General features: G+C 42.2%; 3 protein-coding genes across 10 annotated transcripts in view; 1 reads left to right on the forward strand and 2 right to left on the reverse strand.

The window, feature by feature from the left end:
• Positions 1–11,021: 11,021 nt before the first annotated feature.
• Positions 11,022–16,466, reverse strand: LOC121919373 (calcitonin-like). The gene is made up of 4 exons (XM_042445921.1): positions 16,406–16,466; positions 13,993–14,088; positions 12,796–12,927; positions 11,022–11,277 (listed from the first exon to the last, which is right to left on the reverse strand). The coding sequence occupies exons 2-4, from the start codon at positions 14,076–14,078 to the stop codon at positions 11,079–11,081; spliced, it is 417 nt and encodes a 138-aa protein (XP_042301855.1). The 5' UTR covers positions 14,079–14,088; positions 16,406–16,466; the 3' UTR covers positions 11,022–11,078.
• A 24,995-nt stretch (positions 16,467–41,461) lies between these two features.
• LOC121918991 (vitamin D 25-hydroxylase) lies at positions 41,462–81,838 on the forward strand. 4 transcript variants are annotated; one of them, XM_042445134.1, is made up of 6 exons: positions 41,462–41,768; positions 49,475–49,616; positions 55,075–55,707; positions 59,307–59,636; positions 61,147–61,272; positions 81,539–81,838. In XM_042445134.1, exons 1-6 carry the CDS (start codon positions 41,538–41,540, stop codon positions 81,598–81,600), a joined length of 1,524 nt encoding a protein of 507 aa, XP_042301068.1. In that variant the 5' UTR covers positions 41,462–41,537; the 3' UTR covers positions 81,601–81,838. The 4 variants fall into 4 exon arrangements, with proteins under 4 accessions (XP_042301068.1, XP_042301067.1, XP_042301069.1 ...); XM_042445133.1 differs by lacking the exon at positions 81,539–81,838 and adding an exon at positions 61,940–65,295; XM_042445135.1 differs by lacking the exon at positions 81,539–81,838 and having other exon boundaries at positions 61,147–65,295.
• Positions 81,839–100,149: 18,311 nt separating this feature from the next.
• Positions 100,150–144,179, reverse strand: part of PDE3B (phosphodiesterase 3B) — a 93,726-nt gene continuing 49,696 nt past the window's right edge. For 2 of the 5 annotated variants that reach the window (XM_042439280.1, XM_042439289.1), the window contains 14 exons: positions 142,596–142,735; positions 131,303–131,409; positions 127,536–127,740; positions 126,231–126,307; positions 119,967–120,091; positions 118,125–118,262; positions 116,943–117,054; positions 113,878–113,991; positions 112,527–112,679; positions 111,908–112,107; positions 110,805–111,008; positions 106,381–106,542; positions 104,072–104,315; positions 100,150–101,527 (listed from right to left, as the gene is read on the reverse strand). In XM_042439280.1, coding sequence (XP_042295214.1) covers positions 101,304–101,527; positions 104,072–104,315; positions 106,381–106,542; positions 110,805–111,008; positions 111,908–112,107; positions 112,527–112,679; positions 113,878–113,991; positions 116,943–117,054; positions 118,125–118,262; positions 119,967–120,091; positions 126,231–126,307; positions 127,536–127,740; positions 131,303–131,409; positions 142,596–142,735 — 2,205 coding nt within the window. In that variant the 3' untranslated portion in view covers positions 100,150–101,303. The remainder of the gene's footprint in view (positions 101,528–104,071; positions 104,316–106,380; positions 106,543–110,804; positions 111,009–111,907; positions 112,108–112,526; positions 112,680–113,877; positions 113,992–116,942; positions 117,055–118,124; positions 118,263–119,966; positions 120,092–126,230; positions 126,308–127,535; positions 127,741–131,302; positions 131,410–142,595; positions 142,736–144,179) is intronic. The other 3 variants (XM_042439308.1, XM_042439299.1, XM_042439317.1) reach the window with 2 other exon arrangements.

Here is a 144,179-nt window from a genome sequence, read left to right on the forward strand (position 1 = left end):
AAAGTTTACGTACATACTCTTTTCAAGGCTGAACGCTCATCCTGAAATTCCTTCACTTCGCCTGATGACTGGAGAGAAGGCATCAGGTCCTAAGACCTCAGAATCCTATTCATTACCACATCTTGCTTTTAGGCTTCCCAGAGCTATCTGTAGGAATAAAATGCTGGACTGAATAGACCTTCAGTCTAAGCCCTCAGTGTTCTTTCCTAATTTATTATGAATTAAACCCATCATATCTCAGCAAGATTGCATGGCAACTTCTGCAGCATCCCAACCTGATTAGCAGAGCAATTGTACACATGTGCCTTCAGAAAGCTGCAGCTTAAGTAGGAGGGAGTTGTATCCACTGATTTAAAAAATATATATTTTCTTTTTTAAAAAATAATTTAAATTTCCAAGTTAATAGCTCTCCTGTATCCATAAAAGCTGACTGCAAGGATACTGCACAGTGGAATTATGTATACCTAGGGCAATTAAAACTGGTACCAGTAATTTGTTTTCAGCAGCCCAAGACCATATATTCAAGCCTGAGTGAATTGTGACTGAATACTGAGTAATCAAATCAAATTCTTATTTTAAATCCTATTTTCATTAAGGAACATGTTTACTATACAATGAGCAGCTAAGAGTTGATGAAGTTTATCTTAGCCATAGGTTGCATTTATTACAAATTACAGAACAAAACCAGGCATCAGTAGAATGGGCAGCATTTTAAAGATAGATGGTATTTATTCATATTATCTTCCCCACCCCCCTAAAAAGTATCATTTAAAAATATCTGACCTTTCCCAGCTATTATTTTCCTGTATCTCCAAATGAATTCCTGATCAATTTTATCTCAAAGGCAATATTCATTAGGATTTATGTCCTAACATTTGAATAGTTTACCTGCATTTCAGTTGCACAGTGTATCTTGATTCTATCAAACTAATGTATTTCCTGACACAGCCCTGTAGCATGTTTACTCCCAAATATGCATTGCTGAGTTGAGTCAAATCATCACCATTGTGTGCATGCTTAAGAATGGAACCTTACACTGCAATCCCAAACATGTTTGCTCAGAAATAAAGCCCACTGAATCCTGAGGGACTTATTACCATGTTACGTTTAAAAGGAATTTGTTACAGTTTCAATGCCTTGGTGGCACAGTGGTAATGCAGCCACTCACTCACAGGCTCAGGGCTGTCTCAGCCTGGCATCCTTCTGAGGTTGCTAAAATGAGTACCCAGCTTAGCTTACACTTTGTAAACCACTTAGGGAATGCTTAAGTGCACACTGATAAGCAGTATAGAAATGTACTTGCTATTGCAAAGTAGTTAGTTAACTTATTGTTGCTAGGGTGGTTTTTTTTTTTTTTTTTTAAGTAAACTGCTTACTCTCCTGTTTCTCAAAATTAACTAAATGGTTGCCTTTTAACTGAACAATCTAAATGCTGTAAGCTTTTGGACCCTGAAACCAAATACATTCTCCCATCACTCTCATGCTACAACAGAACACATGGTGTAGCATAAGTCAGCCCTTGAATCATGTGGCAGTCTTCCCCTACCATTTAATGAGACCACACCCCTTTAATCATAAAATTAATTATCCATCTAATTACATTGCAAAAGGGATGAAATTATAATTTGATAATTTGTATTTATAATATAATTTAACTATACCTTTACTATTGCAAATGCAATTAATAACAAGTAACCAATGAAGTAAGCAATCGATTCAAACAACAGGAAAAGAGATTCCACCTAAACATTAGGAAAACCTTCTTGATGGTAAGATGTTCAACAGTGGAGTCTCCTTCTTTGGGGGGTTTTAAACAGAGGCTGGAGGGCCATCTGTCTGAACTGTTTTGATGGAGTATTCCTGCATGGCAGGAGGTTCACCCTTGTGGTCTCTTCCACCTCTATGATTCTAAGTGGCTATTTGAAACATATTACTTCCAAGCTTTGGGTCAGTATAGGGTCATAGCCTAAAACTACTGAACAGCTCAAAGTGATTTTTTTTCCTCCTGCAATACTCAATCGGGTTGCATTTTTGCATCTATATCAAGTGTGAGCATCACACAGCCTTCTAAATATTGCTGCCCTGTATTGTTCCAGTATTCCTTAACATCAACTACTGGAACCTGCAATCCATCTACATCTGGATGGTCACATAATTCCCACTCCTGATGACCAGACAAGGCTCAAAGTGTTGATTATCACCTTTAAAGCTCTACATGACTAGTAATAATAATAATAATAATAATAATAATAATAATAATAACAACAACAACAACTTATTTATTTATAGCCCACCCACTCACGAGGAATCCGGACATGTTACAACAGTAAAAATATATGGAATACAATAAAATCCAAATTTAATCCCTTCCCAACCCCCCTCTCAATACTAAAATTACAATTAAACTATCACAATTTAAAAACAGTTAAATACAATAACTTAATAGGGGGAAATAATAGGTAGGCAGCCGACATAGATCATACTATGTGATGAAAGGAATTAAGTTGGGAAGGCCTGCCAGAAGAAATCCATCTTAAGAGCCTTCTTAAAGACTGCAAGATCTCCTCCAGCAGGTCATTCCATAGCTTTGGAGCAACAGTAGAGAAGGCCCTCTGAGTTACTGAAATCAGCCTAGATTTTTTTCGGCTGAAGTAGGTTCTTACCCAAGGACCTTAATGTGTGGGACGGACAGTATGGGAGAAGGTGATCCCTTAAATATTCTTGTCCCAAGCTATATAGGGATTTAAAGGTAATAACCAACACCTTGTACTTTGCCCAGAAACTAATTGGCAGCCAGTGAAGGGACTTCAAGGCTGGTGTTATATGGTCATTACGAGAAGTACCTGTAATCAATCTGGCTGCCACGTTTTGTACCAGCTGGAGTTTCCAAACTTGGCACGAGAGTAGCTGCAAGTAGAGTACATCACAGAAGTCCAATCGAGAGGTTACCAGTGCATGTACTACTGTCTCAAGTTCTCCCATTTCCAGGAAGGGGCGCAGCTGGCATGTCAGACAAAGCTGATAACAGGTGCTCCTGAATGTCACATCCACCTGAGCAGTCAAGTGAAGCAATGAGTCAAGGATCATCCCCAGACTATGGACAGAGTCCTTCAGGGGAAGTGTGACTCCATCCAGAACTGGTTGACATAACTCCATTCCTGGGTTCGGATTTCCTATAGCAAGTACCTCCGTCTTACCTGGATTCAGCTTGAGTCGGTTTTCCCTCATCCAGTCCATTACCACCTCAAGACAGGCATTCAGAGGGGAGATGCCATCCTTAGTCACTGCATGAGTCTGAGACATAGAGAAATATATTTGGGTGTCATCAGCGTACTGATGGCACCCTGCCCCATGTCTTTGGATGATCTCATCCAGCGGCTTCATGTAAATGTTAAATAGCACTGGGGACAGAATCACACCTTGAGGGACACCCAACTTCAGCTCCTTCTTGACTGAGTAACTGTCCCCAAGTGACACCATCTTGAATATAACCGAGAGGTAGCATCAGAACCAGGTTAGCTACTAGACTCTCTTCTACCATGTAATCTGCCACATACCCTCGTGCCCTCTGGAGACATTTACATCAGCCAACTAAAACTAGACTGAAAACTGTTACTCAGAAGACATTTTTTTCAGCTGAACCTAGATTGTGGACTAACCTTCCAGAAGAGATTTTTCACTGGATACACTCTCTCAAGTTTAAAGACCAGTCTCCTCCACCAGGCCTGTCCAGATGGTTTTTAAATTACAAATTTTAAAATATATGTGTATTGTTTTAATATGCATTGGCTTTACATGCTCTTTTTAATTGATGTGTATCTAGTTTGTTGTTGCACCCCACTTTGATCCATAGAGATGGTGGCTAAGAATAAAATGTTACATGCTATGCTGCTCTCAGTCCCATATTATCACAATGCAGTCATATTATCACAATGTCCACCTTGTCATGCTATAGCACAGAATGGCTGGGATCCTGTTGTTGACCTATGATAACAGTCTAAATCTAAATCCATGGGTATTCAAGTCCCATTAAATACAATGGCATAGTAAAATATTGTCCCTTATATAACTGCACAAATTACTACAAAAGAAATATTTGAGCCAGAATGGTAGGGTGGTTTCAATGTTGGACTAGGACTCTGGGAGGCCAGGGTTCAAATTGCTGCTCTGCTTGAAAGGAAGGCAATGACAAGCCTTTTCTGAATAAAATTTGCCATGAAAACTCTATGATAGGATTACTATAAATCAGAGTTGACTCAAAGGCACACAACAACATATACAGTATATGTATTGATCCCATACATTCAAACTGTAAATTGGTCTTCTATAGCACAGAACAGCAAAACCCAGGAACCTCTCAAAGCTCTTTCTAAACCTGATACCCAATGTGCCAACTGATGTTGATGATGTTATCGTTGTTATGGATGCATAACTGGTTTGTATTCAGTAAGACATGATAGTCTTATGTGGAACCTACATAAATGCCACCTCAGTCTACCTTAAGAACCAGCAGCTTGATCAGGCAAACGACAACTGGCAGTCAGGGTACAAGGCAGATGTCATTTCCGCACACACCCTCCCAACGGACAGTGACAAACAGTGACTGCTTCTGAGTGCCACAGGTTTCTTCTCTAGCAGGAGGGTGCTGAAAACATAACCCTCCTTGGGTCCCAGTTGGAAACTGAACAGAGCTCTTTCACCTGAACCAGTGGATTGCTCTTAAGAAGGACTGGGAAGAGTCAAGCCAGGAGACATTATGCAGTCATAACTAAGCAGTCAATCTAGGATTCCCGCAATCACCACCACCCCTTTTCATCAAAAACTGGGATCAGCTGTTTCAAAGAACTGCACAATAAATTCACAACAGGAAAACAAACATTTAAATGAAGGAGCAGTTTCTCAATCCATGTGTATCTAAAATACTTTTTTTAATCTTGCATAAATTCACAAATGATACAATATTGTAAGTATCTTTTAAACATACTGTACAATCATGTCAGTTAAATGTTTTACATCAAGGCACAGCACACCATATCTTACACATATACCTTGATAGGCAGCAATTGAGTGTAATCCCCGAGATTTGGCAGTATTGCCAAGATAAATAGCGTGGGTCATATTTCACAGATATGCTATAAGATAAATAAATAAATAAATAGATGCTGTCACATTTTATTTGAAATAGAACTGCATATAAAAAGAATATACAATAATTTAATTTGAATAATTATCTTGATATATATATATTATGTAACAGAAGTGCTTTAATTTAACTTTAAAACAAAACATTTCTTCAATAAGGATGCAAAAATGAGTTTTTTATTCGGCCATCTTGATTTATGGGAAAATGTTGCTTTCAAGAGAAATTAAAAGGCGTTCGCTGCTCATTTTCATGGCAATCTGAAAGATATCAAAGCAGAGTTTATAAATATATGTTAAATTAAGACTTTTTATATTCATAATTATCTAGTCACTAGATTGAAATACTGAAAGATAGTAATAGGAAAAACCTTGCTGTTAGGTAGACTGAAGTAACTATCTCAGGCAGCTAAAGCTAGGGGAGGTGCAGTGGCAGCCAGACAGATGTTATACCTCATAGGACCACTGAATTTTCCCTTCTTCCAGAGGACAGAGCTGAATGTGCCACATAGCTTAACCTGCACCCCCAAGCTACTCTATTGCCTACAGGGGGGAAAACCAGTGTTACCAGTACTGAAGAACAATTCAACTGACAATCCAGTTGATTCCTGTACATGAATCTGTACAGACAAGAATAAGAAGGTGCCATCTTATTCTTGTCTGAAACAGCAAAATGTCTGAAGTTGGCTGTGGAGACGTCAGGCTTGTTCAGTCGACCATATCTTACAGCAATGATTCAGTGGAAATCACAAAATTAAGTAACTGGGATTTAAATCACAGAAATAAGGCATCGGTTACGTATGTATGTATAGTAATGCAAATGTATCTCAAGAGTGGGCAAAGTACAGGCCAGCTCTGCCTAAGGCCTTGTCAAGGCCATTTTCGCATACTCCAGATGGTGCACTAAAAAGGAATTTGACCCCCCCAAAAAAAGAATTACTGCTCCTCTAATTCTCCAGAAGCTTCACTTCATTTTTCTAATAAGTCACAAGTACACCTTGCACTATTTAACACCAATTTTTCCCATTCTTCAGCACTGAAAATGGACTTCCAGCCACTGTTGCTTTCATTACTTTCAATTTTTTACATTTCTAGCCGTCTATGTGATCCCTAGGAAGTCATGGGGCTGAAAATTAACCTCCAGGCCCACCGAAGTTGCCCACCTCTGATGTATTTAGACTATGGTTTCCAAAAAGATTAAAACAAAACCAAGCATTAGATAATGGATATTTGATTTTATGCAACAGCAAAGATTCATGTTAAGAAGTCCTTTCTCAAACAGCATTAATATAATTGGGCAGTAATAACTAACATGGTTATATTTTTAGCAACATTTAATTGAGAAGAATTTTCTTGTGTACTATTTGAAAGTTCAGAGTGACAGAAAAATAGAACCTTAGACAACCAAGAGTTAGTTGTGAAAGCAAGACATCTTGCTTCCAGCCTGCCTATGATTCAGGCCCATTGGTGAAAATGAAGCAAATGGCTTCTTGTAAGGATGTGCAGAAAAATCCAGGTCCAAAACGCACTGCAAAAATAATCCAGTTTGATACCAGAAAGCTCTGGTGCCACAATAAAATATAATCCCCAGGATTCCCTAGCACTGAGCCAGGGCACTTAAAGCAGTCTCAAACTGGGTTATTTCTCAGTCACTCACATGTCCTTTTCTATCCAGGTGCCATCACATTTGGTGCCACCACTGCAGCCAACATCATCTATCCTGTCTCTTGACAACAAAAAATATTCAGGATGACACCAGCTGTTTATTGAGAGCCTCCTCATGGAGCATCTTCTCAAAAAAGATGGAAACATCTTTTAAAAAATCAAAGGCCTAAATCCAATTTTCTATACAGTAAACCAACCAACTTGACTTGCCAAGTTGCCACTGATTCAGTATGTTTAATTGGGCTTAAAGTCTAGATTTAAACTAATGCCTCCCTTTTATGCATTGGCATCATGTTCTGGACCCCCCCCCCCCCCCCCAGCATAACCCAGGCAGAAACAAAAACCTTTGTGGTGACATGACAAAAAGACAATGCAGGAATGTGGGGTACCTAGGAGTTAATTCTTGATACACCATACAGCAGGAAAAGAATGACTAAAGGAAAATGAAAAATGTACAGAGTGTTGAACAATAAAAGAGAAGAGGAGACCAGCTGGGTGTAGTGATGAGAGTCCTGGCCTGGGACTTATGAATCTAGGTTTTAATTCCCACTGAGCCACAAAACTCACTAGGCAATTTTGAACCAGTTGACTACTCTCACCCTGACCTACCTCATAGGGTTGTGATTGTGAAGAGGAGATGGGAAGAAAACCAATGCATGTTGCTTTGAGCACACCAAAAGAAAAGAAAGACAGAAATGTAACTAATAAATAAATTAAAACTGGACCTATGCGATTTCACAAGTTATTTGTGAAACAGGTATAGAGATCAAAATGTGATCAGCTTATACTCATTAAAAACTATCCATGGGTTATAAACAAAACCACAAACTGTTTACATTACTTGTAAAGATGTACAAATGATAAATCCGTAAACTGACTAGCTGTTCATTATGATATCTTTGGTATAGGATTAAAATATTTGGCCTCAAGACAGTATTCATTAATTTTCCAAGGAATTTTATTTCTTGTATACAGATGATTTTTGACACTCCTTAACTTCCTTAGAGAGTAACATCTAAAGTTTACTTCTGAATTATGATGTGTTAGAGTTGGAAACAATATTCAAAAAGTAGTTGAAATATTGAAAATATTGTCTGAAAATGTATTTATCAAGTGTTGGAAACTTTGTCAAGGAGAATCCTGGATTGATAAGAAACTTTGAATTAGAGTTGATTTTGCATAAAATTTGCACATTTCCCCAAAATTTTATTTTCTGTGCAGAAAATGTTGCTTGCAGTGCCAAAAAAACTGTTTTCTGTGCAGAAAAAACTGTTTTCTGAACAACAACAAAAACTATCGTATAAGTTTTGTACATGATAGGTTCTCAACTGCAAATAATCTTCAGAGACTTCAGAGTTTTCAAATACAGTACTTTCTGAGAGTGGGAAGAAAACAGCTACCATTACTTGTAGCTTCCTTCAAGAAAGAAATTAATGAAGAATTGCATCCCTGTGATGCATAGGATTGCACTCCAAGCTACATTTGCATTTCAAGTGCTACCATGCAAGAAAAATCTTGCTCTGCTGTGCTCCACACTAGCAAATACTAAGCTTTAAATGTAACCATCCTCCACTTGCAGTAATATCCACCCGAATTTGTAAAAGCTGCAATTGATTTATTGACAGGACAATGGCAGCTTTCAGAGAAAGGCAAGTACCAGGTTGACCAAACCCCAAAACTCGGGAGGGAAACCTGCCCCACCACTTTATTCCTGCTGCTACTAAAATCTGGCAGCCACCACCAAGGTTCCTATCACCACAGTTGCAGCAACTAGCTATGGTACATGCTAATGCCAGAGCACTCTCCTATACTGTTTGCATGGCAGAGTATCTCCTTCAGCCAGAAATACTGGGTTTTATTACCCCACACTGATTTTCAGCTGCAAGGTTCTGGTGGTGGCAGCAAAAAAGCAGTGCAAAAATAGCATAGAGGCCACATGGCATGTTAGCCATACATCTTTCAAAAGAGGGGTGAGCAAAGTGCTTGCTGCGGGCCACATGCACCCCCAAAGATTTGCCCCCCTAAGGTTCAAAAAACAATTTTTTGAAGTGACTCCCAGTCCACTTCCTGTTGTTTAAAAGGTCTCTCCTGGGTCTAAAATTGCCAAGAAGGGATCCAAAACATGGTGAAACTGCTCCCCACAAAGGCATTAGGCAGCAATAAAGGGGGTACAACAAGACTGACTGCAGCCCTTCAAAGTTTCCTGAGGGGTGCCCATCCATTTTAAAGGAACCAAGTGAAATCCTGATTCTCTCAGTTGACTAGACATTTTATTTTTCATTTACAATGAAAGTTCATTATTTATACATCATCATCCAATCAAGGGCTGGGATGTATATAAATGAATCACATTGCCAATTGCCAATGGAAGCCCATCATGCCCTTACCATATTCCAGGGGGTCATTCAGGAGATTACATCTGCACATTTCTTCTTCGCCTGCCAAAACCTTTTGAGCCAACGTTGGTAGGTACAAAGTTGTTCTTGCCCACTCCTCCTGACCGACTCAGGAAGTCCGCTAGACGATGGGTCACACAGGTAGCTGTATTACATCCTCTCTTCTGTGCATTTAGACTGCTTTTGCAAAGAAACAAACAACAGTTAGAGCCTGAATTCCTGATTTCAGTACTAGCTAACTTATAAAGAGAAAATAGCCCAGGGATAGTTCAAATAAACGGAGCAGCGTATCCTCAAGCTCCTTTCTCCAAAGTAACACTTTGGAATCCAGTAGTTCTGATCCAAAGTATGCTATTGAGAGGACCCAAGGGCAGACAAGTACATCTAAACAGCTGTGTGGCCTAATGACTCAAAAGTGAACCACATTATTTTAGTGGTAGATGACTGGGAAGCAAAGTAGGGTTTGGCCTGTAGCCCTGAAGTGCAAGCAAAAGGCTGATCGTTTGATATTACGCAGCATCATACATAACTTTTTATATTCAGTAGTCACCTTCCAGGGAGGACAAGAGTAGGAGAGGACTAGTATCTTTATAGCCTGCATGTGGGCTTCCCAGAACAACCCAGTTGGGCACCATTAGAAACCATGGGATGCTGGGTTAGATGGACCACTGGCCTCATTCTCACCCAGGAACACTTTCCTGGCATTCTTACCCAATAAAAACCAAGTACTGTGACCTCTCCTTAACTTCAATAGATGACTGAGAACACCCAAGCATTTATTTATTTATTTACTTATTGAATTTATATTCTCCCTTTCTCACAAAAAGGGATTCACGTTGTCTGGGTTAATCTGAGTGAGAAAATTATCCCAATGTGTTTTCATTTATAAAACAGATCTAACTTGGCAATCCAGCCCAGAGCTTAGAAAAGTTCCTTTTGTGGGCTGTGGCTCCCAGAGTTCCCCAACCATCACGGCCGAGGTTCTCCCCCAAAAGTAACTTTCCCAAGCTCTGATTGGGATGCCATAGAGGCTATTTAAGAAAATTATATCCCATACATTAATTCAACTAATATAAAATTACAGTACTCTTCTACTTAATATAGATTTATGCAAAGAGAAAAAGCAAATAGAAATGATATATTAAAATTCTTACCTGGACAAATTCAAACACAAATGTAACTTTTGTAACTGCTAACATTTCTAATATTTTCAGGCCTTCTACAGCATTTCTACAAAGATGGTACTGGGAGACTGGACACCAAACAGTCTATACTATTAAAGTCATTTTTTATTATTAATGTTGTGGGTTTTAAGTATATATATATATATATATAATTCTGCATCATTTCAACCGAGCTGCAATTCAAACAATTCAAACCATGCCTCGAAAATTCACATTAAAGCCACCAGATAATTAAGGGAAAAATAGACCTAATCCTTATAGAAAAATAGGTTTATTGAACAGTTGCACGGTCAAGGCATGAAAGAAACATTTATTTATTGACTTGTTACATTAAAAGGAGCCGGAAATCAAAGGGGGATGATGGGGGGGGGACATATAAGAAAACTGGCAGAAACTTCTTGTTTGAATCTGGCTGGTGTTTTTTCCCCTTCTACTAGCCTCAGCCCAGTGTATTCTTGAATCATGTACATATTAAGTCATGTACATAAGTTAAACTTGAAATTATTCCACTCCAGCATTCTCTTTTTTTAAAAAAAGATAAAATAAAAAAGGGTTCAAAAGAACATAGCAAAGGCAGCAATCGAGGTTAGATCCACATGCATCAAACGGTGGGGTGGGGTGAGGGGGGGGAGTTGTTGTTGTTGTTAAAAAGGGGGGTCGGGGGAAGGGAGGAGAGGGCCAGGGAGGAGGCGATCTAGTTGTCCCCGAGGGCTTCCTCGTAGTTTGCAAACCGCTCGCTCTCCAGCTCCGTCAAGACATTCCGCTTCTTGCCAGGCGTCCCAGCCCCGACGTCGGTGCGAGGGTAAGTGTGCAGTTTGTGGAGCTCTTGAGACAACTTGCCCAAGACACAAGTACTCAGGTTGGCACAGCGTTTGGCAAGAGGTCTATCCAAGCTGCAGGGGAGGGGAAAACATGCCCAACAAAGTAACAGGGAGGGGGGGAACACAAACAAACCAACAAACCATGCATGATAGAGTCATGCCTCATGTCCACCCCCACCCCACCCCCAAAAACCCTCCCCAGGAGGAACCAGGTCATACAGTCATAGCATCCTAGAGTTGGAAAAGACCCCCCCCCAGCCATCCAGTCCAACCCCATTCTGCCATGCAGGATTTCCCAGTCAAAGCATCCCCCGTGACAGCTGGTGTCCACTAGAGCAAACCCACCCATCCAAGGCAATCCAAAGAAAGAGAGCAAGAGCAAGAGCATCCCTGGGGGCCTCCATGCAAAAGGAGGGTGAGGGGTCAGGAATCAGACAAGGGGGAACTGGGGAGAGGAAAGGGATCGAGTGATGGTTCAAACAAAAGGGATCCAGGGGAGGAGGGAGGCAATGCAATCTCTTGGGGCATGCACCTCGTTCTGGGTCATGCTTTGCAAGTCCAGGGGACGGGGGGGGGGGGGCAATGGCAAGCCTAGGCCTGAGAAGGGGGCACTATGGGCATGGAAAGCCTCCTCTTCCTCCTGGCTTCCACTCAGGGATGCCAGTCCATGCCATGTCGCGCCGACAAGAGGAGGGGGGGAAGAACTGTGGCGGGAGGGGAGATCTCAGGGGAGGGAGGGAGGGTGGAATAAGATCAAGACCTACCTCTCGCTGGCCCACTTGCCTACAACCACCACCTCCACCTCCCCCTCTCTCTCTTGCCACTGCCACGCCTGGCTCGTCTCAGAGAAAAGAAGACAACACTCAGCAGTCAGTGCCAGCACCTCCAGACCCCCCCCCCTCCAGCCAACGCCCGGCCCTCCCCTCTGGCAAAGAGGCACAGCCGCCGAGGGAGGGGATCCTGGGAAAGGGACCCAAGGCCATGGGGGCAAAGGACCGGGGGGGGGCAGGCCCCGCAGAAGGGAGGACCTGAGCAAGTCAAAGGGGGAAACACTCCCGGGAATGGGAAGGCGGGCTTCGGAGTCCGGCTCGGAATGGAGGACTTTTTGGAAGTCGGCCTGGGTCGATGGTGAAAATGGAGGACGGGTCCTGGAAAGGGAGGAGGAGCTCTGGGTTGCATCCACACTGGAGAAATAGCCCGATTTGGTACCGCTTTAACTGTGTTGTCTGGCTCAAAGCTATGGAATTCTGGGAGTTGGAGTTTGTTGTGGACCCAGAGCAGAGCGGAGCCAGGGTAGTTAAAGCGGTGCCAAACCGGGTTATATCTCCAGTGTCGATGCAGCCCTGGTGTCTCTGAATGTGAGGCATTCAAGAAAGGTGGAGCACCTGACCAAATCCAAGCTGGAAACGCTTCATATCAATGGATGCTTCGTCCTGCTCCAAAGGGAGGGCCTTTGGGAATGCCTCCCGGACTGAAGGTGGCCATGAAGGGCAGCAGTGCTGGGCAAGGCCGGCCCTTGCGGAGGGGGAAGGGAGAGGGGCTCCCTTGGCCGGTCCCTCCCTGCCTCCCCGCCTCCCTAGCTGGGCCTACCTGTGCCCTTGGCTGGCCTCCTCCAGCTCCTCGGCCGTCATCTGGACGTACTCCTTCACCAGCGCGTTCAGGAGCCGACGGGCCTCGTAGTCGCCCAGCGCCCCTCGGTCCGTCACGGGCTCCAAGCCGGGCCTGGGAAGGAGGGAGGGTGGATTGGGGGAAGGAAGGAAGGAAGGAAGGAAGGAAGGAAGGAAGGAAGGAAGGATAGATGGATTGAAAGAAGTAGGGAAGAATGAAAGGAAGGAAGGAAAGAAGGATTGAAAGAAGTAGGGAAGGGAGGAAGGGGGGATGGATGGATGGACGGATGGAAGGATTGAAAGAAGTAGGGAAAGTAGGGAAGGAAGAATGGAAGGAAAGAAGAAGGAAAGGAAACGGGGAAGGAAAGAAGGCAGGGAGATGGAAGGGGGATGGGTTGAAAGAAGTAAGGAAGAATGGAGGGAAAGAAAAAAGGAAGGATTGAAAGAAGAAAGGGGGGATGGATGGATGGATGGATGGATTGAAAAAAGTAGGGAATTGGAAGGAAGGAAAGAAGGAGAGATGGATGGATGGATAGATTGAAAGAAGTAGGGAAGAATGGAAGGAAGGAGCGTCACGCTTTGGGCCTCTCCCGTCTGGGAAGGAAGGGCTGTTGGCAGCCAAGGAGGGAGACTTCCCAGCCCCGGTCTCTCTGCAGGGGAAGGTGGAGGTTGTCCTAGCCTACACGCGTATGACGTGTTCATACGAACTCATCTTTTTTCCCTCTCGCCTTTCCACCTTCCCTCCCTCCCTCCCTCCCTCCCTCCCATTAGACTCTGGTTAGGATCCTGTTTTCTCTGCCTCCCCTAAACCGGAGAAGACTCTGGACACAAGGTAAGCGGATGCCCATCTTATCATCATCATCATCAAACACCCTCCCTCCGATCTGTTTTTCAATCCTGCTTTTGTCGAAGTCAGAAAGCTTGTAGTCCCCCTCCCCTCCTGGCAAAGTTCCTCGCCGGAGCCCTGAAAGACAACGCTATTCATCACCTGCCGTGGGTTCCTGTGGGATCCTGGGATTGGCAGTATAGGGAGGAGCTCCGCCCTGGAGCCACAACAAACGAGCATTCCCAGAATGCCCTAGCATGGAGCCATGCCCACCCAAGCGTCGTCCAACCGTACTATTTCTCCCGTGTGCTGCATCCCCGTTGCCCCCACCTTCCTGTTGCAGCCTCCTCTTACCTGAGTGGGACTGCCTGGTAGCTCTCCATCTGGCACATCACCAAGGCATAGACAGCAAGGAAAGAGGAGATCTTCAGCATGGCCATGGTCTTCTCTCTGCAAGGCAGGCTCTGGTTAGCAGGCAGAGGGCCCATTGGCGAGATTTGTTCGGAGGAGGCTTGCCACTGCCATCCTCCGAGGCTGAGAGAGTGTGACTTCTTGCCCAAGGCCACCCAGTGGCTTTGCATGGCTACACATTACATGGCAATACGTCTTGCACGTCTGTCTACCTATGAATTAAGCTTAGGCTTGCGGCTCTTGGGTTAAGAAATATTTCGGGAAAAGTGTGCAGGTGTCCCAGTCGGAATCGGGTGATGATGGACGGATGTCTTCCGATCCAAAGAATCAACAGATGGAGAACAACTCGATCCAATTTCCCTCTGTGTCTGTCTATACTGGATATGTGTATATTGTGTGTGTGCGCGCGCACGTCCAGAATGAAATAGCTGAAAGAAAACGATTAAAAGAGGGCCAACTATGAATGCGCTTATTTATTTTGATTTTTTTAAAAGAGACCTCCTCTTAGAAAACCTGTCTATTTCGTTTGAAACTGGGGGAGGGGGGTAATGGTCCAGGGGTGAGTCACGAGCGTCGAGAACATTATGCTGAAACGAATATTTAGCAAAAACGTAAAACCGGACGCGTCACGTGTGTATCCCGCCTTTAAATAGATTAAAATGAAATCCAGCCACCAGAGAGGTGCAAGAGTAAAGCCGGTCCCCTGCACCCACAAAGCAGATGTACAAGCTTTTCCAGATCAAGGACTTCCCTATTCACCACATAAAAAGAAAGGGGGGAAAGGGAATTATGTGGCATCGTTTTAAAATATCATCCCATCAGCTTTCTTAACACTCTCCTCTCCGGACACGTTTCTAAGCCCACTTTGGCCAAGTTCCTCCGCTAACGCTTGTCTGCTTCAAGCTCCAGACAAAGGAAGCTCTCTGGCTCAGACTGCCCTCCTTAAAAATATACCTTGTTTTATTATTCTGTATGGTGTCCCTGGGTTCCTCCTCTGATGTGCTTTAAATAAAAAGACCCGCTGTCTCTCAAGGAAAGAAAATACATCGTTGGATCACAGAGTGATAGGAAATCAGATGTTATTTTTAATTACTCTGCATACGCTTTGCATTGTTCTTACTTCGTGAATGTGATCCAGAAAAGCAGGTGTCTGTGGAAGGTCAATGGCCAGCCCTGGTTTATACCTGGGCAAAGAGGATGAATCCAACACCCCCTGGCTTATCTATCTACCTATCTATCTATCTATCTATAGCATGGGAGTGTTGGATTCATCCTCTTTGCAACAAATTAACAGATACTCAGATGCTGGAGAATAGATAGGATAGATAGATTCTAGCATCTGAGTACTTATTAATTTGTTTATACCTAGGCAGCATCTGAGTACCTGTTAATTTGTTGCAAAGAGAATGAATCCAATATATATATATATATATATATATATATATATATAGAGTACCTATTAATTTGTTGTAAAGAGGATAAATCCAACACCCCCTAGCTTTTATATCTATATCTATCTATAGCCTGAGAGTGTTGGATTTATCCTCTTTACGACAAAATTAATGGGTACTCAGATGCTAGAGAATATATGTGTGTGTGTGTGTGTATACGTGTGTGTGTGTGTGTGTGTATATATATATATATATATATATATACACATACACAGAGAGAGAAAGAGAGAGAGAGAGTACCTTCATTCTAGCATCTGAGTACCCATTTGTTGCAAAGAGGATGAATCCAACATACATACATACATACATACATACATACATATATATATTCTAGCATCCGAGTTATCCTTCTGAAAGTGTAGTCTTTTTCCCCAAGTTGACGTTTTCCAAAAAGTGAAAAGTTCCTGTCAAAGTATATGAGTCCCACAAATCCGGCAATATTGACTCTTCAGATATATATAGGTATCAAGAGAATACAGACCAGTTTAAGATGGAGATGTCATATAGGAACCAGCCCTAGCCCCTCTCTGTAAGTAGCATCTCTGAATTGGAGCCTGACAATCCTAAATCAACCCTTTTACCTGGGAGTAAAGCCCTATTGACCTCGGTGGAACTTACTCCTGAGTTGAGGTGTCAAAAATTGCCAGTTCTCAGACTCTGGAGAAATAACCCGGTTTGGCCCCGCTTTAACTTTTGTCTGGCTCTTTGCTATGGAATTATGGGAGTTGGAGCTCCGCTTTGGGCCCACAACAAACTCCAACCCCCAGAATTCCATAGCAAAGAGCCAGACAAAGAGTTAAAGCGGGGCCAAACCGGGTCATTTCTCCAGTGTGGATGCATCCTCTGTCTGATGATTTGGGGAGAGGAAAAGAAAGAGTGGGGGAGAAAAAGTGGGGGAGGCTTACCTTCCACTGCGGAGCTTTTCTTGGGGGGAGAGTACAAGGTAGTGGCGATGTCCCCCTTGTGGGTGCCTTTCTGATGGTCTCCAATGCCCCCAAGAGCCCCTTTTATACCTACCGCCAGGAGCAAAGTGTGTAGGCGGCGGAGCACATCCCTCGCCAGCCAATCAGCGTCCCCGGGATCCCTCCCCAGCCAATCCACGCCTGACCACGAAAACCCCAACTCTTCAATGACGTCATTCCCCGGAGTGTGTGTGTGTTCCATTCACAAAAAAAGTGCCAGTCATTTAGGCACAGCTGATAGGTTCATTTGCATTGAGGTCATCGGACACCTGAAAGAAAAAGAAAAAGAAAAGAGAGAAAAAGAAAGGAGGGGGGAAGGAGAGAGAGAGAGAGAGAGAAACGGGAGGGGGAAGGAAAGAAGGAAAGGAGCAGGTGTCCTCACTGCCAAGGAGGACCAGCCCCTGAGAAATGGAGGACGTTCCAATAAAATGGAGGGCACGCCCCAACAAAAGCGCAAAGCACACTCATAGAAATAGGGGGGGAAACTGTTTCGTATTCATGCTTTTGAAATTCTTCCTGGACATGAGTTTGGGAATGGAGGACGCGTCCTGGAAAAGGAGGACGCCTTCTGGTCATCCTGGGATTGGAGGAAAGCATCTCATAGGATAAATGAAATGCAAGGGGCATCGTCTGGAGTTATTAATAATATCTAGGCCACCACCTATTAATAACTCCCGACAATTCCCCTTGCATTTTATTAATCCTAGGAGATGCCTCCCTCCTTTCCCAGGGTGACGTCCTCCTTTTCCAGGGCGCGTCCTCTACTCCATTGGAGGAGTTCCAAAAGAGTCTCCCATCCCTTGCCATTCCCTTCCCACCATCAGTTCCTATTCTCTTCCAGCCAGGGCCACTCTTCTGTCTCGTTTAATGGACAAACTCAAAAAGGGCCCGGTTATTATTTACTACTTATTAGAGGCGACATCTACTGCGAAAAATGCTGCATTGCAGAAAAGGGACGTCGCTTGGCAAGGGTTCCTGTGTGTGTCCTCCTCTTTGGCGGCTGAGACTGGACACAGAGATGCCCGGCAGCACCGGGGAGATGATGCCCAGGCGTCCTCCTTTTCCAGGACGTGTCCTCCATTCCCACCTTCCCTCCATTCCAGGAGGGATTCCCCAAAGGCCCTCCATTCACAGCGACAAGAAGCGTGGATTTATCTTTATCTTTGGTAACGGTCCTCCATTTTTTCCGGAATGTCCTCCATTTTCCGGGCCTGGTCCTCCTTGGCGGTGAAGACACCTCTGGTTGCTCTGCCTCCAAAGGCCCCTTCATTCAATTATTCACTTCGTACATCAGCCCAATCCTTACACCCGTTTGGAAAGTTGCCAGGTTGTGTTTTATGGGTGTTGGGAGTTGTGTACCTTCGGGTCGTTTCTGGCTTATGGGGTTTTCTTGGCAAGGTGAGTTCAGAGCAGGCTTTGCCATGGCCATCCTCTGAGGCTGAGAGAGTGTGACTTGCCCAGTGAGTTTCCGCGGTTGATCCGGGATTCAAACCCAGGCCTCTGGAGTCGCAGTTTCAAACCCCTACTCCATAGGAGGGTCTTATTCCCAGGTAAGCGTGCATAATAAGATGCTAGGGTACTACTAGGCTACTACTCAGCTCAGTGGGACTAGAGGAGGATGCGTTAGAATGACAGCTTCCCCAAGAGGCGAGATAGGCGTGTTAAAGGCTGCCACCTTGTGATCATCTACTCAGGACTTACTACCGAGTCAGCGTCTAGGACAGCGTCCCTCCATGGCAAAGTTACTTTTTTTAGAGGGGGACGACGACGCAGATCCCAGAATCCCCCCTCCCAGCCTTTGGAGCCATCCTTGGCTGGAGGGGATTCTGGGAGCAACGTGGCGCCCAAACAAGTCAGGCTGCCAAGCTATGAATCGCCTGCTGCAATCTCTCTAATGAGGTCTTCGCTACTATTTCTGGGGGAACTACGGGAGCCAAGGAACAGCCGGGAGGAGGAGGAGGCAGCGGGCCAACTCCTGGGAGGAGAGGCCTGGAAAGCGAAATGCGAGGGGCCCTGCTGGGCATGGAGGAGGAGAGGCTCCACACACCCAGCGTCGCCAGGCGTCCTCCTTTTCCAAGACACGTCCTCCATTCCAACCTTCTGTCCAGGAGGGAGTCCACAAGGTCCTCCATTTGGAGTGGGACGAAGTTACATTTGCCGGAATGAAAGCTTTGAGCTTTGATTTGGTCATGCCATCCATACAGAGAGAGAGAGAGACAGAGAGACAGACAGAGAGAGAGAGAGTCGGCCCTCCTTATCCACGGATTTTATATCGAAGCATCCACGGCTTGAAAAGACTTTTAAAACAGACAAATTCCCATAGGACCAAACCTTGATTTTTGCCCTTTTGATATGAGGGACACCGTTTTTCTATGCCCTTCCATTTAATGGGACTTGAGCATTTTGGTAACCATGGGGGGTCCTGGAACCAAAAACCAGCGGATACCAAGGGCCCATTGTGTACACACACACACACCACACACACATATAGAATGTCGGGCATACATTGAATGTCGGCCAGCAACGTGGGGCATTCAAAATAGATATAGATATAGATGTAGATGGAATGCCCGACATTGCTGGGCGCCTGCTCCTGCCGGTGCTGCTCCTCCTTCCCTGGCGACTGGCGGCCCCTCTCTTGCTGCGGGGGGGGGGTCCCTGGTGGGGGCGAGGCTGGCCGAGGCAGGAGGGTGTCTGCTTGGCGTGTGGCCTCTCTCTCCTTCCCTGGCAGGGCCTCTGGGCCAAGAAGAGCCCCCGCGGGCCTTGATCGATTGCCTTAATGGGAAATTGCTTTGGCAACAGCACTCCACCTCTCTCTCTCTCTCTCTCTCTCTCTCTCTCTCTGCGGAGGGAACAGGAGGAGGAGGAGGAGGAGGCCTGAAGCCCGCCTTCCTGTCCCTGGCTTGAAGTGCTCACGTCCCTCCCGGCCGCACCTGCCTCCACTCGGAAAGGTGGGCGAAGGAAGGGGGCGCTGGGATGGAAGCAAAAGGACAGGCCGCCCATCCATCACTCTCCCAGGGGCTCCCTGTCTGCTACTCAACCGCCCAGCCACCTGCCGACGCCCTGCTCCACCTGGATGTTTGCGTGGCACTGGAGCAAGAAGAAGAAGAAGAAGCAGAGCCCCCTCCAGAGCCCTGGAGGGGGGAACCCAGGAGAGTGTGGGGGTGTGAGTGCATTGGGTCCCCTTTCTGGAGAGGGTTTGTTCCGCCTTTCAGCAGGTGCTCCATTTCACACCCGCCCGCGCCTTTTTCTTCTTTTCCATCCTCGGAATTGTTGCAGCCACGTCTTCTTCAACTTCGCTTTGGCTCCTTTCCCTTCTCCCGCCCTTCCGGTTTTCCCTTTCCCATTTCCCTCCTATTTTCACCCTCCTTGCACTTTTGGGGGGAGTCTCTGAAGGCTAGGAATATTTGGGGGGCCCCAGCTGCCTTTGGGGAGCTCCTTTGCCCTGAGGAGAAGGGGAGATGGCATTGGGCCCCCTTCCTCCTCCTCCTCCTCCCGGGGTCTGGTTTGGGTTTTCCCTAAGAGCTTGGAGTTCGGGCTTGAGGGTTTGGGGTTTTTCCCCAAGCTGGGAGGCTTAAAGGGCCAGAAAGAGAGGGAGGGAGCCAGGGCTCCGACGGCGACCAAGAAACGCCTCGGGGTGGTTGAGGCTGCATCCACAGTGGGGAAATAACCCGGTTTGGCAGCGCTTTAACTTGTTGTCTGGTTCAAGGCTGTGGAAATCTGGGAGTTTGTTGTGGGGCCCAGTGTTTGTTTTTGCTTCCCTACAGGTTGAAGCCGCCACTTTGAAAACCAGATGGAAGTTCAGTGGGAATTTTGTGTCGTTTCAGGGTTTGGAGCTCAAACTGGGCAAGGCGAAGAAGAAGGAGAAGAAGGAGAAGAAGAAGCCTTGTGTCCAGTCTCTCCTCTGCAGCGATATCTGTGGTGGATAGGACCCGTTCTTCGCAACGTCTGGGTGTCCATTTGTCTACACAGGAGCCTAACTTTAGGTCCAAAACACACTGCAGAAATAATCCAGTTTGAAACCCCTGGGAATCCTGGGGATTGTAATTTATTGTGGCACCAGAGCCATCTGACAGAGAAGGCTAAATGTCTCACAAAACTACTGTTCTCCCAGAATTCCCTAACAACGAGCCAGGGCAGTTAGAGAAGTCTCAAACTGGAGTATGGCTGCAGTGTGTTTTGGACTTTAAGGTACAAGGCAGCTGAAGTCATCAGCTAAGCGGTTGCTTTTAGACCAAGAAGCAAAGGGGTCTTGTAGCACCTTCTGTGGGAAGACTTGGTCCATTTTCCCAGATACAAGACGGAGTGCTGGCACGCTGCAGAATTAATGCAGTTTGACACCGCTTTAACTGTCATAACTCCAAACTCTAGGGTTAGGTTTACTGTCCTTTAAAAGTCTTGAGAGCAGTGGTACAGTTAGGAGTGTGGCTGCATCTGAGCTGCAGAATTAATGCAGTTCGACATCGTTTTAATTGTCATGGCTCCATCCTATGGAATCCTGGGATTTGTAGTTTGCTGTAGCACCAGAGCTCTCTGGCAGAGAAGGCTAAATCTCTCACAAAACTGCAGATTCCCATAGCCTTGTGCCGTGGTAGTTAAAACCATGTCAAACTGCATTAATTGTGCAGTGTAGATACAGCGCAAGTCTACGAAAGCTCATGTTTCTTTTGCACATGTCCTACAAAATCCCTCTGCATGCTGATATTTCAGACTAACACAGCTATGTCTCTGAATCCTAGATTCAGGAAGTCACAAGTCATCAAGTGAGATGACTAAGGTCCAAACCACATTGCAGAAATAATCCAGCTCGAGACTGCTTTAACTGCCTTGACTCAGTGCTGGGGGATCCTGGAAATTGTAGTTTATTGTGGCACCAGAGCTCTCTGACAGAGAAGGCTAAATGTCCCACGAAACCACAATTCCCAGAATTCCCTAGCATTGAGCCAGGGCAGTTAAAGAGGTCTCAAACTGGATTATTTCTACAGTATGTTTTGGACCTCAATGACTAGGAAAATGGAGGCGGGGTGAATCCCCTCAACGCATCTGAAAGGAGAGATTGAGACCCATGAAAGCTCATTCTGAAATAAATAAGATGGTTTTAAAGATGCTACAACTGGTTCCTCCTCTTCTCTTCTCTTCTCTTCTCTTCTCGACACGAATGCTGTCTTTTTGGAAACTCCTGGAAGGAAAGCGATTATTTTGGCGAGTAAAACTGCAGTCCCTTCCTCTGTTCTGCTGGGAGCAATCCTTCTCCAAAAAAGTGAAGTGGAAAGAGAGAGAGTGAGCTGTCTAGGCGAGCGCTGGAGGACTCCAACAACAACCTTTTGTGTTTTACTCCCAGTTGTTAAACGCAAAGGGACAGATGCGTTGTAGATGCCACTTGTTTAGAGCCGCAGAACTAGACACGCTTATTTCAGGCTCAATCCAATCGAATTTTCTATGCGTCTGCTTAACAAGTACACTGCAGAAATAATCCAATTTGAGACTGTTTTAACGCAGTGGCTCGATGCTGGGGGATTCTGGGAACTGTAGTTTTGTGAGACATGTCGCCTCCTCTGCCAGACAGCTCTAGTGTCACAATAAACTGCAATCCCCAGGATTTCCTAGCACTGAGCCAGGGCAGTTACAGCGGTCTCAGACTGGACCAGTGACTTCTGAGCCCGTCTAGATAGGATCCCGACGCCTCACCTTTGCGGCCACATCCTTTGTGCCCACTTTCTTGGCGAGAAGTCCCATGGCACACAGTCAGATTTGCTTCCGAGTAAAGGGCTCCACCTCTAGTGCAAGAAACTTTAACAAAAATCCCAAAGTAATTAGATTTGGGGCGTCCCTGCCCCCCCCCCTTTTGAAGGACTAACGAGAGAGAGGTTTCCACGCCGTTCCTCACCCGTTACAAAACAAAACGCAAAGTCACCGGGTGCTAGTGTCAAATATCTTCCGTTTCTTTCTCCCTTTTGCCTGATGAAGAAGCCAGGGTGACTTCGAAAGCTTGCAACATGTCACGGTGCGTTTTGGTTGGCCCACAACAAACTCTAACTCCCAGAATTCCATAGCCTTGAGCCAGGGCAGTTAAAGTGGTGCCAAACCGGGTTATCTCTCCAGCGTGGATGCAGCCCACATATGCTCTCTAGCTCTTTGGGGTTTTCTCCTAAATCAGCGGATCAACTAAAATATGGCTTTCACAGCTGAGGTCCCGATCAAGCCTGCAAAGGCTAGGGATGCTTGGTTCATCCAGGGAGACCTCTGACCCAATGGGGTTCAAGGGGTTTTCCTCCCCATAGCAGGTGTTTAGCATTGCAACCTGAACCCCTGGCTTCAGTGCAGCGGGGTCATAAGCAATCATAAGCATCAGCAATAAAGGCAGGAGCAGGGGAAGGGCAGGGTCCACATTGTGCAGAAAGGTTAAGCAGTCTCCCGGGAAGAGCTGGAGGGGCTTCCATATGTAAGGAAGGGGAGAGAAGGTGGGGTCTGCTCTGTTGGAAGCATGCCTTGGAAAGACTCAGATTTGCCCCCGTCTCTTGGCACAAATTGCATCTCGGTTCAAGAAAGCCTCTGCAGATTCATGGGAGCATCATCGTGTCTGGATTGAATCTGCAGAGGCTTTCTTAACCCTGTCCTCCTCCCCTCCCCTCCTTATCCAAAGCTTCCTCTGTTGAGAGTTTCTCGGGTTTTTTTATTGCCAGAATAACAGGGACAGCGTTTAAAAAAAAAAAGATGTACTCTTTTTCCAAAGAAGCCATAATGAGTGGATTTTAAAAAATCTGTCTTCTAAATGATGTCATAGCAAAGAAGAGCTCTAAGGATTAAAAGTGCACATCCACCTTTCTTCAGCTTTTTGTTTTAAGTCTGGCATTTAAATCTATTTCACTTGAGGAAGCTGGACTGGATTAACAGTTAGATGGGTGCTTGCAGTGCATGTATGGAAACTCATGTTGCATGTTCTGGTATACATGGTATGCTTAGAAGTTCAGTGCAGTTTACTCAGTGTGTAGGGGGCATTTGTAAGACAGCAGTTGGGAACGAAGCCACTGAACTGAGTAGAGATTGTTTCTGGTAAATGAAAGACTGCATTTACAAGCTCTTGTGTTTGCCACCCAGTATGCTTTCATCAGAGATCCCTTGTCAAACACAACTTTCGGAAGCATATGAAAAACATATTTTAGCAAACAAGTGTTTGTCCCATTTATACATTATGTTTTTAAATGCACACCTGTAGTACATACAATCATAGAGTTGGAAGGGGGCTCATGGTTGTTACTCCAAAGTCTGACACTCTTCACACCTTCTAATTTTCAATATCATCTTGATAGCAAAAGGGATGTTTGAGGCATGCAGAGGAGGAGGAGGAGGCACCACCAGTGCAGGAAACTAGCCATGCCACATTAGGACATCTATGGCTCTATGAGGAGATCTGACTGGCTCAGCATGGGGAAGCTCAAGAGCACATAGCCAGGATAGATCAATCACGATCAGAATCTGCATAATTCTTTCATTGATAGAGGTGATGGTGGGCAATAGATCTTCTGCTTACAAATAAACAGAAACCCAAATATACTTCCCTTTGGAGGAGATACTCCATTGTCCAGAGACATTTGAACATCATTGTCCAGTCATTTACAACAAGTTCCCTTCTCATTTTTCTCTCCTAGAGACTTCATTTTAATCCCCAAATCTGCCCTGGGATACATTTTGCCCTATAAATATGCCTGCCAAGGCATCCCCAGTTTGGTCTTGTTTGAGATTCAGACAGACACTCTGGAGCTAATCGCATTAACAAATAAACTGGCTTATCTCTTCTGGCTTGAATTCAGGATCTGGGATGCCCCTGGATGTTATCATACCTAAATTGCCACTGATCTAGATGGGATGCTGCCATCCAGATGCATCCCAGGTGGAAGGCTCACTCAGCCAGCCAATTTTTGAAGTCGGAAGCTCCCCAGCTTTGAAAAAGTGTTGGCTGAGCTAGGCTTTGACCTGGGATGCATCCGAGTGGCAACATCCTGCCTAGATTGGCAATTTAGATATAACATCCAGGGGCATCCTGGATCCTGAATTCAAGCCGGAAGAGGTAAACTGGCTTATTTGTTAATGCGATAAGGTCCTCTGTCAGTATCTCTCTTGACTCCTCAGCATTGCTGGCAGCTACTGAGCCATTTCACTTCACAGTGTCCCCAGGTGGAGCCCCGCTTCTAGAATCTATACAGTATTACCCACTGCAGTATCTAAAGTCACTGTCTGTTATCACCTTTTATATAGTTAGTTCTTGTGAGAATGTTTTTGTGTGAGCGGTGATTCCCTTTTACAAATAAAAATACATTTGGAGCTTGCATTCTGGAGTTCTGTTTCTCAAAACCAGTGTGTGCGTGTGTGTGTGTGTGATCCCTGCTTTTAGTTCCCAAGCCCTCTCAGCAGCTTTAATTGAGCTAATAAAATTTCCCAATTAAATATTGATTGTGGCCACCCTCTCAGGGCCCTGGCATTTTGGGTGACATGGGCCACTGAGTCCAACCCTCTGCTCAGTGCAGGATCTCCAGCTTAAGTATCCACAGCCGGTAGCTGTCCAGCCTCTTTTTGAAGACATCCAGAGAAGGACACCAGAGCACCTCTCTAGGCAATTGGCTCTATTGCCAAACCGCTCTTACTTTCAAGAAGCTCTTTCCAATGCTCAGTCAAAATCTACCCTCCTGTAACTTAAAACTGGTTCTACCCTCTGGGGCAGCATAGAACAGGCCTGCCCTCTCCTTATTTCTTGTTTTAGGGGATGGAGGGAAGCGGGGATATTGTGTTTTTGTATGAAGTTTTAATCTGTAACCTGCCCCCGATTGTCCTGTATAGAGGGGCGGGATATAAATAAAGTTTTTTTAATATTATATTATTACTCTCTGTGACAGCCCATGGGGTATTTAAAATCATGTCTTCACCAAGCTGAACATGCCCAGCTCCTTCATCCTTTTCTGTTTTGTTCTCCATACCTCTTATCATGTTTGTTGGCCTGCTCTGAACCAATTCAAACTTGTCTATATCCTTGAAATGAGGCACCAAGAACTGAATGTGATAGTCCAGATGAAGCCTGACCAACAAAGAGTATAGTGGGACTATTACAGTACTTCCCCTGACTTGGAAACTATGCTTCTGTTAATGCAGACTAAAATAGGATTAACCTTCTTTGCTGTATCATCACACTGTTGGCTCATGACTACATGGTGGTGTAGTCAATTTAGTTTTCCACTTTTCTCACAGTGTGGGGCCCAAAGGATAGTTCTGATGAATCACAGAAGTCCATGGAAATGCTAAGGATATGATTTAGCATTCTTGGAGAAGAATGTATGCCTTGCTTTTTGCTTCACAGCTTCAACTTCCTGCCCAGTGTGTCTATTTTTGTTCCAGCCACAGTCATTACACAACAGATATTGACTGAGGGTTACAGCATATTTTTATATATGTATAAAATAATTTTATTGGAGAAGATCAATCAAGACAATATATATGAATTGAATAAGAACAAACTTGGCAATTCCACCAACAAACAACAAAATAAACTGTAGAAGCGGTGTTTCAAAGGCCAAAATAAAAGTTAGAAGGAGAAATTAAAGCTCTTCTATTATGTCTCAGAGAATAATTACTTTATGAAACCTCTTATATAATGTCCTCCAAGAAACCCAAGTGATGGGCTGGTGGGTTTGGACATTTGCTGCTGTTGTCAACATAGTCCATGAAAAGGAATCAGGTCTCTTTGAAAGATTTACAAAATGTCTCATTTTTTAGAACTTTTGATCTTGTAACCAACTTTTCCATTAACAGTACATCCCATACATGACACCACCAGTTTTTCTATGGAGAAATTACCAGTTTTCCAAATTTTAGCAATTTCAACCCTGATTGCTGCCATGAAAAAACTGATTAGTGTTTTATGTTTCAAATTTCTGCTCACATTCAAAAAGAGTGAAAGCAATAAAAGACGTGGACAAGGTGTGATGTCCTCTTTTGTAATTTCTGAGATTACTGAAATAACCGCCAACCAGAATTGTCTGACTATGGCACATTCCATCCACATGTTTAGGTACGTGGCCTTGTCCCTACATCCTCTCCAGCACCTAGTAGTTGTGCTGTTAGTGATTCTTGCAATTTGGACAGGGGTGAAGTACCATTTGTGGATTAACTTCAAGGTGGATTTCCTAATGAAGGATGATTTTGTCTTAAAAGGAGGGGAATCCCAGATTTTCTGCCAATCCAAGTCTTGAATTAGATCTAATTCTCAGCCTCTTTTGTGAGCAAGGCCGTTACCATAAATCTTTTCTATGAACCAAGTATAAATTTTAGCTGACAACCCTTTGATGTGTTGTGATGAAACACACGAGTTCTCAAATATTGTTAGATGGTGTGAGGTCTCACTGTCCTTAATTATATTTTGTTGAAAGCAGTTCACCTGATGAAGTTACATCACTTTTCTTTAAAAAAGAAAGCATATTTTCTTGTTTATCAGATTGTTCAGTACTCTGAAGCTCAATTTTGTTCAGATGAAAACACCATATATAATGGTCAGGATATTTTTTGAGAGCCAGCATGATGGTAGGGTATACAGGCCTGGTATTTACCCCTACTACCAGTAAATGAAACAGAATCCTGTTAGTGCAATACACCAGTATAACTATATTGGTGTATATAGTCAGGGAAAAAAAGGCCATGAACACTGTGGCCATAAGGGATGTAGGAATTGGAGAAATTGGCCATGCAGTTATCACACTATGATTCCACTTTAAGTGCCATGGTTCCATTCTGTAGAATCCTGGACTTTGCAGGCTAGGGAAGTGGTATTTTAGAATTCTCATCCAGAGAGCTCTAGTGCTTCCCAAAACTACAAACCCCAAGATTCCATGGGACACAGACATAGCAGTTAAAGTGGAATCAAAGTGCTGTAACAGTGTAGCGTGAAAGGGCCTTTCTCTGCCTTCCTTTGACATCACTGTGCAATTCTGGGGAAAGCATAGGCACTAGCACAGTCTACCCACAAAAACTGGCCAATGTCTTTGGATAAACTGATTCATTGTACAATGTCATTTTCCTTCCTTCATTGTTTCACGTAATTCCTGACTATCTAGTTGAGCAATTCAGTTGAAAAACATTTACTAACCCTTCTTCCTCTTCCTTCTTCAATTTTCACAGAGCCACAGCGGTTGTAGACATATTATGTTCTCTGTGGTTTTCCTGAATCACAAGAGGTAGAATTTCACTACATTAGGAAAAAAACTTATTTTACAGAGGGCTCAGATGCATGAGTGCCCTTCTGGTCAGCTTCTCATAGCCAATTTGTTGGGCATGTTTCTACAGAACTTTGTGCTAGATACTTAGGCCTGATCCAGCAGGATCCTTCTCATATTCTTCCTACAACATGGCCTAGCTACCATTGTGTTCCATATAAAATGACTTATACTTCTGGATATTGTTTCATTCTGCCTACATTAATTATCAGCTCTCTTTTTAGTGAACACAACCTTCACATCATTATACTCAATTCCTTTTACTTTCTGAATTTCTCCCCCGCCCCCGCCCCCGCCCCACACACTTTGACTCTTCCTTATGCCCCTGCATCTATTTTAATCCTAGTTCAACATTCCTCTCTCGCAGTTCTTGAGCTTCACTCACCCGAAGGTATGATTCAGCTTATCTTTTTCTCCTTCATTGACTTTTCTCCATAGCCTTCAATGTATTCATTGTTATCCTGTTATATCCCTAATGGGAGAAATCATGTACCTTGTAACATGTGGGAATGTTCATAAGTAAATAGAGATTAGGAAATCATTTTAGTTCTCTTTAGTTGCCTTAATTTTGAGTGATCTGTCATTTTTTTCTTCTGCTGTCTGTATGCGGAGTAAAGTCTCTGCTATCTGTGGAGGCTCTCTTTGCAGTGTGGTACTTGGGAAATCACATTGGGTTGACTGTTCTGTACTTCCTTGCACACAGAGAGCATGTGCCTATTCACCTCTTTATGTTTATGGTCTGCCATCTTGCAAAACTAAACCCCACTACCCTGGTAGAGCTTGAGATATGCCACCAGCAAAACAGATATGCAAGGAGAACATGACTGGCAGCAACAACTCCACAGATTTTCAGGCTCTATTGTTTCCTAGCCTTACTTGAAGATCCCTGGTATTCCCTTGTGGTCTCCCATCCAAATACTAACCAGGAGTGACCCTGTTTAACTTCTAAAATCAGACAAGATTCTGGGTATATTCAGTGCCAGGAGTTGTAATCCAACACAACCCAAGGGCATGTGTTTCAAGAAGACTGACATACAGAACATCTCAACTTGGCAGAGCCTTCTATGCATAAAATACTATGAGAAGAAGGGCATGACTGACTGATAATGATTTAATTATTCACTCTTTTCAAGGAAAGCAACAAGTAATTTTAGCATTTTCTTCTGACTGTGAGAAAATATTTTAAAACTGCACAGGTTTCAAAGACTGATTGTACTTTGGGACTTATTATTTGCTAAATTGAGACACGGTGTAGAGACATAACTCTGAAAGCTAAAGTGAGGATCATCCAATCCATTGTATTCCCCATCGCCATGTACTAATGTGAGAGCTGGACAGTAAAGAAAGCCAATAAAAAGAAAACCAATTCATCTGAGATGTGGTGCTGGAGAAGAATACTGAGAATACTGTGCACAGCCAAAAAGACAAACAAATGGATTCTAGAACAGATCAAGCCAGAAGAACTCTTCCAAGAAATCAAGATGACTAAATTGAGGCTGTCATACTTTGGATATATCATGAGAAGAAATGAAACATTAGAAAAGACTATGATGCTATTTATTTATTTATTTATTTATTTATTTATTTTATTTTATTTCAAGGATTTATGTCCTGCCTTTCTCCCACAGTGGGATTCAAGGCTAGGAAAGGGAGAAGGCAGTAGAAAGAGAGGAAGACCATGGTCCTGAGCCTGCAGGACTTCAGCATAGCAGTTAAGGACAGGGCATCTTGGGGAATGTCTCATCCACAGGGTTGCCATGAATCAAGGTTGACTCAAGGGCAATTAACAGCAAACAACCATTTTTTACAGAAAAATCATCATTTTCTGTGTAGGAAGCAGCATTTTCTGTTCAGAACACATTCTTTTTGTTCATAAATAATATATTCTATACAGAAAACACTGTTTCCTGCACAGAAAGTGCTGTAGCTGGGACTTACTCCACCTAAAATTCATACATGGTGGTTTGTTGTTGTTGTTGTTTAAGAAATCAGCATTTTCTCTGCAGAAAATGCTGTTTCTTGCAAAAAAAAAAAACCAACCACATGTGAATTCTGTGTAGATTAAGTCCTAAACGGCAAAGATTCTTATCAGTTCGGGATTCTTCTCATACTCAAGAAACATATTTTTTAATAATAATTCCATCCTTAATGTCAGAGAGAGGCAGACATTTGTAGCTTTTGAGCCAAGCAAGTATTCATGTTAAATTGTTCATGTGGGAAACCATTTAACGTGACTCTGCTTGTCTGGAATGCCAAAGGCTCCTATTAGGAACTATCTATGTAGGCAGGGAAGCTTGAAAGAGGAACTGCCTGCTAACCCTTCACTATCCCTTTCTCTGGCAATAAGGGAGATGATACCAAGCTGCAAAACAGTTCATCAGGATAAATCTGAGAATGGCCTGTTCCAAGAGTGGAGAAGCATGACTGAAGGGGGCCTTCAATGATAGCTTTAAATGAAAGTCAAAATGATCTCCAACTAAAGAGTTTAATATTTAACTCAGCTCAGCACAAAATAAAATGTGAAATGTATAAGCCTTTGCTTAATTCCCTTCATAATCTTACACCTTGATACAATGTTTTGGCTATATCTATATCAATTGGTACATGACGATCTCTTACTGAAAATGGCAGCTGGAGGTGCAGAATTTTGCTACTCATTCAATTCCCTGGTACTGCTTGTTCCCAAAGAGAACACTGTGTCTTTATTAGTTCATGGGAAACTGATTGCCTCAGTAAAAGTACTAACATTCCTAAAATCCTTAAAATCAAACTTGCTCTCGCTTAACTATTAATTACATTTCATCTATGTATATCATTGTTAACTGCTGTCAAGTTGACTTCAATTTATGATGAGCTCATTAATGAGAAACTTTCAAGTCACCTTATCATCAACTGCCCTGTCCAGGTCTTCCAGATCCAGGACCATGGCTTCCTTGACTAAGTCTATCCACCTGTAATATGCTCTTCCTCTCTTCCTGCTTCCTTTCCCCTTACGAATCATTATTGACTTTTCTAGTGAGTCATGCCTTCTCATGGTATGGCCAAAATACAACAGCCTGAGTTATGTCATCTTGGCTTCTAGGGAGAGCTCAGGCTTGACTTGCTCTAGAATTCATTTCTTTGTCTTTTTAGTAGTCCACGGAACATTTCTTCTGCACTATATCTCAAACGAATCTGTTCTCTTCCTATCAGCTTTCTTCACTGTCCAGTTTTAACAACCATACGTAGCAACTATAAATACAATGGTCCAGATAATCCTGACTTTGGTGATCAACAATATATCTTTACACTTCAGGACCTTCCTTCATAGCTGTCCCTCCAAGTCATCGTCTTCTGATTTCTTGACTGGAGTCTCCATTCTGATTAATGACCGAGCCAAGGTCTGGCAAACCTACCGGTATTTCAATGTCTTAATTCTCCACTTTAAAGTTATGTGGGCCATCTATGGGAATTATTTTTTTTTTCTTAATGTTCAGCAGTAAACCTGCCATGGCACTTTCTTCCTTGACTTTTTAAATAGTTATTCCAAAGCTAGACATTTTCTGCTAGTAGTATGGTGATACCTGCATATCTTAAATTGTTTTTTTCCCTTCAGTTTTCACACCTCCTTCCTCTGTGGCTAATTCTTCTTTAAGTATGATATTTTTGGCATACATGTTGAACAAATACCATGATAAAATGCAACCTTGCCTGATCTCCTTGCCAATTGGAAACCATTTCTTTTCTCTGTATTCTGTCCTCACAGTAGCCAGAAATGTGCCAGGCATTGTTGTAAGAATGCAGGTTTTACTGGAAACTGAGGTGATACTTTCAGTTTCAGCCAGAAGCACTTGGAGATTGTGGTAGTACAGAACAGATCACTCTGCTTTTTTAAAAAATGCAGTTCTTTCATTAGTTCAAAATTCAATTATTCTGGACCATCTGTAACAGCACTTACAGTTCCTTCTGGAATGTTGTACAACTGGCCATTTCAACACCTGCCTTACTGCCACTGACAGAGGAAAATCTTATAGGTGTGGTTTCTTCATGTACACATCTGCAAAACAAAGGGACCAGGTTTTTTTTTTTTTAGGAAGGTATAGACATTTCTGAAGTTTTAGTGCTGCTAGACTACACAAAGGAATAACCTCGTTATGACCCTAGGAATACATTCATTGACGGAAATGGCACACAAAGCAATCACAAACTTTCTTGTTGTAAATATAAGACACCAGTTTGTGTCTCCTGCAGTGTCCACTGATGCACATTCATGTGTTTAAATTGCTAATAAATATTGCTATTGTTTACACCTTATTGATTCAGCCATATCTGGTGCATGTTGTAAAGGTTAAATATACATACCATCAAAACTATATTAAATGTGTAGCATGCAGTTTAGGATCTTTGGTTTAGAGGGAAAGGAGATGATATTTGGTCTCTTAGGAGGGATGTAGGGCTAATTTTATGATGGTAATCATGAAACCTTGCAGATGTTTTTGGACTCCTAGCCAGCATCATCCATCATCCCATCCCATCCCATCCCCCAACTCCCATTGCCTAGTCAATGGTGAGGAATGCTATAAGTCCCAGCTCCATAACATCTGGAGGGTAGCATATATCCGCCAGGCTGAAAAGAATATTTAGCACTTGAACCTCATGTTGTTGTTGTTGTTGTTGTTGTTGTTGTTGCTGAGTGCCTTCAAGTTGTTTCTGACTTATAGCAAACCTAAGGCAAACCTATTGTGGGGTTTTCTTGGCAAGATTTGATCAGAAGATGTTTGGCATTGCCTTCCTCTGAAGCTGAGTGCATGTGACTTGAGCAAGGCCAACCAGTGGGTTTGATTGCCAAGCTGGGAATCACACCTTGGTCTCCAGAGCTGTAGTTAAACCACTATGCCACATTGGCTGAGTCTTGCAAAAAGCTTGAAGTGCAATAGTAGGCATTCCTATAAAAATCTGTCAGAATGCATTGGCTGTATCAGTTTAATGAAAGAAATTCCTAAGAACAGTGAATCTATGCAAATATTTACACACTGGAAAATATACTGAGTTTCAAGTATTGAACATTGTCTTTAGGAGGATTACAGCTACCATTCTGCAAACAGCACAGAATTGGTGAGAAGTAGGACTCAGCACAGGCTGAACCCATGTGCATATAACCCCAGAGCCAGATAGCTCTACCTTGTCTTGCTTATAAGTAACATTTTATCCTTACAATGAACCGAACAAGGCTGAATGCAGTTAATTATATTACTATTAGTAAATAATAATTATAATAATAAAAATAACAATATTCATAGTACATTCCTAACCACTGCTTTATTTACATGCACATGAATTAAACTATATGCACACTGTTGGAAATTGCTTACTGCAATTAGAAAAACCGCATGCAAAGAGTTAATGCTCTTCTGCAGAAGTTGACCCCTGAAAATCTACAACGGAGGGCTGAAGATTCTTACGCAGCATCCAAAGTCCATTTCCACAACTGCTGAATGCAAAAAGTTAATAAAAAGAAAGAACAAAAGAAAACACGATACCAAGATTGTGGTAATTACTGTTCAGAAATTCTTGCAATAAAAGCCACACAGAACTTTTAATTAAGAGTAAATATTGCTGATAGTATCAGTATGACTTATTTAATTTTCCAGATAAAATCTACTTGGAACATCACTTGCTGACAGACTTATGAAACAGTTTCTCATGCTTTGAATGAAAAATTGGCCTGCTTATTCAACAGGGGAAGGTGCTTCTGCCTTCACCCACTTATGCAAGTTTCTTTCTCATTTGTAAATTTATGTAAGAGGTTTGCATGACTGCATTGTACTATCTTTATATCATGTGAAAGTAACCCTAGTTCACAGCTGTAAACCAGGGGCTGGCATATACCAAGTGCTGGAGGACAATTTTTGGCGTTCCCAACTCACATGGGCTACATACACCAGCACCGATTTTTTTGCAACCAGAAGTAATGTTTCTAGTCTAGAAGGTATATTGGATGTTGTGGGATATGGGGAAAGTAGGTTTTATGGACATGATTATACACCCTATGGGATATTTCCAGCAGAGTCCACATTTTAGCGACAGAAGCAAAGTATTTCATGTGGTGTAGTCACCAACCAATGAGTACTTTCAGGTACTACAACTCAAATGAATTTGACAGCTTTCTCCATATGAACACAACTTCTCAAAAATGTCTGAGTCTCAATGTTAGTTGTGATTGTAATGAATTCCTTCACTGCACTGGTAACATCTGCAATGTGGAGGAAATAATTTAATTCTAACCTCAGTACTGCAAACTCTGGGGGAAATGCTTTGTTTCCAGGAGGAAAAAAATCACAATCATTTGCCTCTCTATACCTCTCAGTCAACTTATGACAACCACCTGAATTTCATGGTATTTTGTTTAAGCAAGGAATACTCAGAGGTGGTTTTGCTAGTTCCTTCCTCTGGAATATAGCCTACAACACCTGGTATTCATTGGTGACTCCCATCCAAGTACTAACCATGCTTGAACCTGCTTAGCTTCCTGGTGCCTTCAGAGTGTTTAGGCATCCATATCCTCATAAGCAGAATAATTTTCCTGTTACCTCACATGGCTTCAGTGGAAATGGCCTCTGAAGAAAATGTTCCCAAATGTTTGTACACCACACAAACAGGAACACACAGAAGAAAGAGCTAAAACAAGGAATAGGTTCAAGTTTGTCAACAGTCAATGTTTCGAAACCATTAATTACCCCTATTATTTTTTTAAAAAACATTTTGCTTCTCTTGTTCTTTACATCGTACTCTTACTTTGAGAATGAAACAAACACATTTTTATATTTTCTTACACTCTTATAAAAACTGAGTGACATCATGAAAGGAAAGAACAGAATTACTGACATTTGACAGAAACTCTCAAGCAGGAGTACAGCTAGATACCTTTATAGTTTGGATTCAGTGGTCTTATAGGGCTGCCCTTAGGCAACTATGTGCGTCATTTCAGTTGTGAAGCACATACCACTTCTCATCCTTCCCATCCCATTCTGTGCCTCACAGCTCCTTTTACTTTCCTGACATACGCTGCTTGCCAACCCTGATTAAAAATAAATATTCTAAGCATGTACACTTTTGCATTTTCAACTCACTTGAATCCTTGTAGCATCATGACCACAGGTACTACTTACTGAAGCCGAACAGCAGAAAATTCAGGACAGACAAAAGGAAGTACTTAGTCACGCAGGGGAAAGCTGGACTATGGAATTTGCTAACACAAGATGTAGTTATGGCTGCAAACCTGGGTGGTTTTAAAAGGTGACTGGATAAATTTATGCAAGAGATAGCCATCAATAATTATTAGTCAGTGTGGAGAATCAAAGTATCAATTAGACCATCCTGTCTGGGGCATTATGTAGGGGCACAATGAGTTTCTGGGGTATACCCTATCATTTTCAAGGGCTAGGAATAAGGTGGTTCCCAGCCATGTCTGGAAGCTGTGTTTCATTTTGGAAACACAATTTGTTTTTATTGAAAACTGTAAGGACCACAGGGTCACAATCTGGGACAAGCCATATGATTTGAAATGCAGCCCCATACTGAATCAGTGCTAACCCTGTATTTTAAAGTCTGGATAATAGCTACAGGACATCCTAATGTACAAATCACAGGCACTGTAGTCCTTAAAGACTTTGCTTTCCTGGCAGTTTGGGCAAAACATGTGACCCTTGATTCTGACTACAGAAATGAAGCAGTTTAAGGGGTTAGTAGTGTAGGAGACCCATGCCCTGTTTGATAATTTAGGGTGATCAATAATATCAGAATCATGTATGTAAAGGGATCATGTAACGCCTTTAAGATTAACTTAAAGAAAAAAGTTGATAGTATGAGCTTTCATAGACCGAGCCTACTTCCTCAGATGCATATTACTATCCGTAAGATCATAGTGAGGCATGTTGGCCAGTGGCAAGGAAAAGGAATATATAGCAGGCCATGGTTTGGGACACTTGTATACATACCCAGTCATCACTATAGTTTTTCAACAGTTTTTTGCTAACTTCATGTGCCCTTTTCATAAGTGCACATGAAGTTAGCAAAAGTCTTCATAGGCTTGGGCTGCATCGAGGGAGAAGAACCAGGCCAAAATGGAGGCCTTCACACATTCTCTGTCAGGTCCTTTTTGATGAACTGTCTGAACAACAGTCCAAGTGGTGTCAAATATTCAGTATCTGTTCTAGTCCAAAGGGTGCTGTATATTTGAATAAGTGTCAGTCTTCATAACCCCCTCCCCTCCCCAAAGTGACTCCATGATTCAGAGTAGGGAGCTTTGCCAGTGAGGAACATCAAGTCTCCCACTGTTGCACTAGTCAGAAGTCTATGTTGACGATGTACAGTATCTTTTTTGCAGTCTGGCTGGAATGTCCTCAGAAGCAATGGCTGGTTTCATGCAAGTATGATGGATTCAGAGTTCAGGGTCCATTTCTGGAACTGTTTCACCTATGTAAAGCTTGCAGTACTCTAGAGCAGCCAAAGACATTTCTGTACAAGTAAAACTGAGAAACAGTAATATGATTTCCCCCCACTTTGTGAGACATATGACAAAGGAGATAGAGACCAGTGTGGTTGGTGGCCCTGGTATATGCATTGAATAATGCCAGAGGTAATACCTGAGGCCATTCTGACCCATTTCATAGAATCATAGAATCCTAGACTTGGAAGAAACCTCAAGGGCCATCCAGTCCAACCCCCTGCCATGCAGGAAGTCTAAATCAAAGCACCCCTGACAGATGGCCATCCAACCTCTGTTGAAAGTCCTCCAAAGAAGGAGGCTCCACCACTCTCCAAGGAAGTGTGTGCCATTGTCAAACTGGGAGTTCCTCCTAATGTTGAGGTGAAATCAATTTTCCTGTAGCTTACATCCATTGTTCTGGGTCCTGTTCTCTGGAGCAGCAGAAAACAAGCTTGCTCCCTCCTCAATATGAGATCCCTTCAAATATTTAAACAGGGCTATCATATCACCTCTTAACCATCTCTTCTCCAGGCTAAACATCCCCAGCTCCCTAAGTCATAGAATCATAGAATCGTGGAGTTGGAAGAGACCACAAGGGCCATCCAGTCCAGCACCTGCCATGCAGGAACTCTCAATCAAAGCATCCCCGACAGGTTGCCATCCAGCCTCTGTTTAAAGACCTACAAAGAAGGAGACTCTACCACACTCCGAGGGAGTGTGTTCCACTGTCGAACAGCCCTTACTGTCAGGAAGTTCTTCTTAATGTTGAGGTGGAATCTCTTTTCCTGTTGTATGCATCCATTACTCCAGGTCCTATTTTCTGGAGCAGCAGAAAACAAACTTGCTCCATCCTCAGTATGAATGATTTGTTGCTGGAGCATTCCTTGTTCTTCCCAGGATAAGTCTTCTTTAAGCATGATGTGTGTGAAAAATCTTTGCCTCTATCACGCAACTGCCTTGGGAAAATGCTTTTTTAAACCTTCGATTCCCCACTCCCAGTGTGATAAAATCCATAGCCATCAGCTCTCGGTTCATGCTCTCCACCTTCCCAAGGACTGGGGCTGAAAGGGTGTGTAAGAGGAAGTGTGAAACATCCAGGACCTTTCCCCTATGCTGGATTGGCACTCCCAGGGCAGAAGAGACCATCCTGTTTGCAATTGCAAAGGCAAGTTTAGCCCCCCAGCTTTTGAAGCAGTTGCCACTCCTGGGACAATTTTCTCCTCAGGCCTTTCGGCTGGCCTCTAACTGCCCCTTAGCAGACTTAGGCCCAGGAGCTGTCTATCCTCACCCAGCTGTGTTTCCATACTGGAGTGCTCTTCCCTGCCCCTACCCCCCCTCATGCAAAAGAAGGATTGCCGTCAAAGGATATGAGTCAAAAGAACTTTCACAGTTGCTTTAGCAGTAGTAGTAGTCCAGGAAGTGAGATGACAGACCAAAACCAGCAGATGTAGTTCCTCTTGGGTCCTGGGAAGATTCTCATATAAGTCCATTTGTAGGCGTTGAAACAGAACTGAAACTGGTGGATAACTACACTAGAAGGAATTATTTTGCACATAGCACACGTTTTCACACTTGACCTGGAAATAGGCTGGATATCAGGAGTAAATCAGTGAGTGGCGAGGGAGAGTTTAGTATGGCTATAAATCAAATCCATTACCACATCCATGCATCCATATCAGTTGCTAAAGAATGTGAAGAGAGTGAGTTGTTATTGTGTGAGGCTGCTGCCTTACTCTGAATAAGCAAGGCTCTCCTCATGCTGTTATGAATAAAATGGAGTTCACCAACTGGATACTAAACACATTTATGGGGGCGGACAGGGTAAGAAGTTCTTCTTCTTTATAGAAAGGGTTCTGGAGGCAGCTGCTGTTTATCTTGACTGTAGGCAAGCACACACAGCTACAGCAGGATTCAACTATAGCACAATCCCATTCTTTCCCAGCTCAAATTTTATTGCAGGGTTTACCGCAGACCTGCTTTTGCAACCTGTCACCAACAATCTGTGCTTCTCTGGCCTTCTTTCACCATCATCCCCATGTTGGTGCTGCTAAAAAGTTTCCAGAGGACAGGGGCTGGACACAGAGAACCAGGGTCTGGATAGCCACAAAGACTGTAAAAACGAACTTCTTTGTTAGAGTCTTTGGCCTGGGACAGATTGCCTGAAAAGGGTGGCCTGCTGGTGGCCTTTTATCCTCCAGAGGGAAGCCATAGCCGCCAAACCGCATGGATTCACTCTGGAGGAAAAAGAACTTGCAAAAAGGAGGTTCTTTTTCTGCATCCGCTATGCATCCATTACATCATTACATCTGTTGTAAACCGCTCGGATTCCCAGTGATTGGGCGGTATATAAATAAAACATCATCATTATTATTATTATTATTATTATTATTATTATTATTATTATTATCATGATGGTGGCACCCATATACACAGGACGCCGCCATTATGGCGCTGCCAGTACGTGCTAGGGTTAGGGACCGTGCGGTTGCCGTGTGGCCCCTAACCCTAGCTATGACGACACCACGCCACAAAAGGGCTGTGTGGCCCACGTTTTAGTTAACTGAGGTACATGCTTTCAAGTCGTTCCCAATTAAAGGCAATTTGGTCAGAGTTTTGCCACTGCCTTCCCTTGAGGCTGAGAGCATGTGACTTTCCCATGGTCACCCAGTGGGTTTCATGGCCGTGTGGCCCCTAACCCTAGCTATGACGACACCATGCCACAAAAGGGCTGCGTGGCCCACGTTTTAGTTAACTGAGGTACATGCTTTCAAGTCGTTCCCAATTAATGGCAATTTGGTCAGAGTTTTGCCACTGCCTTCCCTTGAGGCTGAGAGCATGTGACTTTCCCATGGTCACCCAGTGGGTTTCATGGCCGTGTGGCCCCTAACCCTAGCTATGACAACACCACGCCACAAAAGGGCTGTGTGGCCCACGTTTTAGTTAACTGAGGTACATGCTTTCAAGTCGTTCCCAATTAATGGCAATTTGGTCAGAGTTTTGCCACTGCCTTCCCTTGAGGCTGAGAGCATGTGACTTGCCCGTGGTCACCCAGTGGGTTTCATGGCCGAGATGGGAATCAAACCCTGATCTCTAGAGTCATAGTCAAACACTCAAACCATGGTGCGGTATCTGTGTGTGTGTGTGTGTGTGTGTGTGTGTAATAGAGTTTTGCAGTCTGTCATAGTAAGTCATTGTTTATGTGCTTGCTATGTAGACTGTGAGTGGTCTGGGTTGGGAAGCACTGGACCATGGCTCCAAGGTACAGGCTGCATCTGCACTGTAGAATTAACGCAGTATGACACCACTTTAGCTGCTATGGCTCAAGGCTATGGAATTCTGGGAACTGTAGTTTTGTGAGAGATTTTGCCTTCTCTGTCCGAAAGCTCTGGTGCCACAACAAACTACAGATCCCAGGATCTCATAGGATGGAGCCAGGGCAGCAAAAGCGACAACAAACTGCATTAATTCTGCAGTACAGACGCAGTCCCAATGATAACTGCACCACTGTTCTCAAGAGTCTTCAAGGAAAGCGAACCCAGTCCCTCTTTGCTCCTGACCTGGATTTGCTTCCCCACCTCCATTCCAATCCCTTTGTTTGTAGCAAAGTTATATAAGTAGCTCATTGGGCAGGCCTCCAGAAAAAGCCAACTGTGTCCCAGGAGGGAGTAAGGGAAGAACTGCCTCTGGAAGGAGGAGGAAGGAAACAAGGAAGGGGCAGCAGGGTGATCAGAGGTCCTCCTTTTCCAGGACACATCCTCCATTTCTACCTTCTGTCCAGGAGGAATTCCAAAACGTCCTCCGTTTTGAGCATGACTTATAAGAAGCATTTCTATATGAGTGTTTTGACCTTTGGTTTGTTCAGATCCTCCATTTTTCTTGAAAAGTCCCACATTTAGACTGACCTGAGGTCCTCCTTTTCCAGGACACATCCTCCACTTCAAACTCCTGTCCAGGAGGAATTCGAACCATCCCCTCTCCATTTTGAGCACCACTCACTAAGAAGCATGAATTTCACATTCATGTGAGTTGGGTTTTTTTAAAAAAAAACCTTTTTATTAGGGGATGTTTCCCATTTTCTTCAAATGTCCCACATTCAGAGTGATCAGAGAGGTCCTCCTTTCTTCCCAAGACCTCCATTCCAGCCTTTCTGTCTAGGCAGGGCAGTAGGACATGTATTATTATATTGCCCTTTTTATAATGGTTACCATTACATTTTTATTGATCCAATTCTAGATGTTTTCCTGGAAAAACCGATGAGTTTTATGTATGTATCCTATTTTCTGGCAGACCAGTGTCCATCAGGTAACAGCTAAAGTGGCCAGCTTTTGTGCAGCAGCAATGGTCAATGCCATTGCCCTCCCTGCAGTCCATCTGCCTTGGCCCAGGCCTCAGAGGGGGAGAAGAACTGCTGCTGGACCTGATCCCTTTCCCCACCACCATTCCTTGCTCCTTTTTTATCGTCTTTATTTAGATTGTAGTTATTATTTATTTATTTATTTATTTATTTATTTATACTTTCAGCCAGAAAGGCTCTCAGAGCAGCTTACAAATTGTTAGTCATTTCCTTGCACTCAGGCTTACAATCTAAAAAGACATGACCGAAAAGGAGAAGGGAATGGCAGCGGAGAACCGTCTAATTACAAATAATAATACTTGTAAGCCGCTCTGAGAGCCTTTAAGGCTGAAGGGCGGGGTATAAATACTGTAAATAAAATAAATAAATAAATAATGGTATTCTAATAAAATTTTATAATGATTTCGCATGTTTAATTTCACACGTTGGATGAGTAAACTTTTGTAATTGGATTCCCAATTAATAATATTAATTTATATTATTATTATTATTATATATTATTATTATTATTATTATTATTATTATTATTATTATTATTATTATTATTATATTTGCTTTTCATAATTTGATGCCAATTCTGTTTTTCTTATTTTGTTGCACTGTATTTGTATGTCTCATGACTGGTGTTTATCTGATGTCTGATCTGTGGATGGCTAATAAAGATTAAAGAATGAACGTCTGAGGAGGAGGAGGAGGAGGGAGGGAAATCCCTTGAGAAGCCTCCTCCATTTTGTCCAGTGGAACTGGAGGCCACTGTTGTCGGCGAAAAGGAAGGAGACGCTACTCAACTCTGGCGCGAGAAGAGGGGGCGGGGCCAAAACGGCCGTTGGGAGGGAGGAGCGACCAATCAGAGCCGGCGACGGTTGACGGGCGTCTCCGTCGGCCTATCAGGATGGGGGCGCTGGGGCCGGCTGCGGAAAGTGAACCGAGGAGCCGGACGGGGCCTGCTGTCAGAGTCAGACTCAGGACAGAAGGCGACGCCGGGGCTGAGGCGGGATGTGCGCGGAGAGCGGGGCCGCCGCCTCTGCCTCTGCCGCTGCCGCTTCCTTGGCCCTCCTGGCCTTCGCCCTCCTGGCGGCGCTGGTGGTGCGGCAGCTGCTGAAGCAGAGGCGGCCGGTGGGCTTCCCTCCGGGCCCCGCGGGGCTCCCGCTCGTCGGCAACATCCACTCGCTGGCCGCCGAGCAGCCCCACGTCTACATGAGGCGCCAGAGCCAGCTCCACGGCCAGGTAGGCAGGGGGCGGCCGGGGCACCCGCACCGCTCTGGAGAATTAACCCGGTTTGGCCCCGCTTTAACTTGTTGTCTGGCTCAAGGGCTATGGGATTCTGGGAGTTGGAGTTTGCTCCGCTCCGGGCCCACAACAAACTCCAACTCCCAGAATTCCATAGCAAATGGTGGCTTAATATGCTAACTGGACACTTCCAGGAACGATCTGTGTGCCTCTGGCTTGTGCCACGGGGATGGAGGAGCCTAAGTGGGAGCGTTGTACAACGGCAGGGAGGGCTGCTTTCTCAGCAGGCGATGGTCTTGTCACTCAGGAAGCAGCAATCTGGTTTGACACTGCTTTAACTGCCTCGGCACCATGCTATGGAAGTCTAGTTAAAGCGGTGTCAACCGGAGAGTAATAATAACAATAATAATAATAATATACTTTATTTCTATGCCGCCTTATATTCCCAGAGGAATCAAGGCGGATTACAAGACATAAACAACAACGAAATGCAAATCATAATAAAACGGCATTTCCAAAAACGCTCTGCCCCAGCCGCCCTCTCAGTCACGGAAGATATCAGTGTCCCAGAACCAGCGATGGTTTCTAGGAGGCAGCTCCAGCGCTGGCTCTCTTTCCTCGGATGCACCCTTAAGCATGATTACTAGGGAATAGGTCCCACTGAAATGAATGGGTCTGAATAACAGTCACTTTAGACTTGTGTTTGGTACCTATTGATTCAGCTGTCAGAATGTGACATTACCCTTTCTTTCTTTCTTTTTTGTCGTCAGCCTTGTGTCTGAAACAGAGTATTTGTGTGCAGCATGCAGAGGAGAGACAGCATGGCATAGTGGTTTGAGTGTTGGGCTGCATCTCTAGAGGCCAGGGTTCGATTCCCTTCCTCGGCTATGGAACCCGCTCGCTGGGTGATCTTGGGCAAGTCTCCTGCTCTCAGTCTCAGGGGAAGGCAATGGCAAACCTCCTGCGAACAAATCTTGCCAAGAAAACCCCATGATACAGTCACCTTAGGGTCACTACAAGTAGGAAACAACTTGAAGGCACACAGCAACAGCACCGACAAGCATTCAAAGATATAGTTGTGTTAGTCTAGAAAATCAGTGTGCAAAGAGATTTTGTAGCACCTTTGAGACTAACTAAAAAAAGGGAGCTATTAGCATAAGCTTTCACAGACTTGAATCTTCTTGCTCAAATGCATAGAGCCAATATATCTGAGGAAGTACACTGAAGTCTACAAAAGCTCATGGTACCAGTTTCTTTCTTTCAATTAGTCTCAAAGGTGCTACAAAATGCCTTTGCATACTGTGTATAGGATTCTTATTATGAAATATGCAGACACACTTTACAGTGCATTACCTAATTTTCCTTCCATATACATTATGGGGCTTTGGCAAGTTCCTCCAGTCATCTACTACCACCACTTGATTTGCGTGGACTGACTCCTTACCCCACTCTGCTGTGTTGCTCACCGGAGTTGTACCTAGAGTACTTCTAGAGGTGGAAATGGCACACTAGTCCCCGAACTTCATATCTGCCACAGAGCCTGTAGGTTCTGCAGGAGGCCCTGCCAAGCTAAAGGATATCATTGTTCAACTAAACCTACCTCAGAACCACTAAGGTCTCAGGTTTCAGCTGTGAGCTAGGACAGTGTTGCTCAGAGTGGTGCTCCCTGGATTGGTGCTGGTCCCTGAGCCATTGGCTGCCCATCCATGTTGAGGTTCCAGGAAAGAAAGAAACAGTTGCAGCCAGTGGGCATAAATATGGTGCCAGTCCCTGGCATATTGGAAAAAATAATTATGGGTCCCCCACATCAGGCAAGCATTGAGTAAGAAGACTGCTAGTTAAATACTGGAGGTTCTGGTTTCTTAATTTTTTTAAAAATGTAGGCATACAGATCTCTCATAAAGGAAGACTCTGTTCTTTTTGTAACTTAACATTGGGCATATTGGTACTTAGAAGAGTGAGCTTTGTCTGCATGAAATCTGGACTATAAAACACATCATAGACACACAGGACTTTTTCACACGGGGAAAATTGGAAGGTTAAACTGGACACAACGCAGGGTCATCCAGGGCATTGGGGACAATTTCACAATTGCTTTTCAGATGACGCTGCGCACAAACCAGTCAGAATCCAGACAGAAAGTGAGGTGAATCAGGGAATAAACATTTTCTCAAATATATCATGTTTTTGTTTCCATTTCATTCACAAATTCACTTTCTTTATGTTATTGCAGCAGTCTGAAAACCATGTCCCCAGTCCTCCCTGTTCCCAGATTTCCCATGGTTCCTTGCTGTGCCAAGGAGTGGGAGGCAGCCCACACACACCTCTTTCCCTCACGCAGATGGTCTCCTCTTCTAATGGAGCCTCTAAGCCTTAAATCAGGTTATGTGGGCGGGGGGGGGGGAGGTGTTGCCTTAGTCCATAAAAACACTCTTACCCTAACCAGGAACCCCATCCGGAAGACGGACTTCATTGAGTGTATTTATCTGACTCTGAAGGCTAGGGACAGTCTGGGGATCCTGTTGGTCTACTGCCCACTAACAGACTCCCTGGCCGAGCTTACACAGCTGGTCTCGGAACTGATGTTGGAGTCTCCCAGACTTCTTGTTCTGGGGGACCTCAACATCCCTTTCAAGGCCGGCTCACAAGATCTGACAGGTGCAGCTCGGGAGTTCATGGCCTCCATGATGGCCATGGGCCTGTCCCAATTAGTCTTGGGTCCAACACATTGCACGGGTAATACGCTCGATGTTGTCTTTAGTATGGATGGGGACAATCTGTGGGCAGAGGTTTGTAAAACCTCTGCCCTATCATGGACGGATCATTTCCTGGTTGAGGTCCGACTTAAGGCATCTACCCTTATCCCCCTGGAGGTGGAGGACCTATTAGAATGGTCCACCGTCGAAGGCTGATGGAACCCAAAAGGTTCCAAGAAGTCTTAGAGGGGTCTATGGTTGGATCTGACGGCGACTCTGTTGATGCCCTGACTAACATCTGGGATAATGACCTTTCCAGGGCTATATACAGTATCGCTCCTAAGCATCCTTTCCAGCACGCTTCTAATAAGAAACCCTGGTGTACAGCAGATCTCCGGGAAATGAAGCGGGCTGCGCAATGACTAGAGCGCAGCTGGCGGAGTCACCAGCGCTTATCTGACAAGACACTCCATCAGGCTCTCTTAAAGTCTTACGGAGTGGCAATAGGTGCAGCAAAAAATTCTTTCTATGCTTCACGTATTGTGTCTGCGGAGTCACGTCCAGCAGAGCTGTTCAGGGTGGTGAGGGAGCTAACTCAGCTCTCCCCCACCCTGAACCCTATTTTAGAACCAACTAAGGCCTGCTGTGATGACTTTAACAACTTCTTCGCAGATAAAATATCTCAGATAAGGGCTGATCTCGACGCTGGCATTTCATCAGAGACAATAGGAGAGGTGTCCAGAGTTTCCGTGGACTCTATTAAACTGGATCATTTTGAGTTTGTACATACTGATGAAGTGGACAAGCTTCTTGGAAGTGTTAGGAAGACGACGTGCTCTCTCGATCCCTGTCCTTCTTGGCTGACCGCCCAGGGTGGTGATGCGGTAACATCATTATTGTGTCGCATAATTAATGCATCATTCAGGGAGGGAAAATTTCCATCTAGCTTAAAATTAGCAACGGTCAAACCATTGCTTAAAAAACCCTCCCTGGACCCCCTAAAAAGAAACAGCTATAGGCCGGTCTCACTATTCCCATTTTGAGGTAAGGTGACTGAGAGAGCAGTTGCCTTCCAGCTCCAAGCTGTCTTGGATGAAACTGATTATCTGGACCCATTTCAAACTGGCTTCAGAGCGGGATATGGAGTTGAGACCGCCATGGTCGCCTTAGTCAATGATTTCCATCTGGGCATCGACAGGGGAAGTGTGACCTTGGTGCTCTTGGACATCTCAGCGGCTTTCGATACCATCGACCATGGTATCCTTCTGGAACTCCTGAGGGAGTTGGGTATCGGGAGCACTGCGCTCCGGTGGTTCCGATCCTGCCTCTCGGGCAGATTCCAGATGGTGAGGCTGGGGAACAGCAGCTCTCGTAAAAGAGAGCTAACATCGGGTGTCCCTCAAGGCGCCATTCTGTCCCCCATGCTATTTAAGATTTACATGAAACCGCTGGGAGAGATCATCCGGAGACATGGGGAGCGGTGTTATCAGTACGCTGATGACACCCAAATATGCTTCTCTGTGTCCCCGATTGATTCAGTGACTAAGGATGGGGTCTCTCTTCTGACTGCCTGCCTGGAGTCGGTAATGGGCTGGATGAGGGAAAACAAACTCAGTTTGAATCCAGAGAAAACGGAAGTACTTGTGATAGGTTCCCCAGGCCCGGGGAAGGAAGTTTATCCACCTGTCCTGAACGGAGTCACACTTCCCCTGAAGGATGAAGTTCGCAGTCTAGGAGTACTTCTGGACTCGTCTCTGCAGTTGACATCTCAAGGGGATGCAACGGTCAGAAGTGCTTGCTATCAACTTCAGTTGATATGCCATCTGCGACCCTACCTGGGCCAAAGGGACCTTGAAACTGTGATACATGCTCTGGTAACCTCTCGCTTAGATTTCTGTAATGCGCTCTACATGGGGCAACCCTTGTACCAAGCCCAGAAGCTTCAGCTAGTACAGAATATGGCAGCCAGATTGGTCACTGGTGTTTCCAGGTTTGACCATATAACACCTACAGTGGTACCCCGGGATACGAATGCGCCGGGTTACGAATTTTTCGGGATACGAAAAAATCCCATAGGGATTTATTGCTTCGGCTTACGAAGGTTTCTTCGGGTTACGAAAAAACCGCGGCGCTATTTTCCGCCACCGGAGGGCAGCAGAGAGCTATTTTTCCATTAGCGCCTATGGGAATTCGGCTTACGAAGGTATTTCGGGTTACGAAATTAACCGCGGAACGAATTAATTTCGTAACCCGGGGTACCACTGTATTCTGAAAGATCTGCACTGGCTGCCTATTCACTTCCGAGCACAATACAAGGTGTTGGTTATTACCTATAAAGCCCTACATGGCTTGGGCCTGAGTTACTTGAGGGACCGCATCTCCCCATATAATCCGCCCCGCACACTCAGAATAACCGGGAAGAACTTGTTGGAAATCCCACTTTCTAAATACAGTGGTGCCTCGGGTTACGAAATTAATTCGTAACGCGGCCGCTTTCGTAACCCGAAAAGCCTTCGTAAGCCGAATTGCCATAGGCGCTAATGGGGAAAAGCCGCGATTCCGTGCGAAAAAGCCGAAAAAAGCACCAAAAGTTTTTTCGTAACCCGAAAAAACATTCGTAACCCGAAACAATAATTCCCTATGGGATTTTTTCGTATCCCGAAAATTTCGTAACCTGGGTATTTCGTATCCCGAGGTACCACTGTATGTTACTACATCCCAGATGGCCTTCTCAGTAGCGGCCCCACAAATCTGGAACAGTCTTCCCGAGGAGCTCCGCCTTATCACCCCCCTGGAAATATTTAAAAAGAGGCTTAAAACCTTCCTCTTCTGTCAAGCCTTCCCCTCTGGAAAATGAAGTTGTGTATTTTGGTCCCATCGACTCTCTGCCTCACCCTATTAAATGACTGTTTTACATTTGTATAGTGTATATTGTGTTACTGGTTTTTATCTATTTTTATGATGTGTTTGTAACTGGTTTTAATTCTGTGTAAACCGCTTTGATATTTTGGAAAAGCGGTATATAAATAAAATTTATTATTATTATTATTATTATTATTATTATTATTATTATTATTATTATTATTAAATCTAAGGGAACAGCTGGTGGGAAAAGGCAGAGAGAGGGGAGGTTTTGGAATTCATCCTGTACAGGAGAGAGAAATGGAGGATATGTCCTGGAAAAGAAGGGCATCCCTCGCTGAAACCGGCAGGTTTATGGACCAGCCCCGTCCTCTTTCTCTCTAGTGTGTGTGTATTTATGGGTGGTTTTATGGGCGTTTGCAAAGGGAAACTTCAGTCTGCCTTCCTCTGAAACAGCTTCTGAAGCAATGAGGATTTTCCTCCCCATTTCCCTTCCCTCTCTGGAGTATGTGTGTGTATGCACTTGTGGAAATGACAGTTTGGAGTATGCATAAAAAAGTTATTTCCAAGCTAGCAACGGAATTTGTCCTCATCTGTCTGAAACCCAAATTCGCTTTCAACTCACTTTCTTGCCTAAGTAATGTGCTTTTAACCCTTTGTGCTCTGTGTGTGATAAGCATTTTCGGGATGGTCTCAGTGTGAAAAAGTCCACAGAGGAGTTGTGCTCAGATGGGGTTCTCTAGTACAGTGGTTCTGAGTCTTTGGTCCTCAGCATGTTTTGGATGTGAGCTTCCAGAACCCCTGACCATTGGTCATATAGAACTTCTGTATGTTGCAGAAGGTAATTTAAGAGTTGAATTCTAGTGCAGAATCTCACCCTCTACATTTCAAAAGCACAAATTATTCTAAACTGGGTACAATTACATATTATAAATACAGGAGCAAAAGCTCCTGCTGCTAACAGGCACTGATAATCCTGCACAGTTTTAAATTCCAAGTGTGAAATTCTGACATTTTAGAAATGCTAATGAAATGTTCTAGGAGTAAAGTAGTTATTTAAAAAATATTAATCATAATCTACTGTATGAAGCACATCAAGAAATATTTTCCTCATCAAAATGAAGAAATTAAACACTGATAGTTTTTTGTGGGTTTTTTGGGCTATGTGGCCGTGTTCTAGAAGAGTTTATTCCTGACGTTTCGCCAGCATCTTCAGAGAATGCTGACCTGGAAGAGGTCAGCATTTTCTGAAGATGCCAGCCACAGATGCTGGCGAAACGTCAGGAATAAACTCTTCTAGAACAAGGCCACATAGCCCCCAAAACCCACAAAACACTATGGATGCCGGCCATGAAAGCCTTCGACTTCACATTAAACACTGATATTTTCAGGTTTAAACTATCAACAACATCCAATCACATCCAGATCTTGGGGACAGGTTTCTCACTGTGTAACCCCTGAAACCTGTAGGACACCAACTTGACCATGTGCACCAATCAACACCTGATGTGTATTCCTAGTTTAAACTATGTGAAATAGAAAGGCACCAGTTGCATGAACAAAAAGCATTCTAATAGTGTTCTTGTCACAGATAATTCATGGCATTCATAGCAGGGTTCTTGAGACTAGTCTACCAATACCAATGACAGGTTGCTGATAGGAAACCATATAGTAGGAAGGATATAAATATTATTTTTATACCACTTTTCCAAAAGATCAAAGGTTTTTCTGTCTTCCTCTCAAGATGTTTCATACATCTTGAACTTCCTACTGAACACATATTGCTAATTATGGTGAGTGTGTTTTTCGCATCTCCTGGGGTAATCAGCATGTAAGCCATGGCAGTAAAAGAGGGCAGGATGGACACTGATTTAGGATCTATGAGTAAGACAAGCCATAATAGTTTTAGAATATTATTATTTTTTTACATAATTATATTCCATGTTTCTTTTCAAGCAATTGGAGGGGGAAGTTGTATTACGTATATACTTTTGGGAACTGTACATTGTTATGCAGCATAAAAGGTATTTTTCTAAAAGCTGATCAAGAAATAAAATTTTGAAGATAATGCAGTAGTTTATTACTTTTATTTAGACGTATTCTTGAAAGTGATATGAAACACCTCTCTCTCTCTCTGTTTTGAAGATCTTTAGTCTTGATTTGGGTGGTATCTCCGCTATTGTACTGAATGGATATGATGCAATAAAAGAATGCCTTGTTCAACAAAGTGAGGTCTTTGCAGACAGGCCATCTCTTCCTTTGTTCAAGAAGCTGACAAAAATGGGAGGTATGTTGTCATGGCTGTGACATTTAAAAAAAACCCTAGAAGCTTATTGTTGCATTAGATAATTTTTAAATATGTCTGTAAATCTCTTTCCTTTTTTAAAGAGGCCACCTTGTAAAGACTTTCTATCATAGTCTGTACTGAATGGGTCAAAATTCCTAACGCTTCCTTACAAAGTTATAAACATGCTCTTTTTATGAGCCTGTTATAGTGCTAAGATCATCCACAGAGCCCCTTCTCTCTGTCCCACCACCCTCTTGGGTTGATTTGATGGGAACGAGGGAGAGGGCCCTTTTGGTGGCTCCTCCCAGGCTCTGGCACTCCCTTCCTATACTGGCCAGGATGGCCCAATTCCTGCTCGCCTTTCAGCGGCAGGTAAAAATATTTGTATTTTTAGCTTTTAAAATTGTTTAATTGTTTTTTAAACTTTATATCTACATTTTTAATGTTATTGTATTGTTTTAACTTGTACTGTTTCAAATTTGCTGTTAGCCACTTTTAGTCTCTAGCAGGAGAAATGTGAGATATAAATGGAAATAAATAAATGTTTTAAAATTTGAATTTTAAAGTTTTAAATTATTTATATGTGAGCTGACTTGGGTCCCTTTCTGACAGAAAGGTGGCATAGAAATGGAATAAATAAATAATGCAAACTCAGAGCTGCCTACTGGGAACAACTTTGAAGCCTTTCTGTTAGCCAGGAAGAGTAAAAACTTCATGCTGAATTTGAACTTCATCAGTCACCAATTAAGTTTTGAAATTCTGTTTCTTAATTATTCCCTCTAGTCTGATCCTCAAAGGAAAGAACCATTGCTTACTCAGTCAAAACTATGCCAGCCACAAGTTGGAAGTATCAGCAGATGCAGGGAAACCCTGAGGCATGCACAGCTAGGAATCATGTAAACATTATTTCTGAAAAGGAGGCAAACATGGAAATGACAAGACAAATAAAACTGCATGTGTGGGTACATGCACAAGGCTACAAGCAGTATTATCTGTTTCTCATAAGAGGGAAACATGATTCACACCTGGAAATTAACAGTCAGTGCTGCTTCAGTGCTGTCAGCACCCTATTGAGAAAGGGAGCCTGTTTTTTTCAACCCCCTGTCACTTTGCAACAGACTTTGGTAAAGAAGGATGAGAAGGAGCAACACACCTCAAGTGTCGCTCCAGATTTCCCTCTTCTCATTTACAGGAAACCTGTTCTTTTACTTCTGTTCTTTCCACTTGCAACAGCCCATTTCTAAACTAATGTGAAGTGACACAGCTGTGGGGATGGGACAAAGAGGAACTGGCAAAGAAAAAGTTTTCTATATGTCTCTCTTGCTTTCAAAATGCAATGTTCTAAGCATTTATCAGTTTGGATTGTTTGTTTTTACTAAAACCAAACCTGCAGCTTGTTTTATGTATTTGCATCTGATGTATACTTTAGTTCAATGCTGTTCAAAGTCGTGGTCCATGGACTGATGCCCATCCTCAAACCATCAGCTGAGGGTTTGCAGTGAGTTTCCAGGAAAGAAAATACATTTTGTAGCCATTGGGAACAAATGTAGTACTGATAAGTGGCGCATTACAAGGAAAATATTGCCATTCTCCCATATCACATAGCTGGAGAATCATTGTTTTAGCTCACAGACTAGGCCAGACATACAATTTTTTAAATGCACTTGTGTCAGAAGAGCACCTTCTGGTGGTAATAAGCAGCTATAACAGTTGCACTTGAAGGACAACCATACATTTTCAACAGTTTAAGCATAATATTAAAAGCTCTTGTTATTAGTTTAAACGGATTTGTTGTTGTTAATTACCATCAAGTCAGCTTTGACTAATGACAATCCTATGAATGAGAGACCATCAAATCACCCTATTATCAATGGCCCTGCTCAGGTCTTGCTGACTCCAAACAGCCAAGTCTCAATTATTGAGCTTATCCACTTTTAATGTGGTTTTTCACTACGGTCTTTTTTTTATATCTTCTCATGATATGTCCACAGTATGATAGTCTCATTTTAATAATTTTGGCATCTAGGGAGAGTTCAGACTTGATTTTCTTTAGCTAAAACTTGCCAATTGTAGTAGAAATGAAAGAGTTTGACCTTTGTTGTAGAAACTCAAACTGTTAAGTACCAGTCCCTTTGCTTCCTTTTGTTTAATGTTTACCTATGTACATTGGATCAGTAATTGCTGAGAATGGAAATTGCAGTCAAGAAAGTAGAAGAAGATTAGGACTGAGAAGGACAGCTATGAAAGAACTAGACAAGATCTTAAAGTACAAAGATATACATTGGAACACTAAAGTGAGGATTGTTCAAGCCATTGTATTTCCCATCACCATGTGTGCATGTAACAGCTGGATGGTGAAGAAAGCTGATAGAAAGAAAATCAACTCATTTGAGATGAGGTACATGAGAATTGTTCTGCAGGTAATGTGGATGGCTAAAAAGACATACAAATGGGTCCTGGAACAAATCAGATCTGAACTCTCCCTGGAAGCCAAAATGACTTGGGGGATGGGGGAAACAGACCAGCATTAAAAGCTGGTTTCCAGCCAGCTTGGGGGCATGGTGTACAGACACTGCACACCTCCAAGATGCCCAGAGGTTGTGCCGGCACTGAGACGTTGTCCGGCTTCTGGGCAGTCTGGCGGTGCAATGTTTATATCCTGGACACTGCCGGAGCAGCTTGAAGCTGCCCATGGGCCACGGCAGGGAGAGAAAAGATGCTCTTTGCTGCTCCTTTTTTGGCCAGCTCCAAGGCGAATTAGGACCGTGGCATATGGTTGCCACAGTTCCAATCCATCTTCAAAAGGCGCAGCTTCAAGCTGCCCCTTCAGGGCCATCTGTTTTGGCTATAAATTGAGGCTGTCATGTTTTGGGCACATCCTGAGATGGCATGACTCATTAGAAAATATGACAGTGCTTGGTAAGATAGGAGGCAGTAGGAAGAGAGGAGGACCACTCGCTAGATGGATAGACTCTGTCAAAGAAGACATGGCCCTAAGTCTACAGAAACTGAGCAGGGCCATGGATGACAGGGTGTCTTAGAGATGACTCATTCACAGGGTTGCCGGAGATTAAAGAGACCCCTGGTGGCACAATGGTTAAATGCCAGTACTGCAGCAACTTACAAAAAAACACAAGATTGTGAGTTCAGTCCAATCCAGGGGCTCAGGGTAACTCAGCCTTGCATCATTCCGAGGTTGCTAAAATGAGCACCCTGCTTGTTGCGGGTAATTAGCTTACAGTTGTAAACCTTTTAGAGACTGCTTAGTATGGTATGAAGCGGTATATAAATGAAACTGCTATTGCTATCAAAGTCAACTTGAGGGCAGTTAATAACAATATAGCACCTAAACATTTCTCCAGATGTAACAGTACAGAGATTTCTTGAGAAATTCAGTGTTCTCTGTCTAAGAAGGCCCTTTAGTCTCGCATAGAACAGAGATAGCCTGGATCTCAAGGGAAGTCACTTTGCTGCTGCCAATGGAGTTGAAATTTTATTGCCTGGTATTTACTGCCCTTTGTTAATCAATCATTGATTGATTGATAATGCCCTTTGTCCCTGGTCCCCACATGGCCAAGGAGCGGAATGGCCTCTACCTTCATAGATATCCCATCAGACCATCTTAACTGACAACAGAAAAACAGTTGAGAAAAAATGTAAGCCTACTGTATGGAACTCTAATATCACCATATTTCTTGTCCTTATGATTTTTAATGTCTTTCCCTGAAGAAGCCAGTGAAGTTTTGAAAGCTTGCATGATATATTTTGTGCTTTTTAGTTGCCCCAACAAAAATTTTGTGGATTTTATATTTTGTTGTGTTTTGCTGCATAGGCCAAGATGGCTACCACTGAATAGATTTTAACTATTTTGGAATATATATATATATATATATATATATATATATATTCATTTTTTAAATTCTTCAAATATATTTATTACAGATTTGTTATTAACTTATGGGGCTAAAATAGCTGGTCTAAGCTTATTACTTCAGTGTGATTAATCAATATAAATTATTTTGATTTAGCTGTTAGTTGATAGTGATAAGGGCTGTGATGACCAAACTTTCAAATAAGGAGGACAAATTTATGATTGCAGATGAGGTGCTTATCTGGATAATACTAAGGATGAATATAAAAGTTTATGACTTTTTGAGCATCTGAAAGAATGATTTAGGTGAAGCGTTTACTCCAGGGGGAATAGGATAGTCACTTAGTAGCTGCAACACATACCATTGCCTATTCTTAATAATTACTCATCCTGGCTTTGTTCCACTATATTTTAGCGAGCTACAATCTTTTCTCCCTTCTTAACACTCAAAGCACTGTTATATGCATATGCTTTCTTGCAAAATTATTTTGCAAAATTATCCTGTTAAGGTAAGGCATGGCAACTTTTTTTAGACAATAAGATCCTGAATGATGGCTTCTGAAATTGGCAGCAATCTAAACCTAGTAGAATTTGTTAGATCTGTCTCTGTGAGATGGTGCTTAATGAAATAACTTTTCATTTTGAATGTGGCTTAACAAAGAAAAAATAGTTTTTGGAGCTGAGACAGCAAAATTTTGGCTTGATAGGGAACTGCAAGCGTGTACTCTTTCTTTCAGGATTCATACTGCTATGGAGAGACAATGGCGAAGATCCAAATAAGTACTTGAAAGATGCCGAATGGGATTTCACTTTTTTTCTTTGAGTAGCAGACTTAATGTGCCATACTGCAAACTGTTTTTGCAAATAAAAGCAGTTTTCTATGTGTTGGTGGGTGAAAAAGAGGGATATTTAAGAAATACAAGCCAACAATGAAAATCTTAAGTATTCTCACTTTGGATCCTGTGTCAATGACATCAATGTGGGTGCCAATCAGGCCTCTAAGCAGGGAGAATATTGCTCATCTGGTGTGCCTCAGCAAAGAAGGCTTTTCTCAAATCCTCCCACAGTACGTATATTTATTGCCCCTGCTGGTGAGACACAGAGACGGGCCACTTCAGCAGACATTAATCTTGCCAAGAAAACCCCATAGGTTCACCATAAATCAGAAACAGCTTGAAGGCACAACACACACACACTGCTCTGAGAGCCTTTGTGGCTGAAGAGAAAGATATAAATACTCTAAATGAAAATAAGAAACCCTCAGGCATGTATATATAGGCAGAGGCAATCTTTCACGTATTGAGATCCCAAGAAATTAAGGCCCTAAGTGTCATCACCAATACCTTAGTGATGAAGTGATTAGCAGCCAGTGCAATTTCTTTAAAACTGGTTTCATATGGTTTCTATATGGTATTCTCATCAGCCGAATAGTCTATTTAGTATAAGTATAGAGTATTTAATTTAGAGTTTTCCAGCCATATATTTAGATTTTGATTACCTAAAAAACAGAACTCATATGGATAAAATAGGAAATAAAATTAAGAAAGTAAAATCCTTGGTTTAAGCACATCTCCTTATGTGTTTCAGGTTTATTGAACTCAAGATATGGACGAGGTTGGACAGAGCATCGCAAATTAGCTGTAACCAGCTTTCGGATATTTGGTTATGGTCAGAAGGCCTTTGAAAGCAAAATATCAGAAGAATCAATGATTTTCCTTGAGGCCATTGATACCTATAAAGGGAAGCCTTTCGACCTGAAATACTTAATAACAAATGCAGTTTCAAATATTGCTAATTTGATTATTTTTGGAGAGCGGTTTACATATGAAGACACTGAATTTCAGCACATGATTGAAATATTTAGTGAAAACATTGAATTGGCAGCAAGTGCATCTGCTTTTTTGTATAATGCTTTTCCATGGATTGGTGTCCTGCCTTTTGGAAAACATCAGCAACTCTTTAAAAATGCAGCTCAGGTCTATACCTTTCTACTCCACCTTATTGAGCGCTTCTCCCAGAACAGGAAACCTCAGTCACCTCGGCATTTCATAGATGCATATTTAGATGAAGTGGATAAACATAAAAAAGACCCAGAGTCCACCTTTTCCATGGAAAACTTAATTTTCTCTGTGGGAGAACTCATGATTGCTGGAACAGAAACTACAACAAATGTTTTAAGATGGGCAGTGTTGTTCATGGCTCTTTATCCTAATATTCAAGGTAAGTGATATGTTATCTCAATGATATCCTCACTTTTATGATTAAAAATTCTTTTCCAAGGTGTGCTGTCCATGCTAGTCTTTAATATGGAAGCCAATCATTTTCTGTAACAATTTGGAACTACCCAGACTTCATTCATGATTCTCCCCCCCCCCCTTCCTTTTAAAGTTTGAGATGTGTTGTTGCTTTGCTGAAGACTAAGCATAAAGCGTACCTTTGTCTTCAGTAAAATGCCATGATAAAAATCAGGTTTACAGGCTCAAGAAATAATCAGTCAAATCTCTTAAGTCAGCTGTCTCCATCTTGACACAATAAACTTGGGTTTATTGAGGTTGCAGGCGACCATATTTGGAGGACTCTAGGTTGTAGAAGGGTGCCGTCGAATTATGCAAAAGAGTTGTAATTCTCATAATTACTTGATATGAATCTTTTTATGGCCTTACGTTAGCCTGTACAGTACTTATTTGAAATATACAAATAGCTTTTACTAGCTAGTGTCTTGCTGTATCTGCACATTTGACAAAATGGATCATGGGAAACCTAAACTAGATGTCAAGGTTTTGAGACAAATAGGAAGTACTGTAACTTGTTTTTGTTAAATATGAAAACAACAAATTAAAATTACCTGACATTCTATAAAGAATAGATAAAATAATACAGGGTGAAATCCAATATTGTATACATGGACTTCTAGCCTTTTTCATCTTTGTACTTTCCAAATGTGCTCTGGCGGAGATTTTGAGGGCTTGGCAGGGCCTCGCCATAATTGTCCACTATTACCAGGGACAAAATGTGGAACAAATTCGAGACCAAACTGTAGGACAACTGCAGGACAAAACTCAGCCCAAAATGTAGGACATTTAAGAAAAATGGAGGGCCTTAAATGTCCTGCTTTCACTGCCCTGGCTCAGTACTAAGAAATTCCAGGAACTGTAGTTTTGTAAGACATTTTACATTCTCTGACAGAGAGTTCTGGTACCATAATAAACTACAATTCCCAGGATTGTACCTAGCACTGAGCCAGGGTGGTGAAAGCAACCTCAAACTGGATTATTTCTGCAGTGTGTGTTTTGGACCTTAGTTATATTAAAAGGTTCTTAAATGCCTTTAATGTTTCTAACTTGTCTATGTTTTAATGATTTTATTGCAAGTTGTTTTGAATCCCATTTTTGCTGAGAAAGATGGAGAATAAAATTGAACTTTTCACATATGAATTTACTGAAAAGTTCTCGGCCTGACCAAGAAGGGAATGACCTAGAGCCCTGAAACCTGCATTCTATTCCAGAAATTCACCACATAAATAGAGGCGCTTGGCAAATCATTACTCACGTTTCTTTCACCCTTCCAAAAAAAATTCTGATATCTGGTCACTAAAATACCTCTGAATCATTTGAGAATGTCCTTCTTTTCAAACTCTTCAAGGTTTGGAAAAAGGAAATAGACAGATGGAGCAAGAACTGGTGAATAGGTTGGACCCAGGCTGGCAGCTTCCCTCATCTCTTTTCCTTCAGTGCCTCCTTTAATCAGCACAGCAAGTTATTCTGCATTAAGTGTTGGGCTCTTCTGGAGATAGTCAGTCATCAAAATACCTTCCTTATCCCCAGAAAACTGTGGCCATGACTTTTCTGGATGACCTTTGAGTCTTGAGTTTCTTCAGCCATGGAGAACCTGAGTATCATCACTTCAAAGACCATTGTTTGGTCTCCAGATCATAGTGATGTGACCATGTTTCATCAACAGTGACAAGTCATTCCAAAAAGTTATTACTAGAGCTTTTAAAATGCTACAAAATCAGCTTGTAAACATCCACTCAATTTTGTTTCTGGTCAGCATTCAAACTCACTTGTCTGACAGTGTCTGCATAGCCAACTGCTCAAGAATTATAAACCCTGTGCATTCCTGGGGTATTTCTAGTGTCTCAGCAACTGGTTTAGCAGAGATTTGCTGATCTGTTGAAATCAGGTCATGAACACGCTCAACAATTTCAGGAGCTGACACTGTTGAAGGATTCACTTATTCACCTTCATCCAGTCCACTGCAGACACTAGTTTAATACAAAAACTGCTTCCTTAGATGGAAAGGGGAGATAGAGTTGGGTGTCGTCAGCATACTGATGCACTGAACCCCAAAATTCAAGGTGACCTCTCCCAACAGTTTCATGTAGATATTAAACAGGGACAGAACTGAGCCCTGAGAGACACCAAAGACTACTGGCCAGAATGTTGAATTGGCATCCCCGTTGGGTTTGCCCCTCCAAGAGGGATTGAAGCCACTGTAAAACAGTGCCCCCAAGTCCCATCCCAGAGAGGTAACCCAGAAGGATACAATGTTTGATAATATTGAAAGCTGCTGAGAGGTCCAGCAGAACTAACAGGAACACACTCTGTGTAGGTAGGTCATCCACCAAGACAACCAAAGCTGTCTCTGACCTGAAGCGAAACTGAAATGGATCTAAATAATCTGTTTCATCCAGGAACCCCTAGATCTTGGAAGCTACCACAAACTCCTGTACCTTGCCCCAAAAGAGGATGCTTGAGACTAGTTGATAGTTTTCCAATCCGGGATCCAGGGAAGATTTTTTCAGTAGTGGCTGAACATACACTGGACATAGCCATATTTAAAGCTATGTCAATTTTCATACTGTTTACCATAATTGGATTTATGTACAAGAGGATGTATGAAGCCCTGAGACATTTAACAGTTGTACATTATGGTTGAAGTGTTGCAGAAAGAAAGATCCAAATTTACATAATAACAAAAACTTGGTAGTATCTGAGAAAGTATTAATTCTCTTCATAAATTAATCAGACTAATTTCAAAGGAGTATCTACATTAGTCTGTAGCAATTCCAGTGTCATGTTATGGTACAATAAATTACCAGGTCTAAATTCAACTACAATCAAACCATTGAATCAATGGCAAGATGATTCAGCAACACATAAATCCTATTGATTCAGTGTTTTCCTTGTAGTTGAGACGTGTTACACACGCGCCGAAAGTACGTGCTGAGCACGTACTAGGGACGCCCCTAACCCTAGTATGCGCTCGGCGCGTACAAAATGGCGGTGCCCTTTCTACATGGGCACTGCCATCTTGACATCGCAGATGCCTAGTGTCCGCACGTCGCGCTTTGGGGCACCATTTCCGTGGCGCAAAAAGAAGCTGCATTTTGCAGCTTCTTTTTTGTTGCGTCTGGGAATCACGTGGTTTGGCCACTGCGGTTCCTGGATGCAGCAACCAGCGGTGCTGGCAGACCGCCCTTTTGGGGCAGTCTGTAAAGCGCCTGAGATTGGCAGTTTGAGTCTTTAAACATTTGTGTGTTTAAACCTATTTTTGCTGCTCTGCTAGGCTTCAAAATGGGGGGGGGGGGTGTATGCTCAGGGTTTGTGGATGTAAGAGCACAATGTTGCACACTTCATTCATGAAATGTTTTATGAGTGGAAGAAAGAACAATTTATACAAACAACAAATATTCAGATGAATGTAGGAGGAGGAGGCCCTACAATTGTGCTATGTTTTCATATAAAGAACTAATATTTTGTCTACACCTTTTAAATCAAACCATTATTTTATTAACTGAAAATGTTTTCTCTTAACAGGGCAAGTTCATAAAGAAATTGATATAGTAATTGGACCAAATAGAACACCATGCCTAGAAGAGAAATGTAAAATGCCATACACAGAAGCAGTACTGCATGAAATTTTAAGATTCTGTAATATAGCTCCTCTAGGTATTTTCCATGCAACTTCTAAGGACACAGTCGTGCGTGGGTATACCATCCCTCAAGGCACTACAGTCATTACAAATCTCTATTCTGTACATTTTGATGAAAAGTACTGGAGTAATCCAGAAATGTTTTGCCCTGAGAGGTTTTTGGACAGCTCTGGACAGTTCATCAAGAAAGAAGCATTTGTTCCATTTTCATTAGGTAAGACTCACCTTCTTATCTATGAAACTGTAAGTGACAAAGGTTTGGGTAAAAAAGCGCAATCAGCAGAATGTAATAGCTAACAACCAAGTGTTGGAATATCTTGCTTTCATCTTCTGTCAGGAGCTTCATTTAAAATTTGGAATATCTGATTTTTAATTATAAACTTCAGTGCATATGTGGTGACAGAAACATGATTTAATTGGTCATTATTTTTCAGTAGTGGACTTTGCCATATATATAGCTGAGCATCTAAATAGTTAGTCCTTGTTTGACTATTTTAAAAGCCTATTGTGAAAGGAAGAAAATTAACATCTGACCAGTGATTTTTCTGACAACATCCTCTTTACCTGGCTGTTTCTTACCTTTCCTTGTGGCCCTCAACATCTTCAAAATAAGTTTCCTTCACTGCTTGAAAACAGAAAAGGCTGCTCCCAAACTATTTTAATACACAGGTGTCCCTCCATATTCGCTAGGGTCAGGGGAACAAGACCCCCATGAATATGGAAAAACCACAGATAACAAAAACACTGTTTTTACCTGAGAGGACACATCTCTAGGAATCTTTAGGTCCTCCAGTGCAACTCTGTGGTCAATGTCCAACATACACTGACCATAGAATAGCACTGGAGTAGCTACAAATGGTCTTTCAGTGCAACTTTTAGTTAAAGTTGACCACAGAGTTGCACTGGAGGACCTAGACAGTCCTAGAGAGAACATATTAATGAAATCCGTGAATAATCAAATCTGCAAATATCAAAGCCACAATATGGAGGGATGACTGTATGTTCCCGATTTACCCCTTTTAATTTTAATAATTTAATTATTAAAAAATAGCTTGGGGGTTGAGTGGGTTGTCTTTTTGTCCAGGGCTGAAGTCCACACAGACTAGATGAGGGGAAACAATTTACCTCCCTACTCAGCCCCATTTTTTCCTTTAGCCCAAACATTCTTTTGCCTCTGGAAAAGCTGCACAGTTTTGGCAGCTGCAGCTTTTCCTGGCTTGGTTTGAAGACTTCACTGTTCTTCTTAGCTGAGGAGGAAACACTTGGATCTTCCCACAGCAGACACATTAATTTGGAAAGTGACTTCTGGATCCTGCACAACCGCTGTGTAAGCTTATTGTGTTCCTAGTAGGAGAAAATCCACTTCTAGAAAAGCCCTGTTTAAGCGTCAGACATCTTAATGATCTCATTCATTGCCGCACATTTATATGTGGAAAGCTTTACTAAAAGTAGTATTTGATGTCAAGTATGTTTCAGAATTTGAGTTCTTATGCAACGTAAAGGTTTTTTTTAAAAATAGTCAATGCAATTTTCTAAATAAATATTCCTTTTATTTTGGAATTTCATATAAGGTGAAACAGAAAGTTATATTGGGTTTGGCATAGTTCAGACTATGGTTAACTGAACTATGCTTTGATGTAAATAAAGGGGAGCTATTGTTTTATGTATTCTTTGATAAAAGAAATGAGTTGTTTAATGCAGTTTCTTTCCTCTCATCTGCTCAGGACGAAGACATTGTTTAGGAGAACAGCTGGCCAGAATGGAAATGTTTTTATTTTTTACTTCATTACTTCAGCGGTTTCATCTTCATTTTCCCAGTGGTTTGACCCCAGACCTTAAGCCAAAGTTAGGTATGACTTTGCAACCTCATCCATACCTTATCTGTGCAGAGAGGCGATTTTGAACATAAATGTGATAGCAACAATTCAGTGCATAAGGTTCTAACAGCCAGCAGCATGACAGACTGATGAGATGAATTAAGCCTTCCTTGACCAAACCAATTAAATCCTGTCCTGGTATTAAAAAGAAGCAAAATATACTGTATACTATAGAATGTCTGAGATCCACAAAGGGAACAAACGAGTTGATTTCTAATGGGAGGAAATAGAGAATGGACAACTAGGATGCTCTATGCTACTAAAGTGTCATAATTGGGGTAGATGTGGCAGTGATCGCCTAGCAAGACATTTATGCACTTCTAAAGCACCAGGAGAGTTCCAACATGGTTAGGAGCTTTATAACTACTTCAGCTTCCATATCAATGATCATCTATGTTGGAACTTCTCAGAGTGGCCACTGCCTCAGCCAATTCAAATCTGGATATTGTGCTTTCCACTTGCTTTGGAGGTAGATGCTGACAAACACATACATGTACAAATGCAAATACTGTACCGATATTGTGTTATATCTGAAACCATCTTGTTTGAGGATCCACTGGGATCTCACATGGACCAAGCTAGTGGATAGGAGGTGTGTTGCTATACAAATATGTCTCTAAATAGTTTGTCTTCTTTTCAGTTGGCCCTCCTGTTGAAAATGCAGATGAGGTCATTTCTGCATATGACAGTGCACAGCTTGATAGCTCCAGAAAAAGAACTATCACTATTTTTAAATATTTTTTAAATTAAGCCTAAATACAACCACAAAGAGATCTTTATACAATTATGTCTAAAACATACCTATAAACAACAATAACTAAATAGACTTGACTAAGCTACTAAACAAAAAGAAACACTACTAACTTTCCCCCCAGCTGATGGATATATACCATTATTATTATACTTCTCTATATATGATATTATGTTGATGCCTTTACAACATACAAACTGTTTATTTTACAAAACTAAAATTGAGTCATATCCCCAATGAGACTGCAAGTATGTAATAAATCCAATCTTTCTTTAAAATTCTCAGAGATTTTTCTTTGATCATCATTGCCCATTTGTCCATTTCAGCAATTCAGTCTTCTTAGATTGGAATATCAGTGTTTCCATCTCTGACACTAAGCCATATTTAAAATAGAATTACAGTACAGAGACACTTTAGATCTTGCTACTAGAAATATTTTGTTCAGAAGCAATATACTTCAGGGGAAGGAGCCGACCAAAGGTAACTTGATAACTGGGAGGATGTTTTAGAACAGCTTAGATAATTTTTTTCGTTTGCAATAAAAATACATAACAGACTTCTATGCAATGAAAAGATGATTGGATCAGTTATGCTTCATTTATGAAGCTGCACCACTTTGTTTTTATACCTTTTTCTTTCATATACTAAGTTTTGTGTTTCTCATTGATTAAATGGGAAGATTGTAATGTGCCTGTAACTGTTACATTATTAACAGCATTAGACAAAATGTATGGTAGTTTAATACTGTATTTAACAATGGGGTTAACACCTGAAACTCTCATCATTCAGCTTCATTCGATGACCCTGGGTTCTTGTATTATGGGAGGGAGAAAAGTTGATTTCTGTCAAGTTTCTCTATACCATGTGTTATTATACTCTCTCATATCTCCTTTCCCCCACCCTCATCCAAGCTAAAAAGCCCCAAACATTATAAAGCAGGAAACATTTTCTAAGTGGTCTGTAATCCTCCCTATATTGGGTGACTGTTCTAGACCCATCCCTGTTGCATTGTTATTCAGGTAGATTTCTGTTGAAATCTTTTTCTTTCTTGAAGAAAAAGATTTCAACATTCTGTCTGTTGAATTTTTATTTTATTTTACTATTAAAATGTTTTCTTGCCCTATCTCAGGACAGTGTACAGGCAAAAGGTATTTTAAATAGTTTGGAACAGTGATGAGCAACATGAACAATTTAAACCTGTCTAAAATTCACAAAAGAAGCCATGCATGGATCAGATTAAGATCCTTTGACTACAAAGGCATCTGAGTTTGACAGTAAGATGAAGTCAGTTTTAATGCAAAGCAGGTCTTCAAAGGAGGGTATTTCACAACTGGGGTACATTAGCAGGGAAAACTTTCTCCTTTGCCTGCACAGAAGGCCTATCTTGTAGATATCGGTTGTTGGGCAGGTATATATAGGGCAAGGTGCTCCATCAAATATCAAATCACGTCAAGATCCTTGAATTGAGATTAGTGTATAGTCAGTGGGATGCCTTCAACTTGTGTCCCAGGATCTTTCTGGGATGCTCCTGACAGCAGTTTGTCTACTACATATTGCACTAGCTGCAGCATCTATGTCATGTTTAAGGACAGACCCATCTCCTGGCCAGGACATTACCAGTGCATGGCCATGTTATCCCTGTTCGATACAAATCATGGTTAGCAAGACAATCTAAGCCACTTGGAAGTCCATCTGGCCTATATTGACAGAGATAGTGCCAGAAATATTCCCAGGTTACGCAGGTGTTCCTTCAGGAGTGCAACCTCACTCAATTCCTAACACAGAGCCTTATCTTCTTAGGCTCTAACTCAGTTTACTGGTCCTTGTCCATCCCATTATAGCAGTCAGGTTTAGCATTTCCACAGCTTCACTGGACAATAAGCAATAGAGATGGATGTCATGAGGCTACTAATGGTTTCCAATTCCAAAATGTCTGGCGACACTAGCACAGGAGTGGGGAACCTATAGCCCTCCAGTTTCTGATGAACTACCTCATGCCTCACCACCAGCCATGGAGAAGGAAGTTTTTGCCAGGCTCATGAGGGCTTGGTGGTAGCTGTTCCCCTTATGGTGAGGGTACATGTAGGGACATGATGGTTTAGTAACTTAAGACTACATGTAGAGTCACCATAAGAGGAGGAGCTCCAACCAAGCCCTCATGAGCCTGGCTAAAACTTCCTTCAGCTTAGGTGGTGGTGAGGCATTATGGAAATGGTAGTTCATCAGAACATGGAGGTTTCCCACCCCAATATAGCAGCTCCATATAGATACTCCACATCACATAGATAGATAAACTACGGATCCCTGTTGAGCCCTTAATAGCCATAGGCAGTGATGTAGCGGGGGGGGTTGGGGGGGTCCGGACCCCTCCCATCAGAAATGGGGATGTCCAAGCTCCTTCCTTCCCCTCCTCCTCCCCTCCATCAAAAGCACGGACTCGGAGGGAAAAGGGGGAAAAAGTCTCAGGGAGCAGGGAGGCTCAGAGAGGGAGAGAGGGGGAGCAGGAACATAGCGAAGGGAGGGGTCCGAGGGGTCTGGAGGCGGGGGCAGTGCCTGTTCAAGCTCCTTCCTCCTGCTTCCTCCTTCCATTGGAGCAGACTCAGGAGAGAGGGAGGGAGGGGAGAGGGCTGGTCTCCCGGCAACATCTTTGCCCCTCTTTCCCTCTCCCTCCTCCTCTGTGCTTTTCCCAGAAAAAAGTCTCCGTTCGGGAGAGGAGGAGGAGGGAGAACTAAAGGAAGGAAGGAAGGGGAAGAAAGGAAGAAAAAGGAAGGAAGGGAGAAGGAAGGCTCTAAAAGGAAATATCAAAGAAAGAAAAGGTGGCTTCTAATAACAATAATCAACTACAGGTTGAATCTCCCTTATCCAAAATGCTGAGGACTAGATGTATTTTGGAGTTTTTCAGAGTTTGGTATGTTTATATATGTAGAATGGTATATATTGAAGCTACTTGAGTCCAACCATTAAACCCATTCACGTTTCATAAGCTCATCCTTAAGTAGCCCCTTTTTTGCCCTCCTCTGAGTGTCTCTGAGCATGAACAGAGTGGCTGCTGCTTATTGCTTGAGCAGCTGCACTTTGCTTTATCAACCTGAATTTATCTGATGTGAACAGCTTGAGAGGAAGGACTCCGTTTGTATCTGCACTAAAGAAATAATCCAGTTTGATGCCACTTTAACTGCCCTTGACTCCATGCTGTGGAATGCTGGGATTTGAAGTTTGTTGTGGCACCTGACAGAGATGGCTAAACAGCTCCTCAAAACTACAAACCCCAAGATTCCTTAGCACAGAGCTATAATGGAAGTTAAAGTGGTGTCAACCATAAAAACCAAACTGCCTTGGGTCCTTTTCTGGGGGGGAAAGGTGGCACAGAAATGAAATAAATGAGGCTGAGGGAAGAAGTTTGTGGGCTTACTCCAGCAGTGGCTGCAGCAGCACCAGCACCTCCCTGGTCCACCTGAGAGGCAGAGTGAGTTTGGAACAGAAAACCTCCCACTCTCCATCCTTCTAGAGGCAAAGGCATTAAAGGCTTCACCCAACCTCACCCCACCACCACTCCTGCAGTGGAGCCAACACCAGAAGCAGACCTGGAGGGTTATTAAACCTTACCTTTTTAATACCTCTGTCACCATCTGAGTTGCTATAGTGTCAGCCTCTTTCTTGTTAGTGCTTAATAGTTGAAAATTTACTTCTAACATGAAATAAATGATGAAATGATGAGGAGATCTGGGAATTGCACTTCAGTTTCTTGTGTCTGGCAGAGATGGCTAAATAGCTCCCAAAACTACAAATCCCAGGATCCCATAGCATGGAGCCAGGGCAGTTAAAGTGTTATCAAACTGCACTATTTCTGCAGTGTGGATGCAGCCTTGGAGCTCTTTTGTTGAGGCTTCAAGGAAATCCTTCTCCTCTTTTTATAACAAAATAATAATAATAATAATAATAATAATTTTGGAATTGGGGAGGATGGATGGGAGGAGCACAAAACAATGACCCAGAGCCACAAATGGCCCATAGCTGCCCTATTTAATCCTCCTACTCCCATAGTGGTTTGATCACTGGAGTACTATGACTCTAGAGTCCAGGGTTTGCTTCCCAACTGGACCATACAAAGCCACTGGGTGATCTTTTGTAAGCCACAAATGCACTTGAGGAAGTAGACTGAAGTCTAGGAAAGCTCATGCTCCAATTTCTTTCTTTCGGTGAGTCTCAAAAGTGCTGCAAGATCTCTATTATTATTATTATTATTATTATTATTATTATTATTATTATTGGATCTAAATGCATCTGAGGAAAACGCTAGGAAACCTGACATCTAGGAAAACTCATGCTGCCAATGTGTTTCTTTCAGTTAGTCTCAAAGGGGCTACAAGATCTCTCTACATATTGTTGTTGTTGTTGTTGCATCTAAATGCATCTGAAGAAGTAGACTGTCTTCAAAAGCTCATGCCGTCAATTTCTTTCTTTCAGTGAGTCCCAAAGGTGCTGCAAGATTTCTCTACATATTATTATTATTATTATTATTATTATTACTGCATCTAAATGCATCTGAGGAAGTAGACTGAAGTCTAGGCGTGGCTGCGGTTTCTCTCTCTCCCTCTTTCGCTCTATTTGGCACACTCTCTCTCCCTCTCCCTTCCCTGCCCCCCTCCACATGCAGGTTGCCCTCCAGAGAGTAGAGGACGAGTCGAGACCCCCCCCCCCCAAGGGATCATGCCCTGGTTGCTGCTCCTGCTTCAGCCAGAGCTCCCTGCGCATTTGGGGTTTGGGGTAGGCGCCAGGGCCACGGGAGCCCTCAGAGGAGGATGCCAGGAAGCAAGTCCTCTTCTCTCTTTTTCCTCCCCTTCCCTTCACTCCAAGGACAAACTTCCCTGCCCCAGGTTGTTTTATTGTTCCTTCCCACAAAAGACAGCTCTCTTGCCTCTCCTTTCCCTTGAATGAACCTGAGGAGCATTTGGCAATGGCATGGAAGTGGAGCAGCCCCCTCCTCTTCTTCCCCTCTTTTCCCTTCCTGAGGTAAAGGCTTAACTCTCTTTCTGTGTCTGGGGGAGGGGGGGCTTTCAGCCCTTCAAAATGGTGGCACTTAGTCTGGACCCCCCCCCCTTCTCAAAATCCTGGCTACGTCCCTGCCATAGGGCTGGGGAAAAATATCCCCAGAACTGATCCTTTGGAACTGACCCAATAAGTAGGACCCAAACTATAACATATAGGTCCAACATGGTCACAAGTATCAAAAGTTGTTGTGAAACCCAGGAGGATTAAGAGAACAACCCAAACTCCAATCCTTCATTTGGAGGAGGTCATACTTGTGGAGTCATTGCTACAATAGACTGCAAGGGCCATCTAGTACAACCAGTTGCCATTCCTGAATACACAAAAGCACTTCTGAAGGATGGCCTTGCAATCTCTGTTTAAAGACCTCAAATGAGGGAAAATCTATTACACCCCAAGACAGTCGACTACTCTATGTTACTGTCAGGAAATTCTTCCTAATGTTTAGATCAAATCTTGTTTCTTGCAGTTGAATCCATTGATTTGTGTCTTATGATTCAAACAGAAAATTAGCTTGTTCTTTCTATATTTTGTCAATATCCTTCTTGAACTGTGGTGCCAAGAACTGGACACAGTGTTCCAGATGAATTACGTGGTACTGTTATTTCCCCTCAGTCTGGACACAACATTCTGTTGATGTAGTCTAGAATTGCACTGGTTTTTTAGCTGCTACATCACATTGTTGACCCATGTTTAGCTTATGGTTTACTAAGACTCCTAGATATTCCTTACATGTAGTGGTACCAAGCCAGGTATCACCCATACTATATTTGTGCATTTCATTTTTCCTTCCTAAATATGATATTTGTAATCGTTCCTGTTAAAGTTAATTTTGCTTGTTTGGCCTCAGCTCTCCAATCTGCTAATATCATTTTGAATCTAATTCTATCCCTTTGTGCACTAACTATCACTCATTTGATATCTGCACATTTGATAGGTATGTCCTCTATTCTATCCTGCAAGTCATTTATAAAAATGTTGAACAGAACTGGGCTCAAGGGACCCTACTAGCCACTTGTCTCCAGGATGTAAAGGAGTCATTGGTGATGATGATGATGATGATAATTTCTTTATTTATAGCCCTCCTAATCACAAAGAATCCAGGTGGGTTACAGCAATAAAAATACATAGAGAATATAATAAAATCATAGAATCGTAGAGTTGGAAGAGACCACAAGGGCCATCCAGTCCAACCCCCTGCCATGCAGGAACTCTCAATCAAAGCATACCCGACAGATGGCCATCCAGCCTCTGCTTAAAGACCTCCAAAGAAGGAGACTCGACTACACTCCAAGAGAGTGTGTTCCACTGTTGAACAGCCCTTACTGTCAGGAAGTTCCTCCTAATGTTGAGGTGGAATCTCTTTTTCTGTAGCTTGCATCCATTGTTCCAGGTCCTGTTCGCTGGAGCAGCAGAAAACAAGCTTGCTCCTTCCTCAATATGACATCCCTTCAAATATTTAAATAGGGTTATCATATCACCTCTTAACCTTCTCTTCTCCAGGTTAAACATCCCCAGCTCCCTAAGTCGTTCCTCATAGGACATGGTTTCCAGACCCTTCACCATGTTAGTCACCCTCCTATGGACAAGCTCCAGGTTCTCAATGTCCTTTATGAATTGTGGTGCCCAGAACTGGATACAATATTCCAGGTGGGGCCTGACCAAAGCAGAGTACAGTGGCACTATTACTTCTCTTGATCTAGACACTATACTTTTATTGATGCTGCCTAAAATTGCATTGGCCTTTTTAGCTGCTGCATCACACTGTTGACTCGTGTTTAACTTGTGGTCTACTTGGACTCCTAGATCCCTTTCACACGTTGTTTCATTCAGCCAGGTGTCCCCCATCCTAAATCTGTGTATTTTATCCCCCCCCCCCCAAGTGCAGTACCTTACAGTTCTCTGTGTTGAATTTCATTTTGTTAGCTTTGGCCCAGCTTTCTAGTCTATTCAGGTCATTTTGAATGTTGATCCTGTCCTCTCTAGCTATTCCTCCTAATTTGGTGTCATCTGCAAATTTGATAATTATGCCCCCAGTTCTGTCATCCAAGTCATTGATAAAGATGTTGAATAGCACTGGCCCCAGGACAGAGTCCTGTGGGACCCCACTGGTCACTTCTCTCCAGGATGAAAAGGAGCCATTGTTGAGCACTCTTTGGGTTCGGCCAGTCAACCAATTACAACCAAATAAATAAAATATAATGACATAAGTCACAATAATTCACAGCTAGGCCTGATGGAGTCGGGCCTGTCTTTTTCACTCCCTCCCAGGCCGGATGATGACAGCTGGCATGGAGGGAGGGCTATTCTTCTTGAGGGAAGAATTTAATTTTAAATTATTTTAATTTAATTCTTCTCATTAAATTTAAGAGAAGAATTGGTGGACAGAGCAACATAAGTCACTGTAAACAGGGAGAGGAACTAGATACAGAAGGCCTGCCGGAAGAGATCCATCTTAAGAGCGTTCTTAAAGGCTGTAAGAGTAGAAATGTAGCGGATCTCCTTCGACAGGTCATTCAAAAGATTCAGAGCAGCAGTAGAGAAGGCCCTCTGGGTAACTGAGGTTAGTCTAGATTTTTTCAGCTGAAGTAGATTCTTCTCTGAGGACTTTAGTGTGCGGGACAGATAGTACGGAAGAAGGCATTCCCTTAAGTATTCTGGACCCAAGCCCTGTAGGGCTTTAAAGGTAATCACCAACACCTTGTACTTTGCCTGGAAACTAATTGGCAGCCAGTGAAGGGATTTCAAAACCGGTGTTATGTGATCATTAAGAGAAGTACCTGTAATTAAACTGGCTGCCATCTTTTGTACAAGTTGAAGTTTCCGAACTTGGCACGAGGGTAGCCCTATGTAAAGTGCATTACAGAAGTCCAATCAAGAGGTTACCAGCGCATGTACTACTGTTTCGAGGTCTCCTGGTTCCAGGAAGGGGTGCAGCTGGCGTATCAGCCGAAGCTGATAACACGTGCTCCTAACTGTCACATCCACCTGAGTTGTCAGGTGAAGCGATGAGTCGAGGAGCACCCCCAAGCTGCGGATAGAGTCTTTTAGGGGAAATGTGAACCCATTCAGAACTGGCTGACATAACTCCATACCCGGGCTTGGGTTTCCTATAACAAGTACCTCCGTCTTACTTGGATTCAGCTTAAGTTGGTTTTCCCTCATCCAGTCCATTACCGACCAATGACAGGCATTCAGAGGAGAGATGCCATCCTTAGTGACTGCATCAGTCCGAGACATAGAGAAATATATTTGGGTATCATCAGCGTATTGATAACACCCTGCCCCATGTCTACGGATGATTTTGCCCAGTGGTTTCATGTAAATGTTAAACAGCATGGGAGACAGGATGGCGCCCTGGGACACGCCAATTTTTAGTTCTCTTTTAGAAGAGCAACTGTCCCCCAGCACCACCATCTGGAATCTGCCCGAGAAGTAGGACTGGAACCACTGTAGAACAGTGCCTCCGATACCCAACTCTCTCGGGCATTCCAGAAGGATGCCATGGTCTATAATATCAAAAGCCACTAAGAGGTCCAAGAGCACCAACAGGGTCACGCTTCCCCTGTCAATGCCTAGACAAAGATCATCGATCAAGGCAACCATGGCACTCTCAACTCCGTATCCTGCCCTGAATCTGGTTTGAAATGGATCCAGAAAATCGGTTTCCTCCAAGACTGCCTGTAGCTGATTGGAAACTGCCCTCTCGATCACCTTGCTCAACAATGGCAAAAATGAGACTGGCCTATAGTTATTTCTATCCAGGGGGTCCAGGGAGGGCTTTTTAAGAGTGGTCTGACCACTGCCTCCTTAAGACAAGAAGGCAGGGTATCCTCCCTAAAGGATGCATTGATTATATTTTTCAGCATCAGCTTGATTATATCACCCCCCCTGAACAGCCAACTAGGATGGGCAAGGGTCGAGATGGCAAATCGTCTTTTTCAGACTACTAAGGAGCTTGTCCATGTCCTCAGTACTTACCGATTCAAATTGATCCAGTCTAACAGTAATGATGGAGGCACTGGATGCCTCTCTCATTGCTTCTGACTTAAAATTGGCATCCAAATCACCTCTTATCCAAGAGATTTTATCTGTGAAATAATCATTAAAAGCATCACAGCAAGCTATAGTTGAATCTAATAGAGGGTTCTGGGTGGGAGGCAGTTGTGTTAAATTGCTTACCACTCTGAACAGCTCAACTGGATGTGATCTCCTTCGACAGGTCACAGATGTGATAGATGCAGAGTAGAAAGATTTCTTGGCTGCATCTATTGCCACTTGATAGGACCTAAGAAAAGTCCAATGAAGTGCCTTATCAGATATGAGTTGAGATGTCAGCCAACGCTTCTCTACTCATTATCCAACTCGCTTCATTTGTTTAAGATTTTCTTTTTTTCTTTTCCTTTTTTTAAAGAGAGTTCAAGATTAATTAACCTCTAAACCCTTTCAACAGATTTTTTATTTAATTTTTTATAATATTTCCATAAACAAATATCTTCCTACATTCTCTTACATACTATAACATTTTAAGACATTATTTTATAAACCCCTCAGTGCTCCCCTTCCCCAGAGCCATTTCCATCCTTATATTCCATCCAAAATTTCAGTTCGTCTTCTAGAGGTAATCTTCCATCTTCTTTTCTCAATACTTTCTCAACAAATTCTTTCCAAATCTCCTCAAAGTCATTTCTTTTCCATAATCCTTTTTTTACTTTCAATTTACATGCCAACTTATTATTAATAGCTAATTTCCAAACCTCTTTGTACCAATCCTCCACTTCTACATCTATTTTCGTTTTCCAACACCTTGCTATTATTAATCTCGCTGCTGTAAGCAAATTTGTTACCAAATCTTTTTCTTCTTTTTTCATTTCTCTGAATTATATAACGATAACAAACATTACTTGGTCTTCTATCTGTTTTTATATTCATAACATTTTCTATTTCTAATAACACTTTTCCCAAAAATTTTGTACATATTTACATTGCCATCACATATGGATGTATGACCCAACTTCTTGACAGCCTCTCCAACAATTTTTTGAATTACAGTGGTACCTCGGGTTACGAAATTAATTCGTTCCGCGGCTAATTTCGTAACCCGAAAAACCTTCGTAAGCCGAATTGCCATAGGCGCTAATGGAAAAATAGCTCTCTGCTGCCCTCCGGTGGCGGAAAATAGCGCCGAGGTTTTTTCGTAACCCGAAAAAACCTTCGTAAGCCGAAACAATAAATCCCTATGGGATTTTTTCGTAACCCGAAAAATTCGTAACCTGGGTAATTCGTATCCCGGGGTACCACTGTATTCTTATTAATATTGTGTAATCTCACTGGAGTCAGGTACCATTTCCAAATCAACTTATAATAATTTTCTTTTATCCGAATCGATAATTTTTTCAGGTGTCTTTGTTCCCAAATTCTATCCCATTCCTTGTCATTTATTTTACATCCCAATTCTTCTTCCCATAATCCCTTTAAAGTATTTCCTTTTATTTTTCCTCCTTTATTCTCCATCAACATTTTATAAATTTTACTAGTAGTTCCTTTTATATTCTCATTTTCTTCCATTTCTCTTCCTTTCTGAACTATTTGTTCAAATTGTGTATGCTTTTTCTTTTCTACATTCCTTTTCCTCCAATTTTTAATCCATTGTTCTATTTGCATATAATGAAACCATGAAAATTTTATTTCCATACGTTTTTCTTTTATATTTCATTTCTCTATTCTTACATCTATCCAATCTTCTATTCTGTCTATTTTCCTTTCTTTTAACTCCTTATCTAACAATCCTCTTATTTGTTTAAGATTTTCAATGTACCAAGGATTACGGTTTTTAGCGGGTTGGAAAGGGTGCTTGGGAGCGATCATGTCTATAGCTCTGGTTAGGTTGTTATTCCACAAATTAACGAGAGCTTCGACAGAGTCACTAGCACTGCCAACCATAGAACCCCTAGGACTTCTTGGAACCTAATGGGTTCCATCAGCTTTCAAGGGTGGACCATTCTAATTGGTCCTCCACCCCCAGAGGGAGGAATAGTGGCCTCCAGTCCAACCTTAACCAGGAAATGATCTGTCCATGACAATACAAAGATACTAGTTATCTCCGCCCACGGATATGTCTGTTCCGTGCCGAAGACCACATCGAGAGCATGACCTGTACAATATGTGGGTTCAGAGACTATCTGAGAGAGTCCCATGTTTGTCATGGAACCCATGAATTCCTGAGACTCACCAGTAAGATTAGTCAGACCAGTCTCGAGGGGGATGTTGAAGTCACCCAGGACTTAATAGCCTAGGTGATTCCAGCACCAGCTCCGAGACTAGCTGTGTCAGTTCAGCTATGAAGTCTGTTAAGTTACGGGGTGGACGGTAGGCCAACAGAATCCCCAAACTCTCCCTGGTCTTCAAACTAAAGTAAATGCACTTGATGTGGTCCAATGCACAGACAGGTATCCTGGCTAAGGTGAGATTGTTTTTATGGATTATGGCTACGCCCCCCCCCCCTTCCCCTTATCTGTTCATTGACGGAGTACCCAGCCGAAAGGGCCTGAGCCCATGTTACAGAGCTATCTGCTCCTATCCAGGTCTCTGTGATAAATGCCAGGTCAGCGTTGTGATCAATCAGTAAGTCATAGATGATACGGGACTTATCATTACATAAGAGCAGAAAAGGGTTCGGCGGATGGTTAGGCAAGTTCTTCACATCTTTTGTGGTAGCAGGGCAAATGGAAGGTGGGATAGATATCAGATATCTATTGCGTCTTCTGTAATGACATTTTGCCCTGTTAATGTCATATTTTCCATTGCCCCGCACAACTTGAATTGATGTTCCGTTGAAGACATCTAATCCCTCCCCTGAAATGTAAATTGATGGATATATGTCTTGGTTGATCTCAAGACCCTCCATCCAACCAACACCTTGTAGTCCCCTATCGTGACTCCTTAAGTAATGACAAAAAGTGGGGACAGAGTTCAAATGAACATGAAGGTTTGAAGTCTCTCCCTTGGCCTCCGCTTCAGTTGCATTGCCCTAGCAACAAGGCAGGTGGAAGGAAGGGGCGGAAAGGAGCCTCGCGCAGACTTGGCCACTTCTGCGCTGTCGATTGAGAGTCGATGGTGAAGGGACGGCAATCACTCTTTGGGTTTGGAATTGTTGCCCAGTTACAAATCCACCCAATAGTAACGTTGGCAAACCCATATTTTTACCAGGTTGTCTGCAAAAATATCATAGGAGTCTTATATGAAATCAAGATATGTTACATTCCCAGCATTCCCCTGATCTACATATTAAATGGTTTATGAATGCCCTGTCATTACTTTTTTAAATTAAATTAATTTTAAAAAATTAAAAATTAATTTTAAAAAATCCCTGCCAGGTTTCATTAATCATAGCATTCCATTAAAAGTGCTGGCTGTTTAATTATCTGTTCAAGAGGCTTTCCTGATATGATGGTCTGAATGGTCAGTAGTTACTCAGTTCCTCCTCTCTCCACCCATTTTTGAAGATGGCGACAACATTCAGCCCCTTCCAGTCTTGTAGCATCTCTCCTGTTCCTCAAGAATTTTCAAAAGGTTCTCCACAGAGAATCTCAGGTGCAGTTCTTCGGGCTCTGGAAAACTAGGTGCAGCTAGGGTCTGTCTTTTCCCTACCTATTACCTTTTTACCTGTTCTGGTCATAGTCCCTTTACTACATAATTTGTTCTCTTTACACCATGTTGAATACTATTTTCCTTTTGGGAGAAGACTGAGACAGCAAAGTAGGTGTTGAACAGTTCCACATTTTCTCCCCATTAGCATTTCATATCATGTTTGTGCAGTGACCCTATCATTTCTTTGTTGCTCTCCTTGCTGCAAGCATAGCCAAACAACTTTTTATCGTTTTTAACCTCTCCAGCAAGCTTGAGCACATTTTGAATTTTTGCTTTCTGACTTTTGTGCTACAATTACTGGCTATTCAGTTGCATTTCTCTTTGGTGATTTCATCACCCCATCCCCCATTTCTTGTAGATGTCCCTTTTAAATCTCATCTCATCTGAAATTTCTTTATGAATACATCCTGATTTCTTCAGGGCACCCAGGGCTACATGATGTCACACTTCAGCCTCAAATGTTTTCAGATGTTCTGTTTGTCCCTTACACTTGGGGAACTAGTTACAGATGAACCTGGTTGATGGGTCAGGAATGAAATATCAAAGGCTGAATATTAATCTTCAACTGAATTTATAGTGTACAAATTTAACAGCTATTAAAAATGCACCAAATTTTCAGTTTCCCTTCCCATATCCATGGAATAAAACAGGACAGTATCCTACATCATCTGGGTGGAGTGTAATGCAGGGCAGATGATGGAACCCACACAGTTTTATGATCTGCCCTCCTGCTGTGGAAGGCAGCTTATACTCACCCATTCACCCATTTACTGCCCTAGACCCTTCCAGGGTACAATTTTTACAGCCAGGAGAAGAAAGTTGCTATTGCCCTCCCAGTGAGTCACAACTCCAGCTTTCACAGATACATAGTAAAACTACCAGCATTATCAACAGCTGCCCATAGCTGTTTTTATCATCTGCCTATCGTTTTAATTAATTTTAACTACATTTGTAATTTGATTGTGTTTTTTGATTTTGTAATGAATGTGTTATATTTTATGTTGGTGGTGGATTGGGGACTGTGCAATTTTATGATTTATTTTATTATGTATTTGTATTATTTTATTGTAACCTGCCTCGATCCGCAGGGAGAGGCGGGCTAAAAATAAATTATTATTATTATTATTATTATTATTATCATCATCATCATCATCATCATCATCAGAAAAATAACATACTTGCCTATAGTTACATCCTTGTCAACCTTTACCTTTATATAGTTCAAAAGCTAGCAAATAAGCAGTATTCCTAATACCATCTGTATGGGTGGGGAACTGGCTCCCTACAAGGGGCACAGCTGTGGTCCTCTACATGAGGTGCTCCCATGAACTGCACTCTTCAGGGACACCACAAGCAGAACTTCCCCGGCTCCTCGTAAATGGATTGCTCAGTACAAGGAAGGTAGTCTGCCCCAGATCTGGCCATGAGTACACATGCCTTGATTACATCCTGGTTGGATTGCTGTAACACACTGTATGTGGAGCTTCTTTGGGAAACTGTTTGGGAGCTTCAGCAGGTCTAAAATGCTGTGGCTAGGCTGCTGCCTGGGGCTGGTTATAGGGAGCATATCTCTCATACTGAAACAATTTCACTATCAAAGTGCTGGTTTTGACCTAGAGAGCCCTATATAGCTTAGGTCCAAACTATCTGAAAAGCCTCATCTCCCCACGTGAACCTGCCAAGGTATTACAGTCTTTGTGGGAAGGCTAGCCTTTCGTCCCATCTCCCTCCCAGGCTTGTCTGGTGAAGACATGAGAGAACCTTGTTACTGGCTGCTCCTTACACTATTGGAACTTCGTCCTGAGGGAAATTCAATTTACTCTGCTCTCTTTGCACCACCAGGCAACGAACTTCCTGTTTAAACAGGCCTTCAGCTGTAACTGATCAGGCTAGAGCACATGCAAGTTGGTGGGCTGGGTTGTTGTTGTTTAAAAAATGTAATATGTATCATGTGTTTTAAATTGTGTTTTAAGTTAATGTAAAAGCAGTGTTTTAATTCAACTGATATGTCAATACTCTATAAACCTTTATACAGTCGGTCCTTCTTACACACGGATTTTTTATACACAGATTCAAGCATACACGGTTTTAAAATGTTCCAAAAAAGTATAAATTTACCTTGATTTTCCATTTTTTATAAGGGACACCATTTTGCTATGTCATTGTATTTAATGGGACTTGAGCATACACGGATTTTGTTATACACGGGGGATCTTGGAACCAAACCCCAGCGTATAACAAGGGTCCACTGTACTACCTCCTGTTTCAGCTGTTTTAACTTGTATTGTAAGCCACTTGGAATCCCACTTGGGGGGAAAGGCAAGATACAGATCCAATCAATTGATCAATCAGAATTTTTCAAAAACCTCACTCCTCAGCCCTTTAAGATTTTGTAAGAACACTCTGAATTGGGTCCAGTAGCACACTAGCATTGATTTAAAAATGGAACAAATATGCTCACAATTTCCTCCCTGTCTCACAACATGCAAGGCAGTAGAAGCTACAGCATTCTGCACAAGCTGTAGCTTTAAAACAGGCTTCCAAGGGAAGCTGTAATGGCTAACCTCTCTTCTGTGGCAGGCGCTTGGGACTTCTATTATCCCACCCCGCTGCCCACCTATTCCTGTAACGAACCCCCTTTATTAATTGGCGGGTTCCCAGTATGATTCAATATAGTAGCGTGGATAAACAGATATGGCTGACACGTCTTTAAGATGAAACAAAAACATATGAACAAGTTGCTTAACAGATATGTCTTGAACTTAGTTCAGGCGTGTTCCTTTTGGTTACAAATGTATTCTTCCCTTCTATCCTCTTTATCTATCCTAGGACTTCTCTGTCCCTCTCTGGGTAATTCTTTTAATACCCCAGCCACTACGGCTGCTCTATATCTCAACTAAACTAGTAACCCAAACCCCTCTGCCTGGGTCTCTCCTTTCCAGACTCTTTAACTCCTATCCCTCTCTGGACATACTCCTATGAACTGTCTTCCCCAACCTCTCCTCCAGCCTTTCCCCCCTGGGTTCTAACCCCTAACTGCCTCATAACCGCCAACATTCCAACTGCTCATCCCCAGCGGACGCCCAGAATGTTCACAAATCCCAGCCCTCATTTCATTGGCTGGTCCTCAGCTGCCTCCTGATTGGTCAGCTGGGCGTGCTCTCCGTTACAGAAGCCCCATGGAAAGAGCAGTGCAATAGCCCAACAAAAATGCTATCAGAGCATAGATAACTGCTGTCAAGTTATCCTGATGCAGGAACAGCCATAGCTTGTTATAAGCACTGCTCATCATTAAGGCAACTAGGACCTTCCCTGGTGGATTTGAATGGAAGGACTGCTGAGAGCTGGCAAACCAACAATATCACAAGCATTACCATGGCCCACCTATGCCCTTAAGGATCAAATCCATAGTTTGGGAGTTCCGTCCATGATGGCTCAATGCACCTTCTATCAATTGAGGATGTTATATCAAGTGTTAGGAAGGATTTAATTAGGGGAATTTCTGAATTCAGCTCAGTTGCTGAGAGGTAGGGTCCTAACATCTCCCTCACAAGACCAGGTCCCGAGATGTCTACGAGAGGTCCACAAGAATCCCTTGAGACAACGACGCTGAAACAGACTGCTCCAATTAAGTCCAGATATTTATTAAAAAGGAGGAAAACAAACACATAGCAAAGGGGGCACATGCCTTCAAAGTAAAGGAAGGAAATTGGGAGAGAGTTGAGAGAGGCAAATCTACGGAAGGTTTCTCCAGGAACCAGATGTGGATGTAGATGATGCGATGACATGGCCGCCAAAAGGTGGGAGGAAATGGCAGAGGGAGCTAAAATCAGAGTTCGGTCTGACATGAAGCCAGGCTGTATTCTGAAGGTAGCACACCAGTGTCTGTTTAGACTGAGGCTTATATAGACAATTTGTAGCCCCTGGCTATGAGCTTGATGGCTTAACTTCTGCCAAGACAAAGGGTATGAAGACCTGGGCTTTTGTTAAACCAAGGTGAAGAATAGACTGAGCCAATGAACTTAGATCTGAACACAATCAAGGAAGGCAAACAGATGAATAGATGGCCATTGACTTAATCACTGAGCCATTAAGTGTGAGGCTGAAAACAAACAACCTGTATTGTTCTGGTTTTTTGAGGAGATGGTTTTTCTTGTCTCCCAAACTTCCTGCAGAGAATCTCCAGTCTTATCTCTAGGGCTCCTACCCCCCTCCTTTGCAAGCTGTCTACATGACATCTCTGCTTTGGAGAATTGGTGGTGCCCCTAGGAGGTCAGCTTGGGGTCAAAGTGAATTCCACACACACTCCAAAATTTAATATAAATTGATATGCCCTATGCAGATAGCCTCTATGTAGGAGTGGAAATTTTGCAGCCCTCCAGATTGAAAACCTGCCTTGAGATAACTCCCAGTATGGAAGCTTGCAATTTGTGATAAGTGAAGCTGCCATTGAAAATGGCCAGAGAATCTCAGCTACTTCAAACCAGAGATTTTGGATAGTTAGTGGGAATTGGCCCAGTTTTTTACATTGACTCACCCTGGAAAACAGGGTTTGAATCTCCATTTGGCCATGAAAAACCACTGGGTGACCATGGGCAAATCACACACGCTCAGCCTGAGAAGAAGGCAAAGACAAACCCACTCTGAACAAATCTTGCCAAGATAATCATATCGTAGGGTTGCTTTAAGATTGCCCTACATTGGAAATTATTTGAAGGCCCACAACAAAAGCAACAACAAATTTTGCATCTGGACTGGGACTGGTAATTAAGAGTCTTGGATTTCAACTTTAGAATTCAAAATGTCTTTGCAACCAGTTACCTGAAGAAGTGTTTTTACCCATATTTACCTACCCACTGCCTAGGGTCACCAGCCAGGCCTTGCCCAATATAGTGTACCTAGTGAGTGAGTACAACAAAGATTTGTTTTTCCCAGTGACAGTGACATTTGCCAAATACCTTCCCCAGAAGGGGAAGAAGAAATTGGCTTCTTTCTTTCTTTAGTATGAGCAGAGCACTGTTAAGGGTGACTTTGGATGAGAGGTGATAGTTAGTAAAAAGTGCCAATATGTTGCATTTACTCGGGGGGGGGGGGGGGCTTTAAAAAAAAACTTTAACATTAATTACTTTTATAATGATTAGCAATCATTTATAATGCTTATGTTAATTCTAAAGTAGCATTTAAATTTAAATTTTGCAATTACACTAAGAACCTTGTTGGAAGAAGGATGAAAAATCCCATACATGCCTTTCCCATTTTCCCATTTCTGAGCTTACGAAAGAAGATGCTGCATGAAGTTCTGACAATCTTATTTCTCACCCATCCATTGGGAGGTCATGTGGTTAAAAATAAAAACACAGATACAGAAAAGGTGCAGGAAACAAAAAGGGTTTTTTTGGGGTGGCGGGGTGGCATGATAACAATAAAAGATGGAGAAGCAAGACAGTCCAATCTTTGGTGAGACTGGAATGAATCCTAGTCTAGAACCCTGCCCATCACACAGTGGGTATCAACCCAAAGGCAAAGAAATGTCAAACCACACTCAATACCAACAAAAGGAACTCCAGCACCTTCAGTCACAGTGATCTAATCCCCTCCCCATAATACTTGCAGAGCCTCAAAAGGAGTAGGGGATAATATGGAGACAAGTGCTCTTTGACTGAGCCAGTAAACAATGGCTAAAACTATGTACAATCAGTCACACGGAAATGTGGTGAGCAGGAAGGTAACAGAAGTGCCATTACTGTGTAGAGAGATCTTGTAGTACTTCTGAGACTAACTCATCTCCCCTCACCACTTTGTAGTTCATGCCACATTGCTTAAAAAAAAGTGACCAGAAAAAGTTCCAGAAATACAAGGGAGGCTGAGGAAGATGCTGTGGATCAAAGAAAAGAAAAACATCTAAGGAATGACTGATTAGTGGTCCAGTAAAACAAGGAAGAAAGCCACCATGGCATAGTGGTTTGAGTGTTGGACTATGACTCTGGAGACCAGGGTTCAATTTCTGGCTCAGCCATGCAAACCCACTGGGTAACCTTGAGCAAGTCCCTCTCGCTCAGTCTCAGAGGATGGCAATGGCAAACCTCTTCTGAAGAAACTTGCCAAGAAAACCTAGGATAAGTCTGAAATGACTTAAAGGCACACAACAACAGGAAAAACAAGGAAGAACAATTCTGAAAAGCAAACACCAGCAAGCCAAAACATGATGTTAAGAGGAAGGTTAAAAAGCATTCAAGGTCTAGACAAGCAACAGCTGGTTGGTGGTCAGCTACAAAATTGACAAGGCACTGCCAGAAACAGCTCAGACAACATGCCACTGGCTTCTTTTTCCTGTCCTTCCCACTTTGCCATTCTTGTTGCTGTCCATCATGTTTTGTGTCACTCACAACCTCCACTATACTCCATTGAGTGAAAAATAGGCAAGGATGGCAGAGAAGGTGGCAAAGGGAAGGGAAAACACTACATTGCATCACTATACACATCTCATTGCATGGAAATGTCGTAATACACTGCACTAAATGGCATGGGAAAATCCAGCTCCTTACATTTTAAAAAGTAATTCATTTGTGTTAGTTTGATGTCTTATCCCGATATAATCTGGCTGGCACTGGCTCCAGAGTTTCACAGCAATCTTTGCCATAACCTGAAAATGCTAGTTCTGCATCTAGAATAACCTTTGTGCTACCACTAAAATGTAGTAAAGTAAAAGATAGCAGAAGTAGAAGGAAAGTCTGTCTTTAATATTTTTCCATTATCCATTGTCTAATCCTTGAAAATATAACTGCATAGGAATGAAAATCCACAGCACTTCTCAACTAGAGAAGCATTATTGGATGAAAGAACAAAGATGATGATGATGATGACGACGACGTCGACAATTTCTTCTTATCCACCTTTCCCCATGGATCAGGAGCAGGGAACAACAACAATTAAGACACACCACATCAAGATCACGCAAGATAGTCTCATCAATGTCCAATAGAGATTTCACTTGTTATACCCACCACCACTCCCTTTGTGTCATGTCTTTTTAGATTGTAAGCCTGAGGGCAGGGAACCGTCCAATTAAAAAGATTGTATGTACAGCGCTGTGTAAATTTACAGCATTTTATAAATAAAGGTTAATAATAATAATAAATTATAATATTCTTTACTCATTACTCTAGCTCTGTCATTTTGCAAGCGGAATCTCAGGAGTACCAACTTCCTGGATTTCTGTAGTACAGGTTCAGTTTTTAAGAGGCTTGCCTTCTGTCATGATAATAACATTAAAAATGGCAGATGTTGTGAAGAGAGAAGAAACATTTTGGCTAACATTCAGACTATAACATCACTATGCCAGCAATTTTCCCTGAGTGAGCTGGACCCATTAAAATAATGGATCAGATTAATAGAACAAAACATTAATGGACAGATTAACTATTGCTTCATCCAATGTAGAGAATCTTTAGCTATGTGCCCTCTCTACACACATGTGCAGATATGGTACCTAGGGAATAGGAAATGAAGTTGTTATGCTCACAATATATGCTGATTTAAACAAAGTCTGTTGACCATTCCTTGAACCTGTAAGGCTACTGCGTAATTACTTGACTATTGGTTTTGTGCCAGGGAAAAAATGCTGTCTCCTTCTTTAACAGTACAAAAGGCAATGAGCTGACCACACATTTCTTAACTAACTATATTTTGCATCTAAAAGATTTCCCCCGCTCCTTGTACCAACTATTAGACAGTGTGTCCCATGAACCATCAGGTCTTCAGTATGGTGAAGAAAGCATTAAAGAGAATTCTATCATATATGTGGCTGTATGTGGTTTGTACCTTACCTCCCCTAAGAAAATCAGTCTCCAAAAGGGATAGTGCTATTTTTATCCCATACTCAACCATCACGAATAGAAACTGGGATAAAGGTATGCAAGCATCTAGCCCAGTTTTTTGGGACCAAATAAGATTACAATCTGACACACAGCTGAGCAGGGCCATACTTGCCGCTCAGTTTAGACAGCAGTATAAACAGACGAAGGATCAGAATTAGCACCTACCCCTGTAATGTCTTCAAATGGATCTCTTTACTTAGTGCTACTTTAGTGCCACTTTTCTCCCTATGGAAGAAAAGCAGCTCAGTGTAGGGCACAACTTTCCTTTCAACTCAGTTCAGACCCTAATGAACTGGACTCAGAAAATGCAAGGAGGACAATGTATTTCCTTGTTCCAAGAATTTGGCACCATACTGAATTCCTATGGTGGCATTGCAACCCACAGGATACCTAGATTGCCACTCCACATAAAAGAATCAGTGTGGTGTAGAGACTCTAGAGACCAGGATTTCCCACTTGGCCATGGAAACCCACTGGGTGATCTTAGACAATTCACACTCTCCCAGCCTCAGAGGGAGGCAAAGGCAAAACCTCTATGAAAAAAGTATCAAGAAAAAACTGTGATAGGTTTGCCTTAGGGTTACATAAGTGAGAAATGAGGGTGTTGTTTTTTTTTAAAGAATCTGTATGATATGGTGGTTTGAGTGTTAGACTACAAATGTGGAGAACAGGGATTCAATCTTTGTTCAGCCATGGAAACCCGCTGGGTTACCTTGAGCAAGTCACATTCTCTCAACCTGGGAGGAAGGCAAAAAAAAAAAAAAAAAAAAAATCCCTCTGAACAAATTTTGCCAAGAAAACTCTATTATAGATTCACCTGAAGGTCATTATAAGTCAGAAATGACTTGAAGGCACATCACAACAATTCATGAGTATACCACTAATCAAGACATAATGCTGATTATAAGACACCATCAACAAAGTAAACATATGGTCATCATACCTCTGTTGTAAAGAACAGAGTAGTTATAGGACCCAAGGGAATGCAAAGTAAAAATTCACACTAAGGATACAATTCTACTTCCTCTTACAATTAAGCACCAGTGATTGGAATGGGACTGCTGAGTGCTTCCAACTCTATGATTCTATGATTCTATGTGCAGGACTGCACTGTGAAACACTTATCCTTGTATTACTTTTCCCATCCAAGCCTCCTTCACTTCAGTGTATTGCCAGCACTTTGGTGATGAGACTGTGAGTCACAGTTGTAGTTTACCTATCCTGTGCCTAAGAATGAGTCATAACTAGTATGAGGGAAAGACAGTTCTTTTGATAGCCATATTCCTTATCTTCAACATCTTGAAAGTGAAGTCAAGTAGATTTTCAGATTTCAATGTGCATACCACCTGCAATTGTACAGAAAAATGGGGAAAACATGTTCATCATGGGATGAATGAAATCCTGTTTCCTTCACACTAAGATAAGTGTTTTGTCATTCCTCCCAATGAAGGATACTACAACTCAGAGATTTCAGCCTGGCTTGCTTGTACAAGCTCCACCTTTATTTCTGATGATAATGATGGCGAATAAATGTACTTCCTGATCTCATCTAAGCACAGCAAGTGATTCTGAGGATAGTGCTGATCAGAGGAGATGAGTCAAGAGTCTGAGTCATTCTGTCTCTTGGCAAAATCCCTGGAACATAGGGAAATCACAAGGTGAGCAGTAGGGGCACTATCTAAAATATATACTGTGTCATGGCACTGTTTTGTTTTTTAAAACAATTATCAGTCTAGATTGGTATTCCTTCCTTCCTTAATAAATGCAAATATTATTCCCCTAAGGGGGTTTCTTGAAAAAGATTTGGTAGAATCAGATCTTGTCTCTGGAATATTTGAATTCTAATGAAACCTGTTGACAAAACAAACTGCTCTATTGAATGAATTCCATTTTAAAAAAAAGATTTTAAAATCCAAGGAAAAAGTGCTTTTCATGTATTGATTACACACAGAAATACACACATATATATCCTGACCTATACTTTTTGCTAGTGGGCAAAAAGACTCAAGGAACAAATATATTTATTTATTTAGTATTCCCATGCTCCTATACACCTAGCAACAAAGACACCTCACAATACAACTGCCATGTTAGACAGGTCTAAAAGCAAATCCTCACACATGCATACCATGCAAAGGCGAAGAGCAACCAACACTACTTTACTTCAGAACTGAGGTGAGGAACCCTTTGCAGCTGGAGGACTGAATTCTACCACAGGGGAGCTTGGAGGGCTAGTACACTCCAAAAATGAGTGGCACAAAAATATAAATCTTAACCATTTTAGTTTGCTTAAAGAAGACAGAAGCACTTTAATAGACAGTAACTTGACAGTCATGTCACCACAAGTCAAAAACTGTGAATAGCTGGGAAATAACTGTCTCCTTCCCCAAAGCCACTGAATTGGCCCTTACTGTTGAATAGCTGAAGAACAGAATTATCTTGTGCCTGTTCAGAAGTAAATCCCAAGGATTCAGTTGAGCTTACCTGAAGCTAACTATGCAAAGGACTGCATCCTTAAAGTTAGCTGCAACAGCAAATCAACCAACATACAGGAATGTATAAAGAATATTCTAAATTCTACATCAGCAAATGAAGCTCATTCTTAGTAATTGTGGGTTTTTCAAGCTATGTGGCCATGTTCTAGAAGAGTTTATTCCTGACGTTTCACCAGCATCTGTGGCTGGCATCTTCAGAGAATCTCTGAAGATGCCAGCCACAGATGCTGGCAAAACATCAGGAATAAACTCTAGAGCAGTGATGGCGAACCTTGTTAAGGTCGCGTGCCGGGGGCGGGGCTTCTACCCCCAGGATGGGGGCTGGGGCGAGGCTTCTGCCCCCCAGGGGCGGGGCTTCTGCCCCTTTTCAGAAGGAGGGAGCCCTGAGGGTCCCTCCTGGGGCCGTCAGAGGCCGGCAAAAAGGCCGTGGAGGAGGGCGCGCTGTCCTCCGGCCTTTGCCGGCCCCTGAGGGTCCCTCCTGGGGCCGTCAGAGGCCGGCAAAAGGGCCGTGGAGGGCAGCGCGCTGTCCTCCAGTCTTTGCCGGCCCCTGAGGGTCCCTCCTGGGGCCGGCAGGCCGGCAAAAGCGCCCTCGCCCTTCCTTTACGGCGAGCAAAGGGGAGCCGGGAGGAGGAGGAGGCTGGGCACGCATCCCAGCCCCCTCCTCCTCGGCCTTCGCTCGCTGAGAGGAGGAGGCTGGGCACGCATACCAGCCCCCTCCTCCTCGGCCTTCGCTCCACACAAAAGGGCTCCATGGAGCCCTTTCGAGCGGAGCGAAGGGAAGCCGGGAGGGAAGAGGGCTGGGAGGAGGAGACAGACGCGCACGCGGGAGGCCTGAAAATGGTAGGGAGGAGGCGGAACGGCCACGCGCCCGTTCCGCCTTCTCCTTCGCCCTGTGCCTGGTGAAATTGAGCCGCATGCCACCCGTGGCATGCGTGCAACGCGTTTGCCATCACGGCTCTAGAGTCTAGAACATGGCCACATAGCTCGAAAATCCCACAAAAAACTATGGATGCCGGCCATGAAAGCATTTCACTTTACATTGGAAGCTCATTCTGATCTCTGATTTCTGGAGTAAAGAAAATCTTTTAATTTAATGTATTCATGGGTCCTTTCTTTAATACAAGGGAACAGAGAAAAAACATGCTTTTGAATTATAGAATCATAGAGTTGGAAGAGGCCACAAGGGCCATCCAGTCCAACCCCCTGCCATGCAGGAACTCACAATCAAAGCACGCCTGACAGATGGCCATCCAGCCTATGTTTAAAGACCTCTAGGGAAGGAGACTTCACTACACTCCGAGGGAGTTTGTTCCATTGTCGAACAGCCCTTACTCTCAATTAGTTCCTCCTAATGTTGAGGAGGGATCTCTTTTCCTTTAGCTTTCATTCATTGCTTCCGGTCCTATTTTCTGGAGCAGCAGAAAACCAGCTTGCTCCCTCCTTAATATGACATCCCTTCAAATATTTAAACAGGGCTATCATATCACCTCTTAGTCTTCTCTTTTCCAGGCTAAACATCTCCAGTTCCCTAAGTCGTTCCTCATATGCATGGTTTCCAGGCCCTTCACCATTTTGGTCGCTCTCCTTTGGACATGCTCCAGTTTTGAAGAGCACACACAGGAGTTTTGGATAAAAGGTCAAGAATGTGGGGAAGGCACAAATCTAATGTTTTGTGGCACCTAGCTTAGATGAAAGTAATGCAGAGGAGGCCACCTTGTCACATTTTCCCAGTGCAAATATAATTTTTTTTTTAATTCTGATAAGTAAATCATGGGTCTAAATCTGAGGGCAAATTAGAGCATGCTTACTGGATCAATTGTTGAATGTCAACACTTAAGCAAATTCCATTTATTTCATGGATCTACTCTATTTAAGAGTAGGAACTGGATTCAGGCCATGATTTATTGTAAATTGCTTCAACAGAGATTACATCAACCTAAGAAGAGTCTGCTGGATCAGGCAAAAGGCCTATCTAGTCCAACATTCTGTTCCCCACAGTGGCTAACCAGATGTTTACAGGAGGTTCACAATGGCACATGTACCTGTATCTCACTCCTGTCATAGTTTCCCAGCTACTGGAAACCAAAGCCTCTTTCTTATCCTGGATGATGCATACAACAATCATGATTCATAGCTGTTGATGGATAAATAAAAGTCAATTCGTTAAAACTTCCCATTCAATATGTTCTAGAGATTTTTCAACTTCAAAAACATCAGCATTACTCTCCATAACCTGATTGTCTTTACTGACTGTATTAAAAGCTCTGAAGCAACAACTGTCAATATATGATCTCTGCTTGAATATGGTGCATTTGGCTGCTCTTCTACTCAATATTTTAGTAAAGATATAAACATGAGTCAAGCAAGGCTCCAGAGAACAACAGAGAAACCTTCGCTTTAGAGCAAAATGTGAATGACGCTGTAACTCTAAGCAGAAAGAAATTCAGATTACAAATTTTTCACGCTACCTCAACCAGTACAAATTGAGTATTACTTGTCTTAAAACCCGAAATGTTTCAAAATCCAAAACTTTTTCAGTGCCAACATGATGCTTTGAGACAGCGGCTGTGGAGCTCTTGCTTATTTATTTGTAGGGTGGAGGTGAGTGGCTGGCTAGCTCCCTGGCTGGCTCTCCTGTACAGTACGGTGTTGCATCCCCCCAATGAGGCTGGAAAATGCAAGAATTCTCAAGCATACTCAAATGGTGGGAGGGGCGATACATGCCGAGCACTAGGCTTGGATTCCTGACATTTCCGAGATCCTTGCATCTCTCTCCAGCCGTGTCTTTCTCCAGCCTCACAAATGCAGTACAAAATACAGTATTTGTATTCCAAAACTGAAAATATTCCAATATTCTGAAAAATTCTGGAAAGATCTGACCGCCAAAATACTTCTGGTCCCAAGCATTTTGGACAAGATACTATTTTCAACATTGTTCTCATAATATTGAAACAGACGGATGTTAGAAACAAGGTATTATCTCCCTCAACATCCTTTCAGATCTGGTTTCACTCTCCCTCCCTTTATTTCCCCAGTATGTTACAATTACTTCAGAACCATAAAAGTGCTGCATTGTGCCAGAAATATGATCCTTATGTCATATAAACAAAATTCCAAAGCAGACATGACCTTTCTCACTGTCATTGAAGCTTTGACTTTTCTACACATTACATTTAATATCTTAGTTTAAAAATTCTCTAGTAATAATTAATTAGATTTCTAAAAATGTTCTTATTACAATTAATTATAGTAAGAATCTTTAAAATATCACAATTAGTATGAATTCCAATTGTATAAAATTAGGAATCTAAGATTTTTTGGTCTTGGTGATTAAGTTAAAATTGGTTGCCAGCTCCCAGCCCTCTTCTCTACAGGAACCAACACTCCATCACCTTTCCTGAAAAGGGGGATGCAGGTGAAATGGGTGACTGCATAATTGAGAGGCTTCAATATGGTACCCAACACCCAAGAAATGTGCCAGGTTAAATGTTGCTACTTGTAGAAAAGAGCCAATGTGGAAAGTAGAAAGTAGGTGGGCGCTGCACCCAACATGTACTTTCAGCCAACAAAACCCCTCTGCTGGTCTTTCTTCCTCCAGAGGATATAATCTTGATAACAATATTTAAATATAACCAAGTGTGTCTTAAAAAACAATCTTGTAGCACCTTTGAGACTAAGGGACAAAACAGACCACCATAAAAAGTCAGCTTCCGGCTGGCATGGAGGAATGGTGTACAGATAACACCTCCTATTCCAAGATGCCCAGATGTGGGTCAGCTTCTGGGCACTCCGGCAGCACAGCATTTACATGCCACGTGCAAAAAGAGCATTGAAAGCATGCAGTTGCTGTGGCCCCAATGCGGCTTTCTCAGGGGCGGCTTCAAGCCACACCTTCGGTCTGTTTCACCCCTAAGAGAAAGAATTCTGGAGTATAACCTTTCATAGACTGGGCCAACTTCATCAGGTGCATGGAGTGAAGATGCCTATGGACAGATACTTATATTCGTGTGTGTGTGTGTGTGTGTGTGAAAGAGAGAGACAGAGAGTAATGAGAAAAGAGTAATAGGTTAAGGAAATCAAGTAATTATTGCATTTAAATCCAGGCCTACAGAGAAGCTCAAATGGTATCATGGTGCAGTGATTAAAATGCTGGTAGCCTCAAGTTTGTGAGTTTGATCACAGGGCTCCAAGATTCACTCAGCCTTCCATCTTTTCATAGATCAGTAAAATGAGTACCCATCTTGTTGGGGGCAATTAACTTGCAGATTGTAAACTGCTTAGAGTGCTGAGTTCACTGATAAGCAGTATAGAAATGTACATGCGATATATATTATTGCTATTGATGTATTTGCAAATGGTGCCTATACATTTGCAAATGTATTTGCAAATGGCCATATACTATTGCTATTGACTTATTTGTTAATGCTTCAACAACACACAATGCCCTTTTCTCCAACATTAGTACATTTATTTTATATACCTCTCCATCTTGCAACTAAATCCAATATTCCAATGGAGAAGCTTTAAGATTTTCTCCCCCTCCCCCTTTGCATTCCTCCGTCAACTGAAAACTGAAATAAAAAGCATTCCTAGATGTTTAGAGTTGATTTGAGGGTGCAGAGGAGGTTACGGGGTAGAAGGGGGTCTCACTCAGTTTCACTGAATGCCATCGGCAGAAATCCACTGCTGGATCCTGCTTTGGCTCTCATAGGGCCCATTCACATTACAAAAAAACTCGGTTCTGAAACCGATTCAATCACATGAAGTTCCTACTCACCCCGAATCTCACACAAGCGAATCCGGGGCTTGCACACCCGTTCCGTGTTAAATGGCCCCTAGCGCGGGTCTTTTGAAATCGGCGCAAATACCGTTTCTTTTTAAAAACCCCGGGTCCTGGGAATGAGAACTTTGGCCTCGATCACGATCGAGGCAAATTGAGGGAGGGATTTAGGTCAGAGGGTGGGCAAAGGGCAAGGCATTACCTCCCCTCATCGGAGGGGAGGGGGAGGAGGAAAGAGCCCTGGGCAGAAGGGAGCAAGGGAAGGCATTCTTTAGGAGCCTCTTTTCCCTGCATCCCCTGCCCAAAGCCCTCGGTCGCTGGGCATTCCTTCCCTTGCAGGAGGAAAAAATCAGGTCATGAACGGAGCTCATGTCAGGCAACCCCCCCCCTTTTCAAATTCAAACAATTTTTTTTGAGCGAACATGCGCATTGTTTATATTCCAGAATGTTGCAAACAATGTTACATTTTTAACCATTTTTTTTTGAGCGCACATGCGCATGGTTTCTATTCCAGAGGCAGATGGAGCCAGGCTTGCACTTGCTTTCTGCAGAGGGAGAAGGACAGGTTGCTTACCTGTAACGGTATTTCTTCGAGTGGTCATCTGTGAATACATACAAATGGGTTGTACTGCGCCTGCGCAGTGCCTTCGGAAACTTCTGGAATCACTAGGCAAAGTACACTTTGCAACATGTTGAAACTTTTTGGCGGTAACCCCGCCCATCCCCTATAAAACCTCCGTTCCCTCACTTTTCCCCAGTTCCGCAATTTTTCCGCCGCGAAGGCGACAAGAATGAGCCAATATGAGCAGGACACTGAGGGGAGGATGGGCGGGATTTGTATGTATTCGCAGATGACCACTCGAAGAAATACCATTACAGGTAAGCAACCTGTCCTTCTTCTTCGTGGTCTCTGCGAATCATACAAATGGGTTGAGACTGGCAAGCTAAGGTCAGTGGAGGCGGGAGTGTCATGATATTAGAAAGACATCATAGTCAATAACCAATAAAGATAACTGAACACCAGCATACGAGTAATTGTTTGTTTATAAACTTGGAATAAAATCCCACCTCATAAAACAAGCCCAAATGAGGGCCTCCAATACATCCAACAAAGAGTCTTTGGAGAATAAACGGTTTGGACTCTCAGGTAACACAGTGTCCTGTTCAGTGTAGACCTGACAGTAGCACAGCCCTCCCAAAAGCTGCATCCCTTTTGGCTCTTGTATCCAACCTATAGTGTCTAATAAAACTTAAAGGTTGAGACCACACGGCAGCCTTGCAAATATCCTCTAAAGGGATGCCAGACAGGAAGGCAGAAGAAGCTGCTATAGCCCTTGTGGTATGGGAACGAACTCTATCCGGGCAGGGTTTACCCAAGAGTTCATAGGATAGAGCAATAGTCTTAGAAACCCACTTAGAGAGTCTCTGAGCCGACACCGGCAGTCCTCTTTTAGGTGTGGAGTAACACTGGAACAGTCTCTCAGAACGGCTCGAATCCTTAGTTCTGTCCAGATAAAAGGCTAGGGCCCTACGAACGTCCAGGGTATGGAGGGCCCGCTCGGCATCGGTAGTCGGGTTCGGGGCCAGGGTAGGCAGAACAATATCTTGGCACATATGGAAAACAGAAACAACTTTAGGTAAAAAAGTAATATCTGTCCTGAGGACCACCTTGTCCAAGTGGAATCTAAGGAAAGGCTGGTCTCGGCGTAAAGCACAAAGTTCGCCCGCACGGCGGGCAGACGTGATAGCCACCAAAAACACCATTTTCCAAGTTAACAGTCTAATGTCCGTGGTGGCTAAGGGTTCAAACGGTTTAGACTGCAAAGCCCCCAACACCGTCTCGAGGCTCCAAGCTGGAGTCGGTAAGGATGCTGGAGGGTATAGGTTATTGCATCCTCTCAAAAACTGTTTGACGAGGGGGTCCTTGAAGAAAGAAGGCTTGCCGTTGAAATGAAAGGAAGAGCAGATCGCGGACAGGTAGCATTTAACAGATGTGAGGCAAAGGCCCGCATCGATAAGGGACATCAGGAATTCTAGGACCACCGGCGTAGTCACCTGGGTTAAGGCAAGGTGTTTGTCAGACAGGAAACGAAGAAATCTGTTCCACTTCAGTCTATAGGATTTTTGAGTGGCCGGCTTCCGGGCAGCCAAGATGACATTCTGTACCGAGGTCGGTAGCTGGGCTAAGGATGGATCCTCCACGCCACCAGGGGAAGGGTCTCGATGTCCGGATGTCGAACCCGTCCTCCCTGAACCGTGAGGAGATCTGGTCTGGGCTCGAGCCGCAGAAAGTCTCGAGAGAGGTGAAGAAGGCAAGGAAACCACGGCTGTCCCGGCCACCAAGGCGTGATCAGGATCGCGTCGGCTGCATCTGAAGTCATCTTGGAGACCGTCCTGGTGATTAGCGGGAAGGGGGGAAAGGCATATAGCGCTATCCCCGACCACTGGAACCCGAATGCATCTCCGAGGGAGTTGTCGTCTGGCATCCGGGAGCAGAACTGGGGACAATGGGAGTTGTACACGGTCGCGAACAGGTCTATCTGTGGGGTTCCCCATCGAGCAAAGAGATCGTGTCCGGTGTCCGGGTGGAGCCTCCACTCGTGACAAGATGCGGGGGATCTGCTGAGCAGGTCTGCATGAGAGTTTTGAGTGCCCGGTAAGTGTACCGCTTGGAGCAAAATGTCTCGGGCGATGCACCAGTCCCATAGTCGGAGCGTGATGTCTAGGAGGGTGCGCGACCTTGTGCCTCCTTGTTTGTTCAGGTAGTACATCACCGTGGTGTTGTCTGTCCTGAGCTGGATGACCTTTCCCGACAAGGAGGACTCGAAGGCTTTTAGGGCTTTTTCCACCGCCAACAATTCTAACGCGTTGATGTGGAGAGCCTTTTCGTTTGGAGACCAGATGCCCTTGGCCCACAAGTCTAGGGTGTGGGCTCCCCATCCTTCTTCTGATGCGTCTGTGGTCAGCACCAACTGTGGTTGGGGTAGCGAAAAGGGCATGCCGATGCAGACGTTCCGGCAGTCGAGCCACCAACGGAGGGAGCGTGTGACTGATCTTGGTACGGTGAGACTGCGGGATGGAGGGTCTCTTTCCAGGTCGAAGGCCGACAGGAACCAAGACTGCAGTTGACGAGATCGAAGCCTTGCCCAAGGAGTGACGAAAGTCGTCGATGCCATGTGGCCCAAGGCCACCTGGATGTCCCTGGCTGGAACACGCCTCCGGGCGGCGCACCGGCTGACAGCTCGAACTAGGGCCTGGAAGCGATCTGGAGGTAGGTAAGCCGTACAACTGTTTGAGTCGAGGATGGAGCCGATGAATCTTACTCGTCTGGTGGGAAGCAGTTGGGATTTTTCGAGGTTGACCACCAGTCCCAGGTCCTGTAAGAGTTTGAGAGCCTCTGAAGTGTGCCGCTGCAGTTCCTGACGTGAAGGGGCCACGAAGAGCCAGTCGTCCAGGTACGGGAAGACCCTCATGCCGCGGCGGTGCAGGTATGATATCACCGGCGCCATGCACTTGGTAAAGATGCGAGGAGCTGTAGACAGGCCAAAGGGCAGGACGTTGTATCTGTATGCGTCCGCCCCGACGGCAAACGCCAGGAATCTGCGGTGGGACTCTCGGATGCTGACATGGAAGTAAGCGTCCTTCAGGTCGATCGTTGCAAACCACAGGTCCTGCTGTAACAGAGGCAAAATAGAGGCAAGCGTTACCATCCGGAAACGGCGATAGAACAGGTAAGTATTTAATTGTCTAAGGTCCAAAATAGGCCTGATTCCTCCATCAGGCTTCGGGACTGTAAAATAGCGAGAAAAGAAACATCTGGGGATGTCGACGGGATCGACAGGGGAGATGGCGCCTTTGGCGAGAAGGGTGCGTACTTCGTCGAGAAGGGTGTCTGAGGGGGGTGTGGACAGGATAGCTCCTGTTGGTGGGAGCTCTTCAAATTCAAGGGCATAACCCCTACAGACGATGGTGAGGGCCCAAGAATTGGTAGTGATTGTGGCCCAGGTGTCAGAAAAGGGCCTCAGTCTGTCCAGGAAGGAAGGGACAGAAGGAACGACGGAGTACGCTGCGTCCCCTCAGTTTCTTTTCTTGTTCGGGTCCGAATCCTGCCTCCTGTAGTTCTTTTTGTACTTGGGCCCCGATCGACGGCCCGAGGAGGAGGAAGACTGGGACGGGAAGCGCTGCCTGGACTGATCCTGGCGCTGGAAAGGTCGGTCTTGTTGGTAGGGTCTTTGGCCCTGACCATACCACTGGCGAACTGCAGTGAAGCGCTTGCGAGAAGACGACTGAGGGGAGGAGGACATACCGTGTTTCTTTGCCGCGGTCCTCATCCTATATTTAAAATTGAGTTTTTCGTCGGTCTCGCGATGGAAGAAGCCGTCCTCATCGAAAGGCATGTCCTCGATGGTCGAACGAGCGTTCTGATTTAAGTCAGAAGACCTTAGCCAGGCATGTCTGCGGAGAGCAATGGCAGCCGCCATAGATTTTGCAGAGCAGTCGGTGGTATGTCTGGCCGAGGTAATGAGCCATCCTCCAATCGAGTGGGCCTCGTCCCGAACCTCCGAAAGGATAGCCTGGGAGTCGTCAGGCAAGTCTGGAATCAGAGGGGACACTTTTTCCATGAGCCACTGGATGTAGGCGCCCATACATGCGTTGTAATTCGCCACCCTCATGCCCAGTGCCGAAGAGAAGTAGGCTTTCTTGGCCAAGGCGTCGATCTTCTTCGCCTCCTTGTCGGAGGGCATCAAGGAGGCCTTCGGAGTGGAGGAACGTTGCGAGCCCTCAACGATTGCTGTGTTCTGTTTAGGATGACTAAACAGCCATGATGGATTGGCTGGTGCGATCCTATAGAGGGACTCAACCTTTCTATTGTTGGATGCCGTCGAAGCCGGGGCTTCCCAAGAGCGTCTGGCCAACTTCTCCAATGAGGGAAGGAGTGGTATTGTTGGTGGGGTAGGTACCCTGCCGTGGACTCGTCTTTCGATAGGGTCCGATGCTTCCTCTTCGGTCTGGGAGGTTTTAATGTCAAGGGCATTGCTCATTTTAATGACGTGCTCCGCAAAGGTTCGGACGTCGTCGGAGGGAGAGACTGCACCGGGTTGGGCAAAATCCTGGTTGACAGACTGGTAGTCATCTTCTCGGGATGAGAGTGAGTCACCTCTTGGGCAGTAACGGGTGCGAGAAGATGTCTCCTCATCTGATTCAAGGTCGACAATCTCAGGCTCGGTGATGGTTTCAACACGACGGGGTGAAAACGCCGACACCCTGGAAGGCCTAGAGGAGGCTCTCGGCCTGGTCCTCTGGTCTCGGTGCTCAAGGAAGGAGTCGACATCTTCCTGAGGAACTACTCTGTAGTACCTGCCGGTCTCGGAGTCATAGTAGTACTCAGGCTCCGGTTCTCTAGGTGGAGATGGTGAGACCACTCGCCGTGTACGGGTGGGCATCGGAGTGGGAGAGCGGCGTCCTTCCCAGGAGCCAGCAGGGGAAGCAGGTTCCAAGAGGAGCTGGGTGGCATCCTCCGAGGTGTGACGGAAGGTGGGTAAAGGCTTGGACCCCAACGTCACATCGAGGCGGCGGTCGGGACGGCTGGTACTAGTGTCCTGAGCCCTGGAGGTCGAGCTTTTCTTTTTGGCCGCCAGGCGTGGATCTGATGGGCGAGAGTCGGTATCCGACGGTCTGTGGTCGGTATCCGAGCGCCTGTGGACTATGTCAGAAGAGACTCGGGGAGAGCCCTCCCGGTCACGCTCCAAAGAATGGTGTCGTTTGGACAGAGGATGACCACCATCTAGAGAGGAAGAACGGGGTCTCTTAGATGAGGAAGAGGTTCCCGTCTGTGTTGGGGATTTGCCCCCTGCCGGAGACGTCAGGGTTTTTGCAGATGACGGCCTCGAAGTGGAACCCGACTTCGAAGTGGAGGAAGTGGGTACCTTCGGGGCAGAGGACTTGGAGGCGGAACCCTTACGCGCGCTCGAATCCTTTTCGACATTCCGGCTCTCCTTGGAGGCCTTTTTATGTTTGTCCTTCTTATCTTTCTTCGGGGGCCGGGAAACCTCCTCGGATGGGCACTGGGGCTCAGTTGGGACCTCGACAGCGCGGGTCGTCGGTGACTGAGATGGGGTCTCCGCGAGGGTGGGTAGGGGGGTCACGGTAGAAGACGAGGCTCCTGCAGAAGACATTGCCCCCGCGGTAAAGACCTTGGTGTAAATCGCGGCCTTTAGTCTGGTCTCCCGATTCTTCCTCGCTTGGGGGGTGAGGGACTTGCACAAGGCGCAAGAGGCCGGGATGTGAGTCTCCCCTAAGCAGAAAAGGCAGGCTGAGTGGGGATCCTGGCCGGGAATCTTACCCCCACAAACGGAGCACTTTTTAAAAGGCACCGATGGCATGATCCGAAGACGAAGTCAGACGGTCCGGTTTGGCAACGAGCGAGGAAGAAGAAGCCGAAGGAGAGACAAATCGCGAGGTCAAAAAACAGTCCAGGGTCTAAGCCAAATCAGTTTAAGGGCAATCCGAAGCAAAGTCAAAAACGGTCCGAGTCAATTTCACAGTGATTCCTAATAAGACAGAGAGCGAAGTTCCTACTGGCAGCTAACGCGGCGGAAAAAAGGAACTGGGGAAAAGAGCGGGAACGGAGGTTTTATAGGGGATGGGCGGGGTTACCGCCAAAATTTTCAACATGTTGCAAAGTGTACTTTGCCTAGTGATTCCAGAAGTTTCCAAAGGCACTGCGCAGGCGCAGTACAATCCATTTGTATGATTCGCAGAGACCACGAAGAAGAAGCTACAAATGTTGCAAACAATCAATGTTACATTTTTAACAATTTTTTTTTGAGCAAATTGGCGAATGATTTGTCTTCTTAGCCATACAGCAGGGAAGCAAGGGAAGCTATGTTGCTTTTTTAAAAGCAAAAAAAAAATGCATGGCAATCCCATCCTCTGCCTGGGACAGGGGCAGATCTGACCCAAAAGCCCACAGGTTTATTAAAAAAGAGAGAGAGAGGCATCTCTCTCCCTGCTTCAGCCGCTGAAACCCCTGTGCCTGGCTCTTTAAAAAGGGAGGACACTTCCCCCGATGCCCTGCAAACGTCACCATGACGATAGCTTGATTGGCAGTGGCCAATCTACAGAATGCATTCGATTTCTGTCAAAATGCATTCGATTTCAATTTGTAGTGGGCACTTGCTAACGGAGCGATTCGGGGGAGGGGCATCCGGATCATCCCAGTTCCCTCCATGTCTTTTAGGCCAGTATGAATGGGGCCATAGTTTAGTACACAATAGCTGAAATACAAGTGTGTGTCTGTCAATGGATAGACACTACTGGTGGAATGAATTTCATCTCCTTTACCATCCCCTTCCCAACTCAAAATCTGCCCTGGACATTTGGAAGATCCTCTGTAACACTGTGATTCAATGCAATTTGCTCAGTATTAAGCAGCTTATTTCCACATTCATTCCTCCATTTTCTCTACCTGAATGCCAATGGTGAAGTTACTGTTATTGTACCACAATTCCTTCCTTCTTTCCCGGGCTTATCCGTTTTTGGTACTTAATGTGCAAGTCCAGGTATGAATGCCTATCTCCAGTCTATTCAAAATTTTAATACTGCTAATGGATATAGAATCATAGAATTGGAAGAGACTGCAAGGGCCACCCAATCCAACTCCCTGCCATGCAGGAAATCTCAATCAAAGCATCCCTGGCAGATGGCCATCCAGCCTCTGCTTAAAGACCTCCAAAGAAGGAGCCTCCACCACACTCTGAGGGAGTGTGTTCCACTGTCAAACAGCCCTTACTGTCAGAAGTTCCTCCTAATGTTGAGGTGGAATCTCTTTTCCTGGAGCTTGCATCCACTGCTCCGGGTCCTAGTTTCTGGAGCAGCAGAAAACAAGCTTGCTCTCTCCTCAATATGACATCCCTTCAAGTATTTAAACAGGGCTATCATATCACCTCTTAACCTTCTCTTCTCTAGGCAAAATATCCCCAGCTTCCTAAGTCGTTCCATTTTGGTCGGCCTCCTTTGGACACGCTCCAGTTTCTCAATGTCCTTTTTAAATTGTGGTGCCCAGAACTGGACACAATATTCCAGGTGGGGCCTGACCAGAGCAGAATAGAGTGACACTATTACTTCCCTTGATCTAGACTATACTTCTATTGATGCAGCCTAAAATTGCATTGGCCTTTTTAGCTGCCGCATTGCACTGCTGATTCATGTTCAACCTGTGGTCTAATTGAACTCCCAGATCCCTTTCACACATAGTTTCATTCAGCCAGGTGTCACCCATCCTATATCTGCTCATTTCATTTTTCCACTCTAAGTGCAGTGCCTTACATTTCTCCATGTTGAAATTCATTTTGTTAGTTTTGGCCCAGCTTTCTAATCTATTAAAGCCATTCTGAATTTTGATCCTGTCCTCTGGGGTATTAGCTCCTCCTCCTAATTTGGTGTCATCTGCAAATTTGATAAGTATACCCCCAATTCTGTCATCCAAGTCATTGATAAAGATGTTGAATAGCACTGGGCCTAGGACAGAGCCCTGTGGGACCCCACTGGTCACTTCTCTCCAGGATGAAAGGGAGCCATTGTTGAGCACCCTTTGGGTTCGGCCAGTCAACCAATTACAATCCATTTAACAGTCACCTTGTCTAGCCCACATTTTACAAGCTTGTTTGCAAGAATGTAATGGGGAACCCTGTCAAAAACCTTACTGCAATCAAGATATACTATATCCACAGCATTCCTTTCATCTAACAAGCTGGCAATTTTATCACAAAAAAAAAGAGATTAGATTCAGTGAAGATTCTTATGGTTTTTCTGTACACCAATAGTAAATGCTGGACATAATTTTAAGTACGTATTACGTGCTGTTTTCTCAAGGATGTGTCTTTCATGCTGTTTTAAAATCTGTTCATTTCCAGAAGAATACTCTAGGAATTCACTTCATAATATACTGCACTCTCCAAAATCTGGCTTCCATTCCAAATGAGCTCAGTTTTGAAACAGATATTATAAATGCAGGTTGAGAAACATTAAGTGGTATTAGAAGTGAATTGGCAACACATTTTAACAGTTTGGAAAGAGCAAAATCAGACAAAATGTTGTGTTAAGAGAGCAATTCAGCAATTCACAACTTATTGTTGTGTGGATCCTTTCAGTAAAACAATATAGACAACACAACAGGGGCCCATGCAAGTTAAGTGTTCTGACAATTTTACCTTCAAATATGAATACTCCCAGAAAGATAAGTCTATAAAAGATTGTCTAAAATGCCAGCAGTTTGGAAGACTCCAGTAGGGGTCAGGAAATAGCAGAAGATGATTGGTTAAAGACACACACACACACCATGCCTGGCAGGTTACAAAATCAGACCGAGATCCTTCATTCTCTATTTAGTAGTTAAAAATCATGGTAATGCCTAAATTCATAAATGGAGTTTATGTCATCTGGGGGAACAAAATAAACATCAACTAAGTGGACTGAAATGAAGGAAAAAAGAAAACTGTCTGCAATACTTCTTTGTATCATGTGGATTTGAAACATGCATAACAATCCATGAAACACACACCTGGACTTTGATGATCACATGTGTATTTTTCAGGCAAAAGGATGTGTGATGTTACTATCAAGACTGTAAAGTTTTGTGTCAGGTGACTGTAAAATGAGGAAAAATCTAACTTTAAATTTCCTGGACTTTGAAAATCTCCCTACTGCCTACATGGCCAGAAGAGGAGGAGTCAGCATGCTAAAGATACCCTCCCCATACCATCTTAACTAAGAAGAGAAACAACAAAATGCAGGCATCTTACTAACATCTCCCATTTTTCTTCTATTTGGTATGTAACATCTTGCCTGATGAAGAAGCCAGTGGAGCTTCAAGAGCTTGCAACAAGTGTATTGTGCATTTCGCTTGGCTAATAAAGATATAGCACACCCGCTCCATACACAGGCGTGCCATAGGCGGCTTTCACTTTACGCGGAAGCCACGCTGCAATACAGTGAGTGGCACATGCACTCGTGGCGTGTGCACATTGCACTGCCGCAAACACAAACCCCATTCTATTGAATGGGGCTCGAGTTTACGTGGTATTTGCCTTACGTGGGGGTGGGGGTGGGGGTGTGTCTGGAATGGATCCCCACATAAGGCAAGGCTGCACTGTATCATTGTTTGGTGGAATTTTGTTTGAATTTCCTAAATGGCCAACACAGCTATCCCTGCATGTTTTAAGGAAAAATGGATTTTGGAAGAATGGATTTATAGAAAACAATCCTTTAATTCTACTAAAGTTTACATATAAAGAAAGAGAAAGGTGGTATACTTTAAAATGAACATCTAGCATTAGCACAAGATTGTAAATATAAAATCTGTTGTGTCATATTTCTGAACATGAAACCTGAGCAAGAGTGGAACATACCTATAATTGGTTAAAAGAATAAAATCCCTTAATTATTTAAACAGTGAAACAGCTTTTATGTCCTATTACAGAACAGTAAGAAAAAGGCAACTGGTGTATTTTTAGCAAACTAGCCTGGATACTCACTGCAAACCTGAACATTTTCAGAAAAATAAAATGGCAGGTTATGCACCACAGTAAAAAGCATCAAACTGATGCATATGGGATTCAATTTTAACCACAAAACTCAGAAATTAGCTTTTCTGGTTGCAGTCATCAAATGGTTAAATCAGCTCAAAATAGCTATTAAGAAAACTATTGTAAATGAAATTGTTGTGAATTCTAACATTCATACCTATAGGCACAGTGATTTTTAGATTCACATTAAAAATAAAATACACATTCCAAAACATACATACATACATACATACATACAGTCAGCCCTCTGCATCCAGATTCCACCATCTATGGCTTGAAAACATTACCTCCCAAAATTCCAAAAAACAAGTCTTGATTTTGCCATTTAGTATAAGGGGCACCATTTTACTAGGGCATTGTGTATAACAGGACTAGAACATTCATGGATTTTGGTATCCAGAGGGATGCGAGTGGTCTTGGAACGAAACCTCAGGGGATACCAAGGGCCCACTCTATGTGTGTATATATGTAATAAAAAGCTCTTAGAAGCAACATATTTTGGTGACTTTGGTAACTGAAGCTGCTGTTTTTTCAAAATCTCATTTTCATAATAAGCAGCTATTTTCAGCAAGCCATCAGAACAAGGTATTTGAATACCAAGTTGGGTAGAACATCCTTGAATCATGGAATACAATATTCAATAAACCTCTGAATAAAGTTTCTAATTCCTTGAGGTGAAAGTGCACAGGAGAGGGATACTGCTAGTGAAGCAGATGTCTTTTCACAGTATTCAGATCTTTCATAGTTCTGTCAACTATATCAGTCTGAAGAGTATATGCTTCATGGATTAATTGTGTATATCTTTCTAAATTCTTCTTAAAATGTTTTCTCTTCTCCCTGATGATGTTCCTCTTCTTCATCAGCTTCCTCAATAACTTGAATCTCATCTGTTTGACATAAAGATGTATTCTCTGTCTTTTTACTATCTTCAGATTTATTTAGTTCTTCTTCTTCAATTAGTTTCTTCCATACTTTATGATTTTCATTCAAATGGTATATTAGCTGACAAAATATCTGCTGTCTTCTTCTTCTCTGCAGTTCTGAAAAATGGAAGAAAAAAACTCATTTCTAAAATTTAGGCCTAAACAAGTATAAAGCAATTTCTTTCTATTAGCAAAGAACAGGTTTTAATAGTGCTTTCAGAGAGACTTTGGAAGTGACAGGTAAGTAGCATTGCTCATATTACATCTCAAACAATGAAATTTCCTCCCCCACCCCCTAAATTCCAACATTAATACTACACAGTTCAAATAGCATTTCCTTTGAAGGGAGTGCAGCTGGTCACCACCACCACTAAAAAACCAAACTCTTCCCCCTTTCTTTCTTTAACCCAGGGTGGGCAATTGACCTGAATTTGAAGGCCAATTTTCCTTCTTAAACTCTCCAGGCGGTGCATGGGCCACCAGAGAACAAAAGACCAAACAAAATATGCACACACAAGTAACCATGCACTTGGGAGTCTATTTCTGGGTTTGAGATGGGGATGAGAGGGAGGTTATGTTAAACTTAGGAAGGTTATGTTAAATTTCTGGAACCTTCCAAAAGCAGCAATTCATCTTTTCTTCAGCTGCCCCTAGACCAGTGGTTCCCAACCTTCCTAATGCTGCGACCCTTTAATATAGTTTCTCATGTTGTGGTGACCCAAAACCATGAAATTATTTTTGTTGCTACTTCATAACTGTAATTAAATAGGTGTTTTCCAATGGTCTTAGGCGACCCCCATTAAAGGGTCATTCGACCCCCAAAGGGGTCCCGACCCACAGGTTGGGAACCACTGCCCTAGACTATAAAATGACCTGCCAGAAGAAATCTGACAGCTGAACATGCTGACCACATTTAAAACAGCATTGAAGACCAGTTTCTTTTGGAAGGCTTATCTAGATGTTTTTTAAATTGTGAATTTTACATGAGGATCATTTTAATGTATATAGGTTGTCATTTTAAACTGATGTGTATTTTAAACTGATGTTTTAACTTACATTTCTTATCTGTTCATTGTTGTTATTGCCTACCTTGATCCATGGGGAGAGGCAGGGGAAGTCTAGGAAATATGGAGGAGGTGAGGGCCACAAAAAGCATGGTGTAGGGTCTTAGGTGGCTTCAGGAGTATATTTGGCCAATCCTGCTTTGATTAAAGTGTAATCTTTATGGGAAACATGATTTCTCTGCAAGGCCAACAGTGTCCCAGGAAGTTCAGTAGCAAGTGGAATTCGGAGAAGGGCTATAAAGGTATAGCACTGCTACAGTGCTTACTGCAGCAATACTGGTGGAATGTGAGGGAGGGGACAACTTCACAGTTGAAAGTTTTATATGAATCTTATCTCCAAACTCCATTTTAAAAGCAATTATTAAAAGCTGTCCCATACAGTATTACTGTTCTATGAATATTCCAGTGTTATAGTCCTATAGTGCTCCCAGTTTCACCAGAAGGATAACAATGAAACCCCTCAGTGCTAATATGAGCAGCTTATATGGTTCTGGCCAGTACAATTTGAAAAAAGAAAAAGAAGTTTTACATAGTTTAAAATCACATGAGATAAAAAAGCCCCCAAATTCTCAAAAGAATGCATTAAAAATAGGTACTGTAACATGTTAACAATTCTTACATTGATAATCTTAATGATAATGTCTTCTGTGTGCAAAGGGATCTTGTAGCACCTTTGAGACTAACTGAAAGCTGGTAGCACAAGCTTTCATAAACTTGAGCATACTTCCTCAGATGTATCAGATGAAATATGGTTCAGATGCATTCATCAGATGAAGGCAGGCTCAAAATGTTACTCTTGTGAGACATTTGATATCCAACAGGCTGTATAGACCGGCATCTTTGGCCAGCCTGGGGGTGGAGTCCACCTCCAGGCTGGCATGATGCCACCCACACCACCACATGGTGTGCGGCATCATGGTGCTCCTCTGGCACTGCGTCTACATGACGCAGCACCAAAGGAGTGCCCAAAAATGTGGTACTGGTGGCTACGGTGCCCTTTCCGCAGTGCAGAAAGGAGCCACTTTTTGAAGGTCTTTTTTGTGCTGCGAAAAGTCGAGATTGGGTCCGTGGCATGCAGTTGCCGCGGCACCGATCTGGCTCCCTTAGGAGTGGATATCACCGATCTGGCTCTCTTAGGGACAGTCTGTACAGTCCCCAAGTTATCAATGAAATCATCTTTTCTGCCCGCTGCTCCACTCCCAAGGCTGTGCGGGAAAGACTCTGCTTACTTTACAAGAGCCTACTGATGTTTGTATTTAATCATTGTGTGTTGTGGTGCCTATCATGTGAAAAGAACTGACCATTAAAATCAGTTAGGCTCTCACTGTACAATATAACTGAAGATTCATGAGTTTTCTCAACATTTTGCTGATCAGTTACCTTTAGTGATTTTAATGAAATATTTTGTTTTATCAAAGTTGTATTGTGTCTTCTACTGCTAAAATTAATATGATACAGTACACTATTTTGTGGCCTCTATAATGAAAGTGTTATAATAGTGTCTCAAAAAAGTAAATAGACAATCATTCCTCTGAGTATGTAAATCAAAATCAATTTAAAGTTCTGCATGCTGTGTCAAACACGTATTTAATCGTACTTGTGCCAAAGTCATCCATTTCATCCTCTTCACTATCCAACTCTTCTGCATCATAATCTTCAAAACTTTCATTATCATCTTTTTCATCAACCCACTGTCCTGGAAGCAACCCAGCTGCATCATAGGAATTACAGAGAGGACCAACAATATGAGTAATAAAAGATTCTTGTAATTTTGCAAGCTGAGGAGAATGCCGGTCCATAAAAGGGCTTATAGGTAATCCCAAACTTGCCTCTTCATCGCCCTGAAAGTTCATCAGGATAAGAAGTTTAGAACTGACTGGATATTAATGTAGTGTTTAGAAATCATGTAAAACAAAAATGGATAATCAATATTTTGATAAAGAAACATGAAGCAATAACAAATTACTATTTCTAGTTTTATATAACTTTACCAAAAGAACACAACAAGCATCTGCTTTAAGGAACACACTTTCATAATAGTTATGATGGAGTAGAAGAAGCTAATTGATTGCTGATGGGCTCAGTATGTTGAGTCAAGTGTTCACAAGCCATGGCCTATACTGGCATGTAGTGACAGGTACTATGCACTGAAAAGTATAATGTTGTCAAAATCTTGCATTGAAAAATTCAAAACTGTGATGAATATTCTAAAGCCATTATTAGAACAATATGGAAATTAACTAAAAATAAAGATCAGCAACTTCAGCATTCTACAATGCCTCCATATGACTGAAAAGTCACTCTGGAGTATGAGTGGCACATTTACTGAATTATTTTAGCTAATGGGACAATTATGTCAATATGCTGTAAATAAAAATATTTTGTGAACAGTAGACAGGCTAAGCAAGCGTTATAGGTATATTCCTGGCAGTCCTTTAAAAGTTCACACAGAATTTCTACTATTCACAAAGATTTTATTTATAGTTGGATGACACTGGAGACCAGGGCTCAAATCTCTGCTCGAGCATAAAAACCTACTGGTTGACCTTAGGCAAGTCATACTCTCTCAGCCTCAGAGGATAGCATTGGCACACCCCTCCCCCCAAGGAACAAGCACAAAAACCCTATGACAGGTTCACCTTAGGGTCTACATAAGTAAAAAATGACTTGGAGGCACACAACAACAACATATAGAAATCATAGTCCCATTAGATAGAATAATTTAGCACATGTGTTACTCATACTCCAGGGAGGCTTCTCAGTGGAAGATGCTGTAGGTTTTGTAGAACATCGAGGTAGTGGATGTTTATTTTCAGTCATTTTCCATATTGGTCTAATCATGGCCCCCAACATATTTATGTCCAACACTGAATTTCTAAATTCAAGATTTTGACAATATATAGTTGCTATCAGGTAAACAGGGAAGGATCATACTGAGCTTTGTATCTTAGTAACTTATGTATGGTTTTTAAATGATTTGTATATAGTATAGTATGGAGATTTTAAATTGTTTTTAAACTGTTCCTCTTTGGAAGCCATCTTGGGTCACACTCAGGGAGAAAGGTGGTATATACATGTAGTAAATAAATATATAAATGTCACCACACAATAGGTGAGTTGGGGCAGCATCAAGAGATACATCTACAGAGACATAGCTACATGATGTGTGCATATGTTCCTATACGGAATCATGACCTAAATGTTTCTCCACGCTCAACAGAAGGCTAACCTACTGTCACATGGACCTGCACTGTCACTGCCTGCTTGTGGAAAACTTCCTTACTCCAAGAATCCTATTTCTTCAAGATACAGAAAACATGGTTTGTATGCTCAAAACAACTATCTAGCTGGGAGTTTCTTTTTTCAATCTTTTTGCCAATCTAGGTAAAGGAATGATTGTCCTAGAGACTCGGTTCGAAAGGTTTTCCTTCACATAGTTTTCTTTTTTCTCAAGTTGATTACATTTCTATTGGCTGAGCTGTCCTGTGTTTTCACCCTCTATGATCTGCTCAGATGAATACAGGATGATCCCCAAGAATCTTTGTCTTCATTTAAAGCATTATGCACTTTCTATATAACATCAAGGATCGTCCATACATTTTCTTAAGCAAATCTAACTATAAACCCATTGATAAACAGATCAATTTTAGAAGGCATGTAGAGTGGGTCCTTGTTATCTGTTAGGGTTTGGTTCCAGGATCCCCCGTGGATAACAAAATCTATGGATGCTCAAGTCCCATTAAATATAATGGCAGAGCAAAATGGTGTCCCTTCTATAAAATGGAAAATCAAGGTTTGCTATTTGGAATTTATGCTCTTGGGGAATATTTTCAAGCCGTGGATGCTTGAATCCGTGGATAATAAATCCGTGGATAAGGAGAGCTGACTGTATTGTATAAAGCTTACCTGTTCATAAAACTCATTGATAATGCCCTCTGTCCATTTCAAGTGCAGATCTCTAACTTTTGCTGGACCATTGATATCTCCCAGCTTGATGCATATCTGACACACCAATAGGCGATCACTCTCACTGCTCCACTCAATACCATGACCGTTTACATCATTAATCTATTTGGAGGAGGACAAAAACACTAAATTAAATCTTTTATAAAATCCATCAAGTCTTTCAGAGTTACAGTCAGTAGATTTTGATACTTAATGTACAAAAAAGAAGTTTCTTGAAAATATATATATATTTTAAAAATATGCAGGGTAATCATATTCATATCTATTCAAAAGTACAGTGCGCCCACACCATACGCGGGTGCATTATACGCAGCTTTCAGCATACGCTGAAAGCAGTGCCGGAAGAAGTGGTGCCATGAGACATAAGGTTGCACACGTGCCACTGCGAGCATAAGCCCCATTACTTCTAATGGGGCTCAAGCATATGCGGAATATCTTTTATGCCGGGGGGGGGGGACGGATCCCCCGTGTAAAAGAAGGGACCACTGTAAATTCCATTGTTATAACTAGCGCTTACTCCCCCATAAATTATGCATGGTAACATAGAGGTTTGACAGACCACCCTGAAAGGGCGGCCTGTAGCTGCCCGTTTTAATGCTGCAAGGAGGCGGCACCAACCAAATGGCGTGACCTCCATCAGGGTTAAAAAGGACCCACTGAAACCATTAGCGCAATCGTGCGTGCCAATGACACACGCAAATGCGACGACGTTTGCATGGTGCACCACGCCTGCATCATCAGGGCAGCCCCCATGTAGATGGGGCTGAGCCATGATGGCACCAGTGGTGCACAGTAGGGCTCAGGAGCGTGTGGACACTCCGCACTCCTAAGCCCTAAAATCGGCCCCAGACCACCACTTTCCGGTAGTCTGTACCAGGCCAAACTTCTGGTTTTAAGACTCTCTCAACTCTCATTTAACTCAATGAGCTGAATTATGTTCCTGCATTTATGAGAGGGTAGAGTTGGAACTTGTCCATTTCTTACTCTGTGTGCAAGGTCCCCACAGAATATTTTATGTAATTTTCCACATGCTGGGGTAAATTTTCTGATATGTATGTATATATGTATGAGAGGTACAGAGAGAAGAGAAAGTGGGAACACCTAGTTCTATGAACACAAACCCTGTACCATTCACTGAAGCAAAGTCAGCATGAGGTTCAGGCAGACTACACAGCATAAAGCTCCATTGGTGTTACTATAACAGACTTCCTTATACTACATCTGCTCAAAGCAGTTTGATAATGCTTAGTTGCAGCTCTACAGCCAACTGATAGCTGTAGGGACAGCCAAATGCACAAGAACCATCTGTCTGCAGCACAGCAAGTGGGGGGAAAGACTATATATTGTCCTCCAGAGCAATGTGCCAAATTCTAAGGCTGGAGATCAGAAAGGGCAATGGCACCTCCTTTTTTCCAGCCACCCAACTACAGCTGAACAGCGTCTGGGTGCCTCCTCACCTGCCTGTTGACATTTATATACTGTACAGTGGTACCTCGGGATACGAAATACCCAGGTTACGAAATTTTCGGGATACGAAAAAATCCCATAGGGAATTATTGTTTCGGGTTACGAATGTTTTTTCGGGTTACGAAAAAACTTTTGGTGCTTTTTTCGGCTTTTTCGCACGGAATCGCGGCTTTTCCCCATTAGCGCCTATGGCAATTCGGCTTACGAAGGCTTTTCGGGTTACGAAAGCGGCCGCGGAACGAATTACTTTCGTAACCCGAGGCACCACTGTACATATTCATCTATAAGTCTAAAAATGTACGCCCAAAAATTGACCCCAAAATCCCAGGTCAACTGATTTACGGGTCACTATGGAAATGTGATAGCAGCTCTTTCAGATTTCCCAATGCTTTGCGGAGAGAAGTTTAGCAAGAAAGAGACAAGCAGAAAGAGTCCTGGTGACTGATTGATATTGCTGTTAGTTTAAGAGTCCCCTTCCCACCCACGCATCTGGCTGGAATGATGAAGAAAAGTCTCAATTAGAATCTCTCTTCACACACACACACACACACACACACACACACACACAGAGAGAGAGAGAGAGAGAGAGATAGAACCTCCAAGCTTTACCCTCGATCTATTGACAGGTCATGGCAAAATGCATAATTTTGGCCCCATATACAGAGACTGGTCAGTGTTGGGGGCAATTAGGCTTCGGAAGGAATGGGCCCTGCCTGCCTCGTAAGTGGCCTCAGAATCCTCCTAGGAGGAGAGGTCTGGCTGGGGAAAGTTGGCAGCTGCGGAGGAGGACGCGCTTTCCCTTGGGCTGGTCACCTGGCTTCCCACCCCAATACAGGGCAGCCAGGCATTTTCTTTGTCCCCCATTTCAGTCTTCTGTCCAAGAGGAATCCCAAAAACTCCTCCATTTTGAGCAGAACTCATAAGCCCATTGGGTAACACCATGGTTGCTGTTTCCCTTGGAAACTGGGACATACAGCAGCAACCAGCCAGGACATTTTTACATGCTTTAAAACTGGGACTGTCCCACTTTTTTGGGACAAATGGTAACCCTAAGCACATTACACATATCCCTCCACATTCGCTGAGGTTAGGGGCACAGGATCCCCACGAATGTGGAAAAACCGCAAATAACAAAAACACTATGTTTTTACCTGAGAGAACACCTCTCTAGGAATCTCTAGGTCCTCCAGTGCAACTCTGTGGTCAACATCTGTCAGATATTGACCATACAATTGCACGGAAGGAGATACAAATGCCTAGTGGAGTGTTCCTTCCAGGAATCTCTAGGTCCTTCAGTGCAACTTTTGGTTAAAATTCACCATAGAGTGGCGCTGGAGGACCTGGATATTTCTAGAGAACATATTAATAAAATCCATGAACAATCAAATCTGCAAAAGTCAAAGCCACAAATGTAGAGATGAGTGTATAAGATAGCTACATACTTATTTATCAAGACAGATTTACTTAGATCTAACATTTTATTTTTGCAAATCAAGGTTTTTGTGGCCTCTGTGTTGTTTCCATTATTAGTAAAGTGCATACAGTTGGCTGGTTCCTCACATCTGCAAGATGCATTTGACTGTAACTGTTCTTTCAGAGAAGAAGAGTAATCAGCTAGCTCATTTTCTTACTTTAGTATATATATATTTTTAAAAATCTTCCTGCAGCACATGACAGCTAGCAATATAGCAGCATTTCAAATGAGAGTAATCCTAACTGGAATGGGGTGGAAGCAAAGTGATGAATCACCATTTCCAGTCGGCGTCTATAATAGGCCTTTAGGTCCAACAGGTATCTTTGCAGGAGGGAATCCTTCCACTGAAAAACAGAAGGACTCAATCTAGGACCCTCTTAATAAAATGAAAGGACTTTGATGCAACAGATCCAAGGCTGACTTCATCCTGGCCTTATTTCAAGGTGAGAAAACCACTGGGTGCAGATTTCTATTGGCAGAATCTTCTGAGCCTATATACAGAGCCACTAGAATAGACACTATCTATTAGCTGAGCTTCTTTCTGTACATGGAGAGGACTGCTAAGCCATTCCAAATCCTTTTAGATGGCTAACCAAGGAAGTGAGCTTTAATATTCCCCATAATAGTGAAGTCAGTTAATTTTCTACATGACTTGCTATTTTTCTGTTTTCAGCTATTCACAATGCAATCTGAAGATTTAGTAGATCAATTAAGAAATGTATGATGGTACAGCAAGGAATTGTGTAGGCGCCTTCAAGTTGCCTGTCAACTTACAGAGATGAATTTCATAGTTTTTTCTTAGGCAAGGAATATTCAGAGTTCGTTTTGCCAGTACCTTTCTTTGAAATATATCCTACAGCACCTGGTATTCATTGGTAGTCTTCCATCCAAGTACTTATTAGGGCTGATCCTGCTTAGCTTTCAAGATCAGATAGGATCTGGTGCCTTTAGAGCCATGATGGTGAGCCTATGGCACATGTGCCAGAGCTGGCACATGACGCCATTCCCCCCAGCACGCAGTGGAAGGAGGAGGAGGAAGAGACATACACCTCTTTCTCCTCCTTCCTGACCCTCCCCAGTCTCCAGTTGCTTCTTGGGAGGCAGCTGAAGGCCAGGGATGACATGGGGGGACCCTCCCCGGCCTCCAGCTGTCTCTCTGGAGGCAGCTGAAGGCTTGGGAGGGCAGAGGAAGAAATCCTGCCACCAGACAGATGTCTCACCCCTGGCACTGGGTAACACCTGGTGCTAGAGGACCATTTAGTTTGGGCACTTGGTCCCTAAAAGGTTCGCCATCACTGTTTTCGAAAATAAGAATTACAGTTCCAGATTTGCCAAATATAATATATTGATATGAATATCTGTTGATATTAATGAACTATCATTAAGATGATTTTCTATGCACAGGTAAACTTGTGTAACAAACCTTGGCATTAAATTCAGCAAGGAAATCAAAATGTTTCTTGAGATCTGTAGCAAGGATTGCTTCAATCACTAAAAATCGAAATCGTTTGAATTGTACATGATCAAGATCAGGAAGAAAGTTGTATTCTGGTTGAGATAAGAAGAGACTCCAAGCAGAAGCTGCATGATGATTTTCCAGAACTGATCTGTCATTATACAGCACAGCCTGCAAAAATATTGTATAACAGTTGGTTATAACTGAAATTTCACCAATGCCTAAGACTAATATATTAAAAAAGTTTTAAATACTCAAATAAAAGTACTTCAGTTTTAACTAAAAAAGTAAAATATTAAATTGCTTTAGCTTTACAAGTTGATCAAAACTACTAATTTTATATGGGAAATGATGCTGAAAAATCAGAAATACAGATACTGCACAAATGTAATAATTTAATTGGATCCACTAAATACTGACTGGATGGAATTTTCCAGCATCGGGGAGATTCCATCTTCAAATAATCCTGGAAGCCTCCCATTTGTTAGAGAATTAATTATGATGTATAACTAATAACCCTAACTCTAAGATGTAGTGGCTATAGGGGGTAAGCAGAGGCAGAAAATTGTTATGCTAGCAGAACTGGCATTCTCTCAGCTGAATTAACCTTATTGTGGCATAAGCCCCTTCTGCTGAATGATCACAGAGATCAGACAGCACAGAGATCTGCCAGCACAGCTACTCTGCCGGCTGATCTCAGCTGCCAAGAGAGTGAAGAATGGGAGGAGCCAAGCAACACCACACTCAAACCCCATTCAACCCAGGAACACAGCAAGCGAGGTCAGAACCAGGGGAGTTCTAGAACTTTTCTAGCACTCCTAGACTGAAAAGGATTTGGATTTAGCAGAGCTTCAACTAGCCCTCCACCTGCTTGGTGAGTAAGGACTGTCCTTTAGATCCTCACAGCTCTATGGTTTACTAATGTTCTTGAATCAGATTGACTGTAACAAATGAAGAACTGTTGACAAATATTAATACCTCTGACTGCTATATGTTTAGAACTGCACATGATATTCATATATTTTGGTATTATTGGCCTTATTGTAAATTTTTCATTAAAATCCTCCTACCTGAGGAGCGTTTGTGGCTACCAAAAAGGCATTTGTACGACCGGGGTGGTCATAATCATGCATAGCTGCCGCTACATATAAAGCCATTAATTCTAAGGCTGGAATGTTTGAAGCTAAACATCCATAGTTTTCATCAAAAACATTACAGCTCTTGGAGGAAATATATGAAACTTGGCCAGCTGAAATACCATTTTCTGTATCTAGGAAAAAATAAACAAGAAAATAACATTTTAAAAATATTAAATAGTGGCGTTTTACAGTTTGAAGGTTTATCTACCAACCAATATATTTTATTGGGTTGGATTCAGTGAAATCTTCCATATGGAAGATTCTATTCATCAGCAGGGTTTTTGTTGTTGTTGTTCAACTGAGCTCTTCTATTGGTAAATAGGAAAATTAGTTATCCTCCCTGATCCCCACTCTTCCTTCAGTTCCCTCTACCACTAACAAATCTGCTTTGGAAAGCTGAAGATTTTGACTTGACCTGAAACTTTAAGGAAGAATATAAGAAACTTTCAGGATTCTATAGTGGTGCTAACACCAATGGAATGGTCCATAACCTTGGAGACTCATGTGGAGAGGTGGTGCAGTATTAGTTTGATGCGAAGAAAACCGTTACCTCTGTGTTGCATATTTTGCGCATGCCTGAATTTGAAGGCAGGGTTCCAAGCAGCCAAGAAATAATGCGACATCTGGCTTAGACAATCACCTGTGCCATGGGATAGGCAAATGCAAGCTAGTCCTTTTGTAATTCCTTGGCTCAATGGATCCTCTTCACAGAAGGCAGGCATTTGGGAAACAGATGGCATGGAGTCAGCAGCCTTCTCCTCCAAACACTATCGCCCCCTTCTTTTTCTTCTTTTCCTTTCCTCTCTACCCTTTTGTTTTGTCACTGCTTCCTTTGTTGCCATCATAACTACCCCAACACACCCAATGGGACCTTGGTCTTAAGTTCCTGGTGAAAGTGGTTGAGGGGATGTTATTTGTTTGTTTATTTATGAATTAAATCATTGAATTTGTATCCTGTCTTTCTCGCAAAATGAGATTCAAAGCAGCAAATATAATTTTCTGTTGAGTGTTGATGACTTCCAAACCACTATTATAAAGCGTGAAACTGTGGTTTTGATATATGTAATCTTTATATTTTAAATTGAAACTTATATGAAACATAGCTAATATTACCCATGGTTGTTTTCCCCACAAAGATTAAATGTGATGTTTTCATTATTAAAAACAACTGTGATGAAATTAAGAAGAATTCTGGTTTAGTGTCTGAGGCCTGAAACCTGTTTCAAGTAGAATAGACCTACTGAACCAGTTGCATCTACTTTAAGTATTGATTCACCATTCAATAGATCTGTTCTAACTGGATCTGTTTTAACTGGAACTACTCTAATTGGGATTGCCAATAACATATATGCCCTATTGGGTTTTGTTTTGTTTTTTGTAATACAAAGCAGTATCATTCAAATAATAGTGAACTTAACAACATTTTAAGATGCATCTATATTAATTAAAGAGAATATTGAATGTTCAAAACTATTTCACTTCTTCACTTGGATTAAGAAAAAGTTCTAATTAAGTTAAATAGTTTAACCTTAGGTATTTTTAGTCTGAGATGTTTCATTTCCTAATTAAATAAAGAAATATTAGCCTAATGTAGTTGAGTTGCTAGAAACATGCTGACTCCTACAAGAAGATATAGGCCTCATTCAGAAGAGATCTAAGTGAAACCGTTTCTTTGGCAAGAAAACAAAGCATGTCAGCAATTATTCAATCAATTATCCTAAAATCAGACACACTGATTGTAAATGACATCGTCTGTTAGATTTATCTTTCCAACATGAAACCTTCATGTTAAAAAAAAAGAAACATCAGGAGGATATTTTAAAAATTATCTGAAATATATCCATTTTACTTTATTAGCCCAAACCTTGTGCAAAAACAAAAAATCAAACCACATACAGTACCAATGTCAGTTCCTGTCAAAGAACCACCGTGTATTTGCTGAAATCCAGGAATTGGTCTTGTTGTTAGATACCACACAGCATGAAGAACATCTGTTGCATGTATTCGGTTGTGGTCTAAAATCAGTTTATAAAATTAAATGTTATTTTAACAAATTAAGATAAAAACCTTACAGTCACCTAATGCCTGCTTGTAAGCTATTCTGTAGACCACTGGTTGAGCTTCTTTTGCAGGATTTTCATGAACATACCTAGTTCCATTGCAGAAAGTCTGGTCACAGAAGGTTGATGAAATAACTTCAACTAGGAAAATTCTACATAGTGTCTTAAAACAGAAAGGATTATGCACTGCTAACTGGAGTATGGGAGTGGCTTGACAGAGGCAGAAAGAGTTGATGTTAGGAAGCTGAGTTAGGAAGAAAAATCACATGAGTAGGAAATTACAAGAGAAGAGTACAGAACCAAAGAGAAAGGGTAAGCTGAAAACCAAGAGTCAAGAAAACACTGGACAGAAGCAGTGGCAAACCACTAACTCAAGTCGAAAGTCATGTTCTTCCCCATCAGGAACTGACTTGCTTTCCTGCTTGCCATCAAAGTAAAAAAATATTCAGAAATGCAACTCAACGTATTATACCACAATGTGATCCACTAAGATTTAAATACCTAGACAGAGGGGGTTGAGTCAAACCAATATATGATAAAAAGACCTGAAGTTGTTCTGGAGCCTGCTCCCTCCCTCCCTCCCTCCCTCCCTCCCTCAAAACTTTTCATTTAAAAAATGATCAAATTTAATGTTGAGTGGGGAAATGGCCAAAACATTCCGTTCACTATGTACACAGCCAAGTGTTGATGCTTGGGACTGAGGCAAACATTATAGTGACAGGGTGGCAAGGAATGGGGAGCCATCTTTTGCAAAATAATTGCTCTAACATTTTATCATAGTGATTTCTCCTTTCTCTGTCTTTAGAGTTATACAATATCATTTCTCAGGGAGGGACAAGTAAAATGACACATAATATTGTGTTGCAAATGGAATACACAGAATTCCAAATGTCTATTCCAAAGGCATTTTGCTTTGTTTACAAGCCATTCCTTAACAGTCTTAACAATTTTGTCCTCCAGTCTATATTGCTTCCCTAAGACGTTTTTGCCATTCTTTGAAGCAAGGTTGGAAACTGATGTTAGTCTGTTTATCTTAGGTCAGGTGTATGGTAAATGTGCATATTTTCAGATGTTGCTGAACTGCAAGTCTCAGCAGCTCCACTAAGCAGAGCCAATGGTGATGAATGCTGGGAACTGCAGTTCAGCAAAGTCTGAAAGGGTGCACGTTACACAAATCTGCCCTAAAGTATCTGGACTAACATCTGGGTAACCTAATGCCTGTAACAAAGGGGAAGAACAAATTAACGTTTGGATAATGTGCTCACATAATTCTAAATGGAGCACAGTCTAAGAGTCACATCCTCAATATATGCTGTGCTAGAAAATTCTCAGAATGGGGCAGTGGCATCACTAAGGCTGGTGTCACCCTGGCCCGGTACAGACCAGCACTTTGCGTTGGCCTGGGGCCGAAAGTAGGACTTGGTAAAGCTCCTGTGCTGTGGGCGCCATCTTGGTGTGCCACCGTTTACACGGGGCGTGTCATGATGACATTGCTCATACGTACAAACAGTGCCGGCAAAAGAAGCTCCTTTTCTGGGCTTCTTTTCCTGGTGGGTTGGGGGTGTGGCGTCTGGTTGCCGTGTCCCCAACCCCACGCATCCAAGGCGGCACAGAGTCGCTCCTTTGGGGCTGTTGGTACAGCCCCCAGTGCAGTAAACTCATGTTGTTATCCCCAAGCAGGCACTCAAGGGGAGACAACATGGGGAAAGAGCATAAGGGGAGGGGGTGGCAGAAGAACAAACATCAGCAGGCGGGGGGCACTTGCCCTCTGCCCTCTGCCCTCCCCCTCCTGACTGCCTCCTGTCCCCCTCTCTTCCCTGCCCAAACTATGTGGCACTCCCCCAGCCACTCCCTCCACCCACTGCAGCCATCTCTTACCTCATCCCATACGTGGTTGCAACCAGTTTCCTGCATCATCACCTCCCTTTTGGGTTTCTCCACAGTCTTGGGCTCTCTTGGTCAAGGTCGAGAGAGCTCAAGACAGTGGAGAAGAATGACCAGAAGGTGGCAAATGCAGTGAGTCTGCAATAGGCTTGCACTGACACCTCTTGTTTGGGTTGCTCTGCCATCTCGGGCTCACTTGGCTAAGAGACCACAAAAGAGCAGAGAAGAACAGACAGAACGCAGCAGCTGTGGTGAGCTTTCAACTGGTTCGCTGTGCGGCTGACCTGTTTGCGCTTCTGCACAGCCTTGGGCTCTCTTGGCGAAGGTTATCACCCTATGCAGTCCACACACTCCTGCCCTAGTCATGTCCCCAGAATGAGGTGTACTAACTCTTGCACAAAAGTAATTTCACACAACATGCATAACACAATTATTTCAAGAATACTAAAACACCATTGCAGGTAAACATTACCAAATAAGACATTTGTGGAACAATGGAAAGGAATAAAAAGGGTATGGGTTATGTTGCAAAATTAATATTTGTCTCAGTTTAGAAAATTATGGCACATATGAACTCCTATGATTGTGGATTCTGAGATTTTGTTCAAAATTCCCTACTATTGCACTACTTTAGTCGACAAAACCTGTTAAGATTGCTATTAAGCTAATTTAAATTTGTAGAATATGTATACCCCACCGTAAAGACAAATTTAAATTAGAAGGAAGTCAATTTTTAGAAATGTTAGCATACAACTTTTTATTACTTTTATAGATTTCTTTGCAACCCATTTTCCAGTCTTAATTATTGATTTACACAATCTTCATTTTATTCAGTTTTGCTACTAGATTTATTGAAATTTGTTTTATTTGTTATTATTCCATAATGCATAACAAAACATATCACTATCATTGTATTAAACTGTACTTAGAGCTATTTTGCAAATGTAATATGGGTAAAAACTTAAAGCAAGTAGTATGGCTCAGAGGACCAAACAAGGTTAATGCTATGAGGCATGACTTACAGGGAATGTCTCGGTAACCATTTTCTAATGCTTGAAAGTAGTTCATGAATTGCTGAGTTGGAATTTTGAAAATTTCAAATAAACCAGTGTCTTGAAACAATGTGAATGCAACCTAAACATATAACATAATTATTTTTACTCTACAGAATGTTAAAGCAAATTATTTACATTTGAACTGTTTTTAGGTTTTACATTTTGAAATACATAGGTTTGGATACAAAGAAGTATGATCAACTAGGATAAATATTCACATTCCATTCTCCCTCACAGCAGTTCCACCAATTCTTCAAAAGCTGTTCATAATTATAAATCAAGAGACCCTCCAGAACTTCATGTGAGACAGGGGATTGAAGAGTGCAGACTATGAGGCCACAGCTTTCTTTTAGTGGTTCTCAACTCCCTTTCTTAAGGTTTTGGCCTTAATTATGGCACTGTAATTCAGGATGGTACTATATTGGCAAACTAGGTTTCTTCTTAAGGTTCAAACTTCAACATCAACAGCTGGTTTCAGAACCTTACTACTTTGTTTGTAAAGGTCAATAGTCATATAACTATTTCATAGAATCATAGAATCATAGAGTTGCAAGAGACCGCAAGGGCCATCCAGTCCAACCCTCTGCCATGCAGGAAATCCAAATCAAAGCATCCCCGACAGATGGCCATCAAGCCTCTGTTTAAAGACCTCCAAGGAGGGAGATTCCACCACACTCCGAGGGAGTGTGTTCCACTGTTGGACAGCCCTTACTGTCAAGAAGTTCTTCCTAATGTTGAGGTGGAATCTCTTTTCCTGTAGCTTGTATCCATTGTTCCGGGTCCTAGTCTCTGGAGCAGCAGAAAACAAGCTTGCTCCCTCCTCAATATGACATCCCTTCAAATATTTAAACAGGGCTATCATATCACCTCTTAACCTTCTCTTCTCCAGGCTAAACTTCATTCATTAAAAAAAAACCCAAAGAATAATTATAAAGAAACAAACAAGAAAACAGAAAGCACAAGGGGCTGACAAGCTCTATTTAAATGTCTTTCTGTGGTCTTTTTGTTAACATAAAGGTCCAACAAAAACTTTTCCATGTACTGTCCATCCATCAATAAAAAGTTTTATGTATGTGGTTTCTCCATATCCGTAAATTACACTCTGTAACAGCAGCAATATATATGAAACAGATTCAAAAAACAACAAACCTGACTAAGGATTCTTCTAGATTTATCTCCCATTCTTTGCACAAGATCAAATATTTGGAAATTCCAGTTGTTCATTTTCTCTATTAATGAATCATAGTCTTCTATTGCCATCAAGTCTAATGAATAATCATTCTCTATCTAAAAAATATTAAGCATAATAAACAGAGAGGAACACAAATTAGTTATGGACATCTACCAAGTGTATTTCTATTGAAAGGACCATATATATTCAGGAACAAGTCAAGAGCAGGTTTTAGGGCCAATATTATGGATTTTGATATGACCCTTGGACAAGTCAAGTGTTGTTCCACAAAGAAAAGAAAGCAAACAGGGCCAGCTGCCTGGCTGCTGCCACTGCTACTTTCCTGCCCAGCCATTCAAACAGGTCTTTCACCACCCTACTCAGAGAAGGAGATAGTTCCTTTTTTTTTGATAAAGGTTAAGCCGCAGTAGACTATGAAACTAGAGCTTTCTTTTAGTGGTTTTTTCATATTTTTCCCTATCAAAAAAAGAAACTATCCCCTCTCTGAGTAGAGTGGTGAAAGGTGAGAGAACTTAGTCCTTCCTGGGATAACTTAAAAGCAGCACCAATCTTTTCTACTCTCTCACTGCTACTTTGAGGGGGAGTACAAAAGAGCCACTGCTGCCATTTTCCCACCTAAGCATTCGAATAGGCCAGAAGTGGTGCCATGGCAGAGAGAGCAGAGGGGGGCTTGGTGCTTCTTTTGGCTTTCCCCAGGATATACTAAGCCAGTGGTTGTGAATCTATGGCATGAGTGCCAGAGGTGGCACTCAGAGACCTTTCTGTGGGCACATACACTGTCGTCCCAGCACAGAGTTTGCTAGAGTTTGTTACTAGAAAGCCAGAGGGACATGGCACTTTGAGATAAATAGTGGGTTTTGAGTTGCAGTTTAGGCACTCGGTCTCTAAAACATTCGCCATCACTGTACTAAGGCTCTTGCCTTTCACCACTCTACTCTGAGAAGGGGGTGGTTTCTTTTCAATAAAAATCAAGGTACAATACTTACATTGACCTATAAGACAAAGGTTAGTAACTACTACACAGAATAATGGGGCAATTTTATGTCATCTGATTCTTAACACATATACATAATCAATGTAGAAAAGAATAAAACAATTTTCTAAGGCTCCTGGTTAAAAAAAAAGAAAAAAGAAAAAGAAAAGCCTAACCAGAGCAGACTCACTGACCAAATGGAACTTACAAACGTTGACATACCAAATTCTCATTGATTTAATGTGTCTAACTTTAGTTGAGGTGAACAAGTGAAACAAAAACAAAATACAGTAACTGCTCTATACAAACACACACACAACTTTTTTATTTCACATCAGGATAATGAACTTGGACCAGCACTGTTGTATTTATAATACGTCTATCATTCAGATGCACGACACACATCCTTTACTCTCTTTCTTTCTTGGCAGGAGCCCCAAGATATTCTTTAGTTTGTTTCATAAACTCAAGAAGCTATTCTAGCTACAAAATTGCAAAGCACAAAAGTGGAATAACATTTGACTACTATTTGGCAACTAAAATCTATTCTGTTCAAAACCCATGGATTTGATATTTATTCCTGCCTTCTCTTTGCTTCTTTTTTTCAGTGAACTCCTCACACTTAATAGGGTATGTCCACATGGCAGAATTAAAGCAGCACTTTAACGACTTTAACTGCCATTACTCTATTCAACAATATCTTAGGATTTGTAGTTTTGTGAGGCAGCACAAATATATAAAGGAGGTGTGCTATATAATATAATATTAAACTGCTTATTAAATCACAAATCACTTAGCTACTGTATTAGTATAATAATACACTTACCTCCAGTTGATTACTCTCAGTTTGATCTGTTTGATGATTGTGATTTTTTGTTTCTCCTCTTTCAACTTGTTGTTTTTCTATAAAGTGGGCTGAGTCTTTTGAAACATCACTATTTCCATCTTCACCTTAAATAATGGCAAAAAACGCTAGCAGTTTAATTAAAATAAATTACTAATCAAAAGTGATAACTGGAAACTTGCACTCTGTTACATGGCACAATACCACACATCTGATTTTTTTTTCTTTGGATAAAGTATGAGCTATGGCTTTATTTATTGAGATGATTACCTCATCTTGCTTAAAGAAAAAATATATCCAACTAAAGTGGTCCCTATTTTTTAAGAAAGCAGAAGAGGTAAATTTGTTTCTTCACTGTAGTATAAGTAGGAGTTCACATGATTCAACACTGCACCAACAAAGAAATTTTACCTACCTGTACTGACCTGTTCTCATCAATTGTTTATGTGACAACCTTCCACAAAACAGTAACTGAAAGGAGGAAGTTTGCTTACCTGTAGCTCTAGTACTTTGAGTGATCATCTGTGAATGCACTGAAATGAGTTTTGAACCTGTATAGAGCCATGATCAGAACATTCCAGAAGTGAGTAGCTTTTGACAGGAACCAAGAACCACTCTCTGTGTTCTCCCTTCAGTTCTGTGTCTACCACAAATAGAAAACAGGCAAAATATAGAAAGAAAAGGAAGGAGGGTGGGTTGTGTGAGTTCAGATGACTGCTTAAAGAACTACAGTTATAGGTAAGCAACCTGTCCTCCTCATCTGTTGTTTTTGTGTGAAAATGGGAAAATTACCAAGGTAGTTTATCGCAGGTAGGTTCTATGTTTTACCAGAAAAAGCAGAAAGGACAGTATGTACAAAGGAAGTGTCAGCCCTTGGCCTCACATTAACCTAGTAAAATGGTTAACAATCATCATCCATAGTCATTTGGGACAGAGACAACCCCAAGGAAGGTAGTAGGTATAGCTAATTTTCACAAGGAGTGCCCTCTAACATCATTTCAGAAAGTAAGACAAGCCAGTTCACATGAAAGAGTTATCGTCTACATCATTCACTTGGATAACTGCTAAGAAGATACCAAAAGACCTATCTTTGGCTCCTCATTCCAGAGGAGAAACTTCCAGGTCTATCTATACAGAAAACTAATGATCTTCATATATTCAAGGAATACAAAGCTCCAGTGGGTAAGAGGGGTCCTTAAGCACCTCACTGAGATGATTACTTAGCATTGGAGAGTAATCTCCTGCAAGAATAGATTACACATCTGTAACTGTGGTTCTTTGAGTGGTCATCTGTGAACTCACAGAAAGGGGCTCTTGTGCACAGAGACACACAAGGAAGTTTCTAGAGCTGAGTGGCTTTTTAGCAGGAACCACCCTCTGTTGTAGATACTTCAGTGCACCAAGCTACTCTCCTCAGTCCACCACAAAAAGAATATTTGGCAGGACATGAGTAATGGTAGGTGAGCAGGTTGTATGAATTCACAAATGACCACTTGAAGAACCCCAGTTACAGGTAAGCAACCTATTCTTCCTCTTTGTGGTCTCTGTGACTCAGCACAAATGGATAACTAGCTAGCTGACTTACCAGAGATGGGGGATATACTGTACTAGCCGTGAAGAAATCACGAAACAACCTAAGAGAGAGTTACAGTACAATCTACACTGCATAATAAAGGTGGACTGTTGAGACCACATGGCAACAACACTCATGTAATGAAAGCAATTAAAGCTGTCACTCTTTCAGGGTATGCTGAAAGACCCAATGGTAGGAGCAATTTGGCTAATTTGTATATTAACAAAAAGGAGTGCAAAATCCATTTAGACAGTCTTTGAGAAAATACTGGCATCCCCATCTTTGCACCTCCATAGCACTGAAAAAAGTCTGGGAAATTAACTGAAGTGCTTGGTAAATGAGTCACAGAAGTCAAGGGCTCTATGAATGTCTAAGGGATGAAGAGATGATTCCGTAGCATTCAAAGGGTTACACATGACAGTTAGAAGAACGACTGGATGGTTAAGATGGGACTGCAAAATCACTTTAGGAAGAAAAAAAATACCTGGCTGTTGTACCACCTTGTCCTTACGAAAAGCCAGGTAAGGAGGATCAGATCTCAGGACATACAGCTCAGAGGCCTAATGAGTCGATGTGATGGTCACAAGGAAAGTGATCTTGAAAGATAACAGGTGCAGTCAACAGTTTACACCCATTAGCTCATAGAGACCACACTGGTACAGATGGTGCAATCAGATGGTACAGATGTTTCATACCCTGGAAGAATCTTTTAACAAGTGGGTACACAAACAGTCAAGGACTGTTGGTATGGTCCTAGCAGTAAGCAGAAATGACAGCCAAATACACTTTGAGTTATGAGAAACACAGGCCTTTAGCATAGAGGAAAGTCAAGAACTTCAATATCAGAGGGACTTCACAAGACAACAATGGAGTGGTCACAGCAGCGTGAGAAAAGTCTTGGATTATCCCCCCCCCCTCCATTTCAGGGCATAGGAGTATCATGGAGAAATTTTATGAGCTGCTGAGAAATAGCCATGCAAAATATGTAATTGCAAATTTATTTGCTAATCTGCTACTGAGTAAAGGCACCTGCCTACTATGTCTACTTTCTAACCCCAGAGGGATAGAATGGGATTTCTTACCCCAATTTGTCTGAGTGGCCTCAACAATGATAGGTGGAGGTTCTGAAAAGAAATGTAGCCCCCCGCCCCCTTGCCGGATTCTGTCTATTCGAGATGTGGGAGGCATGGGAAATGGTTTAGCTCATTATTTGTGGATGAGCTCCAACAGAGATGTAGATGTCGAGTCTGAATCATAGTCATCAGATGGTTCCAAAGGTAGTTACTGCTGTGGACTAACAGAGGGTGGAACCACTGACAAGGCAGAAGACAATGCCAGAATTGTAGATGTTGATAGTAACAGAGCAGCAGAAGATGAGACTGGAAGCACAATAGCAGCACTTACTAACAGCAATAGCACTTTACATTTCTATACTGCTTCATAGTGAACTAATCACTCCCTAATGTCCCCAACAAGCTGGGCATTCATTTTATCGACCTACAAAAAGATGGAAGGATAAGTCAACCTGGAGCCCTGAAGGAGCCAATTCGCAACGTTGTGGCTGCAGTACCGGCATTTAACCACTGCACTACCAAGACTCCCTCAAACACAAGAAATAGAATGATCAAGAAAGAAATTAAGTAGGGTATGATACTTTGTATTAGAGCAGAGTACACCATCATCAGCATCATAGAGATTGAAAGAATCAGTGAAACCACAGAGGGAAATCTTGAAACTGGCCATTGTTCTTGGCAGACATGACAACGGAAATATTGAGGAACAGACAAGGATGGTGCAGGTCTGTGATGAAGTGATAAAGCCAAGTGCTGTCTAGGAGAATCCAGTGGTATATGCTCCCAAGGAGAATGGGACCATCTTTAATAGAGTTGATAACGCAAACTTTGTTAAGACACATACTCTCTATGGTAGTACTGGTCACAGTATGAGGGCAAGTGAGAGTGATGAGAGCCTGGATGCTTTCTCCACATATGCTCATGCTAATATTAATTGATAAATGAAACAGCTATATACAGAGAATCTTCCCAATACTGGTAATCTCAGTACCATGGTCTTGATGAAGTATAAGACCTCTGTATAGCTGACTGGTTGTAACCACTACTTATTGTAGTGCACTGATTGTAACCACTACCTATGTCATGTAAATTACTGCAGCTCTAGATAGCAAATTCAGATTTCGGTCTTCTCTGTGATGGAGGTAAAGGTCAATGCCTAGGCAACACCCGAGAGGCTTTGTGAGACAATCAAGCATGGTGCTCTCCAGAAGATTAAAACTGACTGGTTGCAGGAGCCATTGTCAGAATTGTTGGGGCCATTGTCAGAATTGTTGGGACTCAGGAGCAGTTAAAGGCACTTCTGAAGGAGGAACAGATACAAAAACTGAGAGAACTGATGCCAATGGTGATTACAATGTTGGTATTGATCAATGATTGTGCCTCAAATTCTTTTTCTCCTTGAGGGAATTAACCCCTTTGTCCCTCAATAATGAGCAACCATTTGGGGAAGTTGACCTCTTCCAGCTCAATTTAGTGTGAGCTTTAGTCAGCTTTTACCCATGGACTGACTGAGATTTCCTCCACCACCAAACCCACAGTAGACTGTAGGGCAAGACTCCTCCATAGAAAGTACTCGAACAGTCCATACCAATGGTTCAGTGGGCATCAAGGTTGTCAGAGTATTCCAGAATGCTGTTGACTTAGAGATGTCAAAAAGAAGCTGAGGGAAATTGCAAGGAACAAATACAGCACACCCGCGCCATACATGAGCGTGCTTTACGTGGCTTGAGCATACGCGCTCAAGCCGCAGGGCGCGGCGCATCCCATTCAATTGCATGGGTGCGCGTGCCCGTTCAGCCCTGCGCGCCGCCGTGCACAAGCCCCATTGTTTACAATGGGGCTTGAGCATAGGCGGAATTCGCCTTACGTGGAGGGATCCGGAACGGATCCCCGCATAAGGCGAGGGCCCACTGCACAGACATGTTCAGTGAAAGGGTGGGAACTCTAACAGGAGAACACTGAGTGAGCTCTAGATGGTTCAGAATAGTCCATGCAGGTACAGGAAATTAAATTGAGACTAAAAGGATAAATTGTTTGTCTTAAGAAGCAGGTTTAATTACATATTCATTCTAATCAAGTTTCTCATAAGTAATGATTGTAACCACTACCTATGTAAATAACTACCATGTAAATAACTGCAGCTCTAGTTAGCATTAAGTCTGATAATGTCTATTAATATCCAAAATTAAAATTTCCTGACTCCACTATAAAATAATTCCAGTACAAACTTTGTGTGACCACCAGGTTACACAGGATTCTTCTCCTCTTACAATATATAGTTTGAGGTTTTTCTTCTCTCAAAATTATCTCTTTAACCCTTTGTCCTTTCACTGGCCCCGATTCTTATCCCAGTCCACTCTCTTAACAAGTGACTCAGATATGGGCTTTTCTATTAAGTTTTTTTAAAAAAGTATTCTTGGTAGTGTGCTTTTGATGTTCTTATTTATAAATTACTTCAAGCTACTCCTTGGTAAACAAGAAGAAAAATAACTTATTTACAGACAGAACTTAATTTAGTATCTTTTTTGCAGTTGGTTCTCAAAGTTTGTTGTTACAATGTGTACATCACTTCTCTTGTTACAAATGTCTTTGTTCCACTACCCTAACTGACTTGGTTTCACCTGTTTTATTTCTTTAAATACAAGTTCCACTAAAGCCCTTTCATTAGGAGGATAAATCCTATGAAAGTCTAGCTCTATTCACAAGTCACAGTTCCCCAGAACAAGGCAGTCATGAGCCTCTCTAAACTGGCTCTTCACTTCTCAAAGACTATAAAACTCTCAGCTAATATCAATGGACACTCTTTGTCCTTTTAAATCTCCCTTTCCTACACGGAAGTCTGAATCCCACTAAGGCTAATCTCTTCACTTCTAACTGCACCTATGGCAACACATTCATCAACTTCACTGGACTTCTGTCCATTTAAATCTTTCTTCCTTACATGGGAGTCTGAATCACATTAAGGATTAGTACTGAAACCTCTTCTCTGTTTAACAGTACATGACACATTCCTACACTCTTAACGGCTCCTCCCCCTTTTTAGAGGTGTTCATCAGGCAGGCCCCCACCTTTTCGTCAGCCTGCCCCTGATTGGCTATTGTGAACATTCCACTTTGCCAGTGTCTCTCCGCACTTTGCAATGGCTATTTTATAGGAACCTTTATAGAGCAAGACAATATGAAAACCTAACTAGAATTTGACATTTCCTATGGTAATTTATGGGAAAATAAATTACAATTTTGATGCAAATATCTCAATAGGTGGGATCAAAGTTCACCTCCCATAAGGTGGAAGGGACTAGATTTCAGCACTAACTCCCTACTATGCACAGGTGTATGATAATCTATTTGTGTGAGGCAAAGATACCACAAAGAATAAGCAAAAAAAAAATGAATCCCCTCCAATTTTTAGAGTTCCTTCACTTGAAATTTTGGATTCTAGCCCACTGAAGATGAGTCAAGATCACAGTTCTCAACACATATGGAACACTTCTGCTAGGTACAGAAATGTATCTTCTACAAATATTAGTCAGTAATTAAAACAAAGGATACGTGTGTGTGTGTGTGTGTGTGTGTGTGTGTGTGTGTTTCATAATCCCACCTGATCTGTGGTTTTGATATTCTGTTACGGATTCAGATAACGAGGCTGCAACGGTCTTGAATATTTGTCGTCCACAACTTATGGAAAATAAAGCAAGATACAATTGTAATTTCTCATTTCTTATCACAATTTTCTGAATATCATACTATGTTTCCTTAAATATCATACAGACAAACCAGAGTTAAACTAGGGGTAACTCCTATTCAGAATATCCTCAATTAAACAATTTTATTTGCACTCAAGAAAAAAGGGTTCAAGAAAGGTAAGTGAATAAAGCATCATTATACCACTGGACTAAATCTTTAGGACTAAATCCCACTGTTCATCCCAAGTCAACAGACCCACTGAATTTATGTGATTTACATAAAGTGTTGGCTTACATTTGTTTAATGGATCTAACAACTGGACTTAACCCTTAGTTACCCACATCTAACTTAACTATCTAGAAGACTTAATGTAAATAAGTTGGGACCTTGGGGTACAATTTGAGTTTCCCAGGGTGTTAACCCTTTTAAAGGGAAACAAACAAACAAACAAACAAAAAAGCAAGTATGAAAGTCAAATCTGTCAGAGTCTAGCGTTCACTAGCAGTACAGCAGAAGTGTGGGTCAGATTATATTTTAATATGCTTTCCTAAAATTAAAGACTAACTCAAAGAAAAAAGAAACCAATTATCATGGCTTTAATAAATATACACATAACAAAACAAAAACCTAATCTAACTGGAGTTAATATAGGAGGAAGAAAGCTGTTAACCTTGCTCAGAGGAGAACTGTTACTGACTGCTTACTGGCAGTTTAAAATATTCAGAAAAAGATATTCAGAAAAGAAGAGGGGATGGAGGTAGGCCCTATCTATATCATGAGGGGAAAGAGAATGCATAGGCTTCTTCCAACAGGTCCCACTGATTTCAGTAGGTCTAGTGTAGATAGGATAACAGGACAACTATTTTTTTCAGGTGTCAGTGGCCTGTGTTTTATTAATAAACAGTATTGTATATAAGAGATGTCTATAAAGAAGGAAATACAAGGATATTCATGCAGTCTTTTATGTTACTGCAGCCCGCTGCCAACTAGATAAGCATGAAAGGTAGTAGGGTTAATAAAAATAAGAGGAAAACTAGTCAAAATATGAAAAACATACTATAAAATGGTTGACCTATGAAATAAGAATAGTCTGGGACCAATCAGAAAGTTATGTTCACTTTCAACCTTCTACTGTGCATTTACCCATGGAAGTATATGATAGAAAGTTAATTTTAAAAGTTGGTATTTAAGTTTTGATTAAATAAACAGAGAACATTACCTGCTACATGTATAATGTGAAGATGTTTTAAATTGTTGCTGAAAATCTGAAGTACTAAAGGTGCATCCCAGAGATTTATGCATATTAACACTTGGCTTAGTAAGGAAATCAGCAGTGTCAGGAAATTCTACAGGTGACCTGTGGTATCCACCAAAGAGAAATCCACTACTAGGAGAAGTCACCGGAATTAGATTCTGGGAAGTTCCTAATATTAGAGTAGGGTGTGGGGAAGCCAAAGAAATAAAATATGAGAGGCTCAACACATGAAAAACATCCAGTAGTCTGATAGCATATTTTTTAAAAAAATATTCTAACATATAACATGTGTATATGGGTGATTCCAAAACAAAGGATGCTTACTTAAGTGACCATTTTTTTTGCTATGTCTAGAATTTATATTAATCCAATAATCATCTGTTTCATATCTTATATATGCTATTAGGAGTGTTATCTCTCAAATTCAAACATACACACATAAACACAACATGGGTGTGATTTAAGATGGCTTATTAAGGTTTTAGACAGTTTGTTTCAATACTTGCTTAAGAATACAGCCTGAAAATTTTCAGAAACTCAAAGATGGCTTGCTAAGTTGAAATCGTCATTTATATGCTTTCATGTTTTCAAATGCTTTGTTGTTATGCAGCCAAAAATCACACTATGACAAAATGTATCATCTCAGCAGTAAAGAAGAACAGGAAGCCCTTCACCATGTGTGAATTAGGAAAGGAAAGGAAAGAAACCCTAGTAACTGCTCTTTAGGAATGTGCATTAAATAAGTACCTGCAGAATACTGTTTATATTAAGGGTAAAAGTTGTTCCTTAATTATACAGTGTTCTATACTGTATACTGTATGGAACACTACACACAAGCTAGAAGTATCAACAAACCCATTGTAACTCTCAAATTTGTCCAAATCCAAAAACATCATGGGGTGAAAAATCCTAAGTGCTGGAGGATATGCAAAAAAACCTAGTGAGCACTAAAATTGCTCAGTGGCCACAGAATGCTAATTAGTAAGAGGTGGAAAATGGAAAACCTAGGGCAGACGGCCCTTTTAAGCCACCGTCCGGGCAGGTTTAGAGTGTCGTGAATCCACCCTGAAGTTGGATGGCTGCCCAGAAGTGGGTGGCTTCATACAAACAAACAAACAAACAAGCTTAATTTATATACCGCTTCATACTGCCTAAGCAGTGTCTAAGCGGTTTACAACTGTAAGCTAATTTGCCTCCAACAATCTGGGTACTCATTTCAGCGACCTCGGAAGGATGCAAGCCTGAGTTGAGCTTGAGCCCTTTTGCTGGACTTGAACTTGCAACCTTGTGGTTTTGAGTGAGTGGCTGCAGTACAGGCATTTAATCACTGCACCACCAGGGCAGTGTTTACATGCCACACACCACCAGAGTGTTTGAAGCTGCCATGCCCAGTAGAAAAAGGAGTGGATCTTATTTGCTCCTGTTTCGGCTGGGTTCAAGGCAGATTGGGAATGCAGAGTGTGTTTGCTGCGGCCACAATCCATCTTCAGAAAGGTTGGCTTCAAACCGCCCCTTCCACCCCGTCTGTTTCCCCCTAAGTACAGTAATTGGGGTGTGCTTGCAGCAGTAGTGGCCACAAGCTGCTCCAAGCCACTCATCTGCTTGAGCCCATAGAAAAAGTAAATAATAATAATGAGAAGATGCTATTTAAAGAAGAAGCACAGTAGATTTTAAAATTAAAATCTTTAGATTCTGGAGAACTACACGAAGAACTTGATCTCCTTCCATTTTTGTAAATTCACTTAATATTTTTTTTTCTACTCTGGTTGCACGATACATCCATCTCACTCCCTTTTCTCTCCCCCTTTTCTCTGACCATCTGATAAAATAAATGATTTTTTTAAAAACCTTGAGGCTGGTTTACTTGTTTATTTTCAGTCTAGTAAATGGAATGAGATTTTCAGCTGCAGAATTTCTGCACTTACATTTTACAGTATATTGATGTGTGTATGTAGACTTTAAATAGTATTATATGTAGGTTATCATTCTGTGTTGTCATTTTGTTTTGTTTTTTAATTTTATATTTATATTTGTTTTTATGTTTTTCTACAGCCCCTGAATAAGGTGTCAGAACTTCAAAATCAATTACTAATCAATCCTCACAGTTCCTATAGTTACTGCTCATCTTGCTTAGCACTGAAATATATACATAGGCTGAAATTTGTTGGGTTTTTCCAAAATAAAAAATTAAAGCAGCCATTCACTGAGCATTCCTTTTTTGTGTGTTGATTTCATTGGGTGCTCTGCAGTATTTGTCTCTTCTTCCTCACGTTCATTGGATTATCAAAGTTGACTTCACAGCAATTAAAAACAACATAATTCTTACCCCTGTTGGGCTGGGTAATTTTTTTAGGGATTTAATTTAAGGATACATACACACACACTGACTGTTATTGGGGATAAAATTAAGTTTGCATGTTTGAACAGAGTGTTTAAGACTGATATAAGTACTATACAATCTACATGTAGGTACAAGTTGAGTGTCCCTTACTCGAAATGCTTCGGACCAGAGACAAATTTGGATTTCAATATTTTTTGGATTTTGGGATATCTGCATATACACAATGAAATATTTTGGAGATGTCTAAACATGAAATTCATTTGTTTCTTGCACACATACACATAAGCCTGAAAGTAATTTTATCCACAGTATTTTAAATAATTTAATAATTTAGTACATGAAACAAAATTTGTGTACACTGAATCATCAGAAAGCTAAGATATCACTATCTCAGCCACCTATATGAATAATTTTGGAATATTTAGGGTTTTGGAATTCAGGAGAAATTATACTTAACCTGTACTTTGCAACATAGGTACTATAAAACTGGCTCCAGCAACAAAATGTTACTGTGAGGAGTTTTTCTGGTTCTTTTTCTCCCAGCAAACAGGTAACATTTCATACCTGCCTAACATGTTCAGCCATTTATGGGATGTTTTGGGAAATTAACTTCCTTAAATTCCTCCATATAAAAACTTCAGGCTTCTGCTAAGCATGCTGATACTATTCTTCTGTTTACTGATAGTGCCATTTTGGTTACATAAAGATAGGCACTCAAAATGTTACAGTGTGAACTTCTTCCACCCAGCACGAACCATCAGTCAACATACAGTGGACAGCATGTCCATTCAGAACTTACTGTTTTTGGGTCCAAACAGACAGGCCAAAATAAAGCTGCTTCAGGTCACTTCATATGCTGTTTAAATCATGCATGAATCCTAAGAGGCCGGAGGCCACGTCAAAGCCATGGTTCAGTCCTGAAGACTGGAACGCAGCTTTGGCACAGCTTCTGGCCTCTTAAGATGTGTGTGTCATTTAAACAGCATGTCTCCAAAGTGACCTGAAGCAGCTTTATTTTGGCCTGTCTGTTTGGGCCCTTTGTTTCCACTTTAGGGCCCCCAGAAATTGTTGATACTTCTAAAAACCTTGGTTTTCCCCAAACATACTGCTACCCTTACCACCACTTGCATATGAGCGGTTTTCTGGTTACATAAGCAACAGGAATCATAGTCTGAACATTTTAAGAAGAGGGAATTGCTTAACTGATATCCATTAAAGTCCTTTGTAAAGAATAAACTATTTTATCAGAATAAAACAGATACTCTACCTAGGATGCACTTATAAAAATAAAAGATGATTTTATGTGGGATGTTTGCTGTTATTTTGCATCACTCCAGATGGTTTTATAGCTGATAAACAAGTTAAAAGAAGCAATACATTTTTATCCTACCAGCTCGTCTTGATCCAATACTGTGAGCCAAAGTCACTGAAGATGATCTTTGTTTTGGTATTGTCAACAGGTTTGTGCTGAGAGGTCCATTAGAATAAGATGCTTGGCTAATTGAGGGGGGGAGGGAACAGAAAAAGGTCTTGTTTTTCTGCTGTTCTACTTACTTAAAATGTAGATAAACACACATTTTAATGTTGTAACTAAAAGAAAAAAATAGACCATAAATGTAGTAGTGGAAGTTATTAAAAACACATCCTATAAACAAATATTCCTAGACATGAATACCAAAATAGATACATTAAAAACTGATAAAATCAGGAAGATATAAAACACACGTAAGAAAAATCCACAGTTGTCCAACTATTACCTGTCATCCCCTCTGAATAAGAAAATATTTTTAAATGGAAATGGTTGACTGACACCCTGTACAGACTTGCCTGAAAGGCCGGCTGGGGGGGGGGGTGTGGAGTTGGGGCATGATGCCTACACGATGCATACTCCGGCTCTGCTCCCAGGGTAGTGTGATGCTGTGTGCTGCACCACATGGCATTACAGCACTCCTCCGGCACTGAGTCCACACAATGCAGTGCCGAAGGAGCACCATAAAGCTGCGGCACAGTGGCTATGTGCCAGGGTGCAAAAAGGAGATGATTTTTGTGGCTCCTTTTTGTGCCCTGGAAAGGCCAGATCGGGGCCATGGCGTGTGGTTGCCACAGCCTTGATCTGCCTGTCTAAGGGGCACCTGGAGGCCAACCCTTCGGGGCTGTGTGCACAGCCCCTGGATGACACCAAAGGCCTTCCTAATCCAGCATTTTGTTCACAGTGGTTAAACAAATAATTATACAAGGCCAACAGTAACTACAGGAAGCCAAGAGGATTCTGCCACTCATATTCCCAAATAAATGACAAACAGTGGATATCAATACAGGTATCAAAAATAAGGCAACCACGTAATCCTGAAATATCAAATATGACAAACATACTGCCTTTCCAAATATTATGATTTGTATTCAGCATTTCCAAGAGTATTGAATACAAAGAGCAAGAAGGCATTTTTCATAAACTCTTCCTTTCCCCTAGGTCTGCCTAGAAAGCTAATATTGGGGGGGGGGGGGTTTGGAGGGGTGGAACCAGGTTGCGATGTAAGAAGTTAACTATTACCCCTACTTTGTTGCATTGGAGCTTCTAACAGATATTAGATCATTCTAAGAACAGAAAAAGTACTGTCATTGACAGAAGGGACATTCTGAATTCAATCTAAAGAAATATTTATAAAAATATTTAAATATATTATATATATATATATATATATATATATATATATAGAGAGAGAGAGAGAGAGAGAGAGAGAGAGAGAATGGTTAATTAGTAATTAAATTAAATTGGTAATTAAAGCAGCAATCATAAAAGAGCAAGCCCCATTATATTAAATGGGCATTAGTTAATGCACAAAATTGTTAACTTAAAATAGACAGTAGGCCCTTCCTATCTGCAGGGATTTGGTTCCAGACCCCTTTGTGGAGAGAGAAAGAAGTTCTTAAAAGATACCAGTTTTACTTGAAGAGTCATAACCATTACCATAACTTATTTTCACTGCTAACAGTTAATTACTGGAACATGTACAATCTGGCATCACTGCATTTGTACTGGATGATTCAGCTTACACATCACAACAAGCCAGCATTTCTTTGAAACCATGGCTTGAGTTTGATTAGCATTCTGCTAGTGTATACTGTCAGACTGGTCTGGCTGAACTAGATAATGCTAAACAAACCACAACCCTTCTGTCCGTGGCTTGTTTAGTATGATGTCTGAATGTGAAAGGAGCCAGAACTGCAGCTTGTTTCTCTACCATGAGATAAAGAAAGAACTCATCATTTGATCCTGGGCTATTTTGCTAGCTTGTTAAAGAGAAACAAGCCAGAAATCCCAAGGCTGTCTTATTCACAGGATCTGGTAGTTTAGCTGCTCTGAAGTGATGTGCAAAAGCCCTAATGGTGAATGGGCTAAAATAATTTGCTAACTAATCTTCCAGTCTGATTCTGAGGAAATAGATTTAAGTCTACAAAAGCTCATGCAGCTCACTTGTTTCTTTCAGTTAGTCTCAAAGGTGCTTCAAGATCTCTCTACATACTTCCAATCTGCTCTTTGAAGACATTGCTATACCCATTGAACTGGGAAATGGTCCTCCAAATATTTTGGACTTCAACTCCCATAATCTCTGATCATTGGCTAACTTGGCCAGTGCCTCTGGAAGCTGAAATTCAAAACACGTGGAGGTTTGAAAACCACTGCCTGAATGCTTTATCACTGCACTTTTCACATTTATCAACAGGTCTTTCTTCAGACTGTAGGCTGATTCCTTCTATTTCCTTCATTGCTGCTGTTTTCTACGTATCCAGTTAGAAGTAGCATGTGCCAGTTTAATTTTAACAGCAACAATCCCTTTGGAATTCAAGAAGCACATCTCTGATTTGTTCCTTTCAATAGTTTCCATGTCTCTTTCCCTTTCAACCTCCCCCCCTTTCCCCCAGATCTCCCCTCCTATTCACATGTAGGCACAAAGCTCAACTACAATCCTCCCTTCACCTCACCGCCATACATCCCCTTGTGATATAACCTTGGCACAATACCCCTTACACACTAACAGATCCTTCAGATTCTCTGAAGATGCCAGCCACAGATGCTGCCGAAACATCAGAAAGAAACTCTGCTAGAACATGGCCAGATAGCCCGAAAACCCCACAAAAACTATGGATGCCGGCCATGAAAAGCCTTTGACTTTACAACAGATCCTATTCTTACTCAGACAATTGGAACTCACTGAATAGGACTATAAGAAAATACAGTAATATTTTCTGTATAGTTTGAAATCCCTTACTACTTACATTACGTGTACATTGCCAACTTCTTCAACAGACAATCTTACTACCACTAATTTTGTAAAATACTCACTTTTTTATTGAGAACAACTATTTAAATACTTATTCATATAGCTTTACAAAAACTTAAACAGTGCTGTCAACAAGATGAAACTTGAGTTTATTGCACCAATGTATATTTAACATTAAAAAGCTTGATCAAGGCTGTTTTGTGCTTTATTCAAATTAAATGCTAAGGAAATACTTTACTATCTGTACTTTCCAGTTTTGATAACTGATACTGGCAGCTATGTTACTAAATGATGCCATCTGCTGTTGGAAAGCTTGGCAATACATACAGAGCACACAATTTAATACACGTTATAGATCTAAGATCTTCAGAGCCTGGAATCTTATTTTCTGCATAAAATGGATTATAATACACTTAATATGAAACTTAAAATTTCGACTCCCTCTATAACACCTGTATGATCTTACCTAGGTCCGCTAGTTGGGCCCACTTTAGATGTCTACTTTAAAAAGCTGTAAAGTTAATTAACTATTTGTGAAAAATCATAACATTAAACACAATCTTCTTATTTCATTAATCAGTGTTATTTTATGTTTGTTCCTTTCTAGAAAAAATGTTGTTGCATGTTGTCACTATGTAAACAAAAGATCAAAAACTGGATGAAATATGTTTGCTGTTTTTATTAAATTACTGTATATTCCGGCGTACAAGACTACTTTCTGACCCTCTAAAACGGGGTCAAAAGTTGGGGGGTGTCTTGTACGCCGGTAAGAGCACTTACCTGGTTGTCCTGCCAGCTTCCAAAGCCCTGCAGAGCCCTTTGGAAGCCGGCGCGGGGGTTGCCTCCCTGGCTGCCGGCTTCCAAAGCCCTCTAGAGCCCTTTGCTTTGGAAGCCGGCGTTGTGGGCATCAGGCCCCCTAAACTTGGCCTACAGTAGGCCAGGGCACTGCCTGCATGCAAGGCAGGCTTTGAAGGCCTCAGCAAAGGCCTGGGGTAAATAAAAATAAAAAATGAGAGAGAGAGAGAGAGAAATAGAGAGAGAGAGGGAGATAGATAGAGAGAGATAAATAGATAGATAGACAGATAGATGAGAGAGAGAGAGAAATAGAGGGAGAGAGAGAGAGGGAGGGAGGGAGAGAGAGAGGGAGAGAGAGAGAGAAATAGTTAGATAGACAGATAGATGAGAGAGAGAGAGAAAGAGAAATAGATAGAGAGGGTGGGAGGGAGATAGAGAGAGAGAGAGAGAAATAGATAGATAGATAGATAGATAGATAGATAGATAGATAGATAGATAGATAGATAGATATAGAGAGAGAGAAATAGAGAGAGAGAGAGATAGATAGATAGATAGATAGATAGATAGATAGATAGATAGATAGATAGATAGATAGATAGATAGATGAGATATATATATATATAGAGAGAAAAATATATAGAGAGATAGATAGATGAGAGAGAGAGAGAGAGAGAGAGAGATAAGCAAGCAGGCAAGCAAGCAAGCAAGGCAAGATTAGAGAACGAGTTGGGGTAAATGTAGTGATGTTTTTTAAATTTTTATTTGATGTGCATTGGAAGAGGGGTGGTCTTATACGGCAAGTATATCCCAAACTCTATATTTTAACTGGAAAAGTTGGGGGGTCGTCTTATACGCCCAGTCGTCTTATACACCGGAAAATACGGTACATGCAAAATATGATAGGTGATATTAGTAGCATTACGGACAAATAATCCCTACAAGTGATCAAGAGACCAAAAACTGCAATGAAGTGAAATACTCACCCCTTTGGATATAGAAATAAAAGTTAATATGAATTACCACCTAAAATGGTCTATTCCTCCCATTTCAGCATCCTGTCTACTCTAAGGAAAAACCTGTGGACAAATTCTTTGATAAACATCTTACAGGTAGCTGTATTTCCAGAAAAATTATTTATTTATTTATTTATTTATTTTTATGTTTCTCCCGCCTTTCTCCCAAAATGGGATCCAAGGTGGCTAGCAACACATATAAAACACATTAAAACAATTAAAATTGGAAAAAAAATAACAAATTACAAATATAAAAATTAAAACATACAAAGTTAAAAACAGAAATCTAAAGCCAACTCCCTCATCTCCCAACAGAACAAAGTCTGCAAGATCTTAAACGGCCTGTTTAAATAAAATAAAAATGTCTTCTGAGGGGGCTAGCCTAGTCTCCTGTGGAAGGGAGTTCCACAGGGTGAAAGTAGCCACTGAGAAGGCTCTCTCTCTCGTGACCTCACCAGGCGAGCCTGGGATGGTGGTGGGACCAAGAGAAAACCTTCCCCTGAAACATGATATAAACTATGATAAAGTAATTTTGGTGGGGGTTTTTTCTTTCTCTCCCGTCACCCCCCTCCTCTTGAGTTTTTCAGAATTTTTTTCCTTTTCATTCTGCCTTGCTCATTTATTCCACTAGGAATTTATTTTTACCAATATATTTTTCCTTTCATAGAATCATAGAATCGTAGAGTTGGAAGAGACCACTAGGGCCATCCAGTCCAACCCCCTGCCATGCAAGAAATCCAAATCAAAGCATCCCTGACAGATGGCCATCCAGCCTCTGTTTAAAGACCTCCAAGGAAGGAGACTCTATCACCCTCCGAGGGAGTGCATTTCACTGTCGAACAGCCCTTACTGTCAGGAAGTTCCTCCTAATGTTCAGGTGGAATCTCTTTTCCTGCAGCTTGCATCCATTGTTCCGGGTCCTGTTTTCTGGAGCAGCAGAAAACAAGCTTGCTCCCTCTTCAACATGACATCCTTTCAAATATTTAAACAGGGCTATCATATCGCCTCTTAACCTTCTTTTCTCCAGGCTAAACATCCTCAGCTCCCTAAGTCGTTCCTCATAGGGCATGGTTTCCAGACCCTTCACCATTTTTGTCGCCCTTCTTTGGACACGCTCCAGTTTCTCAATGTCCTTTCTGAATTGTGGTGCCCAGAACTGGACACAATATTCTAGGTGGGGCCTGACCAGAGCAGAATACAGTGGCACTATTACTTCTCTTGATCTAGACACTATACTTCTATTGATGCAGCCTAAAATAGCATTGGCCTTTTTAGCTGCCGCATCACACTGTTCACTCATGTTCAACTTGTGGTCTACTTGGACTCCTAGATCCCTTTCACACGTAGTTTCATTCAGCCAGGTGTCACCCATCCTATATCTGTGCATTTTATTTTTCCACCCTAAGTGCAATACCTTACATTTCTCCGTGTTGAATTTCATTTTGTTAGCTTTGGCCCAGCTTTCTAGTTTATTCAGGTCATTTTGAATCTTGATCCTGTCCTCTGGGGTATTAGCTATTCCCCCTAATTTGGTGTCATCTGCAAATTTGATAAGTATGCTCCCAATTCTGTCATCCAGGTCATTGATAAAGATGTTGAATAGCACTGGGCCCAGGACAGAGCCCTGTGGGACCCCACTGGTCACTTCTTTCCAGGATGAAAAGGAGCCATTGGTGAGCACCCTTTGGGTTCGGCCGGTCAACCAATTACAGATCCATTTAACAGTTTCTTTGTCTAGCCCACATTTTACAAGCTTGTTTGCAAGAATGTCATGGGAAACCTTGTCAAAGGCCTTACTGAAATCAAGATATACTATATCCACAGCATTCCCTTCATCTACCAAGCTGGTAATTTTATCAAAGAAAGAGATCAGGTTTGTCTGGCATGACTTGTTTCTCTGAAACCCATGTTGACTTTTTGTGATTATGGCATTGCCTTCTAGATGTTCACAGACTCTCTGTTTAATGATCTGCTCCAGAATCTTTCCTAGTACTGATGTCAGACTAACTGAACGATAATTGTTGGGATCCTCTTTTTTCTCCTTTTTGAAGATGGGGACAACGTTTGCCCTCCTCCAGTCGGCTGGGATCTCCCCTGTTCTCCAGGAGTTTTCAAAGATTATTGCCAATGGCTCCGATATTACATTTGCCAGTTCTTTTAATATCCTTGGATGGAGTTCATCTGGTCCCGGAGACTTAAATTCATTTAGATTAATAAGGTGTTCCTCTACTATCTCTTTACTTATTCTGTGCTGAAATTCCCCTATTCTGTCCTCTGCTCCATTATCCTCAGGTTGAGCACCCTTTGCCTTTTCTGAGAAGACTGAGGCAAAGAAGGTGTTGAGTAATTCTGCCTTTTCTCTGTCTTCTGTTAGCATTTTGCCATCTTCTCCACGCAGTGGCCCTACCGTTTCCTTCTTCTTCCTTTTGCTGCGGACATATCCAAAAAAGCCCTTTTTATTGTTCTTAACCTCTCTAGCAAGCCTAAGTTCATTCTGCGCTTTAGCTTTTCTGACTTTACCCCTACACCTGCCTGCTATTTTTTTGAATTCCTTTTTTGTGATTTCCCAATTTTTCCATTTCTTATACATGTTCCGTTTCAAACTCAGCTCCGTTGAAAGTTCCTTAGTCATCCATCCTTGTTTCTTGAGACACCTCCCGTTTTTCTTTCTCACTGGAATGGTTTGAAATTGTGCCTTCAGTATCTCTCTTTTGAGAAACTCCCATCCGTCCTGAACTCCTTTATCTTTTAGTATTTCTGACCATGGAATCGCCCTCAATACTTCTCTAAGTTTACTGAAATCCGCTCTCCTAAAGTCTAGGATGCGTGTCTGACTATGCCTGGCTTCTCCTTTCCATTGTATAACGAACTCCAAGAGAACATGGTCACTTCCACCTAATGATTCCACCACTTGTACCCCATTAACCAAGTCATCCTTGTTGGTTAGGATCAGATCTAAAATAGCTGACCCCCTTGTTGCCTCTTCCACCTTTTGGACCATGAAATTGTCTTCCAGGCAAGTGAGGAATTTGTTAGACCTTGAGGATTTTGCTGAGTTTGACTTCCAGCAAACATCAGGATAGTTGAAGTCGCCCATCACTACTACATCTCTCCTTTCTGACTGTGTGGTCATCTGTTCTAGAAAGATATCATCCAATTCCTCAGTCTGACTTGGGGGTCTGTAGTAGACTCCCACCGTAACATCCTTGTTGTTTCCCTCCCCTTTGATTCTTATCCAGATGCTCTCCACCTGGCTTCCATGATTGATGTCCAGGATCTCTTCACGGGTGTAAATATCTCTGACATATAGTGCTATTCCTCCTCCTTTCCTTTTTGGCCTATTTCTCTTAATAAGGTTATACCCCTCTATTTCCACATTCCAATCATGAGACTCATCCCACCAGGTTTCAGTGATGCCTATTATATCATATTTGCTTTGTTGTACTAGGAGTTTGAGTTCATCTTGCTTATTTCCCATGCTCTGTGCATTAGTGTAGAGACATCGCAGACCTTGGTTCCCTTTTACTTGCTGCCTGTGCAAGTTTTTTTGCCTCCCACTGTTGGGTCCTTGCACTGTTTGCCTTGTTTCCTCTATGTCAGTTTGACTATTTTCGCCATCCCTTTCGCCTTCCTTAATATTGTCTCCCTTCCCCTCGGACTCAGTTTAAAGCCCTCCTGATCAAGTTTTTGAGACTGTTGGCAAAGACATTTCTTCCAACTTGCGTGAGATGCAACCCGTCTGTTGCAAGAAGTCCCTCCTCATGGAACCGCAGCCCATGATCGAAGAATCCAAATCCTTCTCGGCGGCACCATCTGCGAAGCCAGTTGTAATCAGAGGATCACTTATACTATCATACCCATTGTTCTTAGCACTTGATAGATACATTTCTTATCTACTGTTCTGTTGAAGTGGTTATAAATTTTCTCTTGGTTTATGAAGAGATGGAGTCATTTCTTCACAGCAGCAGCTTGTGAGTCAGTCTTTTTGAGGCATCTGTTCTTCCCCAATTACATGGGCATTCTCTCAAAGCTCTCTCTGAGAAGTTTGTTTCCATGTGAAGTTTTACTGAGATGTATCTTATTGTACTGTTGTTATACTTATAAGTAGGCGTTTTAGTCTGTATTTAGGCTGTGCACACCGGCATCTTTGGCCAGGTTGGGGGTCAAGTCGGAGAGTAGCATCTACACGATGCATGCCCCAGCTCTGCCCCCAGGCAGGCAGCTTCACGGCGCTCCTCTGGCACTGTGTCTGAACAATGCAGCGCCGAAGGAGTGTTGTAAAGCTGCGGCAGCATGGCTGTCCAAAAAGAAGCCACTTTTTGCAGCTCCTTTTTGCACCCTGCAAAGGTCAGATCGGGGCCACAGCATGCAGTTGCAGTGGCCCTAATCTGGCTGTAAAAGGGGCAGTCTGCACAGCCCCTATGCTTCTTTTATAAACTATTATCCCCAAAGGGATTGTTTTTAAACCTTTATAATGAAACAGTAATACATTAAACATTATTGCAAAATATTTTAACTCCTAATTTTATTTTACATGTTTACCGTATATACTCAACTATAAATTGACCTCAGGTGTAAGTTGAGGTCAGGTTTTGGAGCCAAAATCATGGATTTTGCCATGAACTATGGATAGATTGAGAGTAAAACTTAGAGGCTCCTTCAGTGTGTGTATGTGTGCATAAGGCAAGAGAGACTCTCATTGAGGCTTTTTGCTTCAACATTTCAGCTTTCGTTTCAGCCAGACACAACTATTAAACAAACAGCAATATCAGTAAATCACCCGGGACTCTTTCTGCTTGGCTCCAGAGAGAATAAAACTCCTCTCTGCACTGCACTGGGAAATCTGAAAGAGCTGCTATCATATTACCATAGTGACTTGTAAATAAGTCGACCTGGTATTTTTGGGTCAATTTTTGGGCATACATTTTTAGAATTATAGACAAGTATATATGGTAGATAGTGCCACTGAAGGAATTCTGCCTGGACTATGTAGAGCAGGGGTAGGCAACTGCACAGGGGGTGGGGAGAATTTACCTCCCAGTGCCCATTAAACAGTCCGCACCTGTGAATTTCAGCATGCCTAAAGTGGGAAAAGGAGCAGAACCAAACATTATTGGAGAATTTGAAGCCACGCCCTGGGGCTAAAAACCAGAGCAAACACCAGGATAGTTCAGCTTAGCACGGAGGATGAGCACCTTCAACCCTGCATATAAACACCCTGACGTGAGAGCGAGTCTGAAGAAGCAATGCATCCTAACACTAACCCTGCATATTAACACCCAGATGCAAGTGTGCAGCTACGGCAAAGCAAAAAAATGAAAGTGCAACAACTCCAATGGATGTCATTACAATATACACAAACCAGACAGTTCAACAGGGGGGCATAGGGTGAAGGGAGATGAAGATGACATGTATGAGGTGCCTCCATGATTGTGGTTTGCCACTGTACTGCTCGCACACCAATACTCTGTATTGTATATGCATCGCACATACAACTGTGTGGCCATTCAAAGTTGCAGCAATCCAATGGGATGGCATCTCTGCAAATGTGAGAGATACTTAGGAGTCATTGGTGATTTTTTGTGTGCAATGGTGTGCATGCATGGTGGGGAAGCAACAAAAAATTACTCCACAGCATGGCTTGATAACGTGCCATTTGGTCAGTGAGCCATGCTTTTTTTGAGAAAAAGCAGGATCGAGCCACTTTTTCTTGCCCATCTATTCCGGGCCTTTGCTGACCTTGATTTATATCTATACACACCATATTTTCTTTTTAAAACATGGTGTAGACTTGGCCCTCCACATTTGTGGCTTTGACTTTTGTGGCTTTGATTATTTGCGGTTTTGATCAATATATTCTCTCTAAGGATCTCTAGGTCCTCCAGCACAACAGTGCTATTTATGTAATAAATGCCAGGTAAATTAACTAACTCTAACAAGCAGTTTTGATTATACTTCCTTCTCTTTAGGCTGATGTGCTACAACTATAATTCTGGGCAGCCCCCAAAATTAAGAAATGCATGAAGAAAACATTTCAAAGAATTCCTGGTACTCTCTCTCTCTCTCTCTCTCACACACACACACACACACACATGCACACACAATTTCAGGGGGAAAAACCTCTCAAAAAATAATCATCTCAGAACTTAAAACACATAGGATATTACCAGTGCTGTGTTTCTACCTCCAAAATAGAGAAAGATGACACAGCTTAACCAATAATGGGCTCCTTGATTTTCTCTCACCATTTAAGTAGTGATTATATAGTAAACAAGTTTCAATTCATCTTTGATCGTACTTTTCTTTAAAATGTGAGGTTCAGAATTAGTGGTTGCCATCCAATATTTATTACATATCAGAATGCTGTGCTTTGGATATCCTAGAGATTAATGAAGGAATAAATGCACACACTACTGATTTTAACATTTTTATGACAACAATACTATACCTCTTTAAAAAAATCAAAATTCCAAATATTTTCTCAAACGTTTTCCCTGCCTTCAACTCATTTTTTGATTTCATCTGAAAATTTAATATCAATAATAGTAAATAAGTTGGAATCTTAGAAATTCTACATTAATGGCATTCTTACCTTGAAGCATTACACTCGTGATGTGCTCGTTTGCCATTACTGCGTTCCCACCTATACAATGGTTCAATAGGCAGTAAGCCTGATGCTCCTGAACTCCGCCTTAACTGTGGAGTTGGTAAACTATTTCGGCTGTTCATTGTCTGTTGAATGAGTTAAGAATGGTGGTATTTTTCTACAGCAATATATAGCTTTATTCAATACATGTATTATCTAGTTTAAATCAGAGCTGCACATCTTCTAAGGATCCCATTTTCCCTTCCCAAGATCTTGGCAAGTTGTACCCTTTTTCCTTCGACTCTCCCCGATGCCCCCCTGGAAGAAATTCCCTCTCCCCAGGTCAAATCATGTTCCCTTAAGTCTCTGGAAGGTGCCACTTGGCTTTTAAATTTAATTTTGCTGCCCCCTGACCTGTTTTATTTTTCCAAAGTTATGTTCAGAAATAGGATGCAAATGGCCTGCAGTGTCGAATTTGTTACAGGATGCAATTTTTCAGAGTTTTTCATCAGGGGGTTAGATAGGTTTGTCATGAAACACATTTGCATTAAAGCATAATCCAAATAGCAAGCTAATTTACATTTAAGTGAATATTCAGGAAAAAATGTCTGAATATTGGATAAGTGTCAGGCTTTTCTATTTGTCTTACTGTCTTTGGTGATGAGCAGACAGGCCAGGATAGCAGGGACCAAGCCCACTCTATCCTGCCCCATGTCAGTCCTAAGGCCAGTGTGGGGATAGGTAGGTGTTTACATGCCCGCAAGCCCACCCCCGCACCATGGACCCACTACCACCACGTGTCCTTTATATGTCTCTACCATTGCTGCTACTGAGAAGACTCCCATCACAGCTTCTGACATGGAAACATGGCACCAGGCTACATCCATGTGGCCAGGCTCCCTCTTTCCATATCAGATCATAACAGGAATCTTCTCAATTGATGCAATAGCAGAGGCAAGTAAGGGCCTTGCAGGGCCATCTAGCAGTTGCCACGGAGTTTCCTAGAAACTCCACAGCAAACAAGTGGGCCTTTTTGACCTGCATTATGGACCGTTTGAGCCAGGATCAGACCAGAACCACTGGACTGTCATCTGGTCTGTCCAATCCCAGCTGAGAGCTATTGGCCTGCATCATCCAAACAAGGCTGGGAGAACACGAGCTGTTTAGTCAGTGCATAGCGTCCCTTTAGCTTCTTGAGGGCCAACATGGTGTACTGGTTTGAACGCTAGATTACAGTTCTGAAGACCAGGATTCAAATCCCCACTCAGCCATGGAAACCCACTGGATCACCTTTGACAAATCACATTCTCTCAGCCTCAGAAGAAGGCAAAGGCAAACAGCTGTAGATCACAACAGGAAGACAGGTGAAAGAGTAAACCAACCAATTATTTGACTTCATGCTTGGGTTCATGGGGTGGACATGTAATAAAAGGCAGTGGATTGTTCCTCTTTCAAGTTTAGCCCAACCCTCATTTGAAGTGGGACAAATTGTAAATAGCTCTCACACAGCGTCATCAAATCATGCAATACATAGACACGATTTTTATTGTTATTTAAAGTTGTTGTTTACAATCTAAGATAGAACAATGT

Source organism: Sceloporus undulatus, chromosome 1, assembly GCF_019175285.1.
Source record: "Sceloporus undulatus isolate JIND9_A2432 ecotype Alabama chromosome 1, SceUnd_v1.1, whole genome shotgun sequence".
NCBI classification, from domain to species: domain Eukaryota; kingdom Metazoa; phylum Chordata; class Lepidosauria; order Squamata; family Phrynosomatidae; genus Sceloporus; species Sceloporus undulatus.

Bases quoted from the DNA above. Each gene is read 5' to 3' on its own strand.
- LOC121919373 (XM_042445921.1), bottom strand. From the start codon at position 14,078: ATGGCCATGCTGAAGATCTCCTCTTTCCTTGCTGTCTATGCCTTGGTG. The intron at 12,928-13,992 runs GTAAGAGGAGGC...CCTCCTTCCCAG, and splicing joins TACCAGGCAGTCCCACTCAG to GCCCGGCTTGGAGCCCGTGA. The intron at 11,278-12,795 runs GTAGGCCCAGCT...CCTCCCCTGCAG, and splicing joins GAGGCCAGCCAAGGGCACAG to CTTGGATAGACCTCTTGCCA.
- LOC121918991 (XM_042445133.1), top strand. From the start codon at position 41,538: ATGTGCGCGGAGAGCGGGGCCGCCGCCTCTGCCTCTGCCGCTGCCGCT. The intron at 49,617-55,074 runs GTATGTTGTCAT...TATGTGTTTCAG, and splicing joins GAAGCTGACAAAAATGGGAG to GTTTATTGAACTCAAGATAT. The intron at 55,708-59,306 runs GTAAGTGATATG...TTCTCTTAACAG, and splicing joins TCTTTATCCTAATATTCAAG to GGCAAGTTCATAAAGAAATT.